At 32.2% G+C, this 144,179-nt stretch overlaps 4 protein-coding genes across 5 annotated transcripts; 2 read left to right on the forward strand and 2 right to left on the reverse strand.

Annotated features, from left to right (window-relative positions):
- Positions 1 to 21,265: 21,265 nt before the first annotated feature.
- Positions 21,266 to 22,267, forward strand: LOC143070995 (adhesion G protein-coupled receptor L4-like). The gene has a single exon (XM_076245089.1). It carries the CDS (start codon positions 21,266 to 21,268, stop codon positions 22,265 to 22,267), a length of 1,002 nt encoding a protein of 333 aa, XP_076101204.1.
- A 16,545-nt stretch (positions 22,268 to 38,812) lies between these two features.
- LOC143071642 (uncharacterized) lies at positions 38,813 to 42,688 on the reverse strand. The gene has a single exon (XM_076246104.1). It carries the CDS (start codon positions 42,509 to 42,511, stop codon positions 39,173 to 39,175), a length of 3,339 nt encoding a protein of 1,112 aa, XP_076102219.1. The 5' UTR covers positions 42,512 to 42,688; the 3' UTR covers positions 38,813 to 39,172.
- A 15,669-nt stretch (positions 42,689 to 58,357) lies between these two features.
- Positions 58,358 to 75,623, reverse strand: LOC143071643 (ATPase family gene 2 protein homolog B-like). 2 transcript variants are annotated; one of them, XM_076246105.1, is made up of 9 exons: positions 75,536 to 75,623; positions 73,062 to 74,223; positions 71,335 to 71,520; positions 70,499 to 70,648; positions 63,741 to 63,950; positions 62,111 to 62,332; positions 61,394 to 61,531; positions 60,443 to 60,565; positions 58,358 to 58,832 (listed from the first exon to the last, which is right to left on the reverse strand). In XM_076246105.1, exons 2-9 carry the CDS (start codon positions 74,130 to 74,132, stop codon positions 58,689 to 58,691), a joined length of 2,244 nt encoding a protein of 747 aa, XP_076102220.1. In that variant the 5' UTR covers positions 74,133 to 74,223; positions 75,536 to 75,623; the 3' UTR covers positions 58,358 to 58,688. The 2 variants fall into 2 exon arrangements, with proteins under 2 accessions (XP_076102220.1, XP_076102221.1); XM_076246106.1 differs by having other exon boundaries at positions 75,468 to 75,604.
- A 190-nt stretch (positions 75,624 to 75,813) lies between these two features.
- Positions 75,814 to 78,149, forward strand: LOC143071644 (large ribosomal subunit protein mL54-like). The gene is made up of 2 exons (XM_076246107.1): positions 75,814 to 75,967; positions 77,764 to 78,149. Exons 1-2 carry the CDS (start codon positions 75,859 to 75,861, stop codon positions 78,063 to 78,065), a joined length of 411 nt encoding a protein of 136 aa, XP_076102222.1. The 5' UTR covers positions 75,814 to 75,858; the 3' UTR covers positions 78,066 to 78,149.
- Positions 78,150 to 144,179: the final 66,030 nt, after the last annotated feature.

Raw genomic sequence — 144,179 nt, forward strand, 5'->3', positions numbered from 1 at the left:
GTAATGAACAGCTCGATACCAGAGGAGGATTTAGGGGACAGGGGGTTGCCCCCTTTTTGGGAAAAGATGTGGTTACTTTTATATGGAATCACTGGAGCGGGCCCCCTCTTACGTAGTCATTGGACCCCTACTTATAAAAATTTCTAGATCCGCGAGTGGATACTGCCACAGAGGTCAAACAATGCACATTTGGGTAATTGTACACAACATGCATGGTACTATTCATGTTTGATGATCTTAGACCCTTTGGGCCTCTATGTGGGCTATTTCGGTAACTTGATAAAAATCCCCAAACTGGATACAAAGTTAGATTCAGCATGTCAAAGAACCCCAAATATCCATAAGGTCTTTTGTCTATAAAAATGCATGCATGGGATACATTTGTTATTGAAGGCATGACTGTAACAATAGGATGAAGATAAAAAAAAAATATCTTATTCTAGGGTCTCATTGGGGGGGGGGGGGGGGGGTCTAATCCCTGATCCCGCTTACTGCTTTATCAGATTCCCGTATCCCGCTTATATTATGCAGTTCTCATTTTTTTTAAATTTTCTGTGTCCCGTTATACTTTATTTCTCGTTTTCACGACACAATCATTTGACTATCACGTGTCACGCTTACAAAAAAATCGGCAATTCCGCGTCACGCTTATACGCCAACACGACCCACTATTCTACTCTTTTATGACTCATATTAAGCCCATTATAAATATATTAAAAAGTGTGTTTTTTATCCCTTTTTATCCCGTCTCGTTTCGGGTTGAGCCACAGATAGATAAGATGTCATATGTGACAATGAGACAACTCTCAAAACGAGTCACAATTTATAAAAGTATACCTTTATACATCAAAATACGGTCTTCAACATGGAGTCTTGGCTCACACCGAACAGCAAGTTATAAAGTTATACAAACTTTGTAAATAAGATTGACATCTTTAAACAATATGTATCGGCATAGTTTAACCTGTATTTATATAATTATTATATTTGAATTAAATTGGGTGTTATCATAATGATTGTACAAAAAAAAACAAAGCAAGCACGCTAACTAAAGTCTTGCTTTACATGCTTAAAAAATACGCTGCAATAGATAAAAAAATAAATATATCATACAGTGAAAATGCGCCGCATATACAATACTAATGAATCGCTCTACAGTGAAAATGAAAGAATAGTATCATTATTCGACAGTAAACATGACTCGCATAAAGAAAGCATCATAGTGGAATTCAGTTCAGTATGAAGAAACTGAATGACAAAACCTATTCTACGTTATACAACTTTAATAATTGTGTTGAAATGAATATTTTTTCTGCAACAACATCTTACCTGTTAGTTATAAAACACCTGCACGATCTGTTCGTGAAATGTCCTAAATATTCACCTATTTTTGGTATATGTTTCACAGCTATTTGGATTTAGGCGCGAAAAAAACCCGTTCGCATCTCTTACTTTGTTTTATTAGTATTATGTGTTTCTTAACATATACTTTTTAACTAATTTTCTTCGTTTTCTTTAAAAATAAAAAAAAAGTCGTCTGTTTATTTATCATTCTACATCAAAAATTTCTGGCATATACAGTGAAAATGATATTTTAGGATCCGCACTTTACATACACTGGTGTTTCTCTCAGTTTTATTTTATAATTTGGATTTGTTATTTTCGCAATCGATTTATGAATTACTACTGTTGCTCTTATTTATTGCAGTAAATAAAAGTAACTTGAAGCATTCCATTTATGAAATATTTTATCAAAATTTGTAAGATTTGATTGACACCAGTATCTAAGACATATTTCTTGGCCTTCCTATTATAAGTCACACAAAGATTTAAAGAAAGTGTGATATGTTTCATAAACTGGGTAAGTAAAGAATAGTATTCCACTGCATGTTGATTTTGATAGCGAAATCAACATCTAATTGGTTGAAACTATTCCACGTGACGTCGGACAAAACTTTATATTCCCTTCTTAGTGTCATTTTCACCTCTGAAAGTCGGGATTGCCTTGAGCGACGTTACCCACAATTAATGTTTTAAAACTGTTTGATCACTTTTTTTTAAGGATAGTACAGTGATTTCGTTTTTAAAAACTATCTCAGATCTTAAAAGTGAATTATATGAATAATTAACTTTTAATCAGTTCTCATTATCATTGTGTATGTTGTGTTTAGTTATAAAAACACCCATCTGCAAACAATTATGTAAACTTATATCTTATTTTAAGAACTTCCAGTAAAAAAAAAGGATAGGCAGTGGAATAAAACACTCATTTCCCTTGGCCTCGGGAGATATAAAGATTTGTTCACCGTCGAAAAATCATATTTCCCTCGGACAGAGCCCTCGCGAAATATGAATATTCTTTGTTGAACAAATCTTCATATCTCCCTCAGACACGGGAAATTAATGTAGAATAGTATAAGACAACAATTAAAGTCCTTGGCTGCTGCAATTTATAAATGGTTGCATGTAACAATGTTTGACACCAAATATTACATAAAAAAGTAAATTTTCATTGTACAAAAATGGTAGCAAACAATTACATTGGAATGATTTGTTTTGGAAAATTGATTATTAGATATAAGTTATGAATCATTTACACTATACAATATGGTAAAATAAGCTGTTATACAGACACATTAAAGTGCATGTATAAAATGTCACACTTTTTTGTGACTCAAAAAAACTTGAAATATGATGTTTAAGGCTTTTTTACTTGGTGCCAATACATTTTAAGTTCATTCTTTTTTCTTCACAAAACGATCTGTAAGGTATAAATGTGTAAATACATGTCTTAAAATGTGTCTACACCTGTCTTTTTATATGTTTCCTACAAATAAACATAGTGGACACCAAACAGTCCTTAAAGAATTCTTGCCCATATACACAGGTCATAATTACACCTAAACGTCGGCATTATACAGATTTGACTATACAAATCCTTGGTTGACACTACTAAATTAATAATGTCTCATTGTTTCCGGCTGTAATATTTTTAATCAACACTACTGTCTAAGACGATAATACGAATACTAAAAAATATTAATTTAAAATAAGGCGTAAATGTAGGTAAGTTTCCAAATTGTTAGCCGGCATGACGTAAAAACGGCGAATCCACGAATTCGGCTTTATATATAACTATTATTAGACCATATTCTTGATTTAAAAATACACCATTCCTGACACTATTGTTTTCCAAATAGATAATATTACCACTAGTTAATAAGTTCCAGGTCGACGGGTGCAAACAGAATATTTTCGAAAGCTAGGACAACCGTGAATCTTTTAATAAGCATGACATTTTTTTCAGATGAAATACCAATACTAAACATTCAGGTTAAAAATACGTATCATTAGTAATATTTTATTCTTTTTCAGACTAAATTGTTCTAGTTGGCAATGCTCGTGTGAAGAACACTGTTTGATATTCAATGACTGTTGTTACGTTATGTTAGACAAACTATTTGGAACATTGAACTACGATATACTTGCAGAAAGGATGAAAAATAAAACCACTGCGTTGCAAAGCTTGGGATATGACATACATCAAATCAAACTAGCAGAAATGATTGCTCAATACGGCGAATGTACACTAGTGGAGTTAAGGTATCATTTTTATACAGTTATTGTTACCTGTCCAGTTGATTTTATTAACTATTTCATTGAAAATCGATGTAGAAATACACGGTTCGGAGATATATGGGATATTCCAGTGTATATAAAATTTTCCGAGAAATACCAGATTACCTTCCGTAATATATTTTGTGCATTATGTCATGGGTTTACTATCAAAGATATACAGTTTTGGAATGCCACTCTTCATTGTCCTGATGTTAGTACACCGGAATTAGACGGTTGCTTCGTACTAAAAAATGTTAACCAACATGAATTGTTACCTAATACGTGTATTTCGCCTTATCCAGAAAAATTAGAAACATGCGACCATTTAACATCAAATGGCGAAAGTATTTTATGTTCTTCTTTTGTAGAACCAGTTATCTTAGGATTATACCGTTTCAGGAATGAGTATTGTCTTGGTTGTCTGAATTACAATGTACCCCAATCAGATCCCAATCCCAAATGTGAACTTGACAAAGTGGGTTTCTCAGACCACCGACCAGACTATCAGGGTGTGGATATCTTTTTTTCATACGATAGACATGGACTGGTTTCAGGCAAAAAGCTGATAAAAATCACTTGCCCAAATGGTCTATACTTTGACTTTACCATGCGGTCATGTACACACATGTCTTGTCCAAGTGGTTTCATAGTATATGAATCCCAATGTATCCCCAACGAACCTCATCTATCGAATGATATGCATTTCAATAAGAGATATCGGCTAACAATGAAAATTATCCAAACTGATACAAACATTACCGATGCATCAATAGCAAAATTTGAGAACAGTTCTAACACAGCTGTTGGAATTTTAAAATTATTTGCGTTGAATGTAGATACGTTCAGGGAAGAAAACGTAACCCAGTTAACATCTATTTTTGTCTTTAATGTTACGCATCCAACCGTTTTGTTTCAGTTGATACAACAAATGAAGACGTTAAATGTTTCGTTTTTAACAATCGCATCTTTGGATAATTTCGAAAACAAAAACACAATGACATGTCTAAATAACACATATAAAGTTACATTGCATTCGGTGGAAATTGATTACAATAACCAAACGGTTGTAGGTTTAGTTCCTGGTAAGGAGGGCATTGATATATTCTATTCTTGGTTTTCTCTTACTCTGTTAGAAAGTTCATTATCGGTTATCACATATTGTGCACCAAAACCATGCCCCCGGTTCTTTCAATATTCAGCGCATTTTTTCAGTATTTCAAATGGCACTTACTCTATTTTGGGACAATATTTCGACGTAACGCGACATCATTTCATACAAAACGGAACTTTGTTTGTATGTGAGGATGCATTTTCCAAAAGTACGATGAAATGCTCATTTTCTACTGCTTACTCTAGTAGCCAATTTGAATACGCCAATGGGACACTGTTAATAAACGGAGAAGTAACACCAGCAGAACATTTTGTAGAAGACAACACATTATACGTGTGTTACAATCAATCATCACTGCACAGTGTAATTAACAGCATATCAGATATTTGCATGATTGTCTCCCTTTTATCTTTGTTGTTTATGATAACGTGTTATCTATTTTTTAAAGAATTACACAACCTCCATGAAAAGAATATTGTCATGTTTTCGATGTCTTTATTCTTTGCTCAAGCGATATTTCTTGTATGTCGACACGTGACACTAGATCATATGATTCTTAGAGTTACATCAATCTGCCACCATTTTCTTTGGTTAAGTGTTTTTGCATGGATTGTTGTCATTTCAACTGATATCGCCATACGAATGGTCACTATGAAGCGCTACACAATACAACAGAAGAAAACTGAGAGACGGCGTTTCAAGATATACGCATTATTTGCTTTTATTGTACCGTTTATAGTTGTAGTGACATCTACCATCTTAGACGTCCAATACTCACATCTAGGTTATGGTAAAAAAGGTTTATGTTGGATTACTAAACAGGATGGGATTTTGTACTTTTACATTATTCCGGTAGGTGTTGCCCTTTCCTACAGTCTATTTTGTTTCATTTTGATCTTGGTTAAGGTAAAATTATTTAAACAAGGATCAACTTTAGCAACATATAACCATAAAAGCAGGGTCACTTTTATCATTTACTTCAAGTTATTTTTCATTCTTGGATTGTCATGGATAGTTGGTATTATTTCGTCGAATGTAGATTCCATGGTTTTGTCGTATATACATAGCGTAGTTAACGGTCTCCAAGGTTTCTTTCTAACAATAGTTTCTATTTGCAACAGGCAAGTCAAAAACATAATTCAAAGTCACACAAACTCATCAGACAAATCTGAACTAAAAATAAAGGTTGCAAAAGATACTTCCATTTTATCTTAAATTAACTAGATTTTTTCGATGCAAAGTTTATTACATGTTTTTAGGTGAGTACGTGATAAACTATGTGTTTTTGTTAAACAATTTGTATCCATCTGACGAGTTATAAATTTTTCATATGACTTTTATTCATTATATGAATTAAGTGCTGACAAACATTTGTAATCACGCCCCATTCTTTATTTGCCTGGATGTCTCAAATAAAGACCTGTTTGTTGTTATCCTTATTATTATATTCAACTCATTTTTTTCATTCGATAGTCAATCCCCTCTGATTATCTTGATGACCGTCTATAAAGATATTGGAAGAGTAGCACAATATAGAGCTATAAGGTATAAATAGCGAGGGCCACACTGAATACACAGGAAAATTTGCTCACGTGAATTTCAAATGAATCTCACATGAAGTTTATGTTAAAACATTTCACTTAAAATTCACCTGTCATGGAACTCACGTGAAATTTTTCATATGATTTTCAAGTGAACTTTGCAAAAAAATAATAATTGATATATTCACGATTTTTATACGAAAAACACGTGTGTAATGTTATAGACCACAGTGTTAACCTTATGGTGTAGTGTTAAACTAGCTGTTACTTTAACTTATGGCTTATTGTTGAAGATCTCACCGTTCTTTTACCTTATGGTATAATGTTGAAGACCACACTGTTCCTTTACCTTATGGTGTAGTGTTAAAAACCTTACAGTTTCTTTACCTTAATGTGTAGTGTTGAAGGCCGCACTGATCCTTTACCTTATTGTGTAGTGTTAAAAACCTTACTGTTCCTTTACCTTATGGTATAGTGTTGAAGACCTCACTATTCATTTACCTTGAAAACCGCACTGTTCCTTTACCTTATGGTGTAGTCTTGCAGACCTCACTGTTCCTTTACCTCATGGTGTAGTGTTGAAGACCGCACTGTTCCTTTACCTTGAAGACCGCATTGTTCCTTTACCTTATGGTGTGGTGTTGAAGACCTCACTGTTTCTTTACCTTATTGTGTAGTGTTGAAGACCTCACTGTTCCTTTACCTCATGGTGTAGTGTTGAAGACCGCACTGTTTCTTTACCTTATGGTGTAGTGTTGAAGACCTCACTGTTCCTTTACCTCATGGTGTAGTGTTGAAGACCGCACTGTTCCTTTACCTTGAAAACCGCACTGTTCCTTTATCTTATGGTGTAGTCTTGCAGACCTAACTGTTTCTTTACCTAAGTTATAGTGTAGTTTTTGAAGACTTCACTGTTTCTTTACATTATGGTGTAGTGTTCAAGACCTCATTGTTACTTTACCTTATGATGTAGTGTTGAAAACCTCACTGTTCCTTGACCTTATGGTGTAGTGTTCAAGACCTCATTGTTACTTTACCTTATGATGTAGTGTTGAAAACCTCACTGTTCCTTGACCTTATGTGTAGTGTTGAAGACCGCACTGTTCCTTTACCTTATGGTGTTAATGTTGAAAATATCACTGTTCGTTTGCCTTGTGATGTTGTGTTGAAGACCGCTCTGTTTCTTTATCTTATGGTGTAGTGTTGAGGGCCGCTCTGTTTTCTTACCTTATCTTATGATGTAGTGTTGAAAACCTCACTGTTCCGTTACCTTATGATGTAGTGTTGAAGACCGCACTGTTCCTTTACCTTAATGTGTTGTGTTGAAGATCGCGCTGTTTCTTACCTTATGATGTAGTGTTGAGGACCGCTCTGTTTTCTTACCTTATCGTATGGTGTAGTGTTGAAAATCTCACTGTTGCTTAACCTTATGGTGTAGTGTTGAAGAGCGCTCTGTTCCTTTACCTTATGGTGTAGTGTTGAAGACCTCACTGTTCCTTTGCCTTATGATGTAGTGTTGAGGACCGCTCTGTTTCCTTACCTTATCTTATGGTGTAGTGTTGAAAACCTCACTGTTCCTTAATCTTATGGTGTAGTGTTGAAGATCGCTCTGTTTCTTTACCTTATGTTGTAGTGTTGAGGACCGCTCTGTTTCTTTACCTTACCTTATGGTGTGGTGTTGAAGACCTCACCTTTTTTTTGTTTCTTTACCTTATGGTGTAGTGTTGAAGATCTCACCTTTTTTTTTATCTTTTAATTTAGTGTTGAAGACCTCACTGTTTCTTTGCCTCATCTTTTGTCAAATGCGTATTGTGATTCTGTTACTTTGGTTGATGTATTGTCTTCTATCTTAATGGTCATATTTTATGAAATGATACGAATTACATCATTTTTCAATTGCTGTTTCCATTGCTGTACATCATCTTGCCATGATCTGAAAAAAAAAGAAGCGAAAACGTGTTCTAGAGCTCAGTCCGTTATCTGATTGTGACGGTAAGAACTCAAAAGATAACGGTATTCTTCTTCGATAACTGTAATTGTAAAAAAGTTACTTTTACGTCGCAACTTAATACCATTTAATAAGTACTTTACTTCATTATATACACGATAACTACTTTTGATATTACTTACTAATATTATTGGATTTACTTTGCGAAAGATTGACTCACGTGATAAAATATTTGATGTAACAGATAAATTAGATATGTACTAAACAGTTCAAAATCAATTTCCTTAAATAGTATATGTTCTTATAGAATTTAGGAGTAAACCGTATGGACGAAAAAATTTTTTAGTATTTGTATTTATTATTGTGATTATTAGTAATTGTATAAGATTGGAACGAAAATGCAGTGTTATTCTATGATATTAAAGGTAAATAGAGGTTGACACTTTTTGATGAAATTTTAATGCTATTATTATTATGTTATGTTTTCTTACATTTATGTCTGTTACTGTCTTTTGTATAAAATAAAATACAAATACAAAAAAGGTTGTTTTTATTGACACTATTTACACTCAATCAATTACTACTTAGAATTATTTTTATACATGTTCACCCCGTATTATCCCGATATGAATGAACCAGGGCGTGACGTATTCGAAGCGATAATAAGGACAACCTTTTGGGAGACAACAATCCAACATCACCTAACATCACCTATATCTACAGGCCATCAAATGTTTCTGAGGAACACATTGCGTCATTGCCAAACTGCCTGAGTAATAAGAAAACTTCAGCAAAAAATATCAATTCGACACCCACCAGAAACATCGATATACGACACCAACGATAACTCGGTATACAGCTATTATTTCTTTGACTTTATTTTCTAATGTGACACATTATGATAACATACCGAATACATACCGAATAAATACAAATTTATGATACAAAATAGTTATTAAAAGTACCAGGATTTTAATTTAATACACCAGACGCGCTTTTCGGTGACACTCAGATCAGAATAGTTATAAAGTCAAACAAGTATAAAGTTGAAGAGCTTTGAGGACCCAAAATTCCAAAAAGTTGTGCCAAATATGGCTAAGGTAATTAAAATAAAGAAAAGCTATAAAATAAAAATCCCGATGATAATATTACAAATTGAAATAATAATAAGAGGCAATGATATAAGTATGTGAACAAATAAAATAGTGAGACTCTTAGAAATAAAACTTTGACATTGTGGAATCCAAACAAAATCTAGAATTACAGTGATTCAGAAAGAAAAAAGACCTCAAATATTATTTGCATAAAGTTTCAACTTAATAAATGAATGAAACTGTATCTTTTGGAACTAGTCAAAATAGCAGTGTACAAAAAAAAAAACAAGATCGTCATAACGCACAGAAAAACAAATTTATATAAATACATCAGTTTATTATACGCCTGGAACTGGCATGTCAGTAACTGCTATGGTCCTTTGTCTTCACATAGATAAATAAAAAGTTTACTAAAAAAATGAGGTTGTTACCTTTGATGTAAGCCTTTTTTGTACTTCTTTACTATATTTATTTGTTCTTATAGTGTAAAAAGATACAAACACAAATAAGTTTTTCATTGTCGATTATGACGCCTAATATTTTGAGCAGTACAATTAAGTTCAATTTCATACAAGTGATTACATATTGATTACATTGATTATTTAACAATCAAACAAACTCATGCCTTTTTCAGCAGAATAGCTTCTACAGGAATAATATATATAGTTTTACAATACAATATATAGATGAACAAACTACCGGTGACTAAAGTACACAATAATAAACTTACTTTTTGAATTATACCATTATCCTCAGTTGACATTAACCATATAAGTTTCGATTTATTTAGGAGGTTTTAAAGTTTTTGTTAACCTTATTTAAGTAATTTATATATTCAGATCTTTTAATTTCTAAAACAGGACACTGAAGAAGAAAATGAGTTTCATCCTCAACTTCAGTGTTGCATAATTTACATATTCTATCCTCCACTCGAAGACCCACATATCTGCCTCTTTCAATGTCTAATTTCTAATTTATGTGCACTGACTCTGAACTTAGTGAGCAGTCGCCTTTCGTCCTCATTCAAATAAATAAGAATCTTTCCATACAAACATTTCTTTAAACAATCTGTAAGTTCTTAGTTTATTTCCATACTTTTTATTTTATCTCTCTTTGTAAAGTTCAGATTTCCAAATACAAGAACATTTCTGTTTCAATCTCCTGTAAATTAGTGATTTAACAAAGTGACTTTGGTATTGACAAGAACATTAATTATATGATCATTAGGTCTTTCCACTTTTCTGTGGAAAGACCTATTGTATTTGTTCTGATTATTATTAAATTTTTTTTCGCCACATCTTGAAATTTTTGTTTAGCAATATGTCGATTAGATATATCTTATATAGTATCGTACAGTTTATGCGGTTTTAAATTTTACCCTGCTAAGAGTTATCTCCCTATTCACTGTTTATCTAATGTGTGCATCTCCTTCGTAACAGATAAGGATATCAACAAAATTTCTTTTACAAATTGTTCGTTACATCCTAAGGAATGTTTGGCTAATTTGGATCGAAGCGATTCGATGACATTCTATAGGAGTTATCTACCTTTACAAACTAAATTTTGTTGGTATGTCTTTTTAACTCATAAACCGTAAATTGTATAACCCTGGAATGTTTTTATTTGAGGTCCTTATGGACTGACTTAGAAAATTAAGTCAAGGTCAAAGGTCAAGGTCAACTTCTAAATTTTGACTTTTGCTTATTTTTGCATTTTCTCCAACACTTTAAAAGATATGTATAAAAGAACAAGTGCAAAATGTTTGCTTTATGATAATAAAGATATGTTACATTTGGTCTGATACAATGTATTGGTATCTTATAGGAGTTAGTGCCCCATAAATGTCTAATTATAAGGTTAGTTGATAATTCCTTAAAATTGGTTCATTATAAAGCCAAATGACCCTTAACCAAAGGTTTGGTGACATATGACCTTGAAAAATAACAACCGGAAGTGACAGAAAACCGGAAGTAGCCTTTTTTTGCTATTTTTTTTTCATAAAAGAACTCAGAATCCATATATTTTTGTATGTTTGATACATTTTCTCATCACTAAAAAATAAAAGTGACTTTCGATAAACCGGAAGTGGCCAATTATCTCCTGGTTTACAGGCAAAAGTATATAGAAACTATATATTTTTGGAATCAGTGTGAGAAAAGCTATCATATGAGACAGGAAGTGACATTAACTTCACCGGAAGTAGCTAATTATCTCCCTTATTTCACTCAAAAGTATTTCGAAACCGCTCATGTATAGCACGAGTATAAATTAACGAGCTTCATTTCACAATTTATTTTATGTGGAAAGACCTTCATATTTTCTCTGAACAACTGGTTTTTAATTTTTATAATTTAACTGTTTGCAAAAGTAAGAACTATTCTTAAGACTATGGATTTTCTTATCCCAGGCATAGATGTCTTAGTCGTATTTGGCACAACGTTTTAGAATTGTTGGTTATTAATGCTCTTCAACTTTATACTTGTTTGTCTTTCTTTACTATTTTGATCTGAGCGTAACTGGTTAGGCTTATGTAGATTAAACGCACGTATGATGTATTAAATTATAAGACTGGTACCTTTGATAACTATTAACATGTCGAAATGTCTTATTGTAATGTTTCTTTGTGTATTTCTCTGTCCTGAATGTTCTTGCATTTATTTGAACTTTAGTCCTTACATGTAATATTGCTATTTTAGTGTTATATTTAACATTGCCATTAAAGCGCGAGGTTTGGCTAGTTTGTTTCTGTGTGTGTTGCAGTTTAGAGTTTCTGTTGTGTCGTTGTTCTTCTTTTATATTTGCTGTGTTTCCCTCAGTTTTAGTTTGTTACCCGGAATTGTTTTTGCTCAATGGATTTATTAAGTTCGAACAGCGACATACTACTGTTGCCTTTATCTATCACCCCATATGGGCAGTGATAAATGCCATAGTATACCCTGTATATATCTGTTTTAGCTATCGAATGGCTGAATATATTTACGTATAACATGACAACCCCACTGGGCTGTAGAAAACGCCATATAATATCCCTAATATATCTTTTTCTATTATTGGATTGCTAAATTTATAAAAGTATACCATAACACTCCAAACTGTGTAATGTAAATGTCAAATACTACCTCTAGATATTTTGTTTCTTTTATTGGATTGCTGAATTAATTTAAGTATACCCTTACACCCCACAAGTCATTGTTAAAGATCACACAATACTATCATGATATCTTTTTCTGTTATATAATTGCGTAATTTATTTAAAAATACCCTTACATTCCCGATGGTCTATTGTAAATGCCACATGATACTCTCTAGATATCCTTTTCTGTTATTGAATGGCTACATTCATCAAACTAAACCCTTTCATCAATTATAGATAGATATATCATTTTAGGTCAAAGTACTGCCTTCAACACGGAGCAGTGGCTCCCTCCGAACAGCAAACTATAAAGGGCCCCAAAAATTACTAGTGTAAAACCATTTAAACAAAAAAACCAACGGTATAATCTATACAAAAACGAGAAAACGAGAAACACATATGAACCACATAAACAGACGACAACCACTAAACATTAGATTCCCGACTTAGGACAGGCACAAACAGTTGCAGCGAGAGCAAACATTTTAATGGTACCAAACCTTTAAGTTCTCCCTTTTCTGAAACAATACTATAAAATCAGAACGTAGAAAGACACACTTTAAATTTCAATTGGAAGGCTTAACTAAATTAAATAATATATAGAGCATTTATGAAGCAAACCATACGTTTTTATGCCAGACCAATCCCCAACCAAGGATTTTTACATTTTAGCTCATTTGGTAACATACATTGGAGCAAGTAATATTGTCAGTACTGCACACGAAAGACAGAAAATGAAAATATATAATTAACTCGCGACAAGATCATTATCAAAGTCGTGTATCAAGAAAGCTACCACGAGAATACATGTGATTAATCAAACTTTTTTTTTATTCTGCAAAAACGGTTTAGTTTCTATTGTGATTGATATTTTCAAAAGTAATGTATTTCAGTCTTAAACCAGCCAAACATATGATTTTAATTTTGTCAATATCGCATGTCTAAAACTTGAACAATTATTTATGGTATCGTATCATTTATCAAACATATACTCCTGAAAGTTATTGTCAATTCTTATAATAAAATTTCATTTAAATACACCAAACGTCCTCATGAGTTTCAATATTTTGCAAAAAAATATTTTTAATTACATTTTATGTTTTCATTTGATCACACGCCTGTGGGAAACATCAGATGGTGCTTTCTTTGATATGATATATAACAAATAATTACTCTCGAGTAAGAGTATAAATCCACCAGACTTGAGTAATGTTATCTTAGTTTATCAAAATGGAAGTCTATATGTTCCAATGCTACATCTTTTTAATGATTCTTAAGACCGGTAAGTTGTGCAGTTTAGACAATGTAAAACTAAAGTATCTTAGTTACATCTTTATTTTTATTTGTGGGGCAGAAAATAAGCTTACTCTGGGATATAAAAGTGTAAAATTACCATGCTAACTTCACAGAAATACATTTAGATTACAGGTATTTAAATCACAATTACACATGTGACTGAACTATTTATTGTGAGGACGCGATCTGCTTCCTTTGAACTGTATAGATCATCTACATTACATTTCGTAACCTTGTTTATTTTTTATTCTTATTTATTAACTCATTTCATCAAACTAAAAAAGGCAACGTTAGTATACCGCTGTTCAAATGTGGTAAATCGATTGAGAGAAAGCAATTCCAGGCTAAATCATGTTATGTTTTAATTTCAGTCATAATTGGAGAAACAAAATCTTCAAGAAGTTATTCAAATCAAACGTTTTCCACAGAATTACAAAATCATGCGAAAAATTTTGAAGATGGCAACACCAATAGTCTACATAGAAACGTCCAGTCAATGAAAAATGAAAGAAACAGAACTATCACCACCGAGACTGCTGGATTTAAATCATATTCAACTAAGCCATGGAAACAAACTAGCACTTTATCATATAAGATGATTTTAAAAACTGATGATTATAATTACGAGAATGCAACTGGTTTCCTTCCAGAAAAGTATAATGATCAGAATAACGTTTATGAACCGGTAAAGGCATACTGTCCAAGGTAGGAATTTTGCTGTTAATCATTCATTTTCTTGACATTTTTCAATAATTCAGCTGATTTATTTTTATTTTTATTAAAGAAATATATCACATGACTGAATTTAAACATTTTATCAGATGAAGCTTGTTTTAATCAATATGTTTTAATATAAGGACACTCAATCGAACTTTTTAAGAAAAATTTGAAAACCCATTATTTTAGACTCGCTTTCAGTGATTACATGTAACTTTTTATACTGACAATGACTTTTTAACTTTGTTCTTTTCGTTGCAGTATAATATGTCTTTTAATTATAATTATTTATTTTTTAACTATTCTGTTCCTTTTGTTTTTTATATATGTTTCAAAATTTTATTTCATTTTTATTGCATTGATTGTTTTAATGTTTATCAACTTTTTTTAACTGCATTGATTGTTTTATGTTAAGCGCTTAGAGTAATTTTGATTAGATAATGCGCTATATAAATATTGTAAATAATAAAGTAAATAATAAGAACGTGTATTTTTTTTAAATAAAGACTATGCGTACATGCATTTGTTAAATTAAGTTATGTTTGGCCGGTAAAGAATGATTGTATGAAGATGAATATGACAGATGTGACAGACAGTTGAAAATATTTGTCGAAGTGCTTTTTCATCGCTATGTATTAAAAATCAATCGCTATGTATTAAAAATCAATCGCTATTAGAGTTATGGGACATAAAAACATTACCGAGAAAAAAAAACAGAGATTATCAAATAGTTGTATAGCTTGAATATCGAACAAACGATAACAAAAATTGCATATTAATATAACTTCAAAATCTGAAATTCGTTTTATCACTTGGTATTTAAGTGTGAAAAAATGGTAGTTTACAGATGTGCACGAGATAATATTGCTAAATTTAAAAGAGACCTTTGATGATAATATTGCACAGTTTTGATAGCATAATATGACATATCAATCTCATCAATAAACCAAAAACGAAAATATTAAACTCTGATTAGTTGTTTTTCGTGTTGAGACTGTACTTTGTGTTAGTCTTAACTGTGGTTGACTGTATCATTCGATGTTTTTATTATGGATTGGTTATCCGCATCTGTTGTGATTCTGGCTTTGCAATTTTTTGGTTACAGCTATACGATTTCTGATAGTCGTTACATTGGTTATCTTAAATGTGAGATCTTAAAAAATACAGACGTATTTTCTCCTGTGTTTGTTTCAGAATAAATGCGGTATATTTCGTTACCTCGAACATGTGAATACAATATATATGCTTTAAGTGACTCTCAGCTTTATATGAGAAACGAGTATACAGTTAGAGAAATGAGTATAGACTCATCTAATAACTCAGGAGGATAAGTAATAGTTTTCAAATGAGGACGCGGTGTGTCAGTGTAAGATCATCCTGTTGTCCGGATCACCCCTTGTGGGAAAAAAGGAGCTTGGATGTAACAAAAATTCTATACAAACCTACAGGATACAACAACTTGCGAAATTTTAATTTTTGATAGTTTAAGATTTATGTCTATGATACTAAATTAAAGAGGTAAAATTTGTAACTCGACATAGTGTTACAACGACGAATCAAACAATTCAACTTAATCATGTGTATATATAACTAATATAGGACAGTGGTGTTAATATATTAAATATTACACTATTCCAGGCATTTTTTCCAAACATACATGATTTGTATAGTAAGAAAGATAATAATTTCGCAGTTTATCGTTTTCTCTTACCCGGCGAAACTTCGCTGCTCGCCACTGCTACTTGTTACTTACTATATCGTAAACATTATTGGGTAACTTCTTGTTATGTAAAAAATCAGCTAATCACAGAATTCGACCTATATATAACAAATGTATGGGACAATGGAGTTGATAAAAAATTGCACCCTTCCAGGCCCTTTTTTTGTTTTCCAAATAATTAATATTACAAATAATGAAAAAAATTCAAGTTTGACAGGCTTCAAACAGAAATAATTTGAAAGCGGAGAAAACTGTTCATCTTATACTCAGTATGACAATATCAGTTGACAATACCAATACTACAAATTCAGGCTTAATTAAAATAATGGTTAACCATAATTAGATACATTAAATCAGTTACGAAGAAGAGTGGTTTATATATATATTTTAGCATATTTACCTGACGATATCAGGATATTGGTATTTAGTCAAATCTTAACCGGAATTTGTGACACTATAGAATTCTAAAATTTATAAAATGTAAACAACATGTCGAAATATTTAGGTTTGAAATAAATATATTTTTGGATAAGTTCACAGTGTGTAAACACGTTAATTATGAGCTTTGAAAGTCAAGTAGTTCGAGCATTTTTCTGAGTAAGTGTTAACAAATTTCAAACAAATATTCTTGACTGTGGTTAGCGTTCATTAGTCGTCAGTATCTATAGATTAACAACTTGTGGTTACATTGAAGGTGGCGCACAAATTCGCAGCTAAATAATTCGATTGATGTGTCATTTGTATACACGAGTTATATTCCTTTGAACTATGAGTCTATGTTAAATTTAATAAAGTCAATATGTTGATTGTCTACCTTGAACAGGGTTATAATTTTAGTTTAGTTTTAGTTTTTTTTTTATTGAATTTAAAATCGTTTCAAAATCTGTAATGCACAAGATACTCGAATCTTCCATTAGTTTATTAATTATTATTTATTATTTATGTATATCTATAATTTCTTTTATTTGTTAAATGTTTAAAATTAATATATACCAATATAAAGAATTATTTTGTTATCTTATAAATATGTTTTTGTTATCTGTAAGTATACATACCGTGTTCATACGTTAAAAGTATACAGGGCAAATCATAATGATAAAAAACCCAGGGCAAATCTGCCTTCATTCTTAGAGCGATGAGACAAACTGCTCTAAATCGCAGATCACAGGCACTCGTTTGAAAATAGAAATGTTCTTTATTTATGAATTGAATGCTTCTTTTTGTAACTTGATTGGGGTGTAAAAGCGTTGACCGAAGTACATTTTTGACTGTCCCTTTGGTATCTTTCGTCCCTCTTATGTATGAAGCGCAGAAGATATTTCATTTGAAACACACTAATATAAATGAAAGATGTTTACTTTTATTTTCATGTTTTCTTTTACATATGTTATAGACAAGATCAAGAAAGGCTTTGGTAATCCCAATGACTTTCTTTTCTTTATCAAAATCAGAATGAGGGGCAGCAAAAATGTTAACATTGTCTTTCAAATCATCATAATCCGCTTCACGACGACAATAGTATAAGGTGCCTGACTAGGTCGTCAGACTGGAGCGCTGTCCAGAAATGTTCCACAGTTTAATAGCCGAGACCGGATCAAATGATTCTTTATCTTCAGTGTGAAACATTATGAATGTTAGATCTGACAAAACAGTTGGAAGCAATTTTTATCGCCAATCATTCTTAACAAGGTTCACCTCAGACTTTATTCCGATCTTCCTCTTGAATGTCCCTTAATATTTAGATTTTTTTTGTCCAGCGGTTTAACAACTTCCAAACATTTCCACACTTTGTGTTGTTGTGAAGGACGCTCAACCTATATATTAATTAACTTGATCAATTTTAATACTGAATACCCCCTGATACCGTTTAATTGATGTCGCAGGTATTTTGTAGTATACAAACTGAGATTGCGATGCAATTAGTGATTTTTATCGACAAATTTCTACTGGTCCAATGGACCACCAGCTGACAAAATCTACTGGTCCGACGCAAATTTTACTAGCATCGGACCACCGGACCAGCGCCAATTTTGACTACTGTAGGCAGTTAGCCAATCAGAATAAAGTATTATAATGAAACATACATCTTATGTAATCATTATACCTTAATATACTGTTAAGGTGTATAGGGGGAAATATTCTGAAACAAGTGACTATGTCACAGAAAAAGCATCTTTCAAGTATTCATAAAATTGCTCTCTATTAAAGCCATATCCTGGAAAATATTAAAAAAAAACTTTTTTCCTACTTTTAATTTGAGGTACAATATGCCGGTGAAAAACATTAATTATGCTGTCAAGAATACACTGTTTCAAGTTGTGGTATGCATAAAAAAAGTCCAACAGCATTCGTCCTTCTACTCGTAAAGGTATTTGTTTCTAAGATCGATATGGTGTATACTATTATGCCAGAACTCAAATGAAGCAGAAAGCTGATGTAACTTAATTGACTTTACTCGATCGCTTAAGACAAATACATTAAAGAAGTGTAATAACGCCTTACACAAACACACATACGCACAAACATAAATAAGTTAAAATATCGATGTCGATAGATACTACAGAAGACGGCGCTATGTACTACAGAAAACTGTGATAGGTACCAGAAGGGACGGCGCTGAAATCTGCTAAAGACGGTGCTATGTACTTTTGAAGATGGCGCTAAGTACTACTAAGATGACATAAGGTATACACCTGATGACGACCCTGGTATCTACTGAAGATGGCTTTAGTTACTACAGACTATGTCCGTTGATCCCTGTTATTCCTACTAAATTTCATTTAAAATATCGTGGAAAAAACATTGGTTTTCAATCCTTACTTTTGACGTAAGCTTTTAATAGAGAGATTGTACAGTTCATCTTCATTTAAATGGCTAAGTAAGGCTTACTTATATTTTCATTCCACTTATTTAGCAATTCTTTCCATATCATTTTATTGACTCGACAGCATTAGTCTTTCTACTCGTAAAGGTATTTGTTTCTAAGATCGATATGGTGTATACCATTATGCCAGAACTCAAATGAAGCAGATAGCTGATGTAACTTATCTGCTTTACTCGATCCCTTAAGACAAATACATGAAAGAAGTGTAATAACGCCTAACACAAACACACTACTCATAAACACAAAACAGTACACCATAGCCACCACTTTATTCCAGAAGCTTCTAACTGATGCCGAATGCTAGAGTGTAAAATTGTTATTGGGACCTGCCCAAAACAATTAGAACTTTTCTGAAAAAGACTATGAATGGAAACATAACTATATCAGCTTCCCATAATGATTGAATGTTAGGAAAATTGACCAGAGTTATCTTACTTTAATCACAGAGAGGGGAAAGCAAACAATTTTTAATTTAAGCCTAATTAACATTAAAACAATTTTCCACTAACAAAAGTTACCTTATTGAAATATAAGGACTTTGTTAGCTAAATCTATTAATTTTATTAGATATTATGAATTTTTATGACAAAAGAGAAACATGCTATATATATAATCTTCGATTCAAGTCATCTGTTGATTCTTTTTCAGACTGAATTGTTCCAGTTGGATATGCTCGTGTGATGAACACTGTTTTATATTCAATGACTGTTGTTACGTTATGTTAGAACAATTATTTAACACATCCGAAGAAGCTATACTTGCAGAAAGGATTAGCAATAAAACCACTGCGTTACAAAGCTTGGGATACGACACACATCAAATCAAGCTAGCTGAAATGATTGCTCAATACGGCGAATGTACACTAGTTGAGTTAAGTTATCATTTTTTTACAGTTATTGTTACATGTCCAGATAATCATCGTAACTATTTCCATGAAAATCAATGTAGAAATACACGGTTTGGAAATGTATGGGACATTCCAGTTTATATAAAAATTTTCGACAAATATCAAATAACTTTCCGTAATATGTTTTGTGCTTTATGTCATGGATACAATATTAAAGATATAAAGTTTTGGAATGCCACTCTTTATTGTCCCGATTTTCGTACACCAAAATTAGACGGTTGCTATGTGAAAAAAAATGTTCTCCAACATGAATTGATACCTAACAAGTGTATTTCTCCTTATCCGTATCAGTTTGAAACATGCGACAACGAAACACCAAATGTCGAAAGTATTCTATGTCCTTATTACGTAGAACCGATTAAATCAGGAATCACTTTCAAGAATCGGCATTGTGTTGGTTGTCTGAATAACAATGTTTTATTGAATCCATCATGTGAATTTAGCAAATGGCTTTTAAATGACCACCGACCAAAGTATCAGGGATTGGATATCTTTTTTGCATACGATAGACATGGACTGGTTTCAGATACAAACCTGATACAAATCACTTGCCCAAAAGATCTACACTTCGACTTTATCACGATGTCATGTACACAATTGTCTTGTCCAAATGGTTTCATAGTATATGAATCACAATGTATCCCTAACGAACTTCATCTGTCGAAAAATATGCATATCAGTATAAGGTATCGGCTTATAATGAAAATTAACCAAACTGATGCAAACATTACCGATATAACAATAGCAAAATTTGAGAATATTTCTAATGCAGCTGTTGGAGTTTTAGAATTATTTGCTCTGAATGTAGATATTTTCAGGGCAGAAAACGAAACCCAGTTAGTGTCTATTCTTATCTTTAATGTAACGCATCCAACTGTTTTGTATCATTTGATACAGGAACTAAATACGTTAAATATTTCGTATTTAACAACCGCATCTTTGGATAATTTCGAAAACAAAGACACAATTTTGTGCCCAAAGTACACATACATTGTAACATTGCATTCGGTGGAAATTGATTACAATAACCAAACAGTTGTAGGTTTAGTACCTGGTAAGGAGGGTATTGATATATTCTATTCTTGGTTTTCTCTGACTCTGTTAGAAAGTTCATTACCAGTTATCACATATTGTGCGCCAAAACCTTGCTCACGGTTCTTTCAATATTCAGCGCATTTTTTCAGTATTTTAAATGGCACTTACTCTATTTTGGGACAATATTTCGACGTAACGCGACATCATTTCATACAAAACGGAACTTTGTTTGTGTGTGAGGATGCATTTTCGAAAAGTACGATGAAATGCATATTTTTTACTGCTTATTCTAGTAGCCAATTTGAATACGCCAATGGAACACTGTTAATAAATGGAGAAGTAACACCAGCAAAACATTTTGTACAAGACAACACATTATACGTGTGTTCCAATAAATCATCACTGTACAGTGTAATTAACAGCATATCAGATATTTGCATGATTGTCTCCCTTTTATCTTTGTTGTTTATGATAACGTGTTATATATGTTTTAAAGGATTACGCAACCTCCATGGAAAGAATATTGTCATGGTTTCGATGTCTTTATTCTTTGCCCAAGCGATATTTCTTGTATGTCGACACGTGACACTACATCAGATGATTCTTAGAGTTACATCAGTCTGCCACCATTTTCTTTGGTTAAGTGTTTTTGCATGGACTGTTGTTATTTCAACTGATATCGCCAGACGAATGGTCACTATGGAGCGCTACACCATACACCAGAAGAAAACCGAAAGAAGGCGTTTCAAGATATACGCACTATTTGCTCTTATTGTTCCGTTTATAGTTGTAGTCACATCTATCATTTTAGACGTCAAATATTCACATCTAGGTTATGGCGAAAAAGGTTTATGTTGGATTACTAAACAGGATGGGCTTTTGTACTTTTACATTATTCCGGTAGGTGTTGCCCTTTCCTACAGTCTATTTTGTTTCATTTTGATATTGGTTAAAGTAGAATTATTTAAACAAGGATCAACTTTAGCAACATCTAACCATAAAAGCAGGGTCACTTTTATCATTTACTTCAAAATATTTTTCATTCTTGGATTGTCATGGATAGTTGGTATTATTTCGTCGAATGTGGATTCCATTGTTTTGTCGTATATACATAGCGTAGTTAACGGTCTCCAAGGTTTCTTTCTAACAATAGTTTCTATTTGCAACAGGCAAGTCAAAAAAATAATTCAAAGTCACACAAACTCATCAGACAAATCTAAACCAAGAATAAATGTCACAAAAGATACTTCCATTTTATCTTAATTAAACTAGGATTTCTTCGATAAAAAGGTTATTACAGGGTCTTAAGGTGAGTACGTGATAAACTATGTGTGTTTGTTAGATATATTTCTATTTGTATCCATCTGATCTGAAACTATTATAACATAGTAAAGTAGTCTCAGACCAGACAGTAAAGCTTCTTTCAACTGACTTTTATACATTAAATTTATTTTTATTTTGTACTGTTACACAACTTTCCAAGTTCGAGGAGAGTTGAGTGTTCACAAACATGTTTAATCCCGGTTTATTCTTGTTGTGCCTGTTTAAAGTATAGAATATGTTTGTTGTTGGTTCATATATCTGCCATATTTCTTTTTCGTAAATTATCTTGTCCTAAATTAAACCATTTGTTTGCTCACTTAAATTGTTTTATATTTTATAGCCGACAATACGGTATTTATTTTTCTCATTGTTTAAGGACGTATGGCAGTCTGTACTGACTTAAAAATTCATTTCATTTTGTCTTTGATGGATAGTTGTATCATTGGAAACCCTACAACGTCTCCTTATTTTTATTTGCAACAAATGAATTTCATTTGCAATTGGCCGTTTCAGAATCTAAAGCATCATGGGTAATTTCATTGTTCGAACCCCAAAATGAAAATAACGTCACGTCATTGGTTGAATTTCCATTGTTCATGACATTTTTAACCAATCAGGACGTTTTGGTGTACACTTTTAAAAGTATCACCCAGGATGCATTAGATTCTGAAACGGTGAATTGTCTTTTTATTTAGCAAGTGAGGTCTATGATACTTAATCTCTTCAAATTCCCTTGATTGCCATTTATAAAGATATTGCAAGAGCAGCACGATAAATATACAAGAACCACACTACATACACAAGCAGAATTTGCACACATGAATTCAATATGAATCTCACATGAAATTTGTGTGAATCGTTTCACGTAAAATTCACCTCAAATCAGCTTATAAGTGAATCTCATGATTTTGACCAAATTTTATAATATAGATGTTAATTGAATTTCATTATTTTTATTAAATTTAAAATTAAAAAAAAAATCATGTGATTTTCATGTGAAATTTACAAGAGTTTTACATGATATTCAGTTCATGTGAATTTTCCGTATAAGCTCGTTTGAGGTCAAATTCACATGCATTCAAATTCAAGTGAAATTGTTTTGAGTGGAACTTATCTTTGCAGATTGCTTATATTGATATACGGTGTAAATTGCATAAGCTACAAGATATTGATTGGCCATACTACACATGCATGTGATATAACATTTGGTGTAACAGATTTGGTACTTTTGTACTAAACAATTCAAAATAATTTGTATTTTTTTTTTAAATATTATTCATTCTTATAGATATGCAGGAGTAAACCGTATGTATTAACAAAATGCTGAGTATTGTCAATTGTATCAGATTAGAACAAAATGTATTGTTAAGTATTTTTCTTCCTAACAATGAAAAATAATTCTTTAATACTATAGATAAATGGTGGTTGTCACTTGAAATTTTAAGGCTATTCAAGTTATAATGATTATGTTTTGTTTTCTTCTATCTATGTCTGTCATTGTCTTTTGTAAAATATTAAACAAAATACCAAAAAAAAAAATGTTGTTCTCATTGACACTTTTCTTGCTCAATCAATAATTACTTACATTTACAGGACGACACATGTTCCAGTAGAATACATGGCGTCAAATGCCGAACTGCCCATTGCAAGTTGTAAGAAAACTTCTGCGAAAAGAATACCAATTCGATATACACGACACCAACGCTAATACTTACGCTCGGTTTACAGCTACAATTACAATGTGACATACGGACACATTTTGATTAAATATGCATTTATTGTATAAATTCTATAAATAAAAAGGCGCATGATAATATTAGAACTTGAAATAATAATAATGAGCAATGTTACAAGTATGTGAACAAACAAAAAAGACAGACTTTTAGAAATGAAGCTCAACTTTAATAAGATTCCTTGAAACTTGGAAAAGGAAAGCATACACGACCACAAATTGAATTAAGATACTAGTCATTGCCTTTGATATTGAGCTCTAAAATATCCTCGTGTCCGGAGTCACAGGAACGTAATTATTATAATAAAAAGTAACCCTTGTGATCCCAGATCAGATTCATTCATAAAAACAGATGACAAACTGTCTAAAAACTGACACTCGTATTTATTTTATATAGAAATATAATTAATAGTGTGTAAATGTATCTTCATATTTTATTTTTTTTATTTTTTTGGCAAACATATCATTGATATTGGCATATCCTTTAAAAACTATAACGTATATGATGTATATCAGACTTCGGGTAATTGTTATTGTAATCATTAGTTCGATGTAATAGAATACATTTTTTTTCAAGTAATCAATGTAATCATTAATCAGCCAAAAATTTGATTACATGCATGTTATTTAATTTCATCAATTACTTTTTAAAATGCCTTGTACTCCTGATTACTTTTTGATTACAATCTGATTACAATGGGGAAAAATCATAAAATTGTGTTAACATTTTAAAGTGGTACATGTGTTATATCTGGACATACAAAGACAACTTTTAACTTTTTGACACATCTCAAAATAAGGATTATTATTATAATGTTAGATGTATTAGATTTATGTGAAGGTATGAGGACAATTGAGATAATGAGTTTAATTTTCAGTGAATCGATCAAAAGAAATATGAATGATATTTATAACAATTTAAAGGATTTAAAATCTACATTTCTGATATTATTCAGATTAGAAGTGAACATGGTGAGATGTTTAAGTTTCTGGGTGTTATTTTGTTATATAAAAAAGAAGATTTTCAAGGGAACCAGTTTTATTGAAAATAGGTTTTTATCGTAAATAATTCATGTAATATTAGTTTAGGCTTAGATGATTCATTTACTTCTTTGATAAATTGCAATATTGAAAGTCCTTGTTAGCCTAACTAAAAAGTATTACGCAAATATTCACAACTAAAAGATTTTTATTTGATAAGGACTGTTTTGTTTATTTTTTACCATTCTTTAACCCTGAATTATAATCCTTTTGTTAATATTGGGATTATAATAACCTTTGAATTGACAGATAGGAGACGGTGCAATTAAAGTATCTTTTTATTTTAATTACCTATTGTGTGCTTATCGCAATATGTGTCTTCCTCCTGTTCCCTCGTTTTAATATGCCGTTTAAAATAAATTGGATCATAGACATATAGTTACATGTAAAATGCAATGACTATTAAATAATACTTTTACAATTAAAAATGTTTTCGCTGTAACTGAAATACATAAACAATTTGGAAGTTTACAGAAAAGTTATAACCAAACCTTTTTTCAATCGAAGTCGAAATATTTCAAAGGTTTATACTTATATAATGGTAAAGGGTATAGGGCCATAACCAGTGACAAAACGTTTATGTACATAATTATATTTTGAATCTTTGCGGTATATTAAATTAATGGATTTTAGTCCATTCAAACTAAGTTTGAACCTCAAACTAATTGCAACAGAAAATGTTTTAGTTCTAATCTACAGCATTAAACCCAAAATATACACAGAAAAGGGTCCCATAAAATTTAATTTTAGGAAAACTCAAATTTTGCATTATAAATTTTGATGGAAATTAACATTTGAAAGGGAGATAACTCCTCAAAAATGAGGGTTTTTTGTCAGGTTTTGGTTGATCTTCTTAAAATTCATGTAAAATATGATACTTTGATTAAGTTATAAGTTCGTACTTGACTATATTATATAATATCCTGCTCATGCAATTTACAAAACCGAAGTGTTTTTTTTTTATTCTTTTGCACAGTTTTGATTAATGAAGTTGCAAATTTATGGTTGTGTGACCATTTTGAAAAAAAATAATGTTAATATTTGGTATTGTTTATATCTTTTCATTATATTTGTTCGGTATCTAACTTGTTGAAAAAAAACTTTCAACCGCAAAAAGAAGAATATATGCTTAATTAGTTTTATTCAATTTGAGTTTCCTTACCTTGACATGCTGATAAATCTAATAAACGGTCAACTAATGAAAACTAAGTTGCAGCTTTAAAAAGATATTAAAACACCTTTAGAGTTGTTTGTTATACTCTAAAGACGGTTAAAATATCAAGAATAAATTCGATATGTTGAATAGAAGCTGTTTAGTTATAATTTTGAATCAATTTTTATTGGTATTTCTGCCTTTTTTGCAGAGTTATCTTCCTTATCAATGCAAATCTCCATATGAATTTTAGCATCATGATTTTTAAAAAAAAAATTTCAAGTAAGATTTTATGGGACTTTGTTCTGTGTATATTTGGGATATAACGCTAAAGATTAAAGCTTAAAATCTTCTGTTGCAATTACTTCAAGGTTAGGGTCAAATTTATCCTAGATTGAAAGGACTATTTAGAAGTTATCATGATGCGCGTATGGCGTAAATGCAATATTTAATCCTTGTATCTATGATGAATTTATTTACAACCACTGGGTCGATGCCATTGCTGGTGGAATTTTAATTTACCGAAGGTATTATCAGCCCAGTAGTCAGTACTTCTGTGCGGAAATGAATATGGTGATATTGATCAATTAACTGATTACAAAACTTTTGAATATTTGAATTACTAAGGCTTTTCTACCTCAGGGAGGAATTATCTTAGCTGTATTTGGCGAAACATTTAGGAGTTTTGGTCCTTAATGCTCTTCAACTTCGTACCTCATTTGACATTTTTAACTTTTTTGGATTCGATCGTCACTGACGAGTCTTTTGTGGACGAAACGCACGTACAAAATTCCATCCTGGTATCTATAATGAGTTTATTAATAACATATCAAAAAGTAAAATTACAAAATACTGTACTGCATTGAAAATTCAATATGGAAAGTCAAATGCTCAAACAATCAAATGAACAGATAGCAACTGTCATATGTCCGAGTTAGTACAGGCATTTCCTAAAGTAGAAAATTTTATCGAATACAATCCTTTCTCCAGACATGCTACAGTTATAATCTATATATCAGTATCATTAAAATGGGTTATCAATTTAATTTAATGAGACAAACATGTTGAAAATCATCATCTAAAAGACAATACAAGCGTTTGGAAAATAAACTAAAACGAAAATATAAATGTCAAGAGGGTGATATGATAGCTGCGTTGGGTAAAAGCGACCCAAAGAAATATTATAAACTTTTTTCAAAAAAAAAGAGCCAAAACTTCTGATGCGTCACTTTCAGATTTCCTCGAGCATTTTAGAAAGGAGTAGATCCGATATAAAGGGCCGATTTTGGCCTCAAATTCCAGGTTCATTTGATGAAAGATTTTGGACACTTTTAAACATCAATTCAATTATTTTAAATAAAAGATTTGAACTGATTTAGTCACTAAAGACGCTAAAAAAGCTTAAACTTGAAAAATCTATCAAATATGCCATAATATGTCACTTTGCAGATGTTTTTGTGTCAAAAATAAAAGTGGCCGTGTTCATCCTCAACCTTATATATATAAAAAGAAGATGTGGTATGATTGCCAATGAGACAACTATCCACAAGAGACCACAATGACACAGACATTAACAACTATAAGTCACCGTACTGCCTTCAACAATAAGCAAAGCCCATACTGCATAGTCTTTTTATGAATGATCACAAATGCGTCCACTTCCATTTAAGACGGAAACCGTCTAAACTTTAACGAAAATCCTAAAATTATGAATATTTCAGCAATTTAGCATGACTTAATGATGCTAGTACCCGATATATGTGCATCGTATTTTAAAAAACAGCCCACATTTATGTAGCAAAAGTATTCTACTTTCCAATAAATATCTAAAAGTTTACATTTTAACAATTTTGTAAAACTGCTATATTTTTTGGCCTAAAAAGTGCCTTACTGGACCTACTCCTTTGGTCATAAACGATGGTATTAATGTGACAGTCGATACTCCAGAGACCCTTTCCAACACAACATATGATGAACTTATTATTAGTGTATTTCTAATCTTTAACGTGATAAAAGTCATAGTATTGATGGTATATTCTGCTACCGTTCCTAGAGGAAATATTAAATAAGATACTAGCATCAGGACATTTCCGAAATCTTGGGCACTCGCAGAGTTAATTTCTGTTTTAAAAAAAAACGACTTGTCATATCCAGCGAACTATCGTGGAATCAGTTTTGTCAGTAATTTAGACAAACTGTTTACATCTATTATAAATTCAAGACTTAAAAAAAGGTCTGAGTATAATGATATTATTACAGATACGCAATCAGCACTGTTGGTACAATTTAATGTTTGTTGACACTCGCCCAGAAAGCACGTTCCAAGAAAAAAACGTTTATATTGCTGTTTCGTTGACTTCAAACAGGCATTTGACTCCGTAACCAGACTTAACTTATGGTAGAAACTATCAAGAGTTGGTATAACATGCAATTGCTGTCTGTTTTAAAATCAAAGTATTCTACAGTAGAAATGTGTGTGTAAATTGATAGGTTTGTTTCTGAGCAGTTTTCATGTTCAGTTGGTCTTATGCAAGGGAAAGTTCTTTCTCCTATACATTTTTCGTTATATGTCAATGACTTTGAAATGGAATTCCTACGTTATAGTAATATACCATATGAAGTACAAGATTTATCATTAGTTTTACTAATGACATGATTTTATTTTCTGATTCAGTTATTGGCTTGCAAGATATGTAAGACATATTATTATTATATACTTGTAAATCAGGTTTGACTGTAAATATTGACAAAACAAAAATTATGGTATTTAGAAACGGAGGTTTTGTGAAAGACGAAGAAATTTGATATTATGATGGCAAGGATTTTGACATCATTATTGAATTTTGTTACCTTGGTGTACTGGTAAATTTGAATGGTAAATTTGCTAAAGCTCAAAAATATTTAGCTGAGCAAACTAGAAAAGCTGTTTTTGGTTTAAAGTCGAAGGTTTTGTCATTGTATTTGAATTTGTTTGATACTAACATTAGTAGTATTCTATATTATATTATAATATGGGGCTTTTTCATCAAGCTAAAAATATCGAAAAATTTAACTTGATTTTTGCTAAAATATATAAGGTGTCAAACAGCGTAAAACATATGTTATGGTTTATTTTGAATTGGGTAGATATTCTTTGATATATTTTAGAATGTACAAAATAGTGAAGTTCTGGTTATAATTGTTATCCACAAGCAACTGCATTCTTAAAAACTGCTACAGTGAACAACTTTATAATTTTCTTTTGTATTAGACGGAGTTGGATTGATCAACTACAACAATAAAATTGAGTATAGAAATGGGGAATGTGTCAAAGAGACAACAACCCGACCATAGAAAAAACAACAGCAGAAGGTCACCAACAGGTCTTCAATGTAGCGAGAAATTCCCGAACCCGGAGGCGTCCTTCAGCTGGCCCCTAAACAAATATATACTAGTTCAGTGATAATGAACGCCATACTAATTTCCAAATTGTACACAAGAAACTAAAATTAAAGTAATACAAAACTAACAAAGGCCAGAGGCTCCTGACTTGGGACAGGCGCCAAAATACGGCGGGGTTAAACATGTTTATGAGATCTGAACCCTCCCCCTATACCTCTAGCCAATGTAGAAAAGTAAACGCATAACAATATGCACATTAAAATTCAGTTCAAGAAAAGTCCGAGTCTGATGTCAGAAGATGTAACCAAACAAAATAAACAAAATGACAATAATACATAAATAATAACAGACTACTAGCAGTTAACTGATATGCCAGCTCCAGACTTTAATTAAACTGATTGAAAGATTATGATTTCATCATATGAATATTAGGCACAATCCTTCCCGTTAGGGGTTTAGTATCATACCATCATAACAGATATGACTAACATAACCCGTGTCATGCCAACAACTGGTTTTTGAATAAATGTGTTTAGGTCCGTTGCAAAGACCCTATAATTGAATCAATATTAACTCCAAAATATGCAATCTTTAATGACCTGACAACAGTATCGTAACTATATCCCTTCTTAATAAGTCTATTTAAAGGTTTAGTAAGTTTCTGAGGTGAATACTGACATTTTTGTGCTTTATAAAGAATATTTCCATGAAAAATTGGATGTGAAATACCTGAACGTATGAGAAGTCTGCATGTTTTTTGAGCTATATTTACGAATGATGTCCTTATACCGATGATAAAATTTAGTTAATGTTTTGACTAGTTTGTGATATCGAAAATCCCGGTGTAATAATTTTTCAGTAATACATAAATTTCTCTCATTAAAATAACCTTTTAACTTAAATTAAATAAGATTTGGTATAATCAAGACAATTTATTATTATTTGTAAAAACGTATATAATCAATCAAAACAGACTTTGAATGATCAAATGAACATTTCATCTAAGTGTTATTTATATAAATATATTGCCAACAATGTAAGTTTACAGAATTATCTAACTAAAATTATGAATTTTAGAGTGTATCTAAACTCGGCTCAGATTGTGTTCACGTCAGTGTTACGAAACATTTAAATATCCTGAGAAAACTCAAGTATCAACTTTGTAGGAAAAACTTAGAAAAACTCTATTTAGTATTTATAAGACCAATTTTTGAATATGCAACTGAAGTCTGGGATAATTGCGGGATAGGATATGTTCATAAACTTGAAAGTTTGCAGCTAGAAGCTGCTAGAATAGTTATTGGTTTGCCTATATTTACAAAATCTAAAATTCTGTATGAGGAAATTGGGTGGGAAACTTTAGCTGACAGGAGGAAAAGACGAAAATTACAAATGTTTTATAACATTCAACATAACCAAGCTCCGGATTATCTATGCAAACTTGTTCCACCTAGTGTACAGAGCACAACTGCATATCCCTTGAGAATTGGCAATGATATCATTGTTCCTTTTTGTAGATTATCTCTTACTAAAGAATCTTTTATACCATCAACTATTAACCTATGGAATCATACCGATTTGTCCCTTCGAAAATCAGACTCTATATCAAAGTTTAAAATCCAATTAAAAAGGTTAAATACCACAAATAAAGATGTACCTAAGCACTATCTATATGGACCGAGGAAACTAAATATGATTCTAACACAATTCAGATGCTACTCATCTTTCTTGAACTATGACTTGTTTAGTGTCAATATAATTGCTGATCCATCTTGCTTTTGTGGATGTAACATTGAGACTGTACACCATTTCCTTTTCGACTGCTCTTTATATACACACCAGAGAGAAATTCTGATGAACAATCTAAGACGGCTTCCTGATGACCTTATACTGAATGTTAAGTTACTGACATCTGGTAATCCAAATCTCTCGTATGAACAAAACGTGAATATATTCAAACACGTATTCGAATTTATTAAAAGGTCTGAGAGATTTCTTGTTATGTAGAAAATGTATTTACGGTACATCCACGTCCTCATTATCATCATCATCCGGTTGTTTTCAACGTTTACATTTATTTCTGTTTAATTTTTTTTCTCAATTGATAGACTCGTAAAATATTGTTTATTTTGATATTGCATGCTCATAATTTATATTGTATTGTAAATTATTGTCATTCGGAGCGGACTTCATAAGTATGGCTTACTTGTGTCCAATCCATTTTGCTTTGAGTAAATAAAATATGTTTAAACTAAACCTATCTCTGACGTATTTATGTGAATACATATTTGAAAAAATTGAAAAGCAATCTAGAAAATGTTATCCTCATCATTGGAACTTTTTTTTTGCAGTTTATAGGGCAAAAAAAGGAACTATTTCTGACAATAATTCTATTGAGAAATATCTCAACTTGCAGATTATCTCTATCTGACGAAAGTTTCATGCAGTTTCATGTCCCCATCATCTTGTAACACATACCAGTTTGCTAATATTGCTGCTTTGATACACAGTAACTGTGTTGAGTTTTATAAGGAATAAATATTCGTATCAGACGAAAATTGTTTTGTTTTATTATAGAGTTGCGGTTTCACTGACATACAACTTTAACCTCTATAATTCATATTTACAAGCTTTATTTTTAATTACAGTTTACTTGTATTTACAAGTTTCATGTTTAATTACAGCGTATTCCCTGAATAAATTAACATCTGCTTGTCATGCTTAAATTGCCTTAACGGACCGGTACACTACATGTACGCATATATTAACTGTTTACAAAATTTTGAATTTTTTGAAATACTATGTGTATATGTTTATTCTGTATTGTCTACAGGTATAAGGAAGGGTTGAGATCTCACAATACATGGCATTGTTTAACACCTCCATTTTTTGTTTCAGTCCCGAGATTTTGGTTGCCGGTCCCAAGTAAGCAACCTACAATTTAGTGTTTTCGTTGGTTACTCTCTGTCATATGTGTTTCTGTTTAATTTTATCACATAAAATCAGGCCGTTACACTTTTCGTCTGAATTGTTTTACATTGTTTACTTGTCAGACCGTTTATATCCGACTAAGCAGTAATAATTTTCCTCATTGTTGAAGGCCGCAGTGACCTACGATTTCTTTATAAATCAGCTTCATTTTGACATTGTTGGCTAATTATATCATTGGCAATTAAACCAAACAACATGATCTGATAATGTCATGAAAACAAAATGATGTGCAAAATTTACAGAAATAAACCAAAAGGTATATAGATGTTCTGAAGCGGAAACAAATTACATAATTCTCGTAGACTAATTGTTCGGTATATTCATTAAAAATTGTTAAGGTCATAATAAGTTGCATGATATAAAATAAATTAACATTTAAGGTGGTAATTAATTATCTTGTTAACTGACTAAACTATACTTGCATGAAAAAAACAAAATTTATCAAATATTCAGTTTTAGTTTACACCTTTACAGAATATAACAATGGTAAAGAGACTGATGGTCATGAATTTGTCATACTGCTTATGGCATTTATATACTCAATCAATTAAGGGAGTACTGTTTAATGTCTTAATGTCTTTGAATTAGCTTTTGGTTACTTGTATGTTTGTTTTTATTACTATAGTTCCGATATGATTAGTCAACTGTTTTGTGTGTATTTATATTTACACCCAAGGAAAACATAAAGAGGAGGGAAGGAGGTTTTGGGGGTTTGCTCATATATGTGTTTATCCCAATAAGGCACTTATAGTATCCCTATCTCAAACCAGGAACATGTAATCCAGTGGTTACTGTTGGTTGCGGTTTGTGAGTCACAGTTTTGTAGAGTATTTTGTAAACTCTTTATGTTGAAATAAACAAGTCAATTCAAATATCTATTGCCATAAAACTACATATTTATAGTATGTGACACAACATAACAAAATGAAAATAAAATTTTACAAGATCATTAATATACACAATAAAAGTAAATATTTCAAGAGTTCCCTGTCCTCAGATCAATAAACTGCTTCCTAGCTTATTTACCTGAATGTATGAAATTTGGTTGAGTATATATGTTATTTTATCTAAAGTGGTTACTGCATCGGACTACTAACACAAAGGTTCCTGGTTCGATTGCCGGTTCGGGATGAAAATTTCAGGGACTGAATTTCCGGCTCTCCCTTGACACCATTTGCGAGTATGGTCTTGAGGAAACGATGATATAGTTCGTCGGAAAGGAACGATAAAAGGCTGGCCCGTGTTAAGAGAGAGCCATATCTCTTGCACGTTAAAGACATCCTTGTAGATTTCGAAAAAGAGCAGGCTAATGCCACTATAGGGCAGCACTCGCACCCGCAAAGTGGAAAGGGATCAATTATATTAGTTGCAAAATTTGTTTCCCAATCCACTCTTAATAAATATGTTTAAACTAATTTTATCTAAGTCATTTATATTTATCAAGTGGATATTCTCATTTATCAAAATATCAAAATAAACTTTTCTATTATTATGGTTTCTATTACAAAACAAATAGAAATGAATTTCATCTTCAATTTGTTCTCTTGGTATTTTAAGGTATCTTCCCTTTTCTATAATTAATAAATTATGTTCACTTAATCTAAATGTTGTTATAAGTTTTCTGAATTCAAGTTTTGAGCAAGTTAAATATTTTTCTTCTGTATTACTTATTTTTACATGTTTATAAATAGTGAGTTTGCTGTTATATCTGATAATTTATCATTTTCTTGTTTTTCATAAAAATGCTTCAATTTTAATTATTTGTTATATTTTTAGTTATCTTTTGTGAGGAATATGTTTTCAAAGTGTCCAAATCCATACCAGCTTCTTCTACTATATGTTTTACATATGAGAACCAAGAATAAATTCCTGCCAAGCCTAAGTTTTGAGACAATTGACAATAAAAGATACAATATAGATTGAAATTTAATATTTAGTTCCAGAGGAAGTCTCCCCAGATCAGCTCTTGCACCTAAATTTAGTGAAGTTTTTCTTATACCAATTGTATATCTACAAAACTGTAGGTGTAACTTTTCTAAAGGTGTTTTATCAATGAAATAAAAAGGGTCCAATTATTTTCCAGAGTTATTTGCCCTTTTTTTGGTTCTAAAATTTGTTATATAGGAGTTCAAAAATTTAACATCTGAATTATATAAGGCTATGAGTTTAACTAATGAATCAAAGAGATTATTTGCAACTTTAACTGGTATATTATTCAATGGACTAGTATATGACTTCATCGTAAAGAGAACTTTAGAAATAAACCATCATTTCATATATCTCACAAGCTGATTATCCTTATTGTATATAAAAATAAGAATAGTAAATTCTCCTTTAAGTATAACCATTTTGAAACATGCAGCTTATGGTGCTTTAACTTATCTTTTGGAGATGTTTCTTTAGTATTTAATCCTAGTTTAGTACTTTATCCAATGTAATGGATTTTAAATGACAAAGCTGTTTATCTATTTAAAAGACACAAACGCCCAATTGTAAGTGAATTATACTGTTGTGCTACCTCTATTGGGGTTTCCCTAACAGAGAGATGTCTCCGATAATCTCATCTACTAATTTACTGTTGACGTATAATACGTTTCACCTTTTTTGTCCTATAACTGAATTGTACGGACTTTTTGTAGGAATTTCTTATAAACAGTTTGAAAATTCTCATAACTATCATGGTTTTCTTGATTTTTTTTTTTATTTGTTTATTGTTGACTTAAAAATAATGTTTAGCACAAGTTTAATATTTCTAAAAGTATTCTATACTTTATAAGAGAACAGTAAATACATTATTCTAACTAGAAAAAAATCACAAGGTTGAATTTTTTCGATACAAAAACTTGATAAAGCCTATAAATTTAGTTTTTTTTTTAATTGAAATATATTTTGCTTGTTAACTCACTTTTTTTAAAATTTGAAGTCACTAATCAGACTTATTGAATCATGTTAAACCATTTAGCTAGTAAACATGACTGTTATATTTTTCCATGTGTCCACATTTTTATTGTGGAAAATTCTCCACGCATTGTAAATTTTCCATTATAAATATGAAATAGCTATTGTCTTTCAAATTCTTATTGTTTCATATTTCATAAGCTAGTTGATTTCTTTTTTTCTAAATTATAAATGTGTATAAGATGCCTTCTTCATTGAAGCAACTGTCCGATGACACAATAAAACTTAAAAAGAAAACCCCATCTATACACATACGTCTATCAATAAGCGAGTGTCTGAATCATACAAGACACAGAGGCGGATTTAGGGGGGCCCAGGGGGCCCGGCCCCCCCCTTTTTGGGAAAAAATTTGGTTGCTTATATAGGGAATCACTGAAGCGTGACTGGAGCGGGCCTCCTCTTAGGTCAGTCAGTGGGCCCCCACTTATGAAAATTTCTGGATCCGCCACTGAGACACGTTCTTCATAATACATTAACTTAACAAAGACTGCCAAATATTTGCGAAAACGCAAACATCCTTATAGGAAAAAAAAAATATTCAATGTACTAGTATTCTAAAGGGAGTCACAAATTTAGATTTTTTTTTATAAGAAAGCCAGTATGAAATTCCTCTTTTTCTCCTGTCAATTAAGATGTTTTAGCGCATTGTTTATCATGTCTATTTCATCGGTTTCCTATTGTCACTTAGTCTGACACAAAAATGTTACTGTAAATTATTTCTGATGTACAATCTGCCATTCAGAAAAATATGTATCAATTATATACATATATAAATGTAAAATATGTAGTAATATTGTAAATTGTCAATCAAATTAACACCTCATCAAAGCATTGTCATGACTGTATGCGACAACCTTTTGTCATCAATACTTTTGGGATTTGTGGTTTATAATTGAGACGACACGATACTGATTTAAAACAATAAGCACTACAATCAAATTCGACTTTTATTGCCGTAAGTTCAATGTATGTAATAGTTTATTTATGTATGTCGATCATATGTAAGTGCAGTGCTGATAACTCATCAAATAAAGAACAATGCTGGTCTGTATAAAACCAGGTTCCCCTTTTAATCCCATATATATATACCTTAACCTTTCCTTTTATTATACGAATTCAGACACAGTAGGAGTAGAAAACCATTTTTTTTTCAGATCAGAGTAAAATTTCAGTTTACAATCAACTATATATGAAGAAAATGATATATTTCAATTTTATGGGTTAAAACTTTCACCGTTGATGTGTCTTACGTCGTCGAAACGTGTATGTAGAACTTCATGATAAAACCTTCGTATCTTTAATTACTGTATTTCAGTGTTGATTGATACATGTAGTAATACAGGAAAATATTGGATGTTGATTACTTCCATCTTATTATTTTAAAATATCCAGTTGCATAATCACAATTAATACTATTATAGCCAAGTCATCCGAAGCATCAGAAGCAAATTATAAAAAAAATAACAATGATAATACAAGTATGAACAAGGCCTGTACATGGCCATCAAAGAACATAAGGTGTTATTAATGATTAAAACAATAGCAAGTGGAGCTGAATCTGTTTACCCTTCTGGATCACCCGAGATTACCCCAAAATTACGGTAGGGTTCATGTTGCTTAAGCTTTAGTTTTTAATGTTGTTTTTTGTCTGAAGGACTTGTCCTTTTCTCGTCATGGCGTTGTCAGTTTATTTTTGACGTATGAGTTTGAATGTCCCTCTGGTATATTTCGTCTCTCCTTGAGCAAACGATCTGTTTTTTTTAACTACGTGCAATACATGATATAACCTTTATGTAAGTCAAATGTATGTGCCTTTTATCTCAATTGAGAATGAGGAATGTGTCAAATATACAACAACCCAACCAAAAAGTAGAAAACGACCAAAGGCCACCGACGGGTCATCAACACAGCGAGAAAATCCCACATCCGGAGTGGGCCTTCAGCTGACCCCTAAACACAAATGTGTACTAGTTCAGTGAAAAATTTGTAAGGGTTCTGCGGAACCCAATGTCTCGCCTACTCTTTCTGTTTATCGCAAGCTCAACAAAAATGAAGAAACAAATCAATAAAATATTCCTGTTGATACTATCTTTTGATTGTAAGAAGCTTCTGTCCAAGTTTGGTAAAAATCCAGGATAGTTTATGTAATAAATGTTTAAAAATTTAACTGCACACTGAATGTAATGTTAACTAGAAGAAAACAAAATTTCCTTCTAGATACTAGCTTTTGATCATAAACAAGCTTCTTTCCAAGTTTGGTACAAATCCAAAATAGTATAAGAAAGTTATTAAAATTTTAAAAAGTTAAACCACAGAGTGAATGTGTTGTTTCGCAGCAAATCTAAGTCACTTTAAAAGTAAAATACAAAAAAATTGATTAATTTTTTTACAAAATTTCCTTCTAGATACTAGCTTTTGATCATAAACAAGCTTCTGTCCAAGTTTGGTACAAATCCAAAATAGAATAAGAAAGTTATTAAAATTTAAAAAGTTTAACCACAGAGTGAATGTATTGTTTCCTGGCAGAAAATCTAAGTCCATTTATAAGTAAAATACGGAAAAAATGGAATTTTATTTTTACAAAATTTACTTCTGGATACTATCTTTTGATCATAAACAAGCTTCTGTCCAAGTTTGGTAGAAATCCAGGATCGTTTGAGAAAGTTATTCAAATTTCAAAAACTTTAACCACAGAGTGAATATTTGTGGACGCCGCCGACGACGACACCGGCGACGACGGAATGTAGGATCGCTTAGTCTCGCTTTTTCGACTAAAGTCGAAGGCTCGACAAAAATGAACGTCTCACTAAACTCCGAAACACACAAATGAACTAAAATTTAAAAAAGATACATGAATAACAAATGCAAGGGGCTCCTGAATTGGACATGCGTATACATACGGCGATGTGAAAAATGTTAAATGAGATCTCAATTCTCCCCCGTTACATCTTGCCAATGCAGAATTAACAAACACACAAAATGATATATATTTGTTTCATGTACAGTATTTAATGCTACATCTCATTATACCAGGTAATGCTGTATTACGTATATCATTGAAAGTTGTCTTATATACAGGACTTTACGTGATGTTTAATGTTTATTATATTTGAGTCATCTATTTTTGTATTGTTTTATCTATGCATAATGTTTAACTGATGTTTGTTTTTCTCACGAGATAACGCCTTGGTCTTATACTGTTCTAAAACAATAAACATTTCTGTTACACTTCAGTTTGATATGCCCTTTTTATTATACATTAGCCAATTTATATAAATATTTATTGGACGCAAATAATGACTGATGAAAATTGTTATCACAGATATATTTTTTGTTTCTTTTTAATTGAAGTTGATCAGTACTGCTTTATGGAATTGATATGGTTTCCATGTTTAAATAATAAATCAATTTTGTCATAAAACAATAGAGATAGGATTAAAACAGCATGATATACCGTTTTTGATTTGATTGTCCAAGAAAGCATAAGGTCAGCAATGCTTGATAGGGGGCGCATACATCATATTTTCAATGCACCTTTCAAAAGTCAATTAAAGCTCTAGATATCCGATATACATTTGGAACGTATACATTAACAATTCCATATATTGGTTTTTGATATATCTGAAATTTTTGTAGGTTTTTTAAGCCATTCTATCATATCTGATATAGTCACAATATAAACATCATTATATTCCAGTATGGTATCAAGAAATTTACTCAGTCCGGCCAAATTTTTACTAGACGACCAATGAAACCAGTTTTGCTTTAAATGTAACCCAAATGGTGCTCGGTTGTTATGATAGTATTTTTCAAAGTTCTTTAACAAGTACTGGTAAGTCTCTTTGGTGTTGGTTGGCTGACTGGAACATTCATCGGCATACAAGCAAGGTTCAGATTGGTTAAATCCAAAAAGAGGAATGATGGGAACCTCCCAAATTCCTTGATGTCCATTCAGTTGACACACATTCATATCTTTACAGTGTTTTTCCAAACCGAAATCCAAAGTAAATGGGAAAGCTTTCATTGACCGATCGAGAACTAAGGAAGAATCGTAAATAGATTTGTTTTTGAAAAATTCAAACTGTTCATCACCGAGAATTTTCAAATCAGGACTTCTAAATCCAGTAAGTGACCTTCCCTGATTTCCAATCCGTTGTACAAAGTTCTGTATTTGCTTGTCAATGTCAGATGTAAGTGAAGCCTTGTCCATGTAATGGGTTTTAGAGCCACGCATGGCTATTTCAGTACCATAACGTTGAAGATTTCTCGCAAGACTATAACTACTTCCTGATTCGGAAACAAAGAAGGTTGGACTGATAGGGCAACCATTTGGGTTTATTCTCTGAGACTTGAATAAAGACCTCATTTTTGAATAGGAAAGAAAATTTATATCTCCTTCAAAAGTGATGTACACAATTTGGGGAATTTCGTTTCTTTTTATTTCAAACGGATTTTTGTTTGTCATGCATAAACAGTCAGGTAAAAAACAATTAACATTTTGTTGACAATTGTTTAACGCCGGAGTTGACGTTTCTTGTCCGGAATGTGTCAAATTTATATCCGGTTTTACTATATTTTCGACAACTGCCATGTTAGCCTTTGACGAATTTATTGGTTTTATAGTTTTACTTATACTTGGTGCTTTAGTAGAAAGTATTTCCGTTTGTACCGTGTCATTCTTCCATTCTTTTGGTGACATCATTTGTTGTGTTTTCGTTTTCTTTAAATTTTTGTCTTCAATTTTCACATCAGAATTTATAATTTTTGCTTGGACTTTTGTTTTGTTTTCAATTCTTCTATCTTTACGAGTTTCAGTAATCCAACTTCTCCATGGAATTTTCATGTCTGAATTTTTCATATTGAATAAGTTCCACGATCCACCGATCATCTGTACATTCGGTGCACTATAATATTTTCTCTTTGGTTTCTCAGTACCTGGCGAGACTACAGATTGCACAGATTTCTTGGGTGATGGTTTTGGTTTAATTCTTTCTCGTTTCACAGGTGTTTGCACACTATCATGTAAATTAGGTTTGCTTATAACAGTTTCTACAGGCTTGCGATGAACAAACTTTGGAACACTTTTTATTTCTTCGTTCAACGTCATTTGCCTTCTAGATAATTGCTGCCTCTTTGGTACATTTACATAATTACCTGGCTTTGATACTCCGCTTTGTGTCTGTATATGTTTGGCTGGGTTCAAAATTACGTTATTTCTTGTAGCAACCACACGTCTTTCATAATTCATATTAATGTTTGTTCTCGTTTGAAAATGTTTTCTTGGTACATTACTGACAATTTTATTTGATTTAGAGTCCGAAACACTACTAATAATAGGTGTTGGTACATTTGAGTTAGCATCCTGTAGCTTTATTGTTTGTTTTAATCGATTTTCTGCCGCAATTCGTTGTTGTTCACGGATTCGCTTTCGTTCTTTGAGCATGATTTGTTTTCGTCTAGGATCACTGTTTTTACTAACTGGTCTAATCATACGTTTTGGAGCAGGTGGAGGACGTACTTGAGGTACATTTAGGTTTATACCTACTCTAGGCGAGAATCCTGGTCGGTGGGACTGCTGTGCATACCTTGGTCTCGATTGGGCGTGTTGTTTTCTTGAATGTGCCACAAGCATTTGCTGCCATGTCATTGCAGATGATGTTCGACCAGACGATACTATCGGATGCTGTTGTGCGTAAAATCGTGTTTGCGGAGTTCTTTGTTGGTAATTTGGATATTGGGAAAGTTTTGCAGTTGCAGCTTTTTTAGCAGCTTGCTGCATGTTCCAAGTGTGATGTTTTTGTAAGAAATCAGTTTCCTGTTTCACGTATCTTTCATGCCGCAGTTCTTGTAATCTTTGTTCTATTTGTTTATTCCTAAGATCAAATGCAGTTTGACTTCCTGTTCCATTACCGTTTGCATTATTACAACTCCAAGGTCCAAAACTGCTAACGTCTTGAAGTTTAACTGGATTCCTCAGCCATTCTATAACTTGTTTTACAGAAACAACGTACACATCATCTAAACGTGTCAATTCACGGATAAATCGGTCCATAGCCTTCAGCCTGTCTGGATAAAAGAACCACGACGCGTGCATATTAATACCAAATGGTGCTTTGTTAGTCTTGTAGTAACTCTGGAAATTATCCCACAGAAAACGAAATGCAGCTTCCTCGTCCGGTGGAGGATTATTACATCCATCAACATATACACAATCAAACCTTTGTAAATAATCCATCAAAGAAATAACCGGAACTTCCCAGAATCCCCTATGCTGTTTTCGCGGACACGGTTTAATCTTGCAGTCGTACGGCCACCCATAATCCAAAGTAAACGGAACCGGTGGCTTCTCTTTTAATGTCTTTTTGCTTATTGTAAGCGTTGCATCATATGAGTATCCTAGTCCATGAAGCATGTTTGGTTGAGCATCTCCGAGTGGTTCAAGAAATGGGCTTCTCCATCCCTTGATTCTTGTATGTGGAATTCTCGCCATTCTCGCTAAATTCTGTTTTTGTTTCAGTGCTTCGTCTTTAAATGTTGACGTTTTAGGATGTCCATGTGATACACTATGAGAAGCAATCTCAAATCCTTTTTGGTAAAATTCTCTTACTAAACTGTAAACAGTATTGGAATGTGAGATAAACAATGTCATGGAAACCGGGCATCCATTGGGATTTCTGCGACTTGAATCAAATAATTGTCTATAGAATCCTGCAACCTGAGGAGTAATTGCATCGTCAAAAGTAAAGAATACCATCTGAGGAACTTCCTTGTATGGCAAAGGCATATCATTCGAACAACATACACAATTTGGCGGCTTGCAAGTATTAGTATTCTGACATCTTGTGCATGCGTTAGGAGTATACGCACTTATCTCCAAGAAGAAAACGAAAACGAAAAGCGCTGTTAAAGTAAATTGTAACTCCATCATCGATTGGTGGTAAATTTAGGACTCTATCCCGGTCTTATCACTCAGTCATTCACAGCACCACTACTGGTCAAACACTTCAGTATCTAACCCATACTTTGAGTGAACCTCATATTACCGAGAACACTACAGTTGAAATGAAATTAAATAATGTCAGGTTGTCAAGTCCTCGTTCTCTTTGTAATTAATTCACGTACTACACCTCCCGGAGGCTAACATATAACTGATGTTTCAATTATACACGACGCATAGCATATCATTGTTTTCTTATTGTTTAGTAACGACTTAATGTTAGAACATGCATTTCACACTCATGTAATTAATAATTACCTTTAATATCTCCTTGTAAGCTACAAGAAATGACACGGGTCATAAAAACCTTACAAAAATATTGACGAAAAAACTGTTTATTTGTCACTTCCATTAAATATATATGGATTAATTAAAAAAGAAAAAAAAATCATGGTTTATTGTCTGCTTTGAACTTTTTTTTTTTTTATTTTAATTGATGAATGGTTTCTGTCATTAGAAATGTTGAGTTTTTCCCCTTTTTGATATAAAATATCTATTTCAACAATCAATTTGACAGATTTGATGAATTTTAATAATACAAAGGGCATTTGTTTTAATCAATTTTGTTCATCGTAATAATTAATAATTATAAATTCTAAACACTTGTAAAAGTAGAAAGTAAAACCCTTATTGAAACGTTACTTAAAGAAAAGCGGACCCCATTCATTACGAATAATTATGGAAAGAGCAAAACATAATCAAAGAGCTGAAAGCTCTGAGGAAAAATGACGCCACTAATATTAGGATATTTTTATGCAAGTCTTGATTTTCACATACCGTAATAAGTTTAACATTGCAACATGTCTCGTATATGTGTGTGTGATTGTGTGTTTGTGTGTGTGAAGTGAAGATGACAAATTACTGGTTTTTTTTAGTACAAATGAATAGGTCAAGAGTGAAGACTACTTGAATGATCTACAGTATCCAATGACTACTGGCTGGGTTTTTTTTTGTAGAAATAAATAGGTCAAGACTACCTGAATGATCTACAGTATCCAATGACTACTGGCTGTTTTTTTTTGTTTGTACAAATTAATAGGTAAAGAATACTGGAATGATCTACAATATCCAATGACTACTAGCTGTTCTTTTATACTAATAAATAGGTCATGACTATTTAAATGATCTACAATATCCAATGACTACTGGCTGTTCTTTTGTACATACAAAATGTACTAAATAAAGACTGAATGATCTAAATTATTCTAAGTAATGTGTAATTTTTTTCTTGCAATTACGTTTGTCTAAATCAAGAATACAGACTTAAGTTACACATTACATAGATATCTGTTGAAACCACTTCTCTGCAATATTGATATTTTATAACAACTCTGCCCATGACCCATATAATTGATAATCATTCTTTAACCATATATCATAGTAAGCTAGTTTTTTTATTTTGCACTAACCCACCATCTTTCATGTCAAATTTCTGTCTCCATTTAAGTTTATGCCAATGCCCATTGAGCCATCATGGTATTAAACACAATTCCAAGTAATTATGCTGTTATAGTGGGTCACCATATATTCAACTTGGGTGGCATTATAGTTATTGAAATTTGTGTCAGATTAGAACAATGAACTAAACCTTTAGGAAAGGATCTCATAAATTAATATGGAGCCATAAGGTATGCGACTTCTGCCCGGTAACAAAAATAAACAAGCTTGAAAGGATACATGTCAAGCGGCAAAATTAATCACCAGAGATTACAAGTCAAGAGAGGATGGATACGTCTCCAAAATGCTTGCAAAACTGGAACTACAACAAGATCTCCAGACAAGGTCGAACAAGGCGTTGAAGCCAAAGTCAGTATTTATGTAAAACGTGGTTGAGGGGCTAATCCACGCTACTGAACCAGACGAATTCCTCGAAAAAGCATGTCCGAAGAGAACAATAACTGCCGAGAAATTTAAAGAATACCACGCAACAATTATTGTAGAAAAGCAAGTGAAGGCTAACTCTAACTGTGAGTGTATTGACATTCAACCAAGTAAAACACCGCTCGGGACTATTAAATTTTAATTATCGCTAGCCCGACCGCACTAGTAAGAAATATAACGTCCTTTCTATGTTATTTGAACATATTTGAAGTTTAGATTGACAAGTAAAAGATCGTCAAATTAATGTGTACAAACGTAACGAAGTCTAAACTATCGAGAATGATAATTATACATTAATCATGAGAAAGCGAAACAGAAACGTAAACCAGTCTCAATATTCTGGTAGTTCGATCTGTCTTATAACCAGTAGAAAGTGGACCAACACGGACACATTATATTTTCTTATAATAAAGGCAGTTGTTTGTAAAACGAAAAGACTATTAATTCCCCCCCCCCCCCCCCCCCCGATTAATTATATGTATTTATTAATGTTCTAACAATGTTTGAGTTCACTTCACATAATCAATAAAGTTATAAAAATAGATTTATGAGTATCTTAACAACATCGTTGGTACACTTCGATCTTTTTGGTAATAAGAAGGACCGGAGACCATGTGTCATCAGACGATTCATACGCACCGCGTTGGTATAACCGTATTACTAATTTCCGGTTATTCAAAACTTCGTAAATCTGGATAAAGACCAGAATCTATCCAATGGATGTCAAGATGATTCCGATTAATACTTTTTTAATGGTTGTTTAGTTAAAATGGCAAGAAAGGCTGACATTATTTAGGATAACTATTTTGTCTGGCGATTGCTGATCATTGGTGTGTGAAAAGTCCAGAACCATGTCAAAACGGATCTATTTGTTTATTACGTACATAAAAGCGAAAGCTTGAATAAATATGAAAAATATAACAAAGAGAAAGCTCAAAAATACCATTTAATAACAATAAACATATGAACAGGTCAAAATGTTTTATTGTAAACTAGTTCCCGGTTGATTACTACGCAATAATGATAATACAAGCAGATTCCAGTTTGTATGTAAAATAGTAAATACGAAACCAAACGCGGTAGGCAAAGAAATGTAATGGAAAGTAAATACGAAAACAAGCGCGGTAGACAGAGAAATGTAATGGAAGTTCAGGTCAATAGTATCGGAAATATGCCGCTGAAAGCTTCATTTTCCAAAAAGGAGCATATCATCGTGTGTGTCCTGTACGAGAATAAAGGGTAAATGATAAATAATGGGGAAATTATGGTCGATTGTCGAACGTTAATGCATATATGATAATAGATTGTCTACGATAATTTCGTAAATTTATGTGGTTCCTGCGTGCCATATTACTATAAAGGGTTAATATGTATCAAAGGTATCATGCTTATAATTTGATACACCAGACGCGCGTTCCGTCTACATATGACTCATCAGTGACGCTCAGTTAAAAAAAGTTAGAAAACCAAACAAGTATAACTTAGAACACTTGAGGACCCAAATTCCAAAATGTTGTTCCAAATAGGGCTAAGGTAATCTATGTCTGGGATAAGAAGATCCTTAATAGTTTGAATAACTCCTACTTTTGCAAACAGTTAATTTATAAAAATGATCATATAATTGATATTAATGTCAACACCGAAGTGCTGACTACTTGGCTAGTGATGAATATGGAATCCCTCCTTCGTGAATATGAAATCACGCTTTTAAAAAATGATTCTTTACGATAATGCCAATTTGAAGTAAAAAATTACAAAAAATACACAATAACGATAAGAGACTTGATTGTTTCAAGTATCCATATCTTATATAAGGTACAAGCTAAATTGTGTCCATCATCCTAAAGAGAATAAAAACTTCTACATTTATATCTTATTATTCTAAAAGCAGCTACTGACAAAGTAAACAATCGTTTACTTAAATGAGAAAAAAGATATAATAAAAATGTCACCGCCTATGAAATATTTACATGTCATTTACAGGTCGTCATTAAGATGCTTTAGATGACTATACTTCCGTACGACGAGTCATACGAACTCTTTAAAAAGAAAAGTCTGATTATATCAGAAGCATAACGCATTAATGTACTAGACAAATATAGATGGAATTTTTGAAATCTTCATTGCGATTTTAACCCAACAAAACAACCATTAAAAGAGTCATTTCTTTACTAACTATAGTTTACTAGACATTTACAGTTACTGTAATGCAATATTCTATTTGTAATGATGTAAGTCGTTGGACAAAAGTGAGTTCCCACTCAAAAAAAGTCCTATCATTTCAAATAAAATCGATAGTTTTCAAAACATTATTACCAAGTTACCCTAAAAAATAAAACTACAGACATTTCTGCATCTTATGGTATCTATTTTATAAAAATCGCTCATAGATTGACTTGCATTGGTTATAAGTTTTTGAAAAATTTCGATTTTGGGTGAAATGGTAGGACATTTTTTGAGTGGGAACTCACTTTTTTCCTATGACTGTAGTTTATATTTAAATATTATAATGAAAGGAGGTTGAAGGCTTATTTAATTCGAGTAGCCTTTTTCTAATTCTTATTGTTTATCTACAATATAACAGTATTTAGATAACTTCACTCAAAGCAAGCATGCTATCACGAGATAAAAAAATCCCTGATGTACCAACGAGGAAAAACAAAAGCGAAAACACGTGCTGACAAAAAAATTATGTCGTCTTAAATTGAAATCGGGAAGCTATACCTTTCAAAAGTCTTCGTGCCATAATAACACACAGAGAGTTAAAAAAAACCACGAAAACCATTAAGACTCCTTTTGTTTTATTCGACTTAAAAAAAAAAACAACAGAGAAAGAGTATGACATAATAAATTCCTGAAATTAAAATCATTATTATACTTGTACACATAATTATCTTAATCAAATATCATCAATCGCACCGACAGATAACACGAATATCCCAAAAACTGGACAGTTCAATAGACGACATCAACCAGTAAATCAAACTTTACACACATATGCCTATTTCCCCTGATTTAATCATTGTGAAGTTTAACCATACATCACATTTCATAACAATAAGCACTTAATAACGAGCCACTTTTGAATAAAAAAAAAATAGTAACTGTGAAATAGAAAGAAGGGTAGACGGTGTCAGAATATAAATGTGTTCCTATTAATTTGAACAAAGAATGATCGGACAGCTCGGTAATGGACTCGCTATTTATCTCAGACATGATGGGAATAGTTTAAATCGATAAGGCGGGCTAAAAAATCTTCATGTTCCTTATATCTTTGTAACACTATATGTTATTTTTAACTTACATAAAGATAAATAAAACAGGAAAATATAATGTAAAAAGCAAAATCACAAAAATACTGAACTCCGAGGAAAGTTAAAAAAACGGAAAGTCCCTATCATGTGGCAAAATCAAATGATAAAACACATCAAACGAATAAACAAGAACTGCCATATTCCTGACTTGGTACAGGCATTTCTAAATGTGGAAAAAGGTGGATTAAATCTGGTTTTATAGCGCTAAACCTTTCACTTGTATGCCAGTCGCATCAAATTCCGTTATATTTACAACGATGCGTGAACAAAACAGAAATAATCGGTAGAATAGGCAAAATATGGTTACAGCAGTCATCACTCAATCTTAAAAACAAACAAACATTTATAAAAAAGCACAAAATGCATTGTACCTTGTAAAGACTTAACATCAATTCTCTGTAATAATAGACCAAATATGAAAAATTTTGGCCAGATTATTTTTTTTCGATTACTTTTTTTTAAGTTGAAATGGTCCAAACTAACAGTCAAATTAAAAAAAAAATCAATATAAAAAATCTGTATAGTCTGGTTGCCATGGAAACAACATGACATCATATGTATATATTAGTATAGCAAGGAGAAATGGCTAACATCGTATTTTATGGTAAAAATGAGATAAAGCATAACATTTTTTGTTATTTTCATGGGTATAAGAGAAGAATTCAATCATTTAAACTGCTAACTGACAAATTTTTCGAATAAAAACAGTTTTTTGGTTCAAAAGGGGGTCCATGATTTTTCCCGATTTTTGTCATTTTTTACATCTGATTTTAACGAAAACGCAGAAATCCTCACATAAAGGACTATAAAATATAAAATTATGGATGTTTTGTGAACAAAATGCTGCAAAAAAATTCTTGGGTAAATGTTGCAGAAAGTTGCCAAAAGAGGAATACTAGTCATTGTAATTTACCCTGAAATTCCCCTTTTTTTAGGTTCTATTTGTAAATAAATATTTTTCATATGAATATTTTCATGATAAAATAGGCCTTTCTTATGAAAAAAACTATTTTTTAGATGTATTGAGGGTAAATATATCATATAACATATTCCAGCAATTGAAAATTTCATGCTCAAACTAATTTGGATGTAATTTCGAAAAATGAGTTATTTCCCCTTTTTGAAAATCTTCGTCCGTCGTCAACTTTTACAAAAATCTTCTCCTCTGAAACTACTTGGCAACAATCATTATTGGGGTATCTAGTTTAAAAAATGTGTCCGCTAACCCGGCCAACCAACCAAGATGGCCGCCATGGCTTAAAATAGAACATAGGTGTTAAATGCAGTTTTTGGCTCATAACACAAAAACCAAAGCATTTAGAGCAAATCTGACATGGGGTAAAATTGTTAATCAGGTCAAGATTTATCTGCCCTGAATTTTCAGATGAATCGGACAACCTGTTGTTGGGTTGATGCCCCTGAATTGGTAATTTTAAGGAAATTTTGCTGTTTTTGGTTATTATCTTGAATATTATTATAGATAGAGATAAACTGTAAACAGCAATAATGTTCAGCAAAGTAAGATTTACAAATAATTCAACAAGACCGAAATGGTCAGTTGACCCCTTTAGGAGTTATTGCCCTTATAGTCAATTTTTAACATATTTTCGTAAATCTTAGTAATCTTTTACAAAAATCTTCTCCTCTGAAACTACTAGCAAAAATTAATCTAAACTTGGCCACAATCATCTTTGGGATATTTAGTTTAAAAAATGTGTCCGGTGACACGGCCATCTTACTAAGATGACCGCCACGGCTAAAAATTGAACATAAAATGCAGATTTTGGCTTATAACTCAAAAACCAAAGAGGTTAAAGCAAATCTGACATGGGATAAAATTGTTTATCAGGTCAAGATCTATCTGCCTTGAAATTTTCAGATAAATCGGACAACCCGTTGTTGGGTTGCTGCACCTGAATTGGTAATTTTTAGGTAATTTTGCTGTTTTTGGTTATTATCTTGAATATTATTATAGATAGAGATAAACTGTAAACAGCAATAATGTACAGCAAAGTAAGACCTAAAACAAGTCAAAATGACACAAATGGTCAATTGACCCCCCTAAGGAGTTATTGTCCTTTATAGTCAATTTTTAGCAATTTTCATAAAATTTGTAAATTTTTACTAACATTTTCCATTGAAACTACTGGGCCAAGTTTATTATAGATAGAGATAATTGTAAGCAGTAAGAATGTTTAGTAAAGTAAGATGTACAAACACATCACCATCGATTTATATGTATACTTTATTATGTTTTGACCTGTTGTACACGTTTGTGTCTGAGGAAATAAAATATTTTGTACATTGTATTGTCTTGCCATCACCAAAACACAATTTTGTCATGAATCAATCTGCTTCCTTTGTTTGATATTCACAAAGACCAAGGTGAGCGACACAGGCTCTTTAGAAACTCTAGTTCTGAAACAATAGCATAACATCACAACATAGAAAAAGTGATACTTATTAAAATTAGCATCTGCCTAAAGTACACTTCATTCCAAAATTACGGTTTTTCAGCAAAGATGTAGTATTTTGTCCTCTAACCTTTACTTTAAATTGAATTGAAGAAAAAAAAAATACCAAGTTATATGTTCAGTTTTGATTCAAAAGAGTTTTTACATAATTACTCAAAGTAAACCCTGTAAAACAAATTGATTCTCAAAATCCCCAATTTTTAACATAAAACCCAAGGCCATAAATACAATAAACCTAGTGATGAACCCATTTTGTTTACCTCTGTATTTAAAGAAAATCATTTGTAGTATCCATACCAAAATTCTTTGATTTTAGTGCCTCTCTATTTCTAATTTTTTTGTGCAAAAAAAAAAAAAAAAAAAAAAAAAATTATGTCACTACCCACCCCCCCTCTTTTTTTAAGGTTTGCATTAAGGTTTTTTATTGTCAACCATAGGTCAGTCATTTGAACAAACATATTCAACAAACACGAACATAAATATAACATGTTAGTCGGTTTATATGGTAGAAATTGTCTGGTATGATTGCAAACATATAAAAAATTGACCTACATGAACAGTTTACACCCCTAATATGACCCAATTTGAATTATCCGCCATTGATTTAAAATATGTTTACCCAGAGATATTTTTTCATTAATGATTAGCTAAATACCTAATCTTTAAGTGTAGAAAGTCATGTTTTGGCTATATTTCTGCAAAAAAAATATTTTAGGGACCAAATTTGGTCGAATTTGACTCTTTTTGCTTAAGATCCACAGTACCTAAAATAGCTATTAGCTCTGACATTCTATACTGTATTTCACCGTATATGATTTACTTTAATAAATATATCTTTATAAAGCATATTCTGTTGTTCATTTAATGGTAAACTATTAAAAGCTATCTGACATAATAAATGAGCTGTTCATAATTGAAATTTGGTCATTTTGAGGTAAATTTTTCCTTGGTTGCTAAGGAAAATTATGTTCCTTAGCAACCGACAGTAAGGACTGGGATGATTAAGATTTTAATGTGATTTTTATGAATAATGCAACTAACTTTGATGTTAGAGGTAGTTTTTCTATCACATTATTTTTTTATGTGGTCAGCTGTTGGTTGATGCATACAGAGAATTGATGTTAAATCTTAAAAACTTTCCCATTTACAAAGGACAACGGTGTAACAGCACAACATTCAGAACATTTATAAAAATATCCCTGGAAAATGGCATAAGTATATCCGTACAAAGAACGAAATAGCTAACAGTATGAAAACACACAAAGTTTAACTACCTTTCTAATCGTAATTACTTAAATATAGATAATAATCAATTTCAGCTAATAAATCAACCATTTCTTTTCAAAGGAAGTATTATAGTGACGATATGAATTGTCCAAATGTATTTCGCCAGTACTCTAGTTATAACAAACTGTCAGTGTACATATTAAGACTATCGGTCTTTGAAAATACAATAAAAACATTGTAAGGCAGTATTGCTTTAATATTTTACATAGCCTTACTTTCCAAAACCAGTCTTGCATGGACAATCAATTATAAATGTCGATTTTAAAAGATTAAAATTTTCTTCATTTTGCCTCTATTGCACTTAATTCCTGAAGAATGACCTCAAGAAATATCAATAACAAGATGATAGTAAACACAGTTAGAGGTAAAACGTAAAACGAGGAAGTGTAAAACATGTTGGAATGTCAATTATAAAACCACTAATTAATAATGAATAAATTAGTATCAATGTCTACAGATATCGCTCCTATGTCTTTGACCTAGGACTTTAATAGTAACACTACATATGCAAATCCTTGCTTTAAATACGCATATGTTTTGAATAACGCTTAAATCTTATGTAACACAAAGCCAGTTGATGATTACAATGAATTCCCAATTAAATAATGGCTGTATTTTAAATACAGTTTCTGATACACAAATATTGGAAAAAGTTATATACTTTTCAAATATGATTAACATTGATTTGTATAAACGGAAAATAACCTGAAACAAAACTATCAAACATTTCAATAATTATCTATATACGAAAAGCAATTCGAATGTCCAGAGAGTCAGCAACATCGACAAAGACGATTTATGGTTTTACTAGAAAACACAAACAATGAACAATTTCAATGTAAAATTAATGAATCCACCCAGGCGAGCAGCAATTTGCAAAGAACTGGCAAAAAAAATTAGATAACAAAACAATACCAAACTTCGAGACAAATTCAAAACGGAAGTCTCAAATGAAATGGCAAAATCAATAGCTCAAACACATCCAGCATGACTGCTTGGAAGCTGTACATAAACTATCCTCAAAATAATGTTACAGATAAATTAACTTAAAGTGGCCACACAACACCGAATGACCATGAATTTTTACCTTATTTTTGTCTTCATGTACTACTTATTATACTAACACAACACACAAAATTATGCACTCACCAATAGCCTGTCACAAATACTTAATATCAAATTATACCCACTGGTAGAAGACCAAGTTGCATACCTGCCGTACCTATCTATAACACGAAAAGTAAATATTTTTCCTCAATAGGAGACATAAAATTAAATCCTGGGCCAAACACCGAAACTGTACACCTCTGTGGATCATGCGAGCGTCCAGTAAAATGGAGCTGTCGAAGAGTATGCTGCGATGGATGTAACATCTGACACATTTTACAAAAGACTATGAACCTCTGGAGTAATCCCATGTACAGTGGATTTGCTGTCAATGCGATAGGACACACCTAAGCTCATTCACCTTTAGAAGCTATGAACAAAGAACATCAAATATATACTATAACAATAACGGGAATTGACTCGACATCAACTGTCTTCAGCCCGCCAAAGTCAAGCAAACCAAAAAGAGCGGAAACATATGATCAAATATCAAAATTGGACTGTCAATTAACCAAAGGCAATCAAGGAATAGTAGATTGACTATCAAGGAATAGTAACAATTCATTAGAAATACAAAAGAAAACAAACCTCCGTATTAGGACAATGAGCTGTTGGGGCATTAAAGATAAACAAAGAGTTTGAAACAGCACTCCACTGTCTAAAACCAGACTTAGTGTTCGCCACCGAATCATGGCTTATTGGAGTAAAACCAGAATCAAATCCCACGAAGATGATAGGATGTCAAGCAGAATATTTTCATTTTAAATCAGTGACATTGGTAGAACAAGCGTCATTAATCCCTGATGCAGAAATTGAATGGGAATAAAAGTTTAAGACAATACAGACTTGCTGGATAAATCTATGTGTAAGCCACAATGATATAAAAATCATCTGAAAGAATTGTAAATTGTAAAAATCACAAGAGAAGGCTAGGACCAATGTCATAAATTCTATAAATAACCTAACATAAATGCACACTGTTCAAACCCGAGGAGGAAACTTCCTAGATAGTGCTGGTATTCGTACATAAATAAGGCTGCTAGTTTTCCTGATTGGATTTTTTTTTAAATTGATCATTTTGATCCTTTTATAGCTATGTTGTTTGGGCTTTGATCATTGATGTTATGTGTAATTTAGTCTTATTTGGGCAGTTGTCTCATTTGACAATCATACCAAATCTTCTTATATTTATATGTAGTAAAATCACCAAATAACGTCCCAGGTATATCAGACTACGATATCATCAACCAGGAAACTAAAGTTCACCACAAAAACAAGTCTGCTATATATATAAAATAAGGGGAAAATGTACCAAAAAATGTACCAATAAATTCAATCGGAATGTCCTTAATCTAATGGCAAATCAAATGACAAAACATATCAAACGAATGGACAACAACTGTCATATTCCTGACTTGGTACAGGCATTTTCTAATGTAGAAAATGGTGGATTGAACCAGGTTCAATATTGACTTATAATCCAATAGGTTGGCTAGAATAGTTATCAAAGGTACCAGGATCATAATTTAGTACGCCAGACGCGAGTTTCGTCTACATAAGTCTCATCAGTGAAGCTCATATCAAAATATTAATAAAGCCAAACAAGTACAAAGTTGAAGAGCATTGAGGATTCAAAATTCCAAATAGTTGTGATAAATACGGCTAAGGTAATCTATGACTGGGATAAGACCAATGGCAGTCTTGACTTTTCTGATCTGGCATTAAAACCCATGTAAATGAGGGTATTTATTTGGTTGTATGTATAAATACAGTCTCATCAGGTTCAAATTGGGTATAAAGAGCCGACTCATTGTGCAGGGAGAGATCACCCAACACACTCTGAAAGATGAAGATCTCTTGTAATACTTTTCAAGAGGCCTGTTTGCAAGACTAACAAGCTTCCCATTCTCTTCATCAGCATTCTAATTTTTTAATACTTCATCCCTATCACTTTGTATTTAAAATTTTGAGCTGTTTATGTTATAACAGGTCGTTTGAGATGTTGAGTCAGAAATATAGATTCACTTGTATGATATGTTTAATATTGAGCGTATGATTTATTGTTATTGTTTTTGTAAGTCCTGAAAAGGTATAATATATTTGCATCTGGACTTTGAATAAATATCCTAAATGAATCTAACCATGTAAATATTAAGGGTTTTTTGTTTTTATAGGTATAAAAGGATATCAAGATGAAGAATCTTAGTAAATTGCCTATCGAATGTATATTAACAAATTTGTATTTACTGTTTTGGACATTAAACAATCAGTCAGTTTTCTTATTTACAAATGTTGGCTTTGTTGTCATTTTTCCATAAAGGGCAAAGTGAGAAAACAATCTTACATGGCAAAAAAAATGCAAAGTCATGTGACGCACCTGTCTACAGATCTCATTGTGTAAATTTCTTTTAAAATTCACAAAAAAAAAAAAAAAAAAAAAAAAAAAAAAACAAGTGTCTTTATAAATCCTTTTGATTCCATACGGATTTGAGAAAGTATACTTGAGTATTGTTGTGGGACATTAAAAGATTTTAATTTTAGTTTAAATATATATATAAATTCCCTATTTTTATTTGAAATTTTATTTCCTAGTTATTTACCACTGGATAGTAAGCAAACCAATAACCAATCAATTAATCCTAGTTTTTGACGATAGACGTCCAAGAACTCTGAATGACTAATCAGAAAATCATCAAATTATAAAGGTAAGTATTATTTATCAATCTTAAATTTTGTAAAACAATTGTAGAAATTATTTTAGACTAACAATAGACGTGTGTTCTAATGCACTAAAAGTGGTATACCACAGCACTCCAATTTAGAATGTTGTTTGAACAAAAAAGGGAAAATACTGTATATGTTTTAAGAAAATTACCATGCGTAGGAAATATTGAGTCCATAAAAAATATCCGATTATATTTAGATTAGAGAGGTGCTCATGTAGAAAACATGTATATTTTAAAAATTTAGTAGAATTATGCCTTGTCTCATGTTGCCAGTTCAAAATTTTCTTAAATGTCAAACAAAGTCTTCCAATAATAAAGGTTTTAAAGTATATTTTCTATGCATTCATTTTACTCCTATATTACATTTTTTAAGTCATATATTTTCTGAACTGTAATAGACATGAATAGAAATCTTAAATCGAAAGATCTGTACTGCTTTTCAAGAAATTATCAGACTGCACTATTGGATTAACAACTTGGCCTACAAAAAAACATGAGGTAACCTAAGAACACTGTGCAGGGCTAGATAAAATAATATTTGCAACTTAAAAACCAAGTTTTAGATGAGTCAATTAACTTCATAAATGCTTATCTCTGTTTTAAAAAGTTAACAAATCATTCCTTGTTATTAAATAAATCTGCAAATCATTGTTTTCTTTTTTGCAGATTAAAACATTTAAATATTAAAGTTACTCATCAAATACAAATAAACTCATCATAGATACCAGGACTAAATTTTGTAAATACGCCAAGGGTAAACACCTGGTATTTTTGTGTATTTTTCTGTGCATTATCCAGAATTGAAGAAAATCTGAAAAACAAGATTTTAAGTGAATAATGTGATTTTTGTTTGTAAGAAATCGCATTTCCACAACTAGTGTCATTTAAAATGACAGCTTCCTTACAGACAGGGAGATTGATATGTATTTATTAGTCGTTATCCAATATGAGTTGTCCATACAAAATACCTATATTAACATTGCTTTAAACACATCAGGTCCTTAAATTTTTGCAATACTGTTTACACTCTAACAAATTTCAAGTCTGCTAGAATATATTGATTTGTTAAAATGTATTTATGAGCCTAGGAATATTTTATTAATAAAACCTTTTTATATTTTAGAAGGAAGCTAAAAAATATCACCCTGAAATTCTTGGAAACTCTTTAAACTAAGAATATATCCTACCTAACTGAATTCTAAAGCTATTTGAAAAGTGTTTTCTGACAACAATTCAATGACTCCTTTTTGAATACATCTTCATATCATGTACAAGATGACATTCTCTCACTAAATAATTCAAATTTGGTGCCTATAATAGATACATATATCCAATCTAACTTTAGATTAGGGATATAAGAGGTGCAGTTTAGTTAAGTAATAAATGATGAATGCTATACTTTATTGTAGTTTTAACATGGATATGCATTATATTCATGATTATTTTTGTGCGAGCGAAAGTGAGGGCTAAAATCCCACGAATATAATGCATATACCCATGTTAAAACTACAATAAAGTATAGCTTGCATCAATTATTTTGATTCTGATTAGGGCAAGTAAGGTAATTTCTATGTCTGATGTGTATTAGTGTAGAGTATGTGTGTAGGCACTTCCATAAACCTCCCTTTTTTCTTTGTAGACAATCAGAAGACTGACAATGTGTTTTTTCAGAGGGAGGGGTTTTGAACAGCTAGCATGTACATTGTCGTATCTACATTGTAGGTCAAATATGTCATTGTGAATAAACATATTTAATTCATAATATAACAAATGTGCATCATTTAAGAGTTTGAAAGTGTTTTAAGTTCATGAAATATATTAAATGCATGCCAATTTGATAAAATTGTTTTTCTCCAGTAGTCAAATTAGGCATGTGCAAACAAATTTTATTGGATTTCGACCATGGGTTTATTAACAAAGAGAAAGAAGCCTGTCATATTACAATCTGCATCATATCTTGACTTACATCTAGAAATCAACAAATATGGTAGGTTGAAAACAAAACTGTACAACAGAGATGAATTAAGCTTCCCAATTGTGAACTTTTCATTTCTATGTAGTAACATTCCAGCAGCGCCTGCATACAGAGTATTTACCTCAAAGTTAATATAATATTTCAGATATTGTAGTTCCTTTCCTTTCCTTGATAGAGGGATTGCTGCTCACAAGGTAGCTATTAAACCAAGGTTTTAGGTGGTGAATTTGAAATGATCCTTTCTTATAAACACCATCACAAGATGGTTGACTGTTATGGAATATCTGTTTTACAGATGATGATGAATATGTTGCAAATGTCGTATCTTATCCATGAAAGTGACTTACCAAATAAGACTTATTTCCGAGTTTGTACTAACAGGAGGAACACAATGGGTACCACATTTGGAGCAGGATCTGTTGACCTTTCCCTTGGACCTGAAATAACTCCACCATTGTTTGTCTTTTTCTTTTTTTAGCCATGGCATTGTCAGTTTATATTTGACTTGGGAGTTTAAACATTCCCTTTGATATTTGCCTCTTTGTTTTAATGGAATTTAGATTCTGTATATATATAGCTAAAAATTGTAGTCAACAGGGTTAAGGTGGTACCCAACACTTTCACTAAAATAAATTTGGCTCGTTTAATTTTCATAAAATTTTTACAAAGTATTTACTTTGACTCTTTGACAAAAATATAAAAAAAACAAAAAATTTGAACCAACTGTTTAATCAGAAAAATTACACTGGTTATACAGCAGTTTGACAAACACTTATTTTGATCATTGAGAAGCTTAACATTTCCTTAAAAACACAATGTCATTAAAACGTTCTGCTGATTTTACAGAGTTATCTCCCTGTAGTGTTAGGTACCACCTTAAATATGAGAATCTGCTTTTTAGGTAATGAATTATCCAAATTGATAAGGCTAGTAACTGAAATTGAATAGTTTCATAAAAATTTGGTTATCAAAATTTCTAAAACTGGTCAGAAGCAATATAAATGTACACAAAATTAATGTTGTTATGCAATTTTATTTGTTCACAGTATCTCTATCCTATGTGTGGATTTCTGCCTCCACAGTATCTCCAGTACTAGTGGTCCAAAATATCTCTTTCATATATGAAGTTGTTAATTCATTCACTCATAAACGTCCTCAAAGATTTCGATCTTCCTCAGTAATTCCATCATGTCCAAATATTTTTCATCATTCTTTAATATACATCCGACAAGTATATAATCAACGACTTCTATATTAATCTTTCATTATCCTATCAAAGTGCTTTACCACCAAATTATCAATAGCTTAATATAGATGAAAATACTACAGTGGTGCACGTTTCTGTTAAGATCCTCTCTTAAGCATATTTGAATATGTTTCCACCATAGATTTTGTTAGAGATGGTTCTACTGTAAGTAAAGCTTGTCTAAAATGTTCCATTGTTACACAAGTAGATTCCAGACTATCAGTCAGTGCATGTAGAGCAGCCTACAGAGAAAAAAATTAAAGTGAGTAAAGAAAAGACAAAATCTTATGTTATTCACTCAATCATGCAAGAGGTTGTTGGTTTGAATTCTGGTAACAAACAAAGACTTTTGAATTGGTATTTGTGGCATTAAGGAGGAGGAGCAAGACTGAATGGCTCAGAGTTAGAAAAATGTGTCTTAATAGGGTGACATGGCTTCCTGCAGGTATTTACCTTGTTAACTAGCACATTAAAAATTCTGCTCAGCATGTTGGTCTAGTTAAAAGAAGGGAAATAATCTTATATCTTTTATATTATCTTGTCCAAAATATGCATTTAGTTTGTGCAGGACATTAAGCAGCCCTCTATCATCATCTTCATCATATTAGTTTTATATGTTTTTGTAAGTCAATTAGTGATAATCATTGGTTTACATCGGCGTTTTGTATTTGCGCCGATCTGCATTTCATTTGCGCCGATTTTTTCTTTCATTTGCGCCGATTTTTGTTTTCATTTGCACCGATTTTATTACAGGTAAATTACAGGTGAATAGATATAAGAAGATGTGAGTGTCAATGACAGAATTCTCCATCCAAGTCATGTTATTTTTCATTTATCATTATAGACCTCTTCCATTTGCCACTTGTACAAATGTAATGAATTGTCAATCACAACATGTATATAACTGTTGTCCCCTGCTCACCACTGGGAGGTGGAAGAAGGCCTACAAGAAACATCTCCAGACTTTTTTCCTTGTTGACCGTATCCGTAGTTCTTTAGCATCTGTCTTTCGGACATTTACCACATGGTTATGCTCGATCTGTGTTTTGACAATAGAATCCATGGTAACTCTGGCTTTACACGATTTTATGGTACATTAGTAAGATATGTAGTTATGTTTGAGAACACTGACCTTCCGATATGTATGGCCCTCGATGATTAAAGAATTTACTTCTCGGTCCGTTTCAATGTGCAATATGACCATCAAGTTACAACGAAGTTCCAGAACAATATGAATCAAAATTAACTTAAACATGGATGAAAAACAATTATAACCAGATTTTACCAATGGTATAGCACAGTCCATGTACAAGTTTTAACGTGAATTAGGAGCAAATATAACATCGGCGCAAATGAAAAAATGAAATCGGCGCAAATGAAAGAATGAAAATTTTCAAAATCGTCGCAAATGTCATACGCCCGTTTACATTTGGGCTTTCTATCATCATTTATAAACAAGAGTGCCCACTCTCAAATGTCTCTCCTGCTTTTCTGATAATGATTAATCTAATATTGAAAGTCTTTATCAAAAGTCTCACATAACTTTGTTATAAATTATTCATGTAATTGAGGTAAAAAAAGGTGAGATGTACCCTGACAGACTGACGTGTACACCTTTTTAATCATTCCATAGTCATACAAAACAGAAATAGGTGATTGCCGATAGGAACAGACCTAATGTCCTACTCATTAGTGATGCTCAGATCAAAATTATCATAAATCCAAAGAAGTACAAAGTTGAAGAGTATTGAGGACCCAAAATTCTGAAAAAGTTGTGCCAAATACGGCTAAGGTAATCTATGCCTGGGATAATGTAGCTGGAGACATTTTCACTTTAAAATCCAATACCTACCTCTCTACATAAGTTTTGTAAGTCAGCACCTGAGAACAAACTTGTGTTCTTTGATAGTTCTTCTAAGTTCACATTTTTCAGTGGCATTTTCTTTGAGTACACTTTTAATATCTCAAATCGAGCCTAAAAATAAAAAAGAATTCAAATTTTAGCTGAATATTATATCATTGAAATAATGAAGTCTGAGTCAGTCAAAAATCAAAACAAGATTATCTCCCTTTGATCATTTCATAATAAAGTTTTTTATTTCATAGGATGGATGTACTTCTCTTTGTTATTATCTAATTTTGAGAGCTCTCCAAATATTTTTACAAAGAATATAGAAACTTTAAGAGTCTCTATGAATTAAAACTTGGGCAGTTTACCTGGAACCTGTAAGTAAACTACACAAAACTTTTAATTTTAATATCTGGAAAGAGGTTTATTTGATGAATGAACTATAATTATAAAATGCAACCTATTTATATAATGGGTGGGAAAATCAGAAATAATATATCTTAACAGGAGTATATTTATTCAAATTCTTATACAAAAATAAAATAAAATGTCTGTGCTGAGTTATCATGGTTATTATCTGCCCTTACCAATAGATTTTTAGTTATAATTTGTTGTGTTGTGTTAATGACATTTTCTGGTAATGCAATATAATATCTGTACATATTTTAATTGATGAACATTTTGGAATCTTTATATTTCCTTACTACTAGATAAAGACATACAGTGTAACCTGTGTCATGTCGGATTAAGCAAGGTGTTGGAATTCTCTGGTTTTTTTCTGCAAGGATAGGCATATTTTTATGCAGGTTACACTGTGTTTATTTAGTACAACCTTGTCCTATATGTGTAATGTAAGATATGCTCATTATTAAGTTTAGACATGTATATAAAGTCATAATGATTAACTAAAAAATCATCAAGACTATTTGGATGATAACCAAACTTTGTAATTACCTCTTCATCAGGTGGAGGTACATAAAGTATTCTGTCAATTCTCCCAGGACGAACCAATGCATCATCCAACAGATCAGGACGATTGGTAGCTGCTACCAACAGTACATTCCTGTTTTCTGCTTTGTAACATTTTCCTTTCTGTAATTTTAATCAAATAAGTGAATAAAGCATTTTTTAAGAAGTTATGAGAGATGTTATTTATAAGAGTTGAATATATTTTGATATTTTAATTCTTTGATCAGTTATTCTTTTTATTACATTGGCAAATGGCTTTTTTTTAAATGAAATTAAAGAAGAAAATATAAGGAACTATATTTTTGTTTATGCATTCACAATTTGTTTTGATCCGCCTATTGTTGTATGATGTTAGAGGAGTGACATTACCACCTTTATTTCACACATGTGAAATTACTGACTTTTATTTCACTGGGAAACCAATGTCAATGTAATAAAACGGTTTATATTTTACTAATTGTGACCTGGGTGTATATATAGTTGTCTAATTTAATTTTTATTATAGAATATAACACCAAATTTAAACTTCAACAGAAGACAAATTTTTTTGCTTGGATGAAAACCCACAAAATCAAAAATGCATAAAAATACAATCTTTCCAGTCTTCGAAAATTAGTATCTACAAAAAAAACTGAATCCACAGTAGTTGTAGAAGTGAAAACAAAAGATCTTATTCAGTATATTGACTTTGTAGATACTCACTTCTGAATTACTGCTAGTTATCTCCCCATCTTTAACCTTCTCTGATGTATGAAGTTTATCGTCCAGCTTTATCCCTATACCATCCATTTCATTCAGTAAAGAGGAGAGAACTCTTTCTTGTACTCCTCTGTTTGACGAACTTTCAGATCTTTTACCAACAATAGAATCAATTTCATCTAAAAATATGATAGATGGAGCTGCTGCTCTGGCTTTCTGGAAAACCTGACAACAAACAAGAATGTATGTATTGTCATAAAAGCATACCCTCTCTAGCAATTGAAAATATTTGATAAAAGAAGATGTCGGAAAGATCAGAAAGATGCACTCACTTTACAACTCATTGTTGTTTAACTTCTGACCAAATATGTAGTCATTCTGTTCTGATATTTCTGAGCAGAATTTGGCAAAAGGTTAAGTTCATTGAACATTTTAAAAAGTATCAGCATTAATAGATCTAAATGATTCTATCATACAATTCTATGTTACTATTTGCCATCAACAAGATAAACAAATATTTCATGAGTTATTCCCCTTTGGACATTGACAACTGGAGATTCCAGTCATAAAGAAATTATTTTAAACATTACAATAAATATAGACAGTAAAAATAGAAAGACAAACATACATCATTTCTACATAATTAAGTTTTCAAATGGTTATTTGAGTAACATATGGTATATTTTATAGATCTTGAAATCAAGGAAATATTGTTGTTAACTTTTGCTATTTTCAGTTTATTTAGCATACCTAACTTGGAATTCAAAGTATCTGATATAAGTAGTGTCTGACAGATTGGGAAATTGCTTACACATTACAACTTTTCATTGATACTCTGCTGACTAGATATGAAGTCATTCTATTCAGCAGTACTGGAATAAAGTGCCACAAAAAATTCAACATATTAAAATATTTAAAGTGTTGGCAAACAGGATCCAAAAAAGCATCACACATTATAACTTGCCACTGTGAGGCTGGTGACCAAGTCTTAATAACATTGAGAATGGAAATGAAGAATGTGTCAAAGCCATAACAACCCTATCATAGAACAGACAACAGGGGTGAGTTGAAGACTTCCAATGGGTCTTCAATGTAGCGAGAAACTTTCCCAGAGTCTTCCTGTTTAGCAGAACTTGAGAAAGGTGTGACGTTTTTAAAATTCATTTCCACATGTTGAAAAATACAAATGTATAAGCAGACAGGTAGTAAGTGTTTGACAGATCTAATAAATGCTCAGACATTTGAACTCATCACTGTCAAGCTACTGACAAAGTATGACATCTTTTTGTTGATTTACTACTTGAGAAAGTGTGACAAAAAATGTTAAGTTCATTTGACATATTAAAAATTTCAAATAATCAATATACAGGAAGTTGTGTCAGACAGATCTTAAAAATGCCCACACAATGCAAATGATCACTGACAAACTGCTGATCAAAATTAAGTGATTCTTTCAAGTAGTACCTGGTATAATTGTGAGGGAAATATATATGATTAACAAAAGACAAGGTGAATTCAATATACTGGTATATGTAAATGATAAAGCCCCCACTTTTAGAGTAGGAATATAATATCATGAAATTTGTCTGTTACCAAACAATTTAATTAGTCTGGTGTGCCACTAGATACTTACCTCATTTATCAACCGTTCAGAATCCCCAACATATGGTGAGTATAACTGGGCACCACTCAGTGATATAAATGTGGCATTGACTGACGTAGATGCCGCTCTTACTAATGTGGTCTTACAACATCCAGGGGGTCCATACAATAAAACACCCTTAGGACATGGTAATCCCATTCTTTGGAAAGCTTCTGGGTGTTTGATTGGCCATTCTACTGCCTGAAATGAAAATGAATATTACAAAGAGGGTGGTAATAGTTATCAAAGGTACCAGGAGGGGGGGAACATGAAAAAAGACATAATTTCACATTGAACGTGACATAATTTCGGTCATGAAGGTTGCACGAAAAATAAATAATTTGATGTGAACCTTTTCTGTCTTCTGTCATTGTCTTCTTGTATATTAACTGGATTTCCCGATTTAGTATACACATCTATGATATAATTGGTTTACAGCTTTTACAAAAGTATTTCTTGACGATCTCTACCAAGTATTTAATTTTAAATAAAAAACAACGATCACATTGCACGAAAAATAACCCTTTACCTCTACAAACTATGGTAGCAGTTCTGATTTAAATATTGGGAGAATACTACTTGGAAATGCATAAAAAAAAACCGGAGGAAAGCTTGGTATTCAATGGCATTACTAGATACATGTGCATTGTATGAATAAAATAAAGTTACTGATAAATAATATTAACTGATTAGGTTAAAGTTGAAATAGTTTTTGTGTACTCAATTAATAATAAATAAAGGCACTGTCGATTTACCCATATGGATCATAATTTGCTATTGGGCTCGTTTCCTATAACGATAGAAAAGTGATAAAAATGTGTATTACTGTAAGAAAAGTTGTAACTACATCTAAAGATGCCTTTATTTTTATCAACATACAAGTGTATGCTACTCTTCCCTAGAAAAAAATTGAAATTAACAAATTTCAAAGATTATACGACCGTATTTTTGTATCGTTTCTCGCGTTACTTTTCGCTTCCAAAGTGCATAACGCTGACTGATTTATAGATAATCATCAACGGCAATTTCGTAACTTTTGCTTTCAAATAATAAAGAACATCGACCAATAAGAATAGTCAGAAGAAAATGCCGAGAACTAGAAGTATTTCTGTAGCAGGTGTAAGAACACTAGCGTTACTTTGGTTTCCAATTTTGTAACGCAAATTTTAGATGATGTAATCTGCTTTGTTGTAATAGAATTCTTTATAACAATATGCAAATATGAACTCTCGCGAGATGTTCAAACAGGTAAATCAGAGATGATTTACATTCAAGTTTTGTTCTTCGTAATAATTAAGTTAGAAAATGACGTTATCGTTATGCGTTACACTTCACACGAAACAGAAGTCCAGTTATTTCCTTTTTTTTATTAAAATTGTTTTTGTCGTTAAGTTCTAATCATTTCCTGTCATACGTGAAACATGTGACTAACATGTGATCACGCCCTTACGGCCAGATATATAAAATACTAGGTCTAAACATTGTTTTTGTTTCCAACGGGATGTTAGCAAACATAATCTGTAGACTTGTTTCGTTTTGTTTAAAAAAGGAAAATACAATTTTCAAAGAGATTGCGCTGGGGGTCTATTATTTTTCCTATGTGCATAATGTTACATACGATCTTGTGTGAAAATAAATCCCCAATGACTTGACAAAATCGATTTCAGATTTGACAGACGTTATAACACACTTTGTTTCCAGATAACGATGTAAAGGGTCCTTGGAAAATTCAATCGACATTACGTCTCTTATCATTGTGCCGATGCTCGTTGGATTGATTTTGCTTCAGCAGTAAATATTACTGGATATTTTAGGTGAATAAAGATAATTTAATAAAAAATACATGTTAATATACCGTTATACTTGGAATGTACAAAGTTGGTATCTTTGTCACAATTTTTAATTATTTTTTTTTATTCATGTTCTGCAAACACTTTTCAGAAACGCAATAAACTTGTCAAAGGAGAAGTAAACTTTTACCATGCATGACTTGAAAGGAAGTACTTTATTGATTTTAGTCCACTAAAGTAGGTTAAAATGTGGAAACCATGTAGATGGTGTACAGGTCACAAATATCACATGGTGCCTATTTTAAAGATTTTAATTACAAGTTAAAAGTTTTTTTCTTTACTGGATTTAAAGAATTTTACATTGCAAATGATTTGGAATAAATTGTATATAACTGGAATTTCAAAACCAAATATAAATACATTTTTTTGGCTAAAACATCAAGATACAAAGATTATGGTATCCTGTATCAATGAAGAAAATATGGAAATTTCTGAGTAAATTGTACTAATTGTTTTCAAAACAAGCACATATTTAGTTTTATAATACTGTTACATTCAAGATGGATTTTAAGAAAAAGTATACTGTTCAGATTATTCTAAGCAGATTTTGCAATAAAATAAAACTAAAAAAATGCTTTCGGTTTCTTATGGTTTCCTGTCGCGTTTAAAAAAAACTTTAATTTAACATTGAAAATAGATTTTAAATATTAACATGAAGCAAGTAACACTAGTAATGGTGTTCATTTATGTCTTTTGAAATATATTGTGCAAAATAAAGAAAATAAAGATTGGTTTCCTGTGTGGTTTCCTGTCACGTAAACGGTGAATCAAAATGTATTAATTTTTTCTTGAAAAACTCAATTGTTCCATTAATACTATTCTAACACCAACACAACCCACAGAATAAAAGTTAAAGTTTTAGAACTTATAAAAAAGGATACAAAAAGAAACCAAAGGCCGAATACCAAATTATGGTCCATATATGTTAATTTGTATACATGCATTACAATTGTTTTATTCAAACTCTCTTTCAGAGTATTGAAAGGGATGAACATGGGATCTACTTCATAGTAATGAAGATTTAATACTAGCAATGAATTGTCTCCAATTGAAATATTCTTAAATGACTTTCAAAATTTTCAGTTTTTGCAGCCCTGATAAAGGTAATTTCATAAAAGTGCTTTGGATGCATTAAACTTATTATGCTATTTTCATTTACTTATAGGAAATACAATACATGCAGGTGTATTCAATTGTTTTAAGGCAAAGTCTTCAAATAAATCTTTCCCTAATCCTCTCAAAGTGCAATAAAATCTATTTGTCAACTCTACAAACATATATTTTAATTTGAAAACTTTAAAATAAAAATTTACAAAGTTGCAAAAATAAATTGTTGACAATTTGTTTGTTAATTAAATTTGCATTTGATGGTTTATTGGTTATTTTTTAAAAGGTCAATTTTTTTTACCCTTCCAGAAGACCTAAAATCAACCCTGTGTTTTAAGGGGATTTATGTTGCTCAGTCTTTAGTTATTTATGTTGTGTTTAGTGTTCTGTGTCGATGATTGATAAAATAATTTCTATTTTGACAGGGCTCTTGTCTGATTGTATTCAAGTTTGGTATCTTGCCTATATTTTAAACCTGCTTTATTTTCTTGCTATTTGTCATCATACATAAATGAAGATATTTACAGAGGAAATATAACATGAAAACTGCATAAAATGAACATTTTTCCTCATTAATTAATTAATATGGATACATTTTTTTTTTTCGTGGGTACCAATTTTCGTAGTTTGCGGAAAACTTGCATATTTATAGATATTTAATTTTGTGATTTTGGCAAAGTCTACATATATTCCTTAAGATTATCTTTAATTCTTTGGACATTTAAATTCATGGTTCACCTGTATCCACTAGATCTACGAAAATTTGTATCCAACAAATATTTATGAATCCAGAGTTATACAGATTGATTATTATTCACTGAGTATCAATTTTCATTGATTTCCTTGGTACATAAAAACAAGATGTTTTAATGTTCAACCAAATCTTATTTTTATTTATTGTTACCCACTAATATAAATGCATCCACCGTAACTTGAAATGTTCTATTCATGTACTAATTTCAAACTTTATTTTCAAGAATTCACTTCCAACAATGCATTGGTATATTACTGAAGGTTATCTATTATAAGCTTCAAAATTCTGGCAAAAACAATCTTGATACAACACAGAACTACCAGATGAATTCTTTAAGCTATTTTGACATTTATTTTCAAGAATTGACTTCCAACAATGCATTGGTATATTAAATTTCATCTATTATGAGCTGGAATTCTGATTAGACAAAAACAAAAATTTTGGTACAACTTAGGACTACCAGCTAAAAAAAGCTTTTTTATGTTTATTTTCTGCTAACTGTCAAAATAAGGGTATCTTGATGGCAAAACAAAGAACCTCCCAAGATCTTTGTTTTTAAAAACAGCTCTTGCAAAACAATTTTATGTCCAGGAATAAGGAATGTAAACAAACTTTGTGATCAATGACAAAACTTGTTTTCATGTTAAGTATTGACAATTTTATATTTCTTAAAGGTTAAGATTTTAAATGTTAAGGCCATATTAGTTAGATGAAAACCATGGCCAATTAACAATCTAAATATATTTATTTGTATATATAGAATATTTATTTTTGGAAGGGGAAAGTTAAATATGGAAACATGCAGACACAAAAATTAAAATAATTAACAACTGTCAGAAACTTGAAAGTTTAACAAACTTTAAATTCCAACAAATTTCTACTATATGCCAAAATGTGAACAAATTTGAGTAAGGAAAACAATAAAGGATAAAACCAATACTTGATTTACTAATGTTCAGGGGGTTTAAATATTCTAGGATTGCATAGGTATTATAGGTAGACCTCAAAGAAGAATAAAGTAACATTGTTAAGGGGTTTTATGTAGACTTTGACTAATTCAGGAAATGAAATATCAACAAAAATTAAAGTTCTCCTCAAACTTTGAGAATAAATGAATTCACAGAATGACAAACAGTAACCAACAACATCACTGATTTACAGGCTCCTGACTTTAGACAGGCACATATAAAGGCCTGTTATAGCTGACAGGCGGTATGCTCATTGTTGAAGGCCGTACGATGATCTATAACTGTTAATTTCTGTGTCATTTGGTCTCTTGTTGATTGTTGTCTCATTGAAAATCATACCACATCTTCTTTTTTTATATATATACATTGAGGATTGTCTGTTTAGTCAAAGTCAAGGCAGTAGAAATAACGTCCTTACAGAGCTATCATTACTCACACAATTACTGTTATTTTTCCTCCCTTATATTTGTGTATTTATATAGCAGAAATCATTAAAAATATATTAGTTATAAAATTTTGTTTAAAGCCAACATTTGCAATGCCTTTTTTTTATTTACAACCATCATTTCAAAGTTCTATTTAATAAGATGCCATTTTGTCTAAAATCAATGTCATAGTACATGAAATTGCTAAAAAAATAATTTCAAATGTCAAAATGAATGTGTGAAGTGCCTGTTGACAATTTATACAACATACAAACACAAATATGTTTATGATCAAATACCAAATATTTTATAGCTTGAAATGAAATAATACAACTGAAAGAAAAGTGTGAAAGAAAATAATAAAACCTTATTATTTATTATAACGCTATCTCATAATATGTAACACATTTCCTAAACTATTAATATATATATATATGGTTAACAACCGCTCTTTAATCAGATCTAGACAATTGTACTTATTCTCATCATTTTCAATCCAGATCTTTATTACATTTATCATGATTATAAAACAGATTATTTGTCCATAATTAATAAAATGCTCCTCTCCAATATCATATTGCAAAGTGAACTGTAAAATATTGGCCAGAACCCTAAATTCATGAAATTGGCAAATATATTAAACAAAAAAAGTTTTGAAATGACATAAAGCTAGCTTCAAGTCTAAAAACTGATGATAATTTTGCAATAAAAACTTGTTTTCTAGTTTGAATTGTTTCACATTTTGACAATTCCAATAAAAGGAGTTGTAGGAAGTGAAAAATAAAATCACAAAAATACTGAACTCTGATGGATAAAACACTTCAAACAACATGAACAAATAGACAACAACTGACTTATTCCTGACTTGGTACAGGCTTTTAAATGTAGAAAAGTGGGTTTGTTCAACTTTCGGATTTTCATAGGGTTGTTAATTAATTTTATTTTTGTCACAAAATGTTTCCATATTTAACTTTTTCCTTCCAAAAATAAATACTCTATATATACAAATAGATATATTTAGATTGTTAATTGACCATGGTTTACATCTAAGAAACCTATATGACCTTAACCTTTAAGAATATACAATTGTCAATACTTTTAAAGTTTAGATGAAAACAAGTGTTGTCAATGACCACAAACTTTGTTTACTGGTACATCTCTAATTTCTGGACATAGAATTGTTTTGCAAGAGCTGTTTTCAAAAACAAAGATCTTGGGAGGTTATTGTTTTGCCATCCAACTACTCATAGTTTTGACAGTTTGCAGAAAATATTCTTAAATATAGCTCGAAGAATTCAGCTGGTAGTTCTGAGTTGTATCAAATTTATTGTTTTTGTCTAACTAGAATTTTTAAGTATATACTAGATAACCTTTAGTAATATACCAATGCATTGTTGGAATTCAATTCTTGAAAATAAAGTTTGAAATTAGTACATGAATGGAACATTTCAAGGTTACTGTTCTAATATCTATCATTAAATGATTTAAGTGAATTTGCATTGACATCTTTATGGATTTTAAAACCAAAAAAAATACTGCTTATAATTTTTTTTTTAACACAACAAGCAAAATCATATGCCAACATGTAAAAACCATTATAGCAGTTCTGCAACAAGCAACAAAACCAATTTTTCAATCCGATTACCTGTTGTATTTGACCTTTCACCTCTGAGAGCCCACCTATCTGAGACCACTCTACAGGAGACATTTCTACCAGTCCAACCGTGCCTTTCCTGATGGAAGGCATGACTTTTCTTACTGATTGTTCAAAATGTTCCATCTTTAACTTTCTCTCCTGAAGAAAAGAAATATTCCAAAAATTGATTATGTAAAGGCAATGAATTTATTAAAATTTTATATAAAAGACAATAAGCTAAAGGGACTAGTCTATTTTTTACGTAATTGAGAAAGATTGTATATCAGTGTTTAATACTGGATCAATAAGCAGCAATACAGTTTAAGTGGCATGTAGCATGCTGGTTTGAAATGTATGACTTTTGTATGGACACACTCTCATGCTCATTTTGTATTTGGTTGGTTTATATACTGTTTGAGTAAAAGACTTCCTTTATATCTATGATTCACTAGTTTTGTATATATATGTCCATTAAATGACATGCTGGTTTGCATATGACTGTTGTAGTAACAAGCTAATTGTGTATGACTGTTGAACAGCAAAGCTGATTTATATTTGACTGTTGAAGCATCTGGCTGGTATGCATATGACTTGTAGTTTCAAGTAAGTTTTGTTTATGAGTATGACTATTTAAGTTTCAAGCTGATTTTGCATAGACTTGTAGTTTCAAGTTTGTTTTGTATATGACTATTCAAGTTTCAATCTAATTTTGTATATGACTGCTGTATTTACAAGTGGGTTTTGGAATATGACTGTTGTTGTGTCCAGCTGATTTTGTATATATATGACTATTGTAGTGTCATATTGAACACTTGAAGAACCTAGTATTTATTTTCCTTTTTTACCTGGTTGCCTCCCAGTATTACAAGTAACACTGCCTCTCTGGCTACTGATACTAAGTCTGCCCCAACATAGCCATTGGTTATGAAGGCTAACCTCTCCAGATCAACATCCCCTGATAATGGTAAGGAACTAGTAACTTTCCTCAGCATATCTAACCTTTGACTTTCATTGGGTACATTTATCATAATCTGAAAATTAAAAACCAAAACTCTTTAATTGGTGTACTAAACATTTATTTAGAAATTTGTAACAACAGTTTTATTTTCAAAATAAAAAAAAATATAAAAACCTTGATTATTTAGCATTCCTATTCTTGCTTGTAATTTGAGCACAATGAAAACTTCATAGAAAAAGTGTTTTTATGTCCAATTTAGCCTTGTGAATAGGATTGAAACATACTACTATATATAAATGCCCTTCATAGACAGTGATTGTAATTTAAGTGTCTGTTTGAGAGTGTTTTTATTTTGGTTTCTGACATAATTAACAGGTTTTAAAAAATGTCCCTAAATTTGCAAGCCTCAGTCTATAGCCCTACAATGTACATGTAGCTTATAGACAATGTATGTTCTAACAGTCCTATTTCTTTATTTATCATTGAACTTGTTCACATTCTGAATAAGCAACCAGTAAACTATATTACACAGTATTTATATAATCAACCAATCTACAAGTCATGATCATACTGTTCATGCTGTTGTAATTCATATCATCTCAATCTATACCAATAAGTACTACATGATAAACTTTGGTTTGTTTTTATTTTGTTATTATTTATAATATCTTCATTAACATTACACATGCTTCTTATTGTGATTTTATCATCTAAAAGGTGTTAATATATGAAGGCAATAACCTTTACGGAATATTGAAAGACTGATTAAATCTAGAATGTCATTCCCTGTCAGTATTATCACAAAAAAAAAAATTGTCACACTTTTAAATGAGTTGTGGGATTAGTCATTTTAAGTATTACATAAACATGTGTGGGATCAATAAAAAAATATTTTATTGTCTAAATCAATATTCAACTAATCATTGAAACATGAATAACAAGAATGTGTCCCAAGACTCGCACTATCATTTTCTATGTTCAGTGGACCGTGAAATTGAGGTAAAAACTCTAATTTGGCATTAAAATAAAAAAAGATAATATCATAGGGAACATGTGTACTAAGTTTCAAGTTGATTGGACTTCAACTTCATCAAAAACTACCTTGACCAAAAACTTTTAGCTGAAGCGGGACGAACGAACGAAAGGACGGACCAACGGAGGAACAGACTGATGAATGAACGGACCCACAGACCAGAAAACATAATGCCCCTCTACTATCATAGGTGGGGCATAAAAATAACAAATATAACATGAAAGGAGGCAGAGGTACACACAATGTATAATGGAGTTATAATACATTTATAATCTGGCCGTTGTTTTTATTACTTTGAATTTTTCCACATTTTGTCATGTAAAGATTGTTTATAGCTGACTGTAAAGTATCTGTTTTGCTCATTGTAAAAGGCTTTACAGCATTTTTTCACTGACCTATTATACACACATGTAGTTGCTTAAATCTATAAGCAAATTATTTGGACTCTTGTAAATAGTTATCTAATAGACAATACCACATTTCTCAATACATTGTAATACATATCAAACAGATTATGTCACTACATGTACCCCTACAATGAATGTGATAGAGATGGATTGGATTGATTTACTTCAACGTACCTCCTTATCAAATCTGCCTGGTCTCCTCAGTACATTATCTACGCACACTGGACGGTTTGTAGCACCTATCACCATAATGTTCTCATTATCAGTAATCTTGTCAAAGAAGTCAACCAATAGTTTAGTCAAGTTTATTTCCTTCTGACCGTCCATATGTCTCCTGTCAGGACACAAGGTATCTACCTCATCTAAAAACAAAATAGTTCGACCTTCCTCACTAAAGATCATAGCCTTGTCTAATATTTTATTTAAATTTTCTTCCGTTTCTCCAGGTCTAGCACCAAAAACTTCTGGACTGTTAACTGTTATGATATAGGCATTACATTCACATCCAACATGTTTGACTAAAGAAGTTTTTCCTGTCCCTGGAGGACCACGTAACAATATACCCTTTGGTAATACTTTCTTAAATTCACAAGATATAAGTGATTTCCATTGAAATGGAAGAGATAAAATGTCACATAGTTCCTGAGCTTCTTTTTCTAATCCACCAATGTTGGGTGGTTTTAAATTCTGTAGAAATCTCTCTTTACTATCAATGTTATCTATTGATATCTTAGTTTGCTGATTAATTATAAAACCATCGTAGTTTTCATCATCACAAGAATTAATTAAAATATTATAAATCCCATATAACTTCCCTAATTGTGTTTGGTCTACTGAAACAGTAAAATCTTTAGCCACGCAGAACTTATAAAGTAAATTCTTGCACATATTTTCGACCTTACTTGGATGAACTTTCAGGTCATGTTTTAATAGTTTAATTATCTGATGGTCCTCTACAATTAATGTTAATTTGAGACTTTTTGAAATTGAAGTTTTCAAATGTATGGCATTTCCAGAACTATTTGTGCTTCTAGAATCGTGTACACTTTTGTTTTTAAACACAGCATTAGAGAAACAGAGACAATTTGTATTGATCTGATCGTTGGGCCAAACCTGACAGATGAATTCTGAATCTGAAGTAGAAATCATAAAATATGAAGCCAGTTCCCCATTTAGTTTAGACAGTGTAGCAGGGTGAATCCGACATTTCTGTGACTGGTCCTCACTTAAACATACATGCATCATGATACCAATGAACAGGAACTAAATGTTTATCAGGTCAAAGGTCTATTTTGCTGAAAGAACTCATTTACTTGATGATGTCTCAACAATTCGTCTGTAAATATATTATAAAATAGAAAGCTTTAATCCTGACATCATGTTTTATTTAATCATACATAATTAAATAGAAGTCTGACTAGTCCGAGATTACTCTGATGTCCAACAGCTGTTTCGCCAGACAAGTTGGGGCTGTTGGACGTCAGAGCTTGTCCCATATCAAAAAGTGGATATTTGCACATCCAAAATAGATGTGCTGCTTCATTGCTTCTGGTGCCGACTAACGGCCATGGAATTAAATAAATCGGGTATCAATTTGTTCATTTTTTCATTTATCTTTGGTCGTGAAGTCTTTCGTAACTTGACGTCCATTTGAAAATAAAAATAAAAATGTCTGAATTGATGGGTCACTGTGAAAACTATCTAAATATGAGAAAGCAAAGGATGGCAGGTAGATTAAACTTACACAAATGAAGAGATAAATGAAAAATGAACAAATTGATACCCGATTTATATAATTCCAAGTCCCTTAGTCGACATCTAAAGTCTGACATGTTTCTGCAGCCAGACTTACATCATTGAGTTTATTTGTTGGTTATAATCTATGATCACATGGCATTTCATTTGTATTATAATCTTGACATATATATGAAGGGAAAGAAGTCCCCAATTACAGTAGAAATTTAAAAAAAAAGCGCAAAAGAATCATTTTACTAACAATGACTAATGAACTCAATAACGTTCACTTTTTTTTCAGACTTTTTTTATTATCCTGTATACATGGTATAGGTCATTTCTGGAATCATGTCTTTCACCTGAAAAGATCGTCAATTTCGCACACCTTTATGACGTCATTTACCAGATAGAAAGCACGCCTGTATCCCTGCTCTATTAAAAGTTTCCAGCACTTTCATAATCATCATTCTGTAGGGTAGCATAGAAATAATTAATGTTCCGTAAGTACATAATCATGATTGCTGTATGACTGAGGGAGGGTAACCATCCTTTTAGATTTTAATTTCTCAAATATTTTGTGCAGTATAAAATAAAACTTTTTCACCCGTTTGCTCAACATGTGTTGGAAATTTCTATGCATACAATTTTGTCACATGGTTATGGAAGTCACATGACAGATTCGTCTTAAAACCGTATCCCGGAACTGGCCTATTTGAGCGGAAATGCAACGAACTTGTAAGATGTTTATTATTGTTCTGTGCAATTACAAGATTTTTTAAAAGCTACTGTTTGACCAATAAAAGCTTTTTGAAAAAGCTACTATTTTTCTTTAATATATCATTTTACATGTTTATATCTATGCAATGTTTAACTTTTCTCTAATACACAAAACGAGATAATAACTGTTGTCATACATGTTTAACGTTTTACAACAAAACATATCTTGAAAAAATGATTCTTCTTGATGTTCATGGGCGCAGACATGACAGTTCGAGAATGAGGTTGACGGTGTAGAGACAATTTTCGTAGAACAAAAAGTTAGATCCCCTGCAAATAATCTTTGTAATTGTTTATATTCATCCATAAATTATACAAATATTTTTTTTATAAATTATTATTTGTTTAAATGATGTCTTCTTAAAATAATTTTCCCCTAAAATAATCCAATAAAAAATACGCTTTGTTTTTTCCTCAAACATAGATCTTCTTTCATTCGACACCGTATAAATTGTAAACAATGTCAGTGCTCCGGCTTTTCGTGCCGAATTTGAAAGTTCTTACAAAAAATTTGATAAAACCCCCTGATATACTATGTAAAGCAGGCTATGCTGCAGGAAAACTGAAAGGTGAATTATGATCATGTGTTCAGGTTTTCCTTTAGGGCAGAACTATAACACTAAAACTGTCAAAAGTCACAATGTTGACTGCTATTTTTTTTTACATTCTTAGCCTATAATTATGTATGTTTGTTTTTCTTACACATTGTTGGCAGTATGATGAAATACTACATGACTGTCATATAAGAGAGAGGTTTGGCTAGCTATAAAACCAGTTTATTCCACCATCATATCCTGATGAGATCCCTGATTCTAAAATCAAGGTCAATACATTGTATTGTTGTCACAACTAGTCTCTTTGTGTTTGCTTGTTTCATTTTAGTTCCGAAAAATGTGACACTAAACATTGCATAAGCTTCAGGATGTTGATTCTTCAAGCAAGGCATATAGGTGAATTTTAAAATTGCCCTGAACTCTTTATAGATGCATGTGAATTATGAATTTTTCAAACTGGAAAAGCATCAACACAGCAAAGATAATTAATTATGCATGTACATATAGACCATTCTGGACATGTATCAAGGGGAAAATTTGTGAAAAACATTAATCATTTATCATGTTTATTGTATGATTTTTGTAGAAAATCCACAGACTTTAAAACAGAGATTTTCATTATGAAATTTTAAACATATATTACTCACTTGTTTTTCTATGATCCATGATGATGTACATGTGCTAGTGTTTATTGTTTGCAAAAAGTTCTGATCAACCTTTAAATTCCAAAAATGTTGTGTTGCTCATGTGAGTATAAACTTGATGATAAGTAATTCAGCATGTTTTGCTCAATGAAAAGAGGATGAGACTGTGGTAAAAATGTAGCAACAAATAGAATACATGTATATCCATTCTCCTCTATTCTATGACCAATATGATTGTGATGGTGTCTGTAAAATTTTCAAAGGGATGACTTAATATCACTATAATCATGCATGCTATTAAATTAATCATGTAAATGGTATAAATCTTATCGTTTCTTTGTAAGTATAACCCTCTATCAAGGACATCATGATAGGAAAGGCAAGGTCTGGAATGCATATTAACCATTAAATAATTCGTCTAAACCAGTAGATATATATATATATATATAAGTACGTCTGAGTCAGTGACAACTCTACAACAGATGTATCCATCGGATCGCCATCAATGATCCAAATTAAGCAAATTTACAGATCTAACATTGTTGGGTTGATGTTTAGACGAGTTGTATATATATATATACTCCATATACAGGTGCTGCTGGACTGTTGCTTCTTAGAAATGGAAAGTTTACAATTGACAAGTTGAAATTATATCTTTTGTCGAAAAGTTTTGTTTCCAACCTACCCTCATTGTCAATTTCTAGATGCAAGTCAAGATATGAGGTAGACTTAACTATGAGGCTAGCTATAAAACCAGGCTTAGTCCACTATTTTCTACATAAAGAAGTGCCTGTACCAAGTCATGCATATGAAAGTTGTTATCAATTCCTTTGATCTGGTTGAGCATGTTGAGCTTTTGGTTTTGACATTTAATTACACACTTTCTTTATTGAATTATCCTCTGAGTTTGGTACTTGTTATTTTACTTTATACTAGCCATTGCTAGCTAGTATAGCAAAACATGAAGTAAATGAAGTAAAAAGATAAAGCTAGCTCCTTTTCAACCTTTATTAAAAGTTTCTGTTTGAATGTGAATTATAACTGATATAAACAATTGTGTTGAGACACTGTATTATTTATGTGTATACATGTACTATTTTTAAAGATATGTCCAGCCTATATTTTATCATGAAACTATTTGTTTATATTTGCTTTTGCCTATTTCAGGAAAGATGATGTCAGCAACACAGAAGAAAACATTTTTAGAGGTTGAAACTGATCCTTATAAATTATGTAACTTTGTTTGTGGAGCTAATTATTTCAAAGAAGGAGAAGACCCCCCTATTAAACCAGACAGTGAATATCCAGAATGGTTGTTTTCATTACATATAGATCGAAAGCCTATAGAGCTAAGTGAATTAAGTAAAGATGACATGTATTATTGGAGACGATTAAGAAGAATAAATATGAGAAGACAAAATAAAGAAATTAAGTATGCAGGACAGAGAAGACCTAAGCGTATCTGGTGAAGAAAAACAATAGATATTAAATATTACATCTACAAGATTAGTCACTTTCTCCTTTGCTCATAGATTTTTAACACATGAATAAAATTATAAAACATTTTAGCATTTTTTTTATGCAAAGTTACCAAATATGCCAAAGGCACTTTTATCTTAACCATCTTAAAAATTATAAAACATTTTAGCATTTTTTTCATGCAAAGTTACCAAATATGCCAAAGGCACTTTTATCTTAACCATGTTAACTATACATCTAGTAGTCACCATACATGTACAGGGTACATTTGGTAGAATGCACCAAACTATGAATTCTACCTTACACACTGATATAATATAAAATATACTTCAAGATGTCACCGTTTAGGGTATACAGATTTTAGAATGAAGTAAACATTAGCCTATTAAATAGCAGAATTTAAAATGCTTTCCTGCTTTCTAGCTCAGTGTACTCAAATCATCTCTCATACCTCTACCACACTTAATGAGACATTTACTAAATGTATTATTACAAAAACATGTTTCTCACAACGCAGCCTTGTGGCATTAAAATTTCAAGTCTAAACCTAAAGTCCTTGACCACCATGCCCAAGTTCCCTTAGTATTCTTATGAAATCAACCTGGCCACCTCTCAAGAAACTTAAAGCTGTTGATCCTCAAGACAGAATAACGCAAGTAGATGTGATGATACAATGAAGGATTATACCAGAGATTAGGCTCAGATATAAGAAGATGTGGTATAATTGGCAATGAGAAATCTCTCTATCCAAGTCACAATTTGTAAAAGTAAACCATTATAGGTCAAAAGTACTGTCTTCAAAATGAAAAGTAGATATAGATAGTGATACTGGTCCAAACAGGTTAATAGTGAATTGCATTGGTGTTTATCATCCAGTGGCAAATATTACATTCATACGACAACAACATGTTTATGTGATATATGAACCTGTGTGATAGACTGACATGCTGAGTCAGATTTTTAAGATACGTGTTCATAGGGTCAATTTCAGCAGAAAAATATGTCGCCATACCTATTTGATCTACAGTCTAAACCCAGCTTAAGAGTTACTGCAAACTGTATGCTGGAAGGGTATTGTGAGTAGGATGTGAATAATATAAAAAATCAAAACAAATATAATCTTAGTCTTTCCCTAGTGCAATAGTACACTATTTATAATTGAGAATTCCACATTCTAATAAAGATCGATTTTACTTTTATAAGAGTGTCAAATGATATCAGAGAGACATTCAAACGCATAGATCGAAAATAAACTGATAACACAATGGCAAAAAAATAAAAAAAAATAATAGTACACAAGACACAACATAGAAAACTAAAAACTAAGCAACACGAACCTCACCAAAAACTTGGGGGGAGGAGGGGGTTCAGGTGCTCTGGAAGGGTAAGGTGGTCCTGCTCCACATATGGCACCGGTAGTGTTGCTCATGTTATTACAAAACCAGTAAAAAGTCTAATTCGGTAGGTCACATTCGTTAAAATGGAACGGGTTGCAGGGGCGGATCCAGCCATGAAAAAAAAGGGGGGTCCCAACCCAGGACAAAGGGGGTTCCAACTATATGTCCCCATTCAAATGCATTGATCGTTAAAAAAGTGGGTGCCGGAACCCTCTCCCTGGATCCGCCACTCGGTTGTAGTTACGACATAAGAAAAATATCCAATATCACCTGTGGAACAGATATTCCATAACGGTCAACCAACTTGTGATGGCATCCGTAAAATTTTCAATGGGATGATTTTATCTTCACAATTTGGACCTCTTAGTTTAATAGCTTCCACATGAGCAGCAACCAAATATCAAGGAAATCATGATAGAAAATAGAAGCTAGCCCGGGAAGATCGTATGCAAGTGCTGCTGGCATGTTGCTAAATAGAAATGGAAAGTTCACAATTGGGAAGCTAAAATCATCTCTTTTGTCGCAAAATTTTGTTTTCAACCGACCCTAATTGTCAATTTTTCTAGATGCAAGTCAAAATATGAGGCAGACTTAACCGTATCTGTTGCATCCTTTTATTATCTCTAGTTCGATGTAATAGATGCGTTCAACATAGTCATTTTGAATCAGTTATTGATAGAACATAATCTTTTTAGCGGGAAGTAAATTTGAAGGATATTGCTTGCTTTTTTTCCCTTCATAATAAATTCCTGTATGCCTCATACGAATATAGAAACAAGTCAGCAAGAAGAAGGACACAACTGGTTCCCATGGGAATGCCGATATGGATTGTCGAAAAACACGGCCTCTAAAGTATAAATAAATAGAACATGTGGTATGATTGCCAATGAGACAACTTTCCACAAGAGATCACATGACACAGCAATTAAAAGCTATAGGTCACCTAAACTTTTTAGTTAAATAGTAATTATGGCCATGTAGAAACAACGATCTTTATTTTTTAAAGAAAGGATATACATGTTTCATACTCTTTTTTTTATTAACATAATTAAATCTTCATTTCAAATACTATCAATTGTCACGGTGTGTACAACAGGTGGTATATATTTTCTGTGACCATGACTTCTATTTTGTCGAGCAGAAGTATTAAACAATTGTAATGTATTGACGGTACTACACCTTGGACTAGACAAAATACCTACACTATCAATTTTGTCATTGCATCCATGGGGATGCAATGACAAATACAAGATATATCTCATATTTTGTTAAAATGAGATGAAGGCAATTGTCAGCTTTCCTTAAATTTTGCTTTTAAAGTTTTTATATTCACCTGATCTGTTCAATTATTTTAGAATAAAAAATGACATTAAAAAATATTGACCTTTTACGTACAGATGATGCTATTAAAATCAAATCAAGTGATTAGGAACTGTGAAAATGAACAGTGTGTAGCTTACACTGTCAGCAAATGTCTCAGCTATATAAACTAATTCGCAAAATGTATATGTTATTCTTTATTCTTATATCAATAAGATTAAGTCTTAGAATTCTAGAAACCATGATCAATTCAAAGTTCACCATCGATTATACTGTAGCGGGTATTGAAACAGTAGAAGGAGAATCTATTTCGAGCGATTATGATAGAGTCGAGACACCTTCAAAATGGACAAGTGACCGTAAAAGTAACTGCATTAACGGTGAATCTATTTCAAAGGTATGTTGAACTATTTGTACGAGCATGAACAATATTGACGACTTTTTCGTAACTACCTATTGTCATGATATGCAGTAAAACACTGGTAAAACGTAATAAAGGTTGAGGTTTATAAATTTATATGTAAAACACCAAACTGGTTATTATTAACTCTTTCATCATTCTTATAACTTGACAATTAAAATGTGTACAAAATAAAATTACATCTTGTACAGAGCATACATGATATTATATATATATATATATATATATGTTTGTACTTATTTTTTTATGATGCTTATGTTTTGTTTTGTTTTAGAAACGGTTATGTTCCAATGATTCAAAAGAGAAGCCACCACACTCTTATATTGCCATGATTTCCATGGCAATATTGAGTAAACCGGACAAGAAAATCTTACTTAACGATATATATCAATATATAATGGAACATTTTCCATTCTACAATAACGAAGAAAAGGCATGGAAAAACAACATACGGCATAATCTTTCTCTGAACGAGTGCTTCGGGAAACATAGCAGGTCTAATAGCGGAAAGGGTAACTATTGGTGTATACATCCATCATGCATGGAAGAGTTTGCAAAAGGAAATTTCAGACGTCGGCAAGCACGGCGGAGAGCACGGACTAATTCTATAAAATCTGCCAATGGTTCTTCTAATGAAAATGACTTCCGATACAACTTTGGATATGTCCCTATGACATCTTCGTTAATTGGGTTCAACTCAATGAAAGGATCACCAATGAATACAACCCTTCACAATCCATTCCACTTTTTTCAGTCTCCAGTATCTGAATTTGGAATGACTGCAACGCCCTGTATGGCCACCGCTCCGTCTTTTGGAACCAACTCACTATTTCATGTTACACCATCAGCGTCAAAGGTACGATCTCTTAATGCACAATCCGCATTTAGTATGAAGTCATCATTCAGCTCAAATACGAATCCAGTATTTTACCCATCTTGTCAGATACAAAGAGGGTTTTCTGATTTGTGAAAAAAAACCAACATATCCCATATTTCCCATGATGTGGGTTTAATTTACTTCATTTGAAGAAGATAACGCCAGTACAGTGAAATCAGGGGTTAGTGAAGATGCTGAACAGTTTTGTTTACGCGTACAGGTCAGAGATAAACAATTGTTTTAAGTAGTAAACTGCAAATAGATTTTGTATATATAGCTAAAACGTAGATGGGCTCAATTGTAATTCTAAGATTGGACTAAAATAACATCTTTTTGTATAGAGTAATTGCATTTGAAATCGATGGGTATTGTAAGTTTTCCTCAGGAAATCAAGTCAGACAAATGTTGTGTGTTGGATGTACATTGATTGGTATTTGAGTCTTATACCTCATTTGTTTAAGCTTTAAGTAGCTGTGAGTACACTCAGATAGGCTCTTTGTGTTTCTTGTTTTATTTAGTTGTTTATGGGCTTTATATCGATCGCTTAAGCTAAGCGTTTTCAACTAATTATTTTAATTTGCTCTTGCGTTGTAGTGTTTTATCAATGTCCATTGCTGAAGATAAGTTCTTTATGTTTTTCTTGTTTTATTTGTTGTTTATGTGCTTGATATCGATCTCTTGTGTTAAGCCTTTTCAAAGGCCTATTATAGTTTGTTATAATGTTGTTGTGTTTTACCACAGTGACGGTGACTGTCCATGGCTAGTTTGTCTGCTGCAGTCATTTGGTGGCTTTCGTTTGGATTTTTTTTTTAACATAAATCAGGCCGTCACTTTTCTCGTTTGCATTGGCCCTTTCGAGGCCTTTTATAGCTTGTTGTGCGGTATGGGTTTTACTATTGTTTTATGACCGTACGATTACTTGTTGCTATATTTGGTGGAGAATTTTTTCATTGATAATCATATTCTATCATTTTATTCATTAATTTGTATATATCTTTCCATTTAAAGTACTATGTAAAAAATCTTTTTTTAAGTATTGTCAAATCTAAACATTGAAATCCGAAGTTGTTAATGTTAATTTTGTTGACTTTAAAATATTTCAGAATAATATTTGTGCACACATGCATTTGTACGTTTCAGTCAAATATATCACTTTATATCATGTTAATGAATCATTGTTTGTGTTACAGTAGTAGTTTATACCATTATTTGAAAATAGTAATTCATGTTTATCTCCAAATGGAAATATCATATTGGCACAAAAAAATGTATAAAACATTATTATACAAAATGCTGGTGTTATTCTAGCCCATAATAGATAGTTTAATTTACACTTGCATGTACGTTAGCCAGCCATCCTTAACATAATCTGGTCAATCGGAGACAGAAAAATTCTTAGTGGCAATTGTTTCACAATACACATTGACAGGTTCTGCATACGTTAACGTCTTGTGACCGTTTACACACATTACCACACTGCTCAACAGTTTCAGTTTACTAAATATACATATGCAGAATATACTGCTTTGTAATTATTGTTTGTGGTAAAGACAATGTAATGAAACAATTTCAGAATTACAAAACGTGTTGGGGCAGCACAGTCAAACAACATTGAACAACAGAATGGAACCATCAACCGCATGTCAAAAACTCTCTTCTTGGGTAAAAGTATGGTATATTCAATGTCTGCAACGGCAAATTATTCAGAATTGTCACTGATCGAATGTCTTGTTTAATGGTTGTGAATATTTGCGCAGTCATTTTGTATTGACCGTATAATCATTTGTGATATACAATCACTGACCATATTGAAGTTGACAATGAGTTTGTTTAAGTCCAGTTTTATTTATGATGTCATAAAAAAGTACATATTCTCGGAATGTTCACGTCGTTCGCTCTCAATTAAGTTATTTTTACTCAGCACAAATTAGGATATCATAAGTGAATCGGTCATAAAAAAAAATATGAATTTAAAATCATAGTGAAAAAATAATCTGAAGAACCGTTTTCCTTTGGTTTTAAAAAATAGTCTTGCATTCAATATACATGTTCTCGAAATGAATCATACAAACACATACTCCGATGTTTTACAGTACGACAGAATTACTGTAAACAGTACATTTCAATTGTAATGTAAACATTGTCATTACAGGAAAAGGTAGCATAATAAAAATACCAAACTCCAACGAAAATTCGAAACGAAATTTTCATGAACAAATGGCAAAATCAAGAGCCGAAAAACACACGAAAAGCAGCTGTTTTTCCCACTAAGTACAGGCATTTCCTTATGTAGACATTGGTGAATTAATTTTAAAAAAAGAAAGTTTGGTATGATTGCCAATGAGACAACTCTTAACAATAGCCAAAGTGTTTTTTATTGCTAGCTAAACATCTCACTTATTGCCTGTTTTAGGTTTAAATAGTATCATTAGAGTCTTTGGTTAAAGTCAGATGGAAAGACAGGTAATATAATAATCCTTTAGTTTATGTGATTCTCTCAGTTTCTGATTGTTAACTTTTTTCTCTATTCCTAATCGATTTTGATATGAGGTTTGAACATCGGTATAAAAGCTACTCTCGCCTGAATGGACGTTACACTTTATTTGTGAACACTGAATTGTCGTATTACATCTATTGATTGAGGGACTGACAATGGTAAGTAAAGATAAGATTGTGTGAGGGAATTGACATGCGTCGTAACAAATCAAAATGAACAGTCAATCCGCGAGGAAAATCTTCAGCCCACTACCCCTCCCAAACTCAGTACAGCAAATAGTCATTCCCCTAAAGACAAATAAGTGTTAATCAACAATAATGAACCATGAAGATGATGTCGATGTAGATGAACAGACACACATGTACTGATACACAGATCATATTTGATCGATATTCAGAAAATAACCATATCACAAAAAGTACAGTTCTTAACCGGTCCTCTTTGTCAATATTTAGATGGTAGTAAAAATTTATGACAAACTTAACTGTTTCTGTGGTGTCCTTTATTTCAAAGGCAATCCAGTTACAAATTTTTTCAGTGACAGCTCTGATCAAATGTGCATCTGGTGCAGGAAAATTGGTACCGTTAATGTTATTACGTTGAAGTATAATGCCAACTTTTTCTGATAAGCTGAAGTATGGAGTCTGTCTAATACTACTAACGCATAATTTTGAAAGAGAAGGGGCACAATTGGTTCCAATCGGACGACCTATTGTTTGTTGATAAGCATGTACGCCAAGAATGACAAAAATGTTGTTAATGGATTCAATGATAACATACTCCGTGCTCATATTGACAATAATGTGGAAAAGCACCAAATGTAGACGTTTCATGTTGTTGAAATGGTGAATTTAGTTCCAAACATGGTTGCTCATATTCAAACGGTTTTGTGACTTTTTCATAATCTGAACCAACCAAACATATATTTCCACTTTTAGAACGCTCTCCTGGAGTTAAAAAGTTCATTTTATGTCCATATGAAAACGACTCTTGTTGCTGAAATTGATAGTAATCCTGCATTGTGGGTCTGTTCGATAGATACTGATGGAATGCAGTCGGTAACTGTGTCATCGGTCTGTACCCGGAGTTGTATCTGGTTGGTCCTCTAACTAATATGTGTTTTGTCCTTCGCCTTGCTTGTCGTAACCGAAAGTCCCCTTTGATAAAATCATCAATATAAGAAGGATGAATAGACCAAAAGTTGCCCTTCCCATTACCAGACCTTCCAATTTTCATGAAACATTCATTTTTGGACAGGTTATGCCGAACGCTGTTTCTCCATGCTTTCTCCTTGTTCTTGTAGAACGGAAACGTATTCATGATGTATTGATATATATCTTGCAGCACAATTTTCCTGCTCTTCTTGCTTAAGACTGCTTTTGTTATCATAGAAATATAACAATAGCGCGGTTTGCTGTTCTGGCTGCTATCTTCAAGTGATGTTTTGGTATTCAGTGATAGTATGTCCTAGATAAAAAGTATAATTTAGAATAGCATTTTATATGATCTTAGCTTCTAAGTTGATATAAGGAAATATTATTTTAATTTCTCATACTCAGTTGACGGCTGTTAAATCTTAACTTTAAGGAAGACTTCACTTATAAAAACTCTACGGGCAATTTTGGCTAATTGAAAATCATTGCTATCTCATTGTCATAATTCTTCAAATAAATCATACACAATTACTTGTTTACAGGACGAGAATTGTGTAAGTATGAAAATCTGTGAGTTTTCTGGCGTAATAGTACTGACAAAAGAAAAAAAAATATGACTTACAATTAACAGTTAATTGTCAAATATAAATTCAAATCCAGTGCTTATGTGTCGTTTACTTTTATAATTTGTGTTTCATGTATACTAATGCAGTTATCAATGTATATTTCAACTTGTTAATTAGATAACTGTAAAAAATGGTATATTTTCCCTTATGATTTATGCCTATTAGATAACCGAAAGTTGTATTTTCAATTCTTATTTTTTGCTAAATAATACTTCAATATATCAAAATCATAATGATTAAACAGACTTTAAAATTTGGTAAGCAACAACTCAATATTGAAGGCTAACTAGTAGTAGGTTAAACAAAAGTTACTCACGTTTTCGTAATACTGATTTTTATCAGCAGAGTTAAAAGTATCATCTTCTTGAAGTTGATGGATAGATTGAGTACTTGTTCTATCCCCGTTGCTTTTCTTTACAGGTGAAGTCATTAGAAAATCAATCAAGATTGATGACAAATTCATGTTAATAATATTATGCGTCCAAAGACCGAAAGTAAATAGGGATGGGGCTATTGTCTTTATATACACTGTATTTCTTGACATCTTCATAAGTCACGTGCAAATGTAATGCCACAGATTGCTGTTGTTGTTAATATATTGTTTTTAACACAATACTTATTCAAAATATGAATAGGGAAATATATTGACATGTATAGTGTTTACCAAAGGAATCGGAAACAGGAAATGTATTGGTGTTAATGACATAGATGGAACGGACAGATTTTCTCACTGCGCGTTGATAAAATATGAACATTTAAGCTCCTTTGTCAACAACCGTGAAGTAGAAAAACAGTATTGTGTCTTAAAATTATTTCCGAATTTTCAATTTCTTTCAATAACAATATGATTTCTTACAATTTGTGCATAATGTCTGAAACTGACAAATCTGTATATTTGTTCGTTCCTGTAAAACGGAAGCGGAGTCGACGAAAAACCACCGAAAGACAAACAACTGTAAACAAAAACATAACACAGACAACTTAAAATTTGTATTACGAACCCGCCAAAATTTGCATAGAAAGCAAGTGCTCCAGAAAGGAAGATAGGCACTGCTCTACATGTCAATGTGCTATGGTAAGTACAAAATGGGCAAGCTACATTGAGGAAAGAGCACGTGAAGCTTGTTCTGATAATTGCAATGTTTTCGTCGTCTCCCGTGAAAACTATATTATATAGCTGTCAACCAAGTCGCGATGGCGTCCGTTAAATTTTCAAAGTGACGACATTATCTTCACCAACGAAATCAAATGAGAGCTTATGAATATTGTTTCAACTTCGATACGTTTGGTTTTATTTGCTTTAATTGTATAGCAAAAATCAATTGTATGCATTAAAAACAGAACTCATCCAAAAAATTGTGAGATAGACTCAAAGTGTCATTGCAAGCAGAAGAAGTTATCCCCACAGTCCACCGACATCCAATTAATGACTGCCATTCCGAGACAATTAAACAGTGAATGGAAATAGATGCATGACAACCCAGTCATATTTCATCTAATTTTCATAGGAATTTCGAACTTTTTACACTGTTTCTGTGATAAAAGCGGCTATTTTGAAAATTTAAAAGTCAAATGGCACGTGTAAACATTCTATTTGATATTTTTTACAGTTACAATAATTACATGGAATCGACAGTCATTTTGACATTACTACAGTCAAACAGCACTGGTGCAAATGCCAATTAACATGTGTGTGAGTGAAGTACCATAAACTTTAGAGCATTTAAACATGGTTTAACATTATTGTCCTTTCCTTGGAAACAATGACCATCTTCAATATTAAAAAAACATATAAAACTGGCGCCTGAGGAATCATATCATAAAGGTATCATTTGCAAGAATGAATACTACCTACATAATTTTTCGATAGAATTGAATGTTTCCATAGCAATAAGAAGTTCCATAGATTCTCAAAATCATCCAAAACTTGTAAATATATTGAACACCTTCATTATAGGGACATTTCATGATTTTTAGTTCAGGCAATCTGAAATAAGATATTTTAAAAGACACAACAATACTTTGCAGATTTGATATTATTTTTCAATGATTTCGAAAGTCATTTTAAAAGTTCATAGAAAATCTACAAATGGTGGTCTTTATTATTCTTAGACAACCGCACAATAAAATGAGGTGAAAAAATGCAAATTTGTCACACGACATTCGTTCAGGGTGACATTGGTATTAGAACAAAAACATTTTTTTAACGGTATAGTCTATATAAAAAAACTAGAAACGAGAAATACGACTTATTTGAAGGGCTTGAGGAAATTAAACAAAACAAAACACCGTTTTTTGTCAAAATAGTAGTATTAAAGAAAAATAGAAAACACATGTTTTCTTCTTTAGGATAAAACTCTTGCAAATGAAATACATTCTCCTCTCATTTCTCTAAAAAAAAATAGCATTTTTTTTATAAAACATTATTCAAGATCTAGAACGATTTTCTTCTGCCAACTACATTCCATTATGGCGGAAATCACCGATCTTCTCAAGCAAAGAATTTTATTGAAATTGTAACTGTAATAAATATTTTGGAAAACTATTTTTGCAGCCTTTTCACAAATAAGATTTGAACTGTTCTTATTGAGACTGAAACAAAATGTGTAGCAACGATAGAATCAGTATTTTTGTATTCTACTCAGCTTTTAATTTTTTCTTTATGTTCTTTATGTGCGAATTTGGACCTTTGAATACATATTGATTCCTTTAAAAAAAAGTTTCGTTATAATTCATGGAAAGCATGAAATTGTGAAATTCATTTATTGTTTTCCGCGGCAGTGAACTACCTATATATCTTTTAGTGACTGCAAACTATTTGCACCTCTCTAAATCTAAAATTGCTATGCTTGTATAATAAGTTTGAAATACATAACAAAACTTTGATTACACGGATTAGACTTGCCAATACAACTATCCTCTAGAGACCAAAGGGTGAGGATGTAAACAACTAAAGGTCACCGCACGGTTTTCAAAAGCGATACATACATACCGCATGGCTAGATATAAAGGCTGTTGTGTGGACAATAAGAAATAGAAAACAAAGAAAACAAATGCCCAGATTTATGCTGAAAACAATAAACAAACATTTGTCAATAGCAAACTGGCTTACAGGTTCCGGACGTAAAACAATGTGGCTCTTGTATATATTCCGGAAACTTTCTCAGTTTCAAACTGTTTTTAAATGTTGACATGAAAATATAAAGATTTGATATGACTGCAATTTAATAACTCGTCACTAAAAACCACAACATAAGAACAAACTATACAGTTGGTCAATCACCTTTGATTAATAACAGTACATGGGCATGGTTGCTATTTACAAGATTTAAAAAAAAACATGCATTGTGTTCTACGAAGGACTTGGATATTAACTTATGATCATAAACAAAATGTTTATAACATTTCTTCTTCAATAGAAAGAAAATGTAGAGTTTGTTAAGTTGATAAGCAAATTAATGGTGGATAGTTGGTTGCTTAATGATTAATAGATTACTCGTTGTTGAAAACTACATGTATTGTTGTTACTACAAGATGAGGTGAGTGATGGATCCTTAAAGATTTAAGATTGGTAGTTGTTACACACATTTAGTGGATTGTTCGTTGCTGGAATATTGTTGGGTTATTGAGTGTTTCATAATTGATCGATTGCTGATTGCTTAAAGAGTAGCTTATTGGTTGTTGTTGCAAGGCGATTGTTTTGTTATTCTTAATGGAAGTTTTGTTGTTGATTCATGATAAATAAACAAAACAACTACCAGGATTAACATTTTCACGTCAGACGTACGTTTCGTATATACAAAACTAAATAGGTGAAAAGAGTTGAAAGAGGCAAAAGAGAGTACGAAGTTGTAAAACTTTTACGACCCAAAATTCTGAAAAGTTTTGCCAAAAAAAGTAATGGAGTATATATCCCCCAATTGATACTATTCCCAGGCTTGTATTTCTTATAATTGTTTTTTTTTTATATACATGTAGAGGATTGCTGCTCAAAGGAAGCTTTTCAACCAAAAGTTCCAAATGGTGGGGTTAAAATCATCCCTTTGTAAATTTCACGAGTTGGTTGACAATTATGGAATATTCGTTTCACAGATGATATAGGATATGTTTCCGATATCGTATTTACAATCCCGTTCCCTTTTCACGAATGTGACCTATAAAATAAAACTATAAACAGGGTTTTTAATAACATGAGCAACACGACGGGTGCCACATTTGGAGCAGGATCTGCTTACCCTTCCGTAGCACCTTAGATTACCCCTAGCTTTTGGTTGGGTTCGTGTTGCTTATCTTTAGTTTTCTATTGTGTCTTGTGAACTATTGTTTGTCTGTTTGTCCTTTAATTTTTTTAGCCATCGCGTTGTCAGTCTATTTTTGATATATGAGTTTGAATGTACCTCTGATAATCCTTAGTTTTTGAAAAAATATCAAGTTTTGTAAACAGTTAGTTATGATCATATAATTATAAGCCACTTCAACCCAGAAGTGTTGTCTATAAGCCTGCTGAAACCCTCTCGATTAGTAGTGTCATCGAAACCAATGGTTATAATAGACTCAGCATTGACATTAATATCAAATTAAGTACCCGTGTCTGTCTACAAAAAAACTTATCAGTGAGGCTAGAATAAAAAAAAAGTTGAAAAAGCCAGATGAAGTACGAAGTACGTAGAGTACAACATTTTATGTTAACGTAGTTGTAGTCTTTAACTAGTCGTTATCAATAAAGTAGTATATCGCTGTTCAAAACTCATAAATCCATGGACAAAAAAACAAAATCGGGGTAACAAACTAAAACTGAGGGAAACGCATTAAACATCAAAGGAGAACAACGACACAACAATAAAATGTAACACACACACACACACACACACACACACAGAAACTGACTAAGCATTAGACAAAATCCTATGAGAGTAACAAACATGACACCAAAACCAAATACATGAATTTGGGATAGACAAGTACCGTGACACGTCTCATAGTAATATGAATACACACTCAAAAATAAGAAAAAACAACCGACACAACGGAAACACAACGTTAAAATGTAACACACACAGAAACGAACTTTAATATAACAATGGCCATATTCCTGACTTGGTACAGGACATTTTTAAAGGAAAAAATTGTTGGGTTGAACCTGGTTTTGTGGCATGCCAAACCTCCCTCTTTTATGGCCATGTGAAATATAACCTTAAAATGCAACACAACATTACAGAACAACTACAATATAGATTAACTGTTTTAATAAGTTGGTGTTTAAAGATTGTTTAAAAGAATAGTATAAAACGATGATAAAGGATTGATGAATTCATGGTTCGAAAATGTGTTAAACCAAGGAGTGGAGTTCGAAAATATGTTCTCAATTCAATCAAAATAGTTTTTTCGGCATGCGTCTCAAAGAACCTCTGACAATCAAAGTCTCACTCCAACATACACGAGTGGTTGATCATCTGAAATTATAACATTAAAAAAAATAAGCGAATTGACAGTTTCTTCATTACTTAATGATCAGTTAATTGTAGTGTATCAATATACTTATATTGAAATTGAAACAAACTTTTGTAATAATTATTAACCATTCTAGGTTCAAATGTCATGACCTTGATCTTTAAATTTACAGTAGGTAACTGTGACAGAATTTGGTTTTTAAAGTTTGTTTATTCTTTCTATTATATACGGTTCAGACAATAATAACTTGTTATCGAATCCCCAAATGTGTGAAATACAGACGGTTATTGCTATAAACACATATACTCCTTTCCTGTTACAACCATGATATATATAGTATATACCTACTACAAAATTGCTATGTTTAGCTTGTTCCTGCTACAAACATGCTATATAATTTTATAGTTCTTTACCCGCTACAAACAGGTTATTTTTAGTTTGCTTCCCGCGACAAACCTGCTATATATAGTTTGCCTATGTTCCAAACATGTGTTTTATAGTTTGTTTCAAATACAAACTTTATAAAATTAATTCTCAAAGTTAGTCAAGGTTTCTTAATCTTGGCATATATACAAGGCTTTTTATACAAGGGGTAAACACATTTAATCTCTTTTTCAATCAGTTTTTTTTTGTACTTTTAATTCATTCAACTGTTTTAATTTGGACCTTTTTGGTAATTGATATAATGACATGGATACACGAAAAAGATTGTTTGTTACCAAAAAAAAGGAAAATAAAAAAATATCGAAAACTGGAAAAATTCAAAATGGAAAGACCCTTATCAAATGGCAAAATCAAATGTTCAAATATATCAAACGATGGATAACAAGTGTAATATTCCTGAATTGGTACAGGCATTTTCTTATGTAGAAAAGGGTTGATCAAACCTTGTTTTATAGCTAGTTAAACCTCTAACTTGTATGACAGTCGCATAAAATTTCATAAAATTGACAACGACGTATGAACACAACAAACAGACATAATAGGAAAAAAATGTCAAAATAAGGGTACACAGTCGGCTTTGTGCTTTAATCATAATCCCTATAAAAACAACGAAATGTGTAACAAAGAAATACGCAGGAGCAGATACACAAAGAAGAAAACTAAAAATGAAAGACAAAAATACAAATGTTTACCATTGCACAATGACAGAATGATTGGATTTACAAGTACCGAGACACGTTCAATGAATATCATAAATAATAAACTAAACATACGAAGAAAATACAAATAAAAAATACTAAGACACGTTGTTAAGGTGTTAAATGACTGATGAATCCATTGTTCCAAAATTTGTTAAGCCAATGGAATTCGGGAATGGGTTCCCAATTCATTGAAAATAATCCTTAGTCCATGCGTCTCAAACAGAACCTGACAACCAAAGTCTAACTCAAACATTCACGAGTGGTTTATCATCTGTAAACTAGGAAAAACTGTTTCAACTGACAAAAAAGGGGTAAAGGCGAGCCACGGCACCTCAAAACCAGAAAGCCTCAAACAGATAGGGCTTGTCAACCGTGAAGTGTTCTATTTCAGGAGAAGGAAAACTATGACTTAAGATTACTGCTGCCATTCGTCGACACTCTTATGCAAGAGAAAGGCTTATGGTGACAACCTCGAAGAATATTCAAATTCGATATATGTAACATCTTTCGTGGACTTGTAGGATCAGACCATCTGATCTGTAAAGGTGATGTAACCTCGACAGAAAAACATGGAATGCTGAAGACGTTGGTCTTGGTCATACAGCGCGCTATAACAGACTACAATACGACGAACAAACAACAATTACACACAAATTCGTGGTTGTCGAAATAGTTAGCGGATTAACGGTTTCTAATTGATTGGTAGATAGATGATTGCTGAATGATCAGTTAATTGTAGAGTGGCAATGTTTTTGTAATATTTGTTAACCATTCTATGTTCAAATGTCATGACCTTAATCTTTGATTTGGAATAGGTAACTGTTATATTATTTAGTTTTAACGTTTGTTTTTTTTTATTTCTTTCAATATAATGCTCAGACAATAATAACATGTTATTGAATCCCGAAATGTGTGAAATACAGTCGGTTATTGCTACAAACACATATACTAATTTTCTGCTACTAAAATCATATATATAGTTTCTTCTTCAAAAGAGATATTTATAGTGGTTTCCTGCTACAAACATGCTGTTTCTAGATCGTTTCCCCCTACAAGCATGCTATTTTTAGTTTGCCTCCCTACAAACATGCTATATATAGTTTAATTTCTTATGTTGAAAACAGGTAATTTGTAGTTTAGTTTAACTACATACTTTATTCAGCAGCACGTCACTGAAGAGAAATTAATTATCGTTATGCACATCTGGTGAAAAAACATTGGTACCGTTTATGTTGTTACAACCACTGGATCAATGACTCTGCTATTTGGGTGATAGTCTCCGATGGTATCACCATCGCAGTAGCCTGTACTTCGGTACTGTCATTTCAAATATTTTGGCCCTAAGCACCTTGAAGAGACATTGGTTGTCAAAATACGCATTTGGTGCAGAATAATTCATACCGTGTTTGTTACATGTATTACTACCACTGCATTTGTAGGTCGATGTCGTCTTTGCAAGTGAACTGATATTCCCCGAAAGAATCGCCATCCCTGTCGCCAGTCAAACTTGTTGTTGAGTTTGACTGTCCCTCTGGTATTTTTCGCCCCCTGTTTTGTTTGTGATAAATCCCGACTGGAATGCGTAAATTGCAATGAATGTGGTATAGGCTATAGGGGCGTTGCTATCTAGTACTGCAGATGTAGCGGTACATCGGTTTCACGAATTTTTGAATTCTTGAATTTTGCTTTCTAACTGTAAATAATACTCATCTGTCTCGATTACCTAATCTGTTTTCCCTCTGAATTCACTGTATTTACTATCTGTTCATCGATATCGGATATAGTTTTCTTTTTCTTGTCAACTACTTCCAACAATGTTGAGATTTCCTTCCAGTCAAAAGGGGCATCACCAATGGCGTCATCGAGTTTGTTAAAATCTTTCGTCACCGCTGCTCTGTTCTCCTCTCTAAAAGTTTGTAATCAACGTTTGTCCACTCTCTCCGTTAGTCACAGCACCAACGTAAGGTTTTGTACCTTGCGTTGTGATAAGACTATGTTAACACTCACGAAATTATTAATGTACAGTTAAATATTCTATTCGAACATAACCAAAAACATAGTTACAATATTACATAGACACGAGACGTCAAAAAATTTAGTGGTGATGACACATATAGTAACGTTATACGTTCCTTCAATCATCGACAATAGTCTCACTGTTATTTTTCATAAAGAACAATGATAAAACCAGTATTCCTTAACTTAGTATTTTGATCAGAAGGTTAAGTAACTTTGCGTCACTTGATCTCTTCTATCCATCATTGTATTGCAATCTTGTTGATGTGTGTATCCTTTTTCTCAGTTTCGTTTTCAGTTTTTCTTCGACTTATGAGTTTTGAATGAGGCCCTGTTGTTTTCCATATCTTGTCGGATCCTTTGGTTCATATGTATAACGAAAGGTGCCATGGTGATACAGGAGTTTGAACAGAATACAAATATGCAAAAATGCGTAGAAAATGACTTAAATTTAGAGACCTATTGTATATTAAAAAGATTTATTATTCAATATTCACGACCTTTACTATCTTTGAGAATTGATTTGTAAACGTTTGTTATTAAGACAAACTATACGTTACATGCAACAGTATCAAATCATATAGGAAACAAACTATTTATAACATGTGTGTAGCAGGAAGAACCTATATATATTATCTTTGTAATAGGAAAAACTATATAGAATGCTTTGATGAAATAATTACACATAATTGTAGCAGTACTAGACTGTATTTCACACATATGGGGATTCAACAGTATGCTATATTTGTCGAAAGGTTATATAAAATGATATATTAAAGTAATAAACAAACTTTAAATACCAAGATGATTTTGAAACAATAAAAGTTACCATCTACAACTGTAAAGATCAAGGGTATGATATTTAAATATAAGATGGTTAAACCTTACTACTGTATATTCTTATTACATTATCTAAATGTTTATTGATCTACAACCATTAACCAATTAATCAAAAATCAACTGTTTCAAAATCACTGAAAAACCGTACGTATTTATGAAAATGATCATTTAAGCAATGAGTCATCAACGTTGTGAACAATGCAAAACCATTATGGTACACAATTTATAGTATATCTTGTTGGTTGCTGAATTATTGATAGATATATTGTTGGATGGTTAACAATTGAATTTTTTTTATGGGTGGTGGTTGATTATTGCTGGTTGCTAAATGATTGATATAGTATTGGTTGTTTAACAATTGATCGATTGATGAATGCTGAATAATTATTTAATGGAATGTTGCTATCAATTGGTGGATTGTTGTTTGATTAATGAAAAGTTGAGTATTCATGCGTAATGATTGGTGGATTGTGTGATTTTAAATTGTTAGTGGATTGTTTGTTGCTATACTAAACTGTGGATTGTCGTGCACTTTAGGAATTACGGAATTTATGTTTCTAAATGATTGGTGGATTGATGGTTGGGGAAATATTTGCCGATTGTTGGTTTCTGACTAATTTTCTTTTATCCTGAGTGATGAATTGTCTAAATTGTATTATAGATATGTACAATTAGGAAACGAAATTTGAACTAGATTTGCCATTGCAAGCAATAGCGGATGTCACCCTTCCCCCCATTGCTACTAAGTGGCAGCCATTTCAACAATTTTAAACAGTGATTTATCATATATGCATTACAATTCATCTTTCTACAAATTTTCAGAACATTTGAAGCATTTTGAAATTTTTGAAATTTTTGATGTTTCCATGGCAACGGCAGCCATTTTGGAAATTCTAACCCCAAATTCTGCTTCAACATTTTGAATTTTTTGAAATTTTTGCTGCTGTATTCATGGTAACATTGTAGTTCCAATGATTGTCAAAATCATTCAAAACCTGTATATAGTTGAAAACTATATTGTATGAAAATTAGATGATTCTAAATTAAGGCATACCAAAATTATTCACCAAACCCTGAAGTTTTTGGAGCATTTTGATCTGTTTTGCATTGTTTCCATGGTAACGGCAGACATTTTCGAAATTCCAACGCCAAATTCCACATAAACCAATGTTGCTCATCGTTACTGTGAAGTTTTATAACATTTGGAGCATTTTCATATTTTGGAAATTTTTGGTGTAGTATCCATGGCAACATACTAGTTCCAATGATTGCCAAAATCATCCCAAAGCAGTATATAGTGGGCACCTACATTGTATTAAAATCTAAAGATTTTGAGGTTAAGCATTCTCAAACAATTCACCTAACTCCAAAATTATATTTTTTCACCATTTTTCCGTTTCCATAGTGATGGCAGCCATTTTTTTAGTTCCAATACCGGAAAGCAACAGGAAAGTCAGGGTTCCTTGTTATAGCGCACCATCATTCAGATTGGTTCCTTTGGCTCTAAGAAAGCGGGCGGACAAAATTAGGTGGAAGAAAAATAATAATAACTAGATTTGCCATTGCAAGCAATAGCGGATGGCACCCTTTCCCCATTGCCAGGCCAGCGGCAGCCATTCAGAAAATTTTTGCTGTTTCCATGGCAACGGCGGCCATTTTGAAAATTCGAAACTCAAAAGTTAAGTCTACATAAGCTAGGCAAAATTTGTTACAAGTTTTATTAAATTTAAAGCATTTTGAAGTTTTTCATAATTTCGCTGTTCCCATGGTAACGGCGGCCATTTTGAATATTCCAAAGTCAAACCCCCGCTGCAATTTTTTCCCTCCATAATCATATATACCATCATATACCATTTAATATCTCTAGAATAAATTTAACATTGATGTTCTGGAATGTTCTGTGAAAATTCAAAGTTTTGACCTTTTTGCATTGTTTCCATGGTAACAACAGATTTTTTGGAAATTCCAACGCCAAATTCCACATTTTCCAATGTTGCTCATCGTTACTGTGAAGTTTCATTAAGTTTTGAGCATTTTGATATTTTTGAAATTTTTGGTGCAGTTTCCATGGCAACATAGTAGTTCCAATGAGTACCAAAATCATCCAACACCTGTATATAGTGGGCACCTACATTGTATTAAAATATAATGATTCTGAGTTAAAGCATATCCAAACAGTTCACTAAAACAAAAAAACTGGATTTTTTCACATTTGTTTCGTTTCTTGGCAAAGGCAGTCATCTTGATGATGCCATACCCCACTGCACTATATAATGTGGTGGTCTACATTATGGTATAGTTCCATCAATATTGTTCAAGCCAATTCTGAGAAATAGTATGGACAAAAAAATGTGTGGAAATAAATATAATAATAATAAGAAAAAAAGAATCGAACAATAACAATATGTCACCCCAACTCCGTTGAGGGTGCCATAATAATAATAAAAAAAAAGAAACGGAGGAAAAACAATATGTCACCCGACATTGTCGATCGGGTGACATAATTATCTATATCTATCCATCTTAAGTTTTTTCACCTTGATCTTAAAAAGTTCAATACTTTTGTTATTTAACTTTTTCAGACAATAACAACATGTTGTTGAATCCACAAATGTGACAAATAACAGTTCCTGCTTCAAACATAATTATTATAATCATCAGTTCCTGATGCAAGCATGCTATATATAGTTTCTTCTTGTAAAACACATGCTAAATTTAATATGTTCATGCTACAAACATAATATATATTGAGTTGTTTTTCTTCTAAATATGTTAAATATAGTGTATCACTGTAATAAACATGCTGAATATAGTTTGTTCTTATCCCGGGCATAAAAACAATGCCGTATTTTGCGAAACCTTTTCAACTTTTGATCTTCAGTGCTGTACAACTTTGTACTTTTTTCACTTTCGATCTTTTATATCTGGGCGTCACTGGTGAGTCTTGTGTGGGCAAGGCGCGTTTTTGGCGTATTGAATTTTAAACCTGATGCTTTTTGTTATCTATTAATCATGTTTTTCTGTGTCTAATATGTTCTCCTATTTATTTGTATTGTAGTCCTGTAATATTATGTTGTCATTTCAATGTTATATTTAACTTTGCCATTAAAGTGCGAGGTTTGGCATGCCTTAAAACCAGGTTCAACCCACCACTTTTATTCCCCTTTAAAAGTGTCCTGTACCAAGTCAGGAAGATGGTCATTGTTATATATTGTTCGTTTCTCTTTGTGTTGCATTTTAACGTTGAGTCGTTTGTGTTTTCTCTTATTTTTGAGATATTGAGATAAGACGTGGCACGGTACTTGTCTATCCCAAATTCATGTATTTGGTTTTCATGTTACATTTGTTATTCTCGTGGTGTTTTGTCTGATGATTGGTCTGTTTCTGTGTGTGTTGCGTTTCGATGTTGTGTCGTTGTTCTCCTCTTATATTTAATGCGTTTCGCTCGGTTTTGGTTTGTTACCCCGATTTTGTTTTTTGTCCATGGATTTATGAGTTTTGAACAGCGGTATACTACTGTTGCCTTTATTTGTTCCTGCAATATGATTGTTTTAAACATGGTTTCACTATAACTAACATATTAAAACAATTTGATTTAAACATTGTTTCTGTTACACAGATGGCAAATATATCAGAATAAAAAGATATGGTAACGCTGCAATGATACAACATTTCACAAGAGACCACTTAACTTCGAACTAAATTTATATATTTTGGCCTTTAACAATGCCCAAAGGCCATTCGCATAAAACTCTATCCATGGTCAATAAGTGACCAATGTATAACAATTCAAGCAAAAAATGATGGTCTGATTCATGTTAATAGAACAGTAAACAAAAATAAAAATAATATATAAAAGCAAAAGACAAACTTTAAATTACAGCCTCCTGACCTTAGATATGAGGCGTCTAGCCATCTCTGTAACCTGAGATAGTGAAGGATAACTACAGTATATGAACAAACCATCAAATCAGTTCAAAAAGGCATGAATCATCGGAACCACACAATGTACAAAATAAAATTACCAAAAGATTTGTTCTTGATTTTAAACGTTGTAGTCTCATTTGGGAATTATACCACATATTTTAGTTTTCATTTATTTTCGACACAAACTTACGAATTGTGGGTAGCTAGGTTTTTACAAATATATTTCTAATAGCATTTATTTTTAGTAATAATAATAATAATAATACTTTATTCCATAAGCAAATACAGCATAAAGGATTACACAGATACACAAATTATACAGTTTATGTAGTAAGTGTTCCCTGTAACGGAAAAACTATTATTTAACTGATTGGTATGCATAATGTCATAGAATAAGATTTTGACAGAATATGAACATAAAAGATAATGGGATACTATAATAAGATATCAATAAAGAAGAAAATATATGAATACATTAGGTCTGAAATAACAAGCTTGAAGCACCACATTTACCTCAATACTCCAATTCGCTATGAACAATGATGAATACAATATTAGCACACACTACGCAAGGGGATGACGTTTACGATATCAATATGGCAATACTCTAGATAAATATAAAGAGAAGTCGGCGAAGGATACACATGAATAAATCAGCAATCCAAAAATGGAAAAGATAAGATAAATGCAACAAAACCCTTTATCTAATTGTCAATAAGTAAAAGAATCACAGGTTTTTTATTGTTCTTCAACTCAAAGAAACAGTGATACCTTCATCATGTAGACAGGCTTTTTCCAAAATCCCTTACCCAGTAAAACTTGCTGAATGCCAAATACATTATACATTTGCATCTGTTTATTAATCATTTCAAAAAGTGTTACAAGGAGATTCGTTAACATTAAGTTGATCTTTCAGTAGGTGCATATCATAACATCCTGTTCAACCAAACTAAAGCTAATTTTACCATCGAAAACCCCTCCAGACGAAAGAAGTGTTGGTGACCATTATATATAGACAAGTCCACCCATAGGGTTCAAACCATCGGAAGCAACTTTATTTATATACATACCAAATGAAAAAAGGATAATTACACCGATCATGCTGTTGTATAGTTTATACTAATTGACCTTGACCTGACAGTTGTAGACAATGACTGTTATTGAACTCGTTTGGCAACAGTAGTAAACCACTGTTCAATAGTCAAAATTATGTTACCAATAAAAAAAAATCAGATAACAAACAAAAACCAAAGGAAACACATCAACTATAATAGGAAAACAGCGGAACAACAAAACACTGAACTACAACAAAAGTAAACGATTGCATACATAGCAAGGGAATGTGGATAACAATTGTAATATTCCTGACTTAGTATGAAACATTTTACCAAAAAAATGGTTGGTTGAATCTTGTATATTGCAAGCTATTACAAGCTGTTGGTATTACAATTTTAATTGTTTTTTACCCATGGATACTTTAACAACATGTTTTGTATATCTGCATATGTTCAATGCAATACAGATCATATAAACATATTTCTGGGTTGACAGTTCCTACAATAGTATATACAGTTTATATGTATATATTTGCATGTCTATATTGAAAACAACGTTAAAACCAATGATTGCGTTGGATAACAACCGCAATTTGTTTACGTGTGCATAAAAAACAGATTTATTGGTACAGCACAAACAACATTTTCAAAAAGAACAAAATGTACAAAAGTATATTTTAACAAAACACATTTGAATAACAGGTCGAACAATGAATGTTCTTAGTTACTACTGACTGATTACCAAATAAATGGATCACAAAATATAACAAAATTAATCTTAGCTATTATTTTAATATTCCTGTTTGGTATTTAAAAGATACCATTTGGTTGAAATGCACTAGAAATTAATAATTACGGGGATTTAACTTAGAGCTTTGGTATCATTCAAACCAGAAGTTATCGAGATATTTCTCAAATTACCAAACACGCAAAACCAAAAGACTTTCCATTGATTACTTATGCTGAGGGTAACTTCAAAATAGAATGGTTCAGTTGATGGGTTCTTGTTGTAGCAATGAAATTCTTCTTGATTGTCTGAATCTTACAATATAATATTACAGATTTCTGTGAACTTTCCATTTCTATGTAACAACAGTCCAGCAGCACCTGCATACGGAGTATATATCTCCAAATTGATACGATATTCCCGGGATTGTATTTCCTATCATGATTTCCGTGTTAGAGGGTTGCAGTTCACAAAGGAAACTGTTAGGTAGCAATACACAGTTAGAAGTTTTAGTTTCGCATTATGGCCATGGTGATTTTTTAAATATGAAAGTTTTTGTACAGTAAAATTTATTTTTAGATAATTGAAAAATAATATAGCCTTCTTAGTGGGTTTATATGAACATTTAGATTGGTTTAAGCATGTTTTAAAGGCCATTTATATGTTTGACAGTCCGTATTTTCCTATCCGTACCGCCCATTGGTCCATGAATTATTGCAGTGCTTATCAACAAATATTTTACGCTCGATCTTTTCAATTCAATTTTATGGAAAAACGAGCAGAAATGCATATGCTTTTTTTGGACCACTTGATAGATATAAACCTATGGTTGCAGGAAAGGTATCACTGTAATTAATTGAAATTTTCCTTTGGACCAAATTTTTGAGACTTTTGTGACATGTTCATCCCCCTTTTTTGCTATATTTTGTATCAAAGAAATGCAGATTGTTGCCATGGTTACACCCGAAAGAGATTATATTTCACCATTATGACCATTAGAAATCAAATCTATTGAAGATTCTTTTTCTATAAATATATACATGCATAACACAAATATTAAGCCTTAATTGTAAGACAGGAGGGGAAAGAGGGTGTTTAAAAATTATGAGTGTCAATTATATGTTTTTTTCGTAACTGAGAATGGCTACCTTAATCTAAGAGTTCGAAATGGTGAAGTTGAAATCATCCCTTCGAAAATTTTACGGACGCCATCACGAGTTGGTTGACTGTTATGGAACAACCGTTTCACAGATGATATCGGATAATATGTTTCCTATGTCGTAACTACAATACCCTTCCCTTTTCACGAATGTGACCGACCGAATTACACCATTTATCGAATTTGTAATAGCATAAACAACACGACGGTTGCCATATGTAGAGCAGGATCGGCTTACCCTTCTGGACCACCTGAGATCACCCCCAGAATTTGGTGGGGTTCGTATAGCTCAGTCTCAAGTTTTCTATGTTGTGTTTTCTGTACAATTATTTGTCTGTTTTTTATTTTTATTTTTAGCCTTGACGTTGTCAGCTTATTTTCAATCTATGAGTTTGACTGTCCCTCTGGTATCTTTTGTCCCTCTTTTATAAAGACTGTCACTAACAATGACACACAGTACAAAACTAGACTCCAGAAGTAAATGTAAAATTCGACATTATCAGCTTTGCATTTTTCATATCTCTAATACTAAAATAACGAGGTCCAATTTGTCAGCCGTCATGGTGTAAAAACGACAAATCAAAGCTACTTTATATATAGCTAATGTAAGACAATGGTGTTGATTAAAAATAATACCACTCCAGACCCTTTTGTTTTCTACATAATTGATATTGCCAATAATAAACAAGTTCCGGGTCGAATCCGATACCGATACCAATAGTATATTCACCTGTTACCTATTACCTTATCTGTACGTTCCACATCTGACAGGCGCACCTACAAACGGTGATTAAGGATTTTTCTATATACACGGGTCATAATCACAGGGTTGACACTACTAAATTCAATCATTGTGACATTGTTCCCTTTTGTAGTATTTTAATCGGTATGACTGTATAAGATGACAATACGAATACTAAAAATCTAGACTTAAAATACGACATATAGGTACAGTTTTCAATTTGTTAGCCGGAATGACATAAAACAGAGAATCAAAGAATTCAACTTTATTTATAACTCATATAGGACAATGCTATTGATTAAAAAATACTCCATTCCAGGCCCTTTTGTTTTCAAAATAATTAATATTACCAATGATTGATAAGTTCCAGGTCGACGGGTTCAAACATAAATATTTTGAAAGCAGAGAAAACTGTACATCTTAGTATCGGCATGACTTTATCAGATGACAATACCAATACTAAAATAAGGCTTCCGCATAGTTATACACTTTACTTCAGTCACGAACCCGCGATATCACGGGTGTGTTCTAGTATGAAGAAAAGGTGAAAAGTTGTAGATACCACAGGGGTATTGGAAATTAATCATTCGGGGCAGAGTAACAACGAAACTTAGCTTTTGTATACACATCAATACGTAAACAATACAAAGTAAAAAATAATATTTTGTTATGGTTCTTAATCGCAGGGCAACAGTAAGTCAATCAACTTAAAACAATTTCCCAATCTTAACGTCTTATGGTGTTCCTTAAGCAGAATTCCTGTTGAAATTTTAATCAAGCTTTTACTATGTAAAACAGCAAACAGATGTTTCGACAATATGAAATTTTGTCCATTGATTTGACTCCCTAGTATTTGTTTAGATCACAAACAGAACATGATACTCGAATAAATTAGCGTGTGATCATGTGCATACCAATGAATTCATCTTACAACCGAACAACTATCACAACGTTTTGTACGCGTGAAATAATGTAATTTTCTTAAAAAAAAAAAGAAAATATCATAATGAAAGCGAAACTTTTTATAAAAAAATTGTGGGCAACATTCTCGGAATTTGGTTATGTGTATGCCTAATAACTTGGGCCCAGTCTTTCAAATTTAACAAAACATTTAGGCAATTTTGATAAAAAGAATAGAAAGCTTAGGGAGCAGACTTCATTGTTGATTTTTTTTTTAAGAATAATTGTTTTATTAGTAAATGATACAAAACAAATATGAAATTAAAATAGAAGAATATATTTTAAAAGTTAAGTCCTGAACGGTTACTAACAAACCTGTCTAGTCCTAAAGATTCAATAAACGCGATAGTATCGTTCAGAATTCTCTAGTTTCTGCACATTTCTACATCCTATATAACCAAACAGACGAACTATATAAAAAAATAAAAACACAAAAATACTGAACTCCGAGGAAAATTCAAAAAGGAAAATCAAAAATCAAAAGGCAAAATCAAAAGTCCAAACACATCAAACGAATGGATAACAACTGTCATATTCCTGACTTGGTACAGGCATTTTCTAATGTAGAAAATGGTGGATTGAACCTGGTTTTATAGCTAGCTAAACCTCTCACTTGTATAACAGTCGCATCAAATTCCATTACATTGTCAACGATGTATGAACAAAACAAACATACTCAAAGAGTAAAAATGTCAAAAATAGGGGTACAACAGTCCATATTGTGTTATCATCTTAATATCACTACCTAAACAACAAATGTAACAAAGTAGCACAAAAAGGCATACATCAAATTTAACATTCTCATTTTGCTTTTCTTAAAGGCAACAGTAGTTTATAAACCGAATCGGATGAGAGAAAACAAATCCGGGTTACAAACTAAAACACATCAAATGTAGGAGAAAAACAACGAAACAACGGAAACTATGAAGTGCAAAAAACAAGACCGACAACGCAACACACACAGAAACAAGCTATGAAATAAAAACGGCCATTTATCTGACTTGGTTCATAGGCGAGTGACTTTAACCATAAAATTAAATTTTTAATGCACCTACCTAACACACGGCTAAATTATATATCATTTGAAAGCTACACATCTGTACTATCTGTTTTGCCCGGTCGTAAAAAAATCGTACGGTGCAATTTCCGTCAAATCAAGATCAAAGGCCAAGGACGAATAAGTGCATATTTTCTAAGATTTCAGCCTGATTGCATAATATGACTTTTATATACTAAATAGTGCAAAATTTGTGACAATGTTGAAATTGAAAATAAAAGACTCAACAGATATAGCTTACTCTATCACGTATCTTGAAATCGATGATGAGGGTTGGTTGAGAACAAGTTTTACGACAAAAGAGATGACCATAAAACAACCGATAAAAACACCCCTTACTACCAAATTATAAACTTTTCATTTCTATGTAACAACATTATAGCAACGCATGCATATCTATACTACTAAAGGAGGAGACCGATTTCATTGAGCCTCAACTCCTCTGAAATAAAGGCAACTATAGTATACCGCTATTCAATAGTCATCAATCGATTTACTAGTAACCGAAATAAATCCGGGTCACAAAGCAAAAACTAGGAAAACGCATCAACTATAAGAGGAACACAACGATATAACAGAAACACAGAACTGCTACAAAAACAAACGCCAACATACAAAGAAACAGATTATTAGATACGAATTACCATATGCCTGACTTGGTACAGGACATTTGAAGAAAAATAGTGGTTTAAACATGTTTTAAACCATAAACCAGAGTTCAAATGCAAAGTTGAAATCATCCCTTTGAAAATTTCATGGACGCCACTACGAGTTGGTTGACAATTATTAGATATCTGTTTCGCCAGATGACGACTGATAAGTTCCATCGACGTAACCAAATTGCCACCATTTCTGCCGTGAAAGTCACCAACCGAATAAGGCTTGGTACCGAGTTAGGAAATACATGAGCCACAAGACGGGTAAAAGAGAGCCGTGGTGTAGTGGTTAGTGCATCGAACTACTAACACAAAGGTTCCTGGTTCGATTCCCGGTCCGTGATGAAAATTTCAGGGACTAAATTTTCGGCTCTTTCTTGACACCATTTGTGAGTATGGTTTGACCCGTGTTAAAAGAGAGCCATATCTCTTTCACGTTAAACACACCTTTGTAGATTTCGAAAAAAGAGCAGGCTATTGCCGCTACAAGGCAGCACTCGCACCCTCAAAGTGGAAAGCGATTAACTTAAGTTGCAAAACTTGTTTCCCAATCCACTATAAATAAATATGTTTAAACTAAGTCGGGTGTCATGATCTGCCTACCCTTTGGGAGCCCCCTGAGTTCACTCAAATTTTTTTTGGGGGGTTTGTGTCACTCAATCTGTAGTTTTATATTTTGTGTTTTGTATACTGTTGCTGTTCTTGTTCGTTTTTTGCCCGGCTTTGTCAGTTCGTTTTTAATTATGAGTTTGATGTCCCTTTGATATATTTCGTCACTATTCAAGTAGTAAAAGGTTTAAAAATTGTAGATCATTGTAGCTAAATGTATCATGATAACGATTTGGTTTTATATATATATCACCGTGAGCAAATTAAGTTATTTTCGCGGATATTTGTCTTATTGCGTTAATCTTCTTCACTTTACTTTGAGGTGATGTTTTGGCCGATTTTCATTACTGCAAGTTAATGTCTTTAAAGTAATATAATACCAAAGGGACAATCAACATCTCAAACCATGAATCAAATAAAGTTAATTAAAACCATGAATAAAATAAAATTAAAGTCCAAGAGACGAACAACAGTCCAAAAAACACAGCCTACCATGAAAACGAACACTCCTAAAACAGCGAATGAGGTCAGGATGGGTATTTAACTTTTTCATTTTGTTATTTCACAACTGCTTATAGTGTTTTACATACACAATGACACTCATTTGTATTTTTAAAGCTTATGTAGAAAATACTCAAAGCATCTTTTATTCAAATAATGAAAGCGATCAAACTTCTAAACACATTTAATATGACTTACTATAACACGATTTTAAACTAATTATGAAGCAGCCGCATTTTATTTAGTTCGTTTACATCCCGCTTTAAACAACCAAGTGTTTCTGAACAAGGTTACTTATTTCAATGTTGCCTACGATTTAGTCGCAAAGTAATGTTTGCATTTAAACATGATTACAAAAAGTAAAAAAGCTTGACTTCGTAAAAAACATATTTTAACCTCAATTACCTCGCATATATTCTTTTCTTACTTTAAATACCCCTTCTTTTATTATGGAAAATCATTCTCCTCCCTGATATTCACAATTAGCGATGTGCTTTTTTAACATAGATTAACAAAATGATCGCTATTTGCAGATGGCAGATTTTTGGGCAACTGCAAACACTTCAATAGAAGGCTGTTCCATAAATAATGATTAATAATTGCATCTTAAAATTACAAAACAAATATTTCTTGACCTAAAACATATACAATTATCTATTTTTTTAGCATACAAATATCGATTCCCCAAGATATATTTTGCTTTTTGAATAATTTTTCATTTTTTTAGGATTTGTGATAAATTTCAATTTTCGGGAAATTTTGCGCATCGAATCTCTTATTTTTTGTTTGATTTGGAAATTATGTATCATGTTCCATAAAGTTCATATGATCTTTTGGAAAATTTTATGGTACAAGAATTAGAAAATGGCGTTTTATTTAGTAATCGCAAAAATTGGAATGTTTTTTCATGACCTTTGACCTTGATTTAACAAAAATTGCACTGTACGATTTTTTTACAACCGGGCAAAACAGAAAGTACAGATTAACAGCTTTCGAATGATATATAATACAGCCGTGTGTTAGGTGGGTGCATTAAAGTCGTTAACTAAGCGTCTTTTTGAAATAAGTCACTCGCCTATCAGGACATTTTAAGAAAAAATGGTGGATTGAACCTTGTTTGTTTGCTAGCCAAACATCACACTTTTATGGCAAAACATTCACAGACAAATAAACAAATAAACAATACACTAGTACATTTCGACAAGCTAATAGTTAAAGCATGGATTCCCAAATCCTTCTATTAGATTACATTTCGAAAGCAAATCTTGAGATTCAGACTTTCAAAAGCAGAAAACAAATGTCATTTCAATAGCTGCATAACCATTTGTCAACTATTGTATAAATTTTTGTAGTTTATAATCATGAAACTGGCAAACGTGAGATGATTCATTGAAAATAATGGTACGCCTTTGATCTAAAACTTGTTGCATGTTAATGTTGTACTTCAGTTATGATAATACATGCATTCTCACTGATATAGTCTCTTAATATATAAGTGTGTTGATTCTTCCCTTCTATTGTGACTTGAGATATTTTCTAGGTTGTCGTTGCATTCTTTTGTTTTAGCAATAAAGTATGTTGCTGCTCAAACGGAAATGATTAATGTGTGGTCAAATGTAAACATGATATAAATATAAATTGACCTTGCTGAAAACATGACATTTAAAGTTTGTTCCTATTGTAAACAAACTATTTATAGCTTACTTCTATTGCATGCATGTTATATAGATCTTCCCGCTACAAACATATTATGTATAGGTTGCTTAAGCTGCGAACATGTTATATTTAGTTCCCTCCCACTACCCATACTATATATAGTTTCTTACCGTTAAAAGCATACTATATATAGCAACTGTTGTCGCTTACTGCAAACATTCTACATATAGTTAGTTCCTCTTTCAAACGTGTTACTTTTTTGTCATTAAAAACATTGCAAAATTGATCTTTAAAGAAAGTCAAGGCATCTGAATCCTGAAAATATTTCATGACATTAGTTGTTTCTTTTACCAACAAGTTAGATATACCTTTTTCTAATTTTTATGTCATATGTTTTGTGTTTCTGCAACAAGGATTCGCATTTAACATTACTGTAACTCAATAGTTTCGTAGTTAACACACAAATCTAAGTTTTGTATTAGAACTCATTCATATGGTTCAGTTAAGTACTGATTAAGCTTTCAACGACTCTCCGTAGACAAAAAGAGGACTACTGGATTAGACAATTGGGAACTGCGACACATTATGGTTGCAATAACAACATTGATGGTATAGGTATTCTATTTTCAAACCAGTCCGCATTGGAAAAGATGAAAAAGAGAAAAGATCTTTCCTTAATCTTTCCTTTGCCAACAAAGGGTCTCGATGGCGTCAACTTCGGCAATATCCTTCATCATAAAACAGGTCAATTGAAAATACCTCCTTATTTCAAGACCAGTCTTTACCAATCATTTCTTATACCTATACCAAACCTATTGCAACTAAAATTTTCAATTACAAACACGTTTTGCAGGATCTCGATATTGACGACTACAAGTCTAAACCTCCTAATTACACTTGTGCTAGTTCCCAATTCACATATAATCCTGCTGGCCACGTTACTACCGGTGACCTAAACATTGTTAATAACACTTCTCTACGAAATGTGTTATCGAAAGGTCCAAAATATCGTAAGTCTTAATCCATCAATTGGAAATACATCTTTAAAACTTTGATGGATTCAGTCGAGGATTATGCCAGGCAATGGGCTTAGCGCGAGAAGGAAGACGTAGACACTCTTTCCAAATGGATTAAGGCAGTGAGGTCGTTGATACAAATCAGAATTAAGAAACTGAATAGGTCTATCAATGCCCATGCTACGTCAATGAACCCAATGTTGCAAAACACCTATCCTACTTTCATGACAAATATGTTGTTGTCCCCGCAGATAAAGCCCCAAACAACATCGTTTTCGTGTGTAAAACTCATTACATTAACTGCTTAATAAACGAATTAGGTATTGACAATTCACTTGGAAACTGAACATATACCCTCACGACACTTACCAAAGAGGAAATCCTGGATAATCATAGGTCTGTTCTATGTTCCTTTGGAATTTCAACCAAAGATGAAGAACTGGATCTTCCATCACTGTATTGGATACCTAAACTACATAAGTGTCCTTTCAAACAACGGTATATTGCTGGGTCTTCTAAGTGCTCCACGAAACCTCTTTCTAAATTATTAACATCTATTTTATCAGCAATCAAAGACGGGCTTCAAAGTTATAGTGAAACTGCCTATTCTAGAGGTGGCGTGAATCAGATGTGGATACTTAAAAATTCCAAAGATCTTTTAGAGTACATACAATCTAACTCTTATTCATCTTGTAACAGTATTAAAACATTTGACTTTTCTACTCTTTACACAAGTATTCCACACTCCAAACTAAAAGACAAATTGAAAGAGTTGGTATTGCTTTGTTTCATAAAAAAGAATGGGCAACGTAGATACAAGTATCTTGTCTTAGGGACGGATAAATCCTACTTTGTAAAGGATCACTCTGATTCAAACAAAAAAATCTCTGAAACTGGTATTATCAAGATGCTTGATTTCTTGATTGTCAACATATTTGTTACGTTCGGAGGACGTGTTTTTCAACAGACTATCGGCATTTCAATGGGAACAAACTGTGCCCCTCTACTTGCCGACTTGTTTCTTTATTATTATGAGGCTGACTTCATGCAGGAACTTCTTAGGGAGAGGGATAAGAAGTTAGCAATATCCTTTAACTCTACTTTCCGCTATATAGATGATGTTCTTTTACGAAATAATTCAAAATTTGGTAACTATGTGGATAGCATCTATCTCATCGAACTAGAGATAAAGGATACCACAGCCACAGTTAAGTCTGCTTCATATATTGACTTACATCTTGAAGCTGACAATGAGGGTCGGTTGAAAACAAAAGTTTACGACAAAAGAGATGATTTCAGCTTCCAATTGTGAACTTTCTATTTCTAAGTAGCAACATTCCAACAGCACCTGCATACGGGGTATATATCTCGATATTCCCGTGCTTGCATTTACTATCATGACTTTCTTGATAGAGGGTTGCTGCTCACAAGGAAGCTATTAAACCAAGAGTTCCAAATGGTGAACCTTCGTAAATTTTACGGACGCCATCCCGAGTTGGTTGATTGTTATGGAATAACCGTTTCACAAATGATATCGGATATGTTCCTTATGTCGTAACATCAATCCCCTTCCCTTTCATGAATGTGACATACCGAATAAGACTATTTACCAGATTTGTTATCACATAAGCAACACGACGGGTGCCACATGTGGAGCAGGATTTGCTTACCCTTCCGGAGCACCTACGATCACCCCTTGTTTTTGATGGGGTTCGTGTTATTTATTCTTTAGTTTTCTATGTTGTATCATGTGTACTATTGTTTGACTGTTTGTCTTTTTCATTTTTAGCCATGGCGTTGTCAGTTTATTTTAGATTTATGAGTTTGACTGTCCCTTTGGTATCTTTTGTCCCTCTTTTATATATATAGTTTCTTCCATCTACAAACAAACTATATATTATTAATGCTCTTGGGAGACATTTACTATGTAATGAGTGTTATAGATGAGTTGCTTGAATAGGTCACTATTTCATGCTCCGTGATATTAAAAAAAACTAAGATTAAATATATAATCATGTAGATTGTTATTATCACTTACTTGATTATATGATATTCACCTGATCTGTTCAATTATTTTAGAACAAAAAAATGCCATTTTTACATATTGACCTTTTACGTACAAATGATGCTATTAAAATCAAATCACGTGATTAAGAACTGTGAAAATGAACAGTTTGAGGCCTACACTGTCAACAACTGTCTCAGCTATATAAACTGATTCGCAAAATGTATAATATGTTATTCTGTATTCTTATATCAATAAGATTAAGTCTTAGAATTCTAGAAGCCATGATTAATTCACAGTTCACCATCGATTATACTGTAGAGGGTATTGAAACAGTAGAAGGAGAATCTATTTCGAGCGATGATGATAGAGTCGAGACACCTTCTAAATGGACAAGTGACCGTAAAAGTAACTGCATTAACGGTGAACCTATTGCAAAGGTATGTTGAATTATTTGCACGAGCATAGAAAAATTGAAGACTTTTTCTGTAATTATTGTCATGATATGCAGTAAAAACACTCGTAACACGTAATAAAGGTTGAAGCTTATATTTTTGTATGTAAAACACCAAACTGGTTAATTATTGACTCGTTTCACCTGTGTTGATAAGTTGTACAAATAAAAATGTGTACAAAATTTCATCCTGTACAGAGCTATATAATATTATACATATCTAAATATGTTTGTACTTTTTTTCTATGATGCTTATTTTTTGTTTCAGAAACGATTATCTTCCATTGATTCCAAAAAGAAGCCACCACACTCTTATATCGCTATGATTTCGATGGCAATATTGAGTAAACCGGACAAGAAAATGTTACTCAACGATATATACCAATATATAATGGAACATTTTCCGTTCTACAACAACAAAGAAAAGGCATGGAAAAACAGCATACGGCATAATCTTTCACTGAACGAGTGCTTCGGGAAACATAGCAGGTCTAATAGCGGAAAGGGCAACTATTGGTCTATCCATCCATCATGCATGGAAGAGTTTGCAAAAGGAGATTTCAGACGTCGGCAAGCACGGCGGAGAGCACGGACGAATTCTGTAAAATCTGTCAACGGTTCTTATTATGAAAATGACTTCCGATACAATTTTGGATATGTACCTATGACATCGTCGTTAATTGGGTTCAACTCAATGAACGGAACACAGATGCATACACCCCTTCACAGTCCATTCAACATTTTTCAGTCTCCAGTATCTGAACTCGGAACGACTGCAAAGCCCTGTCCGGCCACCATTCAGTCTCTTGGAACCAACTCACTATTTCATGTTACACCATCAACGCCATTCGTACGATCTTTCAATGCACAATCTGTGCTTAATATGAAGTCATCTTTCAGCTCAAATACGAATCCAGTATTTTACCCATCCTGTCAGATACAAAGAGGGTTTTCTGATTGGTGAGAAAGAACATATCCCACATTCCCCATGGTGTGGGTTTAATTTACTTCCTTTACAGAAGGAAAAACGTCAGTACAGTGATATTAGAGGTTAGTGAAGATGCTGAACAGTTTTGTTTACGCGTACAAGTCAGAGATACACAATTGTTTTAAGCAATTAAATGCAAATAGTTTTGGTATAGCTACACCGTAGAATGAATTGGCTCAATTGTAATTCAAAGATTGGACTAACATGACATATTTATGTATAGGGTAATTGCATTTAAAAATGATGGGTATTGTAAGTTTTCCTCAGGAAATTGACAGACAAATGTTGGATGTTGGATGTGCACTGATTGGTATTTGTGTGTAAGATATATGATTTGTTTAAAAGCTTTTAGTAGCTGCGAGTATTCTAAGATATGCTCTTTGTGTTTTCTTGTTTTATTTAGTTATTTATGGGCTTTATATCGATCGCTTAAGTTATGCCTTTTTAACTGACTATCATTGTTTGTTCTTATATTGTGGTGTTTGCCAATGTCCATGGTTAGTATTTTGTGCCGTTTGACATGGTGAACCCAGCAATATTCAGTAACATATTTATGTAAAGAGTAATTGCGTTTGAAATCAATGGGTATCGCAAGTATTCCTCAGAAAATTAAGACAAATGTTGGATGTTGGTTGGGTATTGAATGGTATTTAAGGCTTAGATACTAGTACATGATTTTGTTAAGATTTCAGTAGCTGTGAGAACATGAAGATAGTTTTTTGATGTTTTTCTTATTTTATTTAGTTGTTTATGTGTTTAATATCGATTTCTTTAGTTGCGCCTTTTCAAAAAGTTTGTTGTAATGTTGTTGTGTTTTACCAGTGACGGTGACTGCCCATGGCTAGTTTTTGTCTGTCGCAAGCCAGAAGCCTGTCATGTGATGGCTTTCGTTTGTTGTTTTTTTATATTATTTTTACATAAAGCAGGCTTCAGTTTTCTCGTTTGAACTTTTTGGCATTGGTCTTTTCGAGGCCTTTGGTAGTTTGTTGTGCGGTATGGGTTTTGCTATTTGTTGAAGACCGTACGATGACTTGTTGCTATATCTGATATGGTCTCTGATGGAGATTTTTTTCATTAGTAATCATATTCATTTTATTCATAAATTTGCATACATATATACTATGTAAAAAATCTTTTTTAAGTGTTGTCAAATCTAAGCATTGAAACGTTAAGTTGTTAATGTTAATTTTGTTTACTTTAAAATATTTCAGAATAATATTTGTGAACATGCATTTGTACGTTTCAGTCAAAAACATCACTTTATATCATGTTAATGAATCATTGTTTGTGCTACAGATGTAGTTTATTTTCGTTTTTGATGCGTTTTGTTATTTGATTTTGCCATGTGATTATGGACTTTCCGAATTGATTTTCCTCTAAGTTCAGTATTTTTGTGATCTTACTTTTCATACCATTTTTTGAAAATTGTAATTTATGTTTCTCTCCAAATGGAAATGTCATATGGAAGTTTGCACAACAAAAATGTATTACTTAAAGAATGATCAGCGAGACCATTGTAATTGTTTACTGTATGAAGGATCTTGTCCAGCTTGGCAAGTTCTATCACTGCTTGGCAATCATACCAAATCATCTTCTTTTTTTTATAGTTAATCCACCAATGTCTTTACATGAAATGGCGGTACCGAGTTGGAAAACGACAAATGTTTTTCGTGTGTTTATATCTTTTTATTCTGCCATTTGTTCATGAAAATTCCGTTTCGAATTTTCCTTGGAGTTCGGTATTTTGATTATGTTACCTTTTCCTGTATTAGAGTTTCAAATGATACTACTTCCATTACAATTGAAATGTACTGTTTACAGTCATTCTACAGTACTTTAAAAAAAAAAAAAAAAAAAATGGGAGTAATGTGTTTGTATAATTTTAGTATTTATTTCATAACCATGTATATTGAATGCAAGACTATTTTTTATAATCAAAAGAAAAGGTTCATCAGATTTTTTTTTCACTGAAATTATTAAAAATGAAATTATGATTTTAATTTCATAAATTTTATTTTGACCGATTCACTACGTCTTATGATATCCTGATTTGTGCTGAGTACAAATATAAATGAATATTTCGAGAAATATTTGGTTATTCTTTATATACTGCAAATCCTACAAATGTTCCAAATTAAATATTACATGTAAAACCATTAACTTTTAACTTGGAGTGAACATTCCGAACTTTTTATGACATCATAAATAAAACTCATTTTCATCGTCATATACAAGACGATATATCGTCAATTATTGTATATCACAAATGATTATACGGTCAATACAAACTGACTGTGCAAATATCACAGCTGCTGTATATCATTTTTTTTTATCAAAATTAGCTGTTATATATTGTACAAATAAAAGGGGCGCATACATTTTTGCTTTAATTATACCTGTATTTAGTGATATTGTTTTTTTATAACCTTTTTGGTGAATTAAGGCCTTAACAGCAATAACACAATATTAGAAGTCCCTTCTGAATAAGGTTTCATTGCAGACATTGAGGAAAAGAATCAGTTTGAACATACACAAGAAGTTTTAGAGAGTTTTTGACATGCGATTGAAGGTTTCATTCTGCTTTTTCAATTAAGAATTGAATGCTTCTTTTTGTAACTTTATTGGGGTGTAAAAACGTTGACCGAAGTAAATTTTGTATGAAACGCGGAAGCGCTTCATTCTAAAAATGTACGCACGGTCAACGCTTTTACAACCCTATAAAGTTACAAAAACTTATAATTGCATTTTTTAGCTATGGTCATGAAAACACGAATTTTATATATTTTTTTATTTTATTTACCTGTGCACTTTATTGTTGGACCACGTGTTATAATGAATGAAAAGTTTTATTGAGAGATGCAATTGCTTACGGAATAACATGTGATGTGCGGTTAGCCAATCAGAATAAAGTATTATAATGAAACATACATCTAATGTAATTATTGGTGTTTGACTGTACTACCCCAACCCTTATTTGCAATTCACATTTTGTTTGTTTGTTCAGATTGCCAACTTTCATTTCATTGTCTTTCCCTCAAAACAATAACTACAAACCAGTGTATTCTGCAAATGTATGTTATGGTAAACTGAAATTGATGAGTATTGTGTTAAAGTGTGTAAACGGTCACAAGACGTTTAACGCATGCAGAAACTGTCAATGTGTACTGTGAAACAATTACCACCTATATGGTTTCTGTCTCCGATTAACAAGATTAAATTAATGATGGCGAGCTATCTTGCATACAAGTGTAAACTAAACTGTTGATTATGGGTTAGAATTACACCATGCTTTTCTATAATATGTTTAATACATTTTGTTTGTGCAAACTTTCATATGACATTTCCATTTGGAGAGAAACATAAATTACAATTTTCAAAAAATGGTATAAAAAGTAAGATCACAAAAATACTGAACTTAGAGGAAAATCAATTCGGAAAGTCCATAATCACATGGCAAAATCAAATAACAAAACGCATCAAAAACGAAAATAAACTACATCTGTAGCACAAACAATGATTCATTAACATGATATAAAGTGATGTTTTTGACTGAAACGTACAAATGCATGTTCACAAATATTATTCTGAAATATTTTAAAGTAAACAAAATTAACATTAACAACATAACGTTTCAATGCTTAGATTTGACAACACTTAAAAAAGATTTTTTACATTGTATATATGTATGCAAATTTATGAATAAAATGAATATGATTACTAATGAAAAAAATCTCCATCAGAGACCATATCAGATATAGCAACAAGTCATCGTACGGTCTTCAACAAATAGCAAAACCCATACCGCACAACAAACTACCAAAGGCCTCGAAAAGACCAATGCCAAAAAGTTCAAACGAGAAAACTGAAGCCTGCTTTATGTAAAAATAATATAAAAAAACAACAAACGAAAGCCATCACATGACAGGCTTCTGGCTTGCGACAGACAAAAACTAGCCATGGGCAGTCACCGTCACTGGTAAAACACAACAACATTACAACAAACTTTTTGAAAAGGCGCAACTAAAGAAATCGATATTAAACACATAAACAACTAAATAAAATAAGAAAAACATCAAAAAACTATCTTCATGTTCTCACAGCTACTGAAATCTTAACAAAATCATGTACTAGTATCTAAGCCTTAAATACCATTCAATACCCAACCAACATCCAACATTTGTCTTAATTTTCTGAGGAATACTTGCGATACCCATTGATTTCAAACGCAATTACTCTTTACATAAATATGTTACTGAATATTGCTGGGTTCACCATGTCAAACGGCACAAAATACTAACCATGGACATTGGCAAACACCACAACATAAGAACAAACAATGATAGTCAGTTAAAAAGGCATAACTTAAGCGATCGATATAAAGCCCATAAATAACTAAATAAAACAAGAAAACACAGGGAGCATATCTTAGAATACTCGCAGCTACTAAAAGCTTTTAAACAAATCATATATCTTACACTCAAATACCAATCAGTGCACATCCAACATCCAACATTTGTCTGTCAATTTCCTGAGGAAAACTTACAATACCCATCATTTTTAAATGCAATTACCCTATACATAAATATGTCATGTTAGTCCAATCTTTGAATTACAATTGAGCCAATTCATTCTACGGTGTAGCTATACCAAAACTATTTGCATTTAATTGCTTAAAACAATTGTGTATCTCTGACTTGTACGCGTAAACAAAACTGTTCAGCATCTTCACTAACCTCTAATATCACTGTACTGACGTTTTCCTTCTGTAAAGGAAGTAAATTAAACCCACACCATGGGGAATGTGGGATATGTTCTTTCTCACCAATCAGAAAACCCTCTTTGTATCTGACAGGATGGGTAAAATACTGGATTCGTATTTGAGCTGAAAGATGACTTCATATTAAGCACAGATTGTGCATTGAAAGATCGTACGAATGGCGTTGATGGTGTAACATGAAATAGTGAGTTGGTTCCAAGAGACTGAATGGTGGCCGGACAGGGCTTTGCAGTCGTTCCGAGTTCAGATACTGGAGACTGAAAAATGTTGAATGGACTGTGAAGGGGTGTATGCATCTGTGTTCCGTTCATTGAGTTGAACCCAATTAACGACGATGTCATAGGTACATATCCAAAATTGTATCGGAAGTCATTTTCATAATAAGAACCGTTGACAGATTTTACAGAATTCGTCCGTGCTCTCCGCCGTGCTTGCCGACGTCTGAAATCTCCTTTTGCAAACTCTTCCATGCATGATGGATGGATAGACCAATAGTTGCCCTTTCCGCTATTAGACCTGCTATGTTTCCCGAAGCACTCGTTCAGTGAAAGATTATGCCGTATGCTGTTTTTCCATGCCTTTTCTTTGTTGTTGTAGAACGGAAAATGTTCCATTATATATTGGTATATATCGTTGAGTAACATTTTCTTGTCCGGTTTACTCAATATTGCCATCGAAATCATAGCGATATAAGAGTGTGGTGGCTTCTTTTTGGAATCAATGGAAGATAATCGTTTCTGAAACAAAAAATAAGCATCATAGAAAAAAAGTACAAACATATTTAGATATGTATAATATTATATAGCTCTGTACAGGATGAAATTTTGTACACATTTTTATTTGTACAACTTATCAACACAGGTGAAACGAGTCAATAATTAACCAGTTTGGTGTTTTACATACAAAAATATAAACTTCAACCTTTATTACGTGTTACGAGTGTTTTTACTGCATATCATGACAATAATTACAGAAAAAGTCTTCAATTTTTCTATGCTCGTGCAAATAATTCAACATACCTTTGCAATAGATTCACCGTTAATGCAGTTACTTTTACGGTCACTTGTCCATTTAGAAGGTGTCTCGACTCTATCATCATCGCTCGAAATAGATTCTCCTTCTACTGTTTCAATACCCTCTACAGTATAATCGATGGTGAACTGTGAATTAATCATGGCTTCTAGAATTCTAAGACTTAATCTTATTGATATAAGAATACAGAATAACATATTATACATTTTGCGAATCAGTTTATATAGCTGAGACAGTTGTTGACAGTGTAGGCCTCAAACTGTTCTTTTTCACAGTTCTTAATCACGTGATTTGATTTTAATAGCATCATTTGTACGTAAAAGGTCAATATGTAAAAATGGCATTTTTTTGTTCTAAAATATTTGAACAGATCAGGTGAATATCATATAATCAAGTAAGTGATAATAACAATCGACATGATTATATATTTAATCTTAGTTTTTTTTAATATCACGGAGCATGAAATAGTGACCTATTCAAGCAGCTCATCTATAACACTCATTACATAGTAAATGTCTCCCAAGAGCATTAATAATATATAGTTTGTTTGTAGATGGAAGAAACTATATATATAAAAGAGGGACAAAAGATACCAAAGGGACAGTCAAACTCATAAATCTAAAATAAACTGACAACGCCATGGCTAAAAATGAAAAAGACAAACAGTCAAACAATAGTACACATGATACAACATAGAAAACTAAAGAATAAATAACACGAACCCCATCAAAAACAAGGGGTGATCGTAGGTGCTCCGGAAGGGTAAGCAAATCCTGCTCCACATGTGGCACCCGTCGTGTTGCTTATGAGATAACAAATCTGGTAAATAGTCTTATTCGGTAGGTCACATTCATGAAAGGGAAGGGGATTGATGTTACGACATAAGGAACATATCCGATATCATTTGTGAAACGGTTATTCCATAACAATCAACCAACTCGGGATGGCGTCCGTAAAATTTACGAAGGTTCACCATTTGGAACTCTTGGTTTATAGCTTCCTTGTGAGCAGCAACCCTCTATCAAGAAAGTCATGATAATAAATGCAAGCACGGGAATATCGAGATATATACCCCGTATGCAGGTGCTGTTGGAATGTTGCTACTTAGAAATAGAAAGTTCACAATTGGAAGCTGAAATCATCTCTTTTGTCGTAAACTTTTGTTTTCAACCGACCCTCATTGTCAGTTTCAAGATGTAAGTCAATATATGAAGCAGACTTAACTGTGGCTGTAGTATCCTTTATCTCTAGTTCGATGAGATAGATGCTATCCACATAGTCACCAAATTTTGAATTATTTCGTAAAAGAACATCATCTATATAGCGGAAAGTAGAGTTAAAGGATATTGCTAACTTCTTATCCTTCTCCCTAAGAAGTTCCTGCATGAAGTCAGCCTCATAATAATAAAGAAACAAGTCGGCAAGTAGAGGGGCACAGTTTGTTCCCATTGAAATGCCGATAGTCTGTTGAAAAACACGTCCTCCGAACGTAACAAATATGTTGACAATCAAGAAATCAAGCATCTTGATAATACCAGTTTCAGAGAATTTTTTGTTTGAATCAGAGTGATCCTTTACAAAGTAGGATTTATCCGTCCCTAAGACAAGATACTTGTATCTACGTTGCCCATTCTTTTTTATGAAACAAAGCAATACCAACTCTTTCAATTTGTCTTTTAGTTTGGAGTGTGGAATACTTGTGTAAAGAGTAGAAAAGTCAAATGTTTTAATACTGTTACAAGATGAATAAGAGTTAGATTGTATGTACTCTAAAAGATCTTTGGAATTTTTAAGTATCCACATCTGATTCACGCCACCTCTAGAATAGGCAGTTTCACTATAACTTTGAAGCCCGTCTTTGATTGCTGATAAAATAGATGTTAATAATTTAGAAAGAGGTTTCGTGGAGCACTTAGAAGACCCAGCAATATACCGTTGTTTGAAAGGACACTTATGTAGTTTAGGTATCCAATACAGTGATGGAAGATCCAGTTCTTCATCTTTGGTTGAAATTCCAAAGGAACATAGAACAGACCTATGATTATCCAGGATTTCCTCTTTGGTAAGTGTCGTGAGGGTATATGTTGAGTTTCCAAGTGAATTGTCAATACCTAATTCGTTTATTAAGCAGTTAATGTAATGAGTTTTACACACGAAAACGATGTTGTTTGGGGCTTTATCTGCGGGGACAACAACATATTTGTCATGAAAGTAGGATAGGTGTTTTGCAACATTGGGGTCATTGACGTAGCATGGGCATTGATAGACCTATTCAGTTTCTTAATTCTGATTTGTATCAACGACCTCACTGCCTTAATCCATTTGGAAAGAGTGTCTACGTCTTCCTTCTCGCGCTAAGCCCATTGCCTGGCATAATCCTCGACTGAATCCATCAAAGTTTTAAAGATGTATTTCCAATTGATGGATTAAGACTTACGATATTTTGGACCTTTCGATAACACATTTCGTAGAGAAGTGTTATTAACAATGTTGAGGTCACCGGTAGTAACGTGGCCAGCAGGATTATATGTGAATTGGGAACTAGCACAAGTGTAATTAGGAGGTTTAGACTTGTAGTCGTCAATATCGAGATCCTGCAAAACGTGTTTGTAATTGAAAATTTTAGTTGCAATAGGTTTGGTATAGGTATAAGAAATGATTGGTAAAGACTGGTCTTGAAATAAGGAGGTATTTTCAATTGACCTGTTTTATGATGAAGGATATTGCCGAAGTTGACGCCATCGAGACCCTTTGTTGGCAAAGGAAAGATTAAGGAAAGATCTTTTCTCTTTTTCATCTTTTCCAATGCGGACTGGTTTGAAAATAGAATACCTATACCATCAATGTTGTTATTGCAACCATAATGTGTCGCAGTTCCCAATTGTCTAATCCAGTAGTCCTCTTTTTGTCTACGGAGAGTCGTTGAAAGCTTAATCAGTACTTAACTGAACCATATGAATGAGTTCTAATACAAAACTTAGATTTGTGTGTTAACTACGAAACTATTGAGTTACAGTAATGTTAAATGCGAATCCTTGTTGCAGAAACACAAAACATATGACATAAAAATTAGAAAAAGGTATATCTAACTTGTTGGTAAAAGAAACAACTAATGTCATGAAATATTTTCAGGATTCAGATGCCTTGACTTTCTTTAAAGATCAATTTTGCAATGTTTTTAATGACAAAAAAGTAACACGTTTGAAAGAGGAACTAACTATATGTAGAATGTTTGCAGTAAGCGACAACAGTTGCTATATATAGTATGCTTTTAACGGTAAGAAACTATATATAGTATGGGTAGTGGGAGGGAACTAAATATAACATGTTCGCAGCTTAAGCAACCTATACATAATATGTTTGTAGCGGGAAGAAACTCTATATAACATGCATGCAATAGAAGTAAGCTATAAATAGTTTGTTTACAATAGGAACAAACTTTAAATGTCATGTTTTCAGCAAGGTCAATTTATATTTATATCATGTTTACATTTGACCACACATTAATCATTTCCGTTTGAGCAGCAACATACTTTATTGCTAAAACAAAAGAATGCAACGACAACCTAGAAAATATCTCAAGTCACAATAGAAGGGAAGAATCAACACACTTATATATTAAGAGACTATATCAGTGAGAATGTATGTATTATCATAACTGAAGTACAACATTAACATGCAACAAGTTTTAGATCAAAGGCGTACCATTGTTTTCAATGAATCATCTCACGTTTGCCAGTTTCATGACTATAAACTACAAAAATTTATACAATAGTTGACAAATGGTTATGCAGCTATTGAAATGACATTTGTTTTCTGCTTTTGAAAGTCTGAATCTCAAGATTTGCTTTCGAAATGTAATCTAATAGAAGGATTTGGGAATCCATGCTTTAACTATTAGCTTGTCGAAATGTACTAGTGTATTGTTTATTTGTGTATTTGTCTGTGAATGTTTTGCCATAAAAGTGTGATGTTTGGCTAGCAAACAAACAAGGTTCAATCCACCATTTTTTCTTAAAATGTCCTGATAGGTGAGTGACTTATTTCAAAAAGACGCTTAGTTAACGACTTTAATGCACCCACCTAACACACGGCTGTATTATATATCATTCAAAAGCTGTTAATCTGTACTTTCTGTTTTGCCCGGTCGTAAAAAAATCGTACATTGCAATTTTTGTCAAATCAAGGTCAAAGGTCATGAAAAAACATTCCAATTTTTGCGATTACTAAATAAAACGCCATTTTCTAATTCTTGTACCATAAAATTTTCCAAAAGATCATATGAACTTTATGGAACATGATACATAATTTCCAAATCATACAAAAAATAAGAGATTCGATGCGCAAAATTTCCCGAAAATTGAAATTTATCACAAATCCTAAAAAAATGAAAAATTATTCAAAAAGCAAAATATATCTTGGGGAATCGATATTTGTATGCTAAAAAAATAGATAATTGTATATGTTTTAGGTCAAGAAATATTTGTTTTGTAATTTTAAGATGCAATTATTAATCATTATTTATGGAACAGCCTTCTATTGAAGTGTTTGCAGTTGCCCAAAAATCTGCCATCTGCAAATAGCGATCATTTTGTTAATCTATGTTAAAAAAGCACATCGCTAATTGTGAATATCAGGGAGGAGAATGATTTTCCATAATAAAAGAAGGGGTATTTAAAGTAAGAAAAGAATATATGCGAGGTAATTGAGGTTAAAATATGTTTTTTACGAAGTCAAGCTTTTTTACTTTTTGTAATCATGTTTAAATGCAAACATTACTTTGCGACTAAATCGTAGGCAACATTGAAATAAGTAACCTTGTTCAGAAACACTTGGTTGTTTAAAGCGGGATGTAAACGAACTAATTAAAATGCGGCTGCTTCATAATTAGTTTAAAATCGTGTTATAGTAAGTCATATTAAATGTGCTTAGAAGTTTGATCGCTTTCATTATTTGAATAAAAGATGCTTTGAGTATTTTCTACATAAGCTTTAAAAATACAAATGAGTGTCATTGTGTATGTAAAACACTATAAGCAGTTGTGAAATAACAAAATGAAAAAGTTAAATACCCATCCTGACCTCATTCGCTGTTTTAGGAGTGTTCGTTTTCATGGTAGGCTGTGTTTTTTGGACTGTTGTTCGTCTCTTGGACTTTAATTTTATTCTATTCATGGTTTTAATTAACTTTATTTGATTCATGGTTTGAGATGTTGATTGTCCCTTTGGTATTATATTACTTTAAAGACATTAACTTGCAGTAATGAAAATCGGCCAAAAAATCACCTCAAAGTAAAGTGAAGAAGATTAACGCAATAAGACAAATATCCGCGAAAATAACTTAATTTGCTCACGGTGATATATATATAAAACCAAATCGTTATCATGATACATTTAGCTACAATGATCTACAATTTTTAAACCTTTTACTACTTGAATAGTGACGAAATATATCAAAGGGACATCAAACTCATAATTAAAAACGAACTGACAAAGCCGGGCAAAAAACGAACAAGAAGAGCAACAGTATACAAAACACAAAATATAAAACTACAGATTGAGTGACACAAACCCCCCAAAAAAAATTTGAGTGAACTCAGGGGGCTCCCAAAGGGTAGGCAGATCATGACACCCGACTTAGTTTAAACATATTTATTTATAGTGGATTGGGAAACAAGTTTTGCAACTTAAGTTAATCGCTTTCCACTTTGAGGGTGCGAGTGCTGCCTTGTAGCGGCAATAGCCTGCTCTTTTTTCGAAATCTACAAAGGTGTGTTTAACGTGAAAGAGATATGGCTCTCTTTTAACACGGGTCAAACCATACTCACAAATGGTGTCAAGAAAGAGCCGAAAATTTAGTCCCTGAAATTTTCATCACGGACCGGGAATCGAACCAGGAACCTTTGTGTTAGTAGTTCGATGCACTAACCACTACACCACGGCTCTCTTTTACCCGTCTTGTGGCTCATGTATTTCCTAACTCGGTACCAAGCCTTATTCGGTTGGTGACTTTCACGGCAGAAATGGTGGCAATTTGGTTACGTCGATGGAACTTATCAGTCGTCATCTGGCGAAACAGATATCTCATAATTGTCAACCAACTCGTAGTGGCGTCCATGAAATTTTCAAAGGGATGATTTCAACTTTGCATTTGAACTCTGGTTTATGGTTTAAAACATGTTTAAACCACTATTTTTCTTCAAATGTCCTGTACCAAGTCAGGCATATGGTAATTCGTATCTAATAATCTGTTTCTTTGTATGTTGGCGTTTGTTTTTGTAGCAGTTCTGTGTTTCTGTTATATCGTTGTGTTCCTCTTATAGTTGATGCGTTTTCCTAGTTTTTGCTTTGTGACCCGGATTTATTTCGGTTACTAGTAAATCGATTGATGACTATTGAATAGCGGTATACTATAGTTGCCTTTATTTCAGAGGAGTTGAGGCTCAATGAAATCGGTCTCCTCCTTTAGTAGTATAGATATGCATGCGTTGCTATAATGTTGTTACATAGAAATGAAAAGTTTATAATTTGGTAGTAAGGGGTGTTTTTATCGGTTGTTTTATGCTCATCTCTTTTGTCGTAAAACTTGTTCTCAACCAATCCTCATCATCGATTTCAAGATACGTGATAGAGTAAGCTATATCTGTTGAGTCTTTTATTTTCAATTTCAACATTGTCACAAATTTTGCACTATTTAGTATATAAAAGTCATATTATGCAATCAGGCTGAAATCTTAGAAAATATGCACTTATTCGTCCTTGGCCTTTGATCTTGATTTGACGGAAATTGCACCGTACGATTTTTTTACGACCGGGCAAAACAGATAGTTCAGATGTGTAGCTTCAAATGATATATAATTTAGCCGTGTGTTAGGTAGGTGCATTAAAAATTTAATTGTATGGTTAAAGTCACTCGCCTATGAACCAAGTCAGAAAAATGGCCGTTTTTATTTCATAGCTCGTTTCTGTGTGTGTTGCGTTGTCGGTCTTGTTTTTTGCACTTCATAGTTTCCGTTGTTTCGTTGTTTTTCTCTTACATTTGATGTGTTTTAGTTTGTAACCTGGATTTGTTTTCTCTCATCCGATTCGGTTGATGACAAACTACTGTTGCCTTTAAGAAAAGCAAAATGAGAATGTTAAATTTGATGTATGCCTTTTTGTGCTACTTTGTTACATTTGTTGTTTATGTAGTGATATTAAGATAATAACACAATATTGACTGTTGTACCCCTATTTTTGACATTTTTACTCTTTGAGTATGTTTGTTTTGTTCATACATCGTTGACAATGTAATGGAATTTGATGCGACTGTCATACAAGTGAGAGGTTTAGCTAGCAATAAAACCAGGTTCAATCCACCATTTTCTACATTAGAAAATGCCTGTACCAAGTCAGGAATATGACAGTTGTTATCCATTCGTTTGATGTGTTTGGACTTTTGATTTTGCCTTTTGATTTTTGATTTTCCTTTTTGAATTTTCCTCGGAGTTCAGTATTTTTGTGTTTTTATTTTTTTATATAGTTCGTCTGTTTGGTTATATAGGATGTAGAAATGTGCAGACACTAGAGAATTCTGAACGATACTATCGCGTTTATTGAATCTTTAGGACTAGACAGGTTTGTTAGTAACCGTTCAGGACTTAACTTTTAAAATATATTCTTCTATTTTAATTTCATATTTGTTTTGTATCATTTACTAATAAAACAATTATTCAAAAAAAAAAATCAACAATGAAGTCTGCTCCCTAAGCTTTCTATTCTTTTTATCAAAATTACCTAAATGTTTTGTTAAATTTGAAAGACTGGGCCCAAGTTATTAGGCATACACATAACCAAATTCCGAGAGTGTTGCCCACAATTTTTTTATAAAAAGTTTCGCTTTCATTATGATATTTTCTTTTTTTTTTAAGAAAATTACATTATTTCACGCGTACAAAACGTTGTGATAGTTGTTCGGTTGTAAGATGAATTCATTGGTATGCACATGATCACACGCTAATTTATTCGAGTATCATGTTCTGTTTGTGATCTAAACAAATACTAGGGAGTCAAATCAATGGACAAAATTTCATATTGTCGAAACATCTGTTTGCTGTTTTACATAGTAAAAGCTTGATTAAAATTTCAACAGGAATTCTGCTTAAGGAACACCATAAGACGTTAAGATTGGGAAATTGTTTTAAGTTGATTGACTTACTGTTGCCCTGCGATTAAGAACCATAACAAAATACTATTTTTTACTTTGTATTGTTTACGTATTGATGTGTATACAAAAGCTAAGTTTCGTTGTTACTCTGCCCCGAATGATTAATTTCCAATACCCCTGTGGTATCTACAACTTTTCACCTTTTCTTCATACTAGAACACACCCGTGGTATCGCGGGTTCGTGACTGAAGTAAAGTGTATAACTATGCGGAAGCCTTATTTTAGTATTGGTATTGTCATCTGATAAAGTCATGCCGATACTAAGATGTACAGTTTTCTCTGCTTTCAAAATATTTCTGTTTGAACCCGTCGACCTGGAACTTATCAATCATTGGTAATATTAATTATTTTGAAAACAAAAGGGCCTGGAATGGAGTATTTTTTAATCAATAGCATTGTCCTATATGAGTTATAAATAAAGTTGAATTCTTTGATTCTCTGTTTTATGTCATTCCGGCTAACAAATTGAAAACTGTACCTATATGTCGTATTTTAAGTCTAGATTTTTAGTATTCGTATTGTCATCTTATACAGTCATACCGATTAAAATACTACAAAAGGGAACAATGTGACAATGATGGAATTTAGTAGTGTCAACCCTGTGATTATGACCCGTGTATATAGAAAAATCCTTAATCACCGTTTGTAGGTGCGCCTGTCAGATGTGGAACGTACAGATAAGGTAATAGGTAACAGGTGAATATACTATTGGTATCGGTATCGGATTCGACCCGGAACTTGTTTATTATTGGCAATATCAATTATGTAGAAAACAAAAGGGTCTGGAGTGGTATTATTTTTAATCAACACCATTGTCTTACATTAGCTATATATAAAGTAGCTTTGATTTGTCGTTTTTACACCATGACGGCTGACAAATTGGACCTCGTTATTTTAGTATTAGAGATATGAAAAATGCAAAGCTGATAATGTCGAATTTTACATTTACTTCTGGAGTCTAGTTTTGTACTGTGTGTCATTGTTAGTGACAGTCTTTATAAAAGAGGGACAAAAGATACCAGAGGGACAGTCAAACTCATAGATTGAAAATAAGCTGACAACGTCATGGCTAAAAATAAAAATAAAAAACAGACAAATAATTGTACAGAAAACACAACATAGAAAACTTGAGACTGAGCTATACGAACCCCACCAAATTCTGGGGGTGATCTCAGGTGGTCCAGAAGGGTAAGCCGATCCTGCTCTACATATGGCAACCGTCGTGTTGTTTATGCTATTACAAATTCGATAAATGGTGTAATTCGGTCGGTCACATTCGTGAAAAGGGAAGGGTATTGTAGTTACGACATAGGAAACATATTATCCGATATCATCTGTGAAACGGTTGTTCCATAACAGTCAACCAACTCGTGATGGCGTCCGTAAAATTTTCGAAGGGATGATTTCAACTTCACCATTTCGAACTCTTAGATTAAGGTAGCCATTCTCAGTTACGAAAAAAACATATAATTGACACTCATAATTTTTAAACACCCTCTTTCCCCTCCTGTCTTACAATTAAGGCTTAATATTTGTGTTATGCATGTATATATTTATAGAAAAAGAATCTTCAATAGATTTGATTTCTAATGGTCATAATGGTGAAATATAATCTCTTTCGGGTGTAACCATGGCAACAATCTGCATTTCTTTGATACAAAATATAGCAAAAAAGGGGGATGAACATGTCACAAAAGTCTCAAAAATTTGGTCCAAAGGAAACTTTCAATTAATTACAGTGATACCTTTCCTGCAACCATAGGTTTATATCTATCAAGTGGTCCAAAAAAAGCATATGCATTTCTGCTCGTTTTTCCATAAAATTGAATTGAAAAGATCGAGCGTAAAACATTTGTTGATAAGCACTGCAATAATTCATGGACCAATGGGCGGTACGGATAGGAAAATACGGACTGTCAAACATATAAATGGCCTTTAAAACATGCTTAAACCAATCTAAATGTTCATATAAACCCACTAAGAAGGCTATATTATTTTTCAATTATCTAAAAATAAATTTTTCTGTACAAAAACTTTCATATTTAAAAAATCACCATGGCCATAATGCGAAACTAAAACTTCTAACTGTGTATTGCTACCTAACAGTTTCCTTTGTGAACTGCAACCCTCTAACAAGGAAATCATGATAGGAAATACAATCCCGGGAATATCGTATCAATTTGGAGATATATACTCCGTATGCAGGTGCTGCTGGACTGTTGTTACATAGAAATGGAAAGTTCACAGAAATCTGTAATATTATATTGTAAGATTCAGACAATCAAGAAGAATTTCATTGCTACAACAAGAACCCATCAACTGAACCATTCTATTTTGAAGTTACCCTCAGCATAAGTAATCAATGGAAAGTCTTTTGGTTTTGCGTGTTTGGTAATTTGAGAAATATCTCGATAACTTCTGGTTTGAATGATACCAAAGCTCTAAGTTAAATCCCCGTAATTATTAATTTCTAGTGAATTTCAACCAAATGGTATCTTTTAAATACCAAACAGGAATATTAAAATAATAGCTAAGATTAATTTTGTTATATTTTGTGATCCATTTATTTGGTAATCAGTCAGTAGTAACTAAGAACATTCATTGTTCGACCTGTTATTCAAATGTGTTTTGTTAAAATATACTTTTGTACATTTTGTTCTTTTTGAAAATGTTGTTTGTGCTGTACCAATACATCTGTTTTTTATGCACACGTAAACAAATTGCGGTTGTTATCCAACGCAATCATTGGTTTTAACGTTGTTTTCAATATAGACATGCAAATATATACATATAAACTGTATATACTATTGTAGGAACTGTCAACCCAGAAATATGTTTATATGATCTGTATTGCATTGAACATATGCAGATATACAAAACATGTTGTTAAAGTATCCATGGGTAAAAAACAATTAAAATTGTAATACCAACAGCTTGTAATAGCTTGCAATATACAAGATTCAACCAACCATTTTTTTGGTAAAATGTTTCATACTAAGTCAGGAATATTACAATTGTTATCCACATTCCCTTGCTATGTATGCAATCGTTTACAACAGCATGATCGGTGTAATTATCCTTTTTTCATTTGGTATGTATATAAATAAAGTTGCTTCCGATGGTTTGAACCCTATGGGTGGACTTGTCTATACATAATGGTCACCAACACTTCTTTCGTCTGGAGGGGTTTTCGATGGTAAAATTAGCTTTAGTTTGGTTGAACAGGATGTTATGATATGCACCTACTGAAAGATCAACTTAATGTTAACGAATCTCCTTGTAACACTTTTTTAAATGATTAATAAACAGATGCAAATGTATAATGTATTTGGCATTCAGCAAGTTTTACTGGGTAAGGGATTTTGGAAAAAGCCTGTCTACATGATGAAGGTATCACTGTTTCTTTGAGTTGAAGAACAATAAAAAACCTGTGATTCTTTTACTTATTGACAATTAGATACAGGGTTTTGTTGCATTTATCTTATCTTTTCCATTTTTGGGTTGCTGATTTATTCATGTGTATCCTTCGCCGACTTCTCTTTATATTTATCTAGAGTATTGCCATATTGATATCGTAAACGTCATCCCCTTGCGTAGTGTGTGCTAATATTGTATTCATCATTGTTCATAGCGAATTGGAGTATTGAGTTAAATGTGGTGCTTCAAGCTTGTTATTTCAGACCTAATGTATTCATATATTTTCTGCTTTATTGATATCTTATTATAGTATCCCATTCATCTTTTATGTTCATATTCTGTCAAAATCTTATTCTATGACATTATGCATACCAATCAGTTAAATAATAGTTTTTCCGTTACAGGGAACACTTACTACATAAACTGTATAATTTGTGTATCTTTGTAATCCTTTATGCTGTATTTGCTTATGGAATAAAGTATTATTATTATTATTATTACTAAAAATAAATGCTATTAGAAATATATTTGTAAAAAACCTAGCTACCCACAATTCGTAAGTTTGTATCGAAAATAAATGAAAACTAAAATATGTGGTATAATTCCCAAATGAGACTACAACGTTTAAAATCAAGAACAAATCTTTTGGTAATTTTATTTTGTACATTGTGTGGTTCCGATGATTCATGCCTTTTTGAACTGATTTGATGGTTTGTTCATATACTGTAGTTATCCTTCACTATCTCAGGTTACAGAGATGGCTAGACGCCTCATATCTAAGGTCAGGAGGCTGTAATTTAAAGTTTGTCTTTTGCTTTTATATATTATTTTTATTTTTGTTTACTGTTCTATTAACATGAATCAGACCATCATTTTTTGCTTGAATTGTTATACATTGGTCACTTATTGACCATGGATAGAGTTTTATGCGAATGGCCTTTGGGCATTGTTAAATGCCAAAATATATAAATTTAGTTCGAAGTTAAGTGGTCTCTTGTGAAATGTTGTATCATTGCAGCGTTACCATATCTTTTTATTCTGATATATTTGCCATCTGTGTAACAGAAACAATGTTTAAATCAAATTGTTTTAATATGTTAGTTATAGTGAAACCATGTTTAAAACAATCATATTGCAGGAACAAACTATATTCAGCATGTTTATTACAGTGATACACTATATTTAGCATATTTAGAAGAAAAACAACTCAATATATATTATGTTTGTAGCATGAACATATTAAATTTAGCATGTGTTTTACAAGAAGAAACTATATATAGCATGCTTGCATCAGGAACTGATGATTATAATAATTATGTTTGAAGCAGGAACTGTATTTGTCACATTTGTGGATTCAACAACATGTTGTTATTGTCTGAAAAAGTTAAATAACAAAAGTATTGAACTTAAAAAAAAAGAAAATACAAAGGGAAAGTCCATAATCATTTCATTTCATTTCATTAAAGGGTATACTGAATACCAATATTTTTTTTAACAAGTATAATTCCAGTACCCAACTTCAACTTTTTAAGATCAAGGTGAAAAAACTTAAGATGGATAGATATAGATAATTATGTCACCCGATCGACAATGTCGGGTGACATATTGTTTTTCCTCCGTTTCTTTTTTTTATTATTATTATGGCACCCTCAACGGAGTTGGGGTGACATATTGTTATTGTTCGATTCTTTTTTTCTTATTATTATTATATTTATTTCCACACTTTTTTGTCCATACTATTTCTCAGAATTGGCTTGAACAATATTGATGGAACTATACCATAATGTAGACCACCACATTATATAGTGCAGTGGGGTATGGCATCATCAAGATGACTGCCTTTGCCAAGAAACGAAACAAATGTGAAAAAATCCAGTTTTTTGTTTTAGTGAACTGTTTGGATATGCTTTAACTCAGAATCATTATATTTTAATACAATGTAGGTGCCCACTATATACAGGTGTTGGATGATTTTGGTACTCATTGGAACTACTATGTTGGCATGGAAACTGCACCAAAAATTTCAAAAATATCAAAATGCTCAAAACTTAATGAAACTTCACAGTAACGATGAGCAACATTGGAAAATGTGGAATTTGGCGTTGGAATTTCCAAAAAATCTGTTGTTACCATGGAAACAATGCAAAAAGGTCAAAACTTTGAATTTTCACAGAACATTCCAGAACATCAATGTTAAATTTATTCTAGAGATATTAAATGGTATATGATGGTATATATGATTATGGAGGGAAAAAATTGCAGCGGGGGTTTGACTTTGGAATATTCAAAATGGCCGCCGTTACCATGGGAACAGCGAAATTATGAAAAACTTCAAAATGCTTTAAATTTAATAAAACTTGTAACAAATTTTGCCTAGCTTATGTAGACTTAACTTTTGAGTTTCGAATTTTCAAAATGGCCGCCGTTGCCATGGAAACAGCAAAAATTTTCTGAATGGCTGCCGCTGGCCTGGCTATGGGGAAAGGGTGCCATCCGCTATTGCTTGCAATGGCAAATCTAGTTATTATTATTTTTCTTCCACCTAATTTTGTCCGCCCGCTTTCTTAGAGCCAAAGGAACCAATCTGAATGATGGTGCGCTATAACAAGGAACCCTGACTTTCCTGTTGCTTTCCGGTATTGGAACTAAAAAAATGGCTGCCATCACCATGGAAACGGAAAAATGGTGAAAAAATATAATTTTGGAGTTAGGTGAATTGTTTGAGAATGCTTAACCTCAAAATCTTTAGATTTTAATACAATGTAGGTGCCCACTATATACTGCTTTGGGATGATTTTGGCAATCATTGGAACTAGTATGTTGCCATGGATACTACACCAAAAATTTCCAAAATATGAAAATGCTCCAAATGTTATAAAACTTCACAGTAACGATGAGCAACATTGGTTCATGTGGAATTTGGCGTTGGAATTTCGAAAATGTCTGCCGTTACCATGGAAACAATGCAAAACAGATCAAAATGCTCCAAAAACTTCAGGGTTTGGTGAATAATTTTGGTATGCCTTAATTTAGAATCATCTAATTTTCATACAATATAGTTTTCAACTATATACAGGTTTTGAATGATTTTGACAATCATTGGAACTACAATGTTACCATGAATACAGCAGCAAAAATTTCAAAAAATTCAAAATGTTGAAGCAGAATTTGGGGTTAGAATTTCCAAAATGGCTGCCGTTGCCATGGAAACATCAAAAATTTCAAAAATTTCAAAATGCTTCAAATGTTCTGAAAATTTGTAGAAAGATGAATTGTAATGCATATATGATAAATCACTGTTTAAAATTGTTGAAATGGCTGCCACTTAGTAGCAATGGGGGGAAGGGTGACATCCGCTATTGCTTGCAATGGCAAATCTAGTTCAAATTTCGTTTCCTAATTGTACATATCTATAATACAATTTAGACAATTCATCACTCAGGATAAAAGAAAATTAGTCAGAAACCAACAATCGGCAAATATTTCCCCAACCATCAATCCACCAATCATTTAGAAACATAAATTTCGTAATTCCTAAAGTGCACGACAATCCACAGTTTAGTATAGCAACAAACAATCCACTAACAATTTAAAATCACACAATCCACCAATCATTACGCATGAATACTCAACTTTTCATTAATCAAACAACAATCCACCAATTGATAGCAACATTCCATTAAATAATTATTCAGCATTCATCAATCGATCAATTGTTAAACAACCAATACTATATCAATCATTTAGCAACCAGCAATAATCAACCACCACCCATAAAAAAAATTCAATTGTTAACCATCCAACAATATATCTATCAATAATTCAGCAACCAACAAGATATACTATAAATTGTGTACCATAATGGTTTTGCATTGTTCACAACGTTGATGACTCATTGCTTAAATGATCATTTTCATAAATACGTACGGTTTTTCAGTGATTTTGAAACAGTTGATTTTTGATTAATTGGTTAATGGTTGTAGATCAATAAACATTTAGATAATGTAATAAGAATATACAGTAGTAAGGTTTAACCATCTTATATTTAAATATCATACCCTTGATCTTTACAGTTGTAGATGGTAACTTTTATTGTTTCAAAATCATCTTGGTATTTAAAGTTTGTTTATTACTTTAATATATCATTTTATATAACCTTTCGACAAATATAGCATACTGTTGAATCCCCATATGTGTGAAATACAGTCTAGTACTGCTACAATTATGTGTAATTATTTCATCAAAGCATTCTATATAGTTTTTCCTATTACAAAGATAATATATATAGGTTCTTCCTGCTACACACATGTTATAAATAGTTTGTTTCCTATACTATTTGATACTGTTGCATGTAACGTATAGTTTGTCTTAATAACAAACGTTTACAAATCAATTCTCAAAGATAGTAAAGGTCGTGAATATTGAATAATAAATCTTTTTAATATACAATAGGTCTCTAAATTTAAGTCATTTTCTAAGCATTTTTGCATATTTGTATTCTGTTCAAACTCCTGTATCACCATGGCACCTTTCGTTATACATATGAACCAAAGGATCCGACAAGATATGGAAAACAACAGGGCTTCATTCAAAACTCATAAGTCGAAAAAAAACTGAAAACGAAACTGAGAAAAAGGATACATACATCAACAAGATTGCAATACAATGATGGTTAGAAGAGATAAAGTGACGCAAAGTTACTTAACCTTCTGATCAAAATACTAAGTTAAGGAATACTGGTTTTATCATTGTTCTTAATGAAAAATAACAGTGAGACTATTGTCGATGATTGAAGGAACGTATAACGTTACTATATGTGTCATCACCACTAACTTTTTTGACGTCTCGTGTCTATGTAATATTGTAACTATGTTTTTGGTTATGTTCGAATAGAATATTTAACTGTACATTAATAATTTCGTGAGTGTTAACATAGTCTTATCACAACGCAAGGTACAAAACCTGACGTTGGTGCTGTGACTAACGGAGAGAGTGGACAAACGTTGATTACAAACTTTTAGAGAGGAGAACAGAGCAGCGGTGACGAAAGATTTTAACAAACTCGATGACGCCATTGGTGATGCCCCTTTTGACTGGAAGGAAATCTCAACATTGTTGGAAGTAGTTGACAAGAAAAAGAAAACTATATCCGATATCGATGAACAGATAGTAAATACAGTGAATTCAGAGGGAAAACAGATTAGGTAATCGAGACAGATGAGTATTATTTACAGTTAGAAAGCAAAATTCAAGAATTCAAAAATTCGTGAAACCGATGTACCGCTACATCTGCAGTACTAGATAGCAACGCCCCTATAGCCTATACCACATTCATTCATTGCAATTTACGCATTCCAGTCGGGATTTATCACAAACAAAACAGGGGGCGAAAAATACCAGAGGGACAGTCAAACTCAACAACAAGTTTGACTGGCGACAGGGATGGCGATTCTTTCGGGGAATATCAGTTCACTTGCAAAGACGACATCGACCTACAAATGCAGTGGTAGTAATACATGTAACAAACACGGTATGAATTATTCTGCACCAAATGCGTATTTTGACAACCAATGTCTCTTCAAGGTGCTTAGGGCCAAAATATTTGAAATGACAGTACCGAAGTACAGGCTACTGCGATGGTGATACCATCGGAGACTATCACCCAAATAGCAGAGTCATTGATCCAGTGGTTGTAACAACATAAACGGTACCAATGTTTTTTCACCAGATGTGCATAACGATAATTAATTTCTCTTCAGTGACGTGCTGCTGAATAAAGTATGTAGTTAAACTAAACTACAAATTACCTGTTTTCAACATAAGAAATAAAACTATATATAGCATGTTTGTAGGGAGGCAAACTAAAAATAGCATGCTTGTAGGGGGAAACGATCTAGAAACAGCATGTTTGTAGCAGGAAACCACTATAAATATCTCTTTTGAAGAAGAAACTATATATATGATTTTAGTAGCAGAAAATTAGTATATGTGTTTGTAGCAATAACCGACTGTATTTCACACATTTCGGGATTCAATAACATGTTATTATTGTCTGAGCATTATATTGAAAGAAATAAAAAAAAAAAAACAAACGTTAAAACTAAATTCTATAACAGTTACCTATTCCAAATCAAAGATTAAGGTCATGACATTTGAACATAGAATGGTTAACAAATATTACAAAAATATTGCCACTCTACAATTAACTGATCATTCAGCAATCATCTATCTACCAATCAATTAGAAACCGTTAATCCGCTAACTATTTCGACAACCACGAATTTGTGTGTAATTGTTGTTTGTTCGTCGTATTGTAGTCTGTTATAGCGCGCTGTATGACCAAGACCAACGTCTTCAGCATTCCATGTTTTTCTGTCGAGGTTACATCACCTTTACAGATCAGATGGTCTGATCCTGGAAGTACACGAAAGATGTTACATATATCGAATTTGAATATTCTTCGAGGTTGTCACCATGAGCCTTTCTCTTGCATAAGAGTGTCGACGAATGGCAGCAGTAATCTTAAGTCTTAAGTTTTCCTTCTCCTGAAATAGAACACTTCACGGTTGACAAGCCCTATCTGTTCGAGGCTTTCTGGTTTTGAGGTGCCGTGGCTCGCCTTTGCCCCCTTTTTTGTCAGTTGAAACAGTTTTTCCTAGTTTACAGATGATAAACCACTCGTGAATGTTTGAGTTAGACTTTGGTTGTCAGGGTCTGTTTGAGACGCATGGACTAAGGATTATTTTCAATGAATTGGGAACCCATTCCCGAATTCCATTGGCTTAACAAATTTTGGAACAATGGATTCATCAGTCATTTAACACCTTAACAACGTGTCTTTGTATTTTTTATTTGTATTTTCTTCGTATGTTTAGTTTATTATTTATGATATTCATTGAACGTGTCTCGGTACTTGTAAATCCAATCATTCTGTCATTGTGCAATGGTACATTTGTATTTTTGTCTTTCATTTTTAGTTTTCTTCTTTGTGTATCTGCTCCTGCGTATTTCTTTGTTACACATTTCGTTGTTTTTATAGGGATTATGATGAAAACACAAAGCCGACTGTGTACCCTTATTTTGACATTTTTTTCCTATTATGTCTGTTTGTTGTGTTCATACGTCGTTGTCAATTTTATGAAATTTTATGCGACTGTCATACAAGTTAGAGGTTTAACTAGCTATAAAACAAGGTTTGATCAACCCTTTTCTACATAAGAAAATGCCTGTACCTATTCAGGAATATTACACTTGTTATCCATCGTTTGATGTATTTGAACATTTGATTTTGCCATTTGATAAGGGTCTTTCCATTTTGAATTTTTCCAGTTTTCGATATTTTTTTATTTTCCTTTTTTTTGGTAACAAACAATCTTTTTCGTGTATCCATGTCATTATATCAATTACCAAAAGGTCCAAATTAAAACAGTTGAATGAATTAAAAGTACAAAAAAAACTGATTGAAAAAGAGATTAAATGTGTTTACCCCTTGTATAAAAAGCCTTGTATATATGCCAAGATTAAGAAACCTTGACTAACTTTGAGAATTAATTTTATAAAGTTTGTATTTGAAACAAACTATAAAACACATGTTTGGAACATAGGCAAACTATATATAGCAGGTTTGTCGCGGGAAGCAAACTAAAAATAACCTGTTTGTAGCGGGTAAAGAACTATAAAATTATATAGCATGTTTGTAGCAGGAACAAGCTAAAAATAGCAATTTTGTAGTAGGTATATACTATATATATCATGGTTGTAACAGGAAAGGAGTATATGTGTTTATAGCAATAACCGTCTGTAATTCACACATTTGGGGATTCGATAACAAGTTATTATTGTCTGAACCGTATATAAAAGGAAGAATAAACCAACTTTAAAAACCAAATTCTGTCACAGTTACCTACTGTTGATTTAAAGATCAAGGTCATGACATTTGAGCATAAAATGGTTAATATTTATTACAAAAGTTTGTTTTAATTTCAATATAAGTATATTGATACACTACAATTAACTGATCATTAAGTAATCAAGAAACTGTCAATTCGCTTATTTTTTTTAATGTTATAATTTCAGATGATCAACCACTCGTGTATGTTGGAGTGAGACTTTGATTGTCAGAGGCTCTTTGAGACGCATGCCGAAAAAACTATTTTGATTGAATTGAGAACATATTTTCGAACTCCACTCCTTGGTTTAACACATTTTCGAACCATGAATTCATCAATCCTTTATCATCGTTTTATACTATTCTTTTAAACAATCTTTAAACACCAACTTATTAAAACAGTTCATCTATATTGTAGTTGTTCTGTAATGTTGTGTTGCATTTTAAGGTTATATTTCACATGGCCATAAAAGAGGGAGGTTTGGCATGCCACAAAACCAGGTTCAACCCACCAATTTTTTCCTTTAAAAATGTCCTGTACCAAGTCAGAAATATGGCCATTGTTATATTAAAGTTCTTTTCTGTGTGTGTTACATTTTAACGTTGTGTTTCCGTTGTGTCGGTTGTTTTTTCTTATTTTTGAGTGTGTATTCACATTACTATGAGACGTGTCACGGTACTTGTCTATCCCAAATTCATGTATTTGGTTTTGGTGTCATGTTTGTTACTCTCATAGGATTTTGTCTAATGCTTAGTCAGTTTCTGTGTGTGTGTGTTACATTTTATTGTTGTGTCGTTGTTCTCCTCTGATGTTTAATGCGTTTCCCTCAGTTTTAGTTTGTTACCCCGATTTTGTTTTTTTGTCCATGGATTTATGAGTTTTGAACAGCGGTATACTACTTTATTGATAACGACTAGTTAAAGACTACAACTACGTTAACATAAAATGTTGTACTCTACGTACTTCGTACTTCATCTGGCTTTTTCAACTTTTTTTTTATTCTAGCCTCACTGATAAGTTTTTTGTAGACAGACACGGGTACTTAATTTGATATTAATGTCAATGCTGAGTCTATTATAACCATTGGTTTCGATGACACTACTAATCGAGAGGGTTTCAGCAGGCTTATAGACAACACTTCTGGGTTGAAGTGGCTTATAATTATATGATCATAACTAACTGTTTACAAAACTAAGGATTATCAGAGGTACATTCAAACTCATATATCAAAAATAGACTGACAACGCGATGGCTAAAAAAATGAAAGGACAAACAGACAAACAATAGTTCACAAGACACAACATAGAAAACTAAAGATAAGCAACACGAACCCAACCAAAAGCTAGGGGTAATCTAAGGTGCTACGGAAGGGTAAGCAGATCCTGCTCCACATGTGGCACCCGTCGTGTTGCTCATGTTATTAAAAACCCTGTTTATAGTTTTATTTTATAGGTCACATTCGTGAAAAGGGAACGGGATTGTAAATACGATATCGGAAACATATCCTATATCATCTGTGAAACGAATATTCCATAATTGTCAACCAACTCGTGAAATTTACAAAGGGATGATTTTAACCCCACCATTTGGAACTTTTGGTTGAAAAGCTTCCTTTGAGCAGCAATCCTCTACATGTATATATAAAAAAAAACAATTATAAGAAATACAAGACTGGGAATAGTATCAATTGGGGGATATATACTCCGTTACTTTTTTTGGCAAAACTTTTCAGAATTTGGGTCGTAAAAGTTTTACAACTTCGTACTCTCTTTTGCCTCTTTCAACTCTTTTCACCTATTTAGTTTTGTATATACGAAACGTACGTCTGACGTGAAAATGTTAATCCTGGTAGTTGTTTTGTTTATTTACCATGAATCAACAACAAAACTTCCATTAAGAATAACAAAACAATCGCCTTGCAACAACAACCAATAAGCTACTCTTTAAGCAATCAGCAATCGATCAATTATGAAACACTCAATAACCCAACAATATTCCAGCAACGAACAATCCACTAAATGTGTGTAACAACTACCAATCTTAAATCTTTAAGGATCCATCACTCAACTCATCTTGTAGTAACAACAATACATGTAGTTTTCAACAACGAGTAATCTATTAATCATTAAGCAACCAACTATCCACCATTCATTTGCTTATCAACTTAACAAACTCTTCAATTTATCTTAGCATACCCTTAGTCATTATGGGTGCATATATTTGTATTAAAATAAAAAGAAGTTCTTGGCTTTAATTTCTAACATGTTATGTTATTTGAATTAGTTGAAAATACATTTTCTTTCTATTGAAGAAGAAAATGTTATAAACATTTTGTTTATGATCATAAGTTAATATCCAAGTCCTTCGTAGAACACAATGCATGTTTTTTTTTTTAAATCTTGTAAATAGCAACCATGCCCATGTACTGTTATTAATCAAAGGTGATTGACCAACTGTATAGTTTGTTCTTATGTTGTGGTTTTTAGTGACGAGTTATTAAATTGCAGTCATATCAAATCTTTATATTTTCATGTTAACATTTAAAAACAGTTTGAAACTGAGAAAGTTTTCGGAATATATACAAGAAGCCACATTGTTTTACGTCCGGAACCTGTAAGCCAGTTTGCTATTGACAAATGTTTGTTTATTGTTTTCAGCATAAATCTGGGCATTTGTTTTCTTTGTTTTCTATTTCTTATTGTCCACACAACAGCCTTTATATCTAGCCATGCGGTATGTATATATCGCTTTTGAAAACCGTGCGGTGACCTTTAGTTGTTTACATCCTCACCCTTTGGTCTCTAGAAGATAGTTGTATTGGCAAGTCTAATCCGTGTAATCAAAGTTTTGTTATGTATTTCAAACTTATTATACAAGCATAGCAATTTTAGATTTAGAGAGGTGCAAATAGTTTGCAGTCACTAAAAGATATATAGGTAGTTCACTGCCGCGGAAAACAATAAATGAATTTCACAATTTCATGCTTTCCATGAATCATAACGAAACTTTTTTTTAAAGGAATCAATATGTATTCAAAGGTCCAAATTCGCACATAAAGAACATAAAGAAAAAATTAAAAGCTGAGTAGAATACAAAAATACTGATTCTATCATTGCTACACATTTTGTTTAAGTCTCAATAAGAACAGTTCAAATCTTATTTGTGAAAAGGCTGCAAAAATAGTTTTCCAAAATATTTATTACAGTTACCATTTCAATAAAATGCTTTGCTTGAGAAGATCGGTGATTTCCGCCATAATGGAATGTAGTTGGCAGAAGAAAATCGTTCTAGATCTTGAATAATGTTTTATAAAAAAAAATGCTATTTTTTTTTAGAGAAATGAGAGGAGAATGTATTTCATTTGCAAGAGTTTTATCCTAAAGAAGAAAACATGTGTTTTCTATTTTTCTTTAATACTACTATTTTGACAAAAAACGGTGTTTTGTTTTGTTTAATTTCCTCAAGCCCTTCAAATAAGTCATATTTCTCGTTTCTAGTTTTTTTTATATAGACTATACCGTTAAAAAAATGTTTTTGTTCTAATACCAATGTCACCCTGAACGAATGTCGTGTGACAAATTTGCATTTTTTCACCTAATTTTATTGTGCGGTTGTCTAAGAATAATAAAGACCACCATTTGTAGATTTTCTATGAACTTTTAAAATGACTTTTGAAATCATTGAAAAATAATATCAAATCTGCAAAGTATTGTTGTGTCTTTTAAAATATCTTATTTCAGATTGCCTGAACTAAAAATCATGAAATGTCCCTATAATGAAGGTGTTCAATATATTTACAAGTTTTGGATGATTTTGAGAATCTATGGAACTTCTTATTGCTATGGAAACATTCAATTCTATCGAAAAATTATGTAGGTAGTATTCATTCTTGCAAATGATACCTTTATGATATGATTCCTCAGGCGCCAGTTTTATATGTTTTTTTAATATTGAAGATGGTCATTGTTTCCAAGGAAAGGACAATAATGTTAAACCATTTTTAAATGCTCTAAAGTTTATGGTACTTCACTCACACACATGTTAATTGGCATTTGCACCAGTGCTGTTTGACTGTAGTAATGTCAAAATGACTGTCGATTCCATGTAATTATTGTAACTGTAAAAAATATCAAATAGAATGTTTACACGTGCCATTTGACTTTTAAATTTTCAAAATAGCCGCTTTTATCACAGAAACAGTGTAAAAAGTTCGAAATTCCTATGAAAATTAGATGAAATATGACTGGGTTGTCATGCGTCTATTTCCATTCACTGTTTAATTGTCTCGGAATGGCAGTCATTAATTGGATGTCGGTGGACTGTGGGGATAACTTCTTCTGCTTGCAATGACACTTTGAGTCTATCTCACAATTTTTTGGATGAGTTCTGTTTTTAATGCATACAATTGATTTTTGCTATACAATTAAAGCAAATAAAACCAAACGTATCGAAGTTGAAACAATATTCATAAGCTCTCATTTGATTTCGTTGGTGAAGATAATGTCGTCACTTTGAAAATTTAACGGACGCCATCGCGACTTGGTTGACAGCTATATAATATAGTTTTCACGGGAGACGACGAAAACATTGCAATTATCAGAACAAGCTTCACGTGCTCTTTCCTCAATGTAGCTTGCCCATTTTGTACTTACTATAGCACATTGACATGTAGAGCAGTGCCTATCTTCCTTTCTGGAGCACTTGCTTTCTATGCAAATTTTGGCGGGTTCGTAATACAAATTTTAAGTTGTCTGTGTTATGTTTTTGTTTACAGTTGTTTGTCTTTCGGTGGTTTTTCGTCGACTCCGCTTCCGTTTTACAGGAACGAACAAATATACAGATTTGTCAGTTTCAGACATTATGCACAAATTGTAAGAAATTATATTGTTATTGAAAGAAATTGAAAATTCGGAAATAATTTTAAGACACAATACTGTTTTTCTACTTCACGGTTGTTGACAAAGGAGCTTAATGTTCATATTTTATCAACGCGCAGTGAGAAAACCTGTCCGTTCCATCTATGTCATTAACACCAATACATTTCCTGTTTCCGATTCCTTTGGTAAACACTATACATGTCAATATATTTCCCTATTCATATTTTGAATAAGTATTGTGTTAAAAACAATATATTAACAACAACAGCAATCTGTGGCATTACATTTGCACGTGACTTATGAAGATGTCAAGAAATACAGTGTATATAAAGACAATAGCCCCATCCCTATTTACTTTCGGTCTTTGGACGCATAATATTATTAACATGAATTTGTCATCAATCTTGATTGATTTTCTAATGACTTCACCTGTAAAGAAAAGCAACGGGGATAGAACAAGTACTCAATCTATCCATCAACTTCAAGAAGATGATACTTTTAACTCTGCTGATAAAAATCAGTATTACGAAAACGTGAGTAACTTTTGTTTAACCTACTACTAGTTAGCCTTCAATATTGAGTTGTTGCTTACCAAATTTTAAAGTCTGTTTAATCATTATGATTTTGATATATTGAAGTATTATTTAGCAA

The sequence above is a fragment of the Mytilus galloprovincialis genome, chromosome 4 (genome assembly GCF_965363235.1).
Source record: "Mytilus galloprovincialis chromosome 4, xbMytGall1.hap1.1, whole genome shotgun sequence".
NCBI lineage: Eukaryota > Metazoa > Mollusca > Bivalvia > Mytilida > Mytilidae > Mytilus > Mytilus galloprovincialis.

Coding starts and splice junctions, on each gene's coding strand:
- LOC143071642 (XM_076246104.1), bottom strand. CDS start 42,511: ATGATGGAGTTACAATTTACTTTAACAGCGCTTTTCGTTTTCGTTTTC.
- LOC143070995 (XM_076245089.1), top strand. CDS start 21,266: ATGAAATGCATATTTTTTACTGCTTATTCTAGTAGCCAATTTGAATAC.
- LOC143071644 (XM_076246107.1), top strand. CDS start 75,859: ATGTCAGTGCTCCGGCTTTTCGTGCCGAATTTGAAAGTTCTTACAAAA. Junction 75,968..77,763: donor TGCTGCAGGAAAACTGAAAG/GTGAATTATGAT, acceptor TGCCTATTTCAG/GAAAGATGATGTCAGCAACA.
- LOC143071643 (XM_076246105.1), bottom strand. CDS start 74,132: ATGATGCATGTATGTTTAAGTGAGGACCAGTCACAGAAATGTCGGATT. Junction 63,951..70,498: donor TGAAAGGTCAAATACAACAG/GTAATCGGATTG, acceptor TTTTCATTTCAG/GCAGTAGAATGGCCAATCAA. Junction 60,566..61,393: donor TACCTCCACCTGATGAAGAG/GTAATTACAAAG, acceptor TTTTATTTTTAG/GCTCGATTTGAGATATTAAA.